The sequence below is a fragment of the Rissa tridactyla genome, chromosome 4 (genome assembly GCF_028500815.1).
Source record: "Rissa tridactyla isolate bRisTri1 chromosome 4, bRisTri1.patW.cur.20221130, whole genome shotgun sequence".
NCBI lineage: Eukaryota > Metazoa > Chordata > Aves > Charadriiformes > Laridae > Rissa > Rissa tridactyla.
Window position 1 is genome coordinate 10,937,547 of NC_071469.1, and position 144,179 is coordinate 11,081,725.

Below are 144,179 nucleotides of genomic sequence, written 5' to 3' on the forward strand. Positions count from 1 at the left end.
TCTCATTACTTGCCACACTTTTGGTAAATATTAAAGATACAGTCTTGGGTGAAACCAGTAATTGTTTATAGAAATATCTCATAAAACACAGAAAAAGATTCATCACTGCTGAATGGAGTTGTCTAAAAGCAAAACATTTTTCTAGTAATTCTTACCAAAAAAAGGGCTCAATGAAACACTTGATGTAATTTTCTTGTAAAATCCATAGAGCTTTCCATTAAAAAAAGTTAGCCTATCAGCAGTTAACTGCAAGAAACTGCCACTGACAACATGAACCACGCTGCCTTTATCTAGATAAATATATGTTATGCACAATGTGATACCTTAAGGCAAGAAGCTAGAGGAGCAACTCTAGCGTGAAGCTTACGTACTAATGAGTTATGTTTGTATGTGGGCAGAGAGACGCAAGGAGTTTGTGTTTACTGTAATTTAAACCTTTAAGTCATTAATTAACTTCTGTCCATCTGGCTTATATGTATGAGCTTTATACTTGCTTCAGACCTGTGCTCTTTCACAGCTAGGCAAATGGATTATAGTTACTGTATGATGGGCTCTGACCTACCAGTTTTGATAGTGAGTGCAAACGCAGCTGTACACAGTCAGTTTTCTAGTGTCATTTCACTTCTCACCTCTACTCTCTTTCTTCCTGCTTGCTCCCTCTGCACACAGTCTACTTGCTAGATTAGAAATATAACTGACATTTAATCCTTTTACCCCATGACGTCTGCATGATTCTCTGCTGTAGCTAGGAGGAAAGAGAGGACATGAGGACAGAGAAGACACTGGGGTTAATAAAACAGAAACCACCATTACAGAAGCCATAACGTGGACAAACTCCAGCCTGGAACACAAGAACAGCTATGCCGGTGGATACCCCGGGATATTCTGAGGAGCAGTTTAGAAGCAGCATGGTGAGGAAGTGGCATCAGCATTTGTCATGGTTTAACTCCAGCTGGCAACAAGGAACCACGTGGCTGCTCACTCAGACCCTTTGTTCAAAGGCTTGTTGCTGCTCAGGGCTCCATTTAAAATCATTGTTCTTCTGGGTCACTTGATATAGGGTGCTCATAATCAGACTGTAATCTGGGACATGCATCCTCCAAAAACCCACAAAGCCTAGGAAAACTTGTGTTTCCTTTTTACTAGTTGGTGGAGACATAGCTGCTACTTTGTTGATCACATCCATTGGGATCTGATCACGTCCATCTTGCCATTATATTCCTAAAAAATGGATATCCAGCTTTCGGAAGGATTTGAACTATTTTATTCCCTTTCTTCTGCTCTGTTGCCCCACGCGATGATGTCGTCAATGTACTGCAGATGTGTCAGACCTTCACCCTCTTCCGGTGCAGTCTGGATCAGTCTATGGCAAATAGTAGGGCTGTGTTTCCACCCCTGGGGCAGTTGATTCCAGGTGTACTGGATGCCCCTCCAAGTGAAAGCAAAGTGTGGCCTGCACTCTGCCTGGGGAACTGCCCACTGGAAACTGGAGCAGCACTTTTCCTGGAGGAATCCCCTTTTGTGATTGTTCTTTCTTGCAACTCATGTACCCGTGCCTGTAGGATTGAGGTAGGTTGTCCATCCCACTTCCTCATGTCCTCTCTGTGGTCACGTAGGTAAAACCACAGGGTTCCTGGTGGTGTGTGCCCTCTATATTCTCTCTCTTGAGTAGAGAAACGCCTGCACTTAATAGCTGAGATACTGGCCCGTACAGGTGGGGAGTAGGACATATTCTCTTTGAGTTGCTGGAGCTCCTGGAACAGTTTCTTCACAGCTGAGATAAGGGGGGAAGAGAGACTTTCTTCGTATTGCTGGAGTTGGCCAGCCACCTCATTCACCATTGGTCCCTTTTCGCCTTTCCATTCCATCACTGCCAATGAGTTGGCATACAGTGATGGTGTGCTCCATACAAACTTCTGCCACGTGGGCCTTCTGCATTGGACTTCATCAGGATCTGTGGGTAACTGTGCATTGTCTGGGTTATAATAAACCAGCTCCTGCATGACTAATTCCCTCAGGTACTGGATAACTCTTTCCATTGTGGTCCACTTGCTTGGATGACATACAACATCTTCACTGAAGAGGTACCTTGTCCTCACACCTGACAGGAGTCGCCTCCAGAGGCTGAGGGCTCGTGTCTTTTTCCCAATTGTCTTGTCAATGCCCCCTTCCCTAGACAGGGATCCCAGCTGCCTGGCTTCTCTACCCTCTAATTCCAGGCTACTGGCCCCGTTATCCCAGCATTGGAGCAGCCAGGTGACAATGTGCTCGACTGGAATCTGCTGAAATCTTTTTGCGTATCTTGCAGCTTGATCAGGGATAGGATTGGGTGATTATCTCTGGTTCTGCCTCTTCCTCCTGTTCTCGTGATGGCCCTGGTTCATTGTCATCCCTTACTAAGTGAACTGATTTCTTCATGTATTTCTTCTTCTATATAGGGGTGACAGATAATGGCACAGGTTGGTTTTCTGGTTCAGCTGCAGTGCCTGCCGCAGAGGTTGGAGTAGCCACAGTGCCTGTCCATCTAGTTTCCCTCTCTTTCCCCTGAGGGTGCTGCAAAATATTAAGCAGTGTTTGCTAGACACTGGGCAGGGGCCGACACAGTGCAGTAAGTTGTGCCTCTCTGGAATAGCCACAGCATTTTCCTTTCAAATATTCTATCACTTTATCAGAGTCCTGTAGTTGTTCGAGGGTGAAGTCCCAGACCACTGGAGGTGAGAAATTCTCTAGGTACCTGCCCATGTTCTCCCACATGCCATGCCACCTGTGACTATCCAGCCTTGGGCAGATCTCTAGGTGGTAGCCTTACGGAGTTGTTTAACGCGAAACAAGATCTGAAACATTCAGGAGACATAGCAATAGGACCAGGCTGGTTTGAGCACCCCAAGGATATTCCAAATTCTCAAAAGCCATTGTACCTGGCCCAAAGGAGAAAAGGGAGGCGAAAGAGCTGGGGAAAGTACCATCCCCACTTCCTCTATAAATTTGGTGTGATTAGTAATAAATTCTGAGAGACAGCGCCTGAGGTGCAGGCAGGACAACAATGCTGCATAAACATGCCAACATAACTGCCTTAAGAGCGATGTTAACATATCATACATTGATATTACACAGGACAGCAAAATGATAATCCTGATCCCTCTCCCATAGGTGATAAACAGCACCGCGAGGAGTATAGAGAACATATAAGAATTTACATAACACAGCCATGTGAACAAACAAAGCAACAATGTGACTAGCGACTATTTAACTAATCTTACAAATGCATATAACAAATGTGTTTTAACAGGCTCTGGTCAGATCTATCATTATCTCAACCCTTCGTGCCCCACATTGGGCACCAAAAAGGACTGTTGTGGTTTAACTCCAGACAGCAACAAAGAACCATGCAGCCGCTCACTCACCCCCCCCCCACAGCTGTGGGATTGAGGGGAGAATCAGAAGAAAAAGGCAAAACCCGTGGGTTGAGATAAAGGCAGTTTAACAGAACAGCAAAGGAAAGAGGAAAACAACAATAATAATACTGATAGAGGAATGTGCAAAACACGATTAATGTACCACCGCTCACCGACCAGACTGGGAGGCCCCCAGCCTGCATCCAAGCAGCGATTTCCTGTCCCCTCCTCCTGCCAGCTCCCTAGGCTATATACTGGGTATGGCTTCACATGGTCATGCACATACCTGTGTCCTGATCACAGAATCATGGAGTGGTTAGAGTTGGAAGGGACCTTGAAGATCATGTTGTTCCAACCCCCCTGCCATGGGCAGAGACACCTCCCACTAGACCAGGCTGCTCAAAGCCCCATCCAGCCTGGCCTTGAACACTTCAAGGGATGGGGCATCAACAACTTCCCTGGGCAACCTGTTCCAGTGCCTCACCACCCTTACAGTAAAGAATTTCTTGCTAATATCTAATCTAAATTTCCCCTCTTTCAGTTTAAAACTGTTCCTCCTTGTCCTATTGCTACACTCCCTCATAAAGAGTCCCTCCCCATCTCTCCTGTAGGCCCCCTTTAGGTACTGGAAGGCTGCTGTAGGGTCCCCGGAGCCTTCTCTTCTCCAGGCTGAACAACCCCAACTCCCTCAGCCTGTCTTCACAGGAGAGGTGATCCAGCCCTCTGACCATCTTCATGGCCTCCTCTGGACCCGTTCCAACAGGTCCATGTCCTTCCTGTACTGAGGACTCCAAAGCTGGACACAGTACTCCAGGGGGAATCTGACAAGAGCAGAGTAGAGGGGCAGAATCACCTCCCTTGACTTGCTGGCCATGCTTCTTTTGATGCAACCCAGAATGCGTTTGGCTTTCTGGGCTGCAAACACACGTTGCCGGCTCATGTTGAGCCTCCCGTCCACCAACACCCCCAAGTCCTTCTCCCAAGGGCTGCTCTCAATCCATTCTCTGCCCAGCCTGTATTTGCACTTGGGATTGCCATGACCCATGTCCAGGACCTTGCACTTAGCCTGGTTCAACTTCATGAGGTTGGATGGGCCCACCTCTCAAGCCTGTCCAGGTCCCTCTGGATGGCGTCCCTTCCCTCCAGGGTGTTGACTGTGCCACACAGCTTGGTGTTGTCAGCAAACTTGCTGAAGGTGCGCTCAATCCCGCTGTCCATGTCACTGACAAAGATGTTAAACAGCACTGGTCCCAGTACTGACCCCTGAGGAACTCTCACTGGTTTCCACTTGGACAGCTCCTTGGGAAAATTAACCCTATCCCAGCCAGAACCAGGACAGCATTTCTGTCATGTAAGTGCAGCATTTCAGTTGTATAAGTGGTATCTGCCATCTTACTTTTTAATGTAGAGAAAACTTTGAAATTATTTCTGAAAGATGATTAATAAAATTACTGTTATGGAGGATACTGCAATAGACTGATGTAATTCTAAAGACATTAGTGTTAAAAATCTAATCTGTACCCCTTAACCTTACAAAGTTTTCTGAAATGTACTTCTTCATTAATTAAATCTGTAATTCTACAGATAAAACTATGAGAGGTGGAAATACTTCAATAGATTTGTACCTTCCATTTGATTTTTCTTTTCGAACAAAGAATTCTGGGTAATAGCCTCTCCGACACCAAAGTCACTACTGGAGGAAATATTACTATTGGAGCATGGACTTTCACAATTCTGATTTCCTGACGTGTTTGAATAAGGAAAAATGAAAAAGATTTGTATATGTTAAGGAGACGTCTATCATGCTCATAAGAAGCATAAACTTTTTAACGCACCAGTAACTTTGTTTAGGACTTTACTGGGAATGCTTTTACAATTTTTCTATGTTTAAATGATGTAGTATTTTAAATTATTGCAGGCAGAAAAACTTAGAACAAAAGTGATCTGTTTTAAAAGTGGCTAATGGAGCAGATCCTACAGAACAGAAACTAAGTTACTCCTAGTATCAGGTCTTACAGGAAAAAAACTATTCTAGAACCATAGTGAATAAATATTCTTGAGTGTTCTCTCTGTGTAGCTTTACTCACTAACAATATCACGTTAAGGTTAGAAGAGCAGCTGTTGAGTCATTCCTGTCATGAAACAATGCTTCATACAGTATTTTCTAGAATCTCTCACATTGCAATTTCCAAGTTTCAGCTTTCTTTTCTTTGCTAACCGGGGTTAGAACAAACTACAGTCTCAGTTGCTTTTGTTCAGTGCATTTGGTTGTTAAAGGTAAAGGCAACACTAAATGCCAGCTTTGGATAATTTACAGCTCTGATCTTGTGTTATCTGAAAATAAAGAGACTCTTTACATGTGGGAACACTAGACTCTGATGAAAAAGAATTTGACATCCTGATCTTTGTCATGAACAATTGGGTGCTCCAGTTTACCTAGAACTGGAACAGCTTGTATAAACAGAGACTTAACATCAAGGAAAGGAAGGGAAGGGATAAGGAATGATATGTTGCAATAGGGCTTACTCTAATGTGAGCCTAGAATGAAAGGAACAAGATGGATCCTGCATAGTTGTCACTACAGGGGAGAGAGAACAGAAGAAATTTTAGGATGGATATTAAGTTACTACAAAAAGTAGTCAAAGCTACTCATTCCCTAAAAGTAAACCTAAATAAATTTCAGATGTATCAGCAAGACAGTGCTGGAGTCCAAAATCTTCCTTTGTTTCATTTTTAAACAAAATGTTCCTGTGTGTCACAGCTGCATGTGAAGAAGAAATCAGAAGTGAACGGTGGGACCAAGAGAGCCTTGTACTGATGAATGCCACGTCAGTTAGAGCTCTCTCTGGGAAGGAACATGCAAGAGTAAGATGAATTTCTCATTGAAAATAAAAAAGAAACCAAAAGAATGCACAGCATTTGTAAATTATGTAAAAACTTGCCTTCTGCTCAAAGACAATAGACATTGTCAGAAACCTCTGAGACACATGAATCACTTCTACCTTCTGCCATAATATTTGCACGAATGTGAAGGAGAATAGTGAGTAGAAAGATGCAGATCTACACAAACTACACAGCCAACAGTGGAATTCATTCTTAGAAAGAAGCATTGAGCTTCATTGCTAAAATGCCAAAGTTATGACCTGAGTCCTGTACTAGTTTGAGACACTCAAAGATTGCATTTGTGCAGCCAGTCATAGTGGTAACTGTGAGGAATCGATTCCAGCACCAGAGCAGTTGTAGACAAAAAGAGAGTGAAATGTTGACATGTTGCACAGCTGTACAAGTTGGTATTGCTGTGGCAATATGTAGCTCTCCTACTTCCCCAGGAAAAATATGGCTTCCCAACTGGAAGGCCCTTGACTGTTCTCTGACACTGCGCTTATTCTCTGCTATGAAGCAGAGCCTAGTCATGCTTCCTCCCTAGAAAGATGTCAATGAAGGACACTTTAGCAACATAGAAATCAATAGCTGTGGTCTCTGTTTAAAAGAGTGAGTGTTAAATCACCTACACACATACTCTGAGCACAATTTTCAAAACTTTGAGCAAAACAATCCCTTTGCCTTTGTTTTCGAGTTTGTAATGCCGGACTATTACCCATTTGGAACCGATATTAGTTAACCATAAAAGTATTATTTAACTGTGGCTCATTTCATGGTTTAAAGTTTTATAGAATTTGCACCATCATATTAGAGAAGAGTATTACATGGTTTCAGTGCTGATTTTCCTAGAATTAAAATAACTTCCTTATACAATCTGTGGGATATCAGTCATCCGAAACTAACATATGGTACACTTTTATGCATTCTAGCAATTTTTTTTCATTGCTCTTTTGAGAGGGTTTATGTTGATTTTGAGAGAATTATGAAAGTTGTAATGAAAAAGCTAATGGAAATCTTTAATCCTAACGTGAGAGCACCATCTAGCGGCAAATAACATACCGCCTACTTGGGTAATCTGCACCTTGTGAAAAGAAACACAAGATGCTACAATACGTATAATTGAGTGGAAAATTATGTCTATATATTTTTGGTTTATGTGATAGACATTGAGTCTGCCGTCTTAGCAACTGTCAGATGCATCCATAAGATTCGAAAGTAATTCCAAACTATGCACAGCTGTCATGAAAAGATCAATTAGGCAGGGGTAATAACACTAACCATATGGTTTCTGAATGCATCAGGATGACCATATCCCTAAATTACTATGGGCTGTGTAGTATCAAAAAGTATAACTACATCCCTGTCATGGAAAAATCATGTTTGAATTCAGTTCTGTATCCTAGACCTGCTAGGTCTAGATATTTTCACAAAGGTACTCTTCTTTAGGTATGGAGGAAATACCTAAAGCTCAGATATTATTAAAAAACCTGAAAAAATCCTCATAAAATAGCTGTTTCTTAGTAATACATATTTTGCTTAAGTATACCTACATACCAGTTCCTCAGGTAATTATTTTTTCTTTCAGAATTATATTCTAGGTGTTTTCAGAGTCATGTTCAATGTACTTTTAATAAACATTCCCGATTTAACAAACACTCTCAAACAATCACATTATTGTATGAGATTTGCAATTAACCAATTACCTGTGCCTATCCAGCCCAGAGAAAGTGTCATTTTAGGATGAAAGGTACATCCACACCTGCTATATTCTAGCTAGCTCAAGCCACACTAGCATCAGTAAGAACATCTTCAGAGAGGTTGTTCGAGCTGCTACGCTATGCTGAACCGCGTGCCACCAGGCCTTCATTATGCTTGCTATATCAAATAGCTGGGTTATAAAGAGCTCGAATGTGCCTATCCACATTGATTTTGCATCTTCATCTAGCTGCGCAGATATGCCCTAGATAGACATTTTACAGCACTATAGTCCACTTTATAAATTCAGTGTAGTCCCACTGATACCACAGCAATACTCAGTGGTTATGAGGATTCCTCTAAACCAGTGTGATGCAGCCCCCTGATTCTGTAGCCCTTTTACTTTCCACTTCTTGCTCTTTCTCTTCCTGTCAATTCATTCCTTTCTACCTCACTCCATACTTAATTAGGGGTAAATTACTGTAAGGGATATTTAAAGGTGGCCAGCAAAGGACTTTCTAAAAACTGTAATTATCCTTTTTTGTTTCTTTACATTGACTAAAGGAAAAACAAAAAGCCTTTTTTTTTTTTCCCCAAGTAAAAGAGTTCCTTTCTCCTACCACATTCCTCCCTCTCCCGTCCCTTAATCTTACCAATGTTGTCAGGTCTTGCTCAATCTCTTACTGAAGACAGGTCTGTCCCCTTTTCTTGATCATGCACTGTACACATGGGCAGCGAGACTACAAATCTCAAACAACTGTTTCTTTCTACAGTTGATTCACTGGTTGCAGTGGTTAAATAGGAGCTGAAAAAAAACGTAATGACCTTTTAGTGAAAAAAGTCTTTCAATTGTTCAACCTTTACTTTACTTTTTCTTTTAGGGTTATGCCTGGTAATTGTGTGGCTTGCATGCGGCATCTGCAGAGGGTTGAATATGTAGCATAGGTTCTCTGCAGCTTGATTGGATCCAGCTTCCTGTGCTATGAACAAATGTCACTTGATAAAATGTCACAAAATGCAGTTGTGTCCACGCCTTGTAAGTCCAGCAGAGGACAAAGTTAGCTTTGAATGTTGGAGGAGAGTGAAGAATGTTCTGGAATTGCAGTTGAAATCTACTTGAAGGATAATTCAAAGTCTAATGATACCAGAAGATAACCGAAACTAAGGATATTCTACGGATCAAATTATATCCTTGAGGATATATGTGAATCTCCCCAGGGAAATCAAGACAAAAGATATGCAAGTAAAATTTTATTCTCATTGGAAAATAAGAAACTATCAGGGTATTTGGCTTCTGTATGTTTGGGGTTTGGTTGGATATTGGGGTTTTTTTTACGGGAGAAAATAAGTAGAGAGTGTTCTCAATAGTTATCAATTCTTATATGTCAGATCACATGATATAGGTCAAGTCCTAAAAAAGTGAAAGATAAATGTTTTCAAAAGCTTCTTAATTACATGTTTTTAAAGTATTTAAAGTTCTATTTCCATAAAAACCATGTGACAGTTATGAATAAGGAACAGTTTAACACAGTCAGTTTTCATAATGAACAGATCTTTGGAGATACATAATTTTGGAGGTTAAGATTGTATTACTGCATTGGAATACTGATGTAAGTGCTATTGTGTGAATAAGATATTGCATGAATCACTACTACTACATCTACTTGTTACTTACACCTTATTTATCTCAAATATCTGCAAATTTTGTTCATATAGGCCTAGTTCCTGTTGATTTATTCTGGCTAGAAATCTGGCAGTTTTTGCTCTGCAGCTGATTAGAAATGCTCATATGCCTAATTCATGCAGCTCAATATTTGTGGCAGTGACATTTAGCTGAGAAAAGTCAACAGGTAAGGTGGTAACATCCTAAAGCATTCTTTCTAGATCTGCAAGAGTGCATCTGTCAACACTTAAATTGAACACAGAAATTAGCTACATCACAGTCCAGATTCAACTTTTGCGCAGTCACAGTTCATTGACTTCATCAGGATTACTGCAGGGTTAACTTGGCCCAGTTTCTCTTTCTTAACAGAGAAGGCAGAGTTACTGAATGCCTTCTTTTCTTCGGTCTTCACTGATAAAGCCGTCCCTCATGAATCCCATACCCTGGAGGCAAGGGGGAAGGTCGGGAGAGAGGAAGACTTTCCCTTAGTTGAGGAGGACCGGGTCAGAGACCACTTGGCCAAGCTGGACATTCATAAATCCATGGGCCCTGACGGGATGCACCCGCGAGTGCTGAGAGAGCTGGCGGATGTTATCGCTAGACCACTCTCCATTGTCTTTGCAAGGTCATGGGGAACAGGAGAGGTGCCTGAGGACTGGAGGAAGGCTGACATCACTCCAATCTTCAAAAAAGGCAAGAAGGAGGACCCAGGGAACTACAGGCCGGTTAGTCTCACCTCTGTCCCTGGGAAGGTAATGGAGCGACTCATTCTGGATGTCGTCTCCAAACACGTAGAGGAACAGGAAGTTATTGGAAGTGGTCAGCATGGATTTACCAAGGGCAAATCATGCCTGACCAATCTGATAGCTTTCTATGATGTTATAACGGGTTGGCTGGATGAGGGGAGAGCCGTAGATGTCATCTACCTTGACCTTAGCAAGGCTTTTGACACTGTCTCCCATAACATCCTCATTAGGAAGCTGAGGAAGTGTGGGCTAGATGAGGTGACAGTGAGGTGGATCGAGAGCTGGCTGAGTGACAGAACTCAGAGGGTTGTGATCAGCGGCACAGAGTCCAGTTGGAGGCCTGTAACCAGTGGTGTCCCTCAGGGGTCAATACTTGGTCCAATTTTGTTCAATATATTCATTAATGACCTAGATGAGGGGACAGAGTGTATCCTCAGCAAGTTTGCTGATGATACCAAGCTGGGAGGGGTGGCCGACACTCCAGAGGGCCGTGCTGCCATCCAGCGTGACCCGGACAGGCTGGAGAGCTGGGCAGAGAAGAACCAAATGAGGTTCAACAAAAGCAAGTGTAGGGTCCTGCACCTGGGAAGGAAGAATGCCAAACACCAGTATAGGTTAGGGGCGGACACGCTGGGAAGCAGCTCTGAGGAGAAGGACCTGGGGGTCCTAGTAGACAGCAAATTATCCATGAGCCAGCAGTGTGCCCTTGTCGCCAAGAAGGCCAATGGCATCCTGAGCTGCATAGGGAAGACTGTGGCCAGTAGGTCGAGGGAGGTCATTCTCCCCCTCTACTCTGCACTGGTGAGGCCACAACTGGAATACTGCATCCAGTTCTGGGCTCCCCAGTTCAAGAGGGACAGGGAACTGCTGGAGCGGGTCCAGCGTAGGGCAACTAAGATGATTATGGGACTGGAGCACCTCCCTTATGAGGAAAGGCTGAAAGAGCTGGGACTCTTTAGCCTGGAGAAGAGAAGGTTGAGGGGGGACCTGATTAATGTTTACAAGTACCTAAAGGGTGGGTTTAAGGAGGACGGAGCCAGGCTCTTTTCAGTGGTTCCCAGTGACAGGACAAGGGACAATGGGCACAAGCTAGAACATAGGAAGTTCTGTTCAAATACACGGAAAAACTTCTTTACGGTGAGGGTGACAGAGCACTGGAACAGGCTGCCCAGGGAGGTTGTGGAGTCCCCTTCTCTGGAGATTTTCAAGACCCGCCTGGATGCAGCCCTGAGGGATGTGCTTTAGGCAATCCTGCTCTAGCAGGGGAGTTGGACTAGATGATCTCTAGAGGTCCCTTCCAACTCTGAAGATTCCATGATTCCATGATTCCGTGATTCCGTGAATCACCATGGAAAGGTTTTACCATTTTCTTCATTATTTGTATAGCAAATTGTTCAGATATTTTTTCTTAGGAGTAGGCCTTTTGGCTATCCGCTTTCTTCTCACACATGTGAGAGATTTGCTTCTCAGTAATATGAATAAGGCATCCCATATTTTTGCTTTCAGTAGCAAAAGCAAATCCGTGCACTGTGTTCTTCCTGATAACTGGATGGCCACACGCTTAAGTTAAAGAAACCCTTTTTCTCTCTCCACGAGAGGGCAGCGTTGCTAATGGCATACTCCTGCACTCAGATGCTTTTTTAGCTGTCGTTCAGTAGGTAACCATTTCTTCTGCAACTTTTGTGTATAACAGAGAAACGTCTTTAAAATAAAATACAGAGGAAAAAGTTTTCTCTTCACAGGTATTTTACAACCTATCGTGTCCCTTCTAGCACTAAATTCTGGAAAAAAACATGTTAGATAGATAGCATAGTAATTACACAAAGTGCCTTTGCTCAGATTTCTAATATATGCCAGAACTGAAGAATATCCATGTAAAGACGACAAGCAATTCCCCCCCAAGCTTCTTACTATTTTTTCTCATTTCCCCAGCAAGTAAACCCCTATCCTTGCTGGTAGTACATGGGATGCTTGAATCTTTTATTGTGGATGTCATCAAATGAAAACAGCCATATAAAAGAAGGTCCCCAGGTCAAACATCAGTTAAACCCTAAGTTCCAGAACTTATCCCTATGCTAGGAGTTGGAGGGAGTCTCTTAGAAACCCATGGCATCCCTAAAATTTCACCAGCTCTGCAGAGGCACATTTTGCAGACCTTTTTTTTTAATTTAAACTTCCATGTTTTTGAATAAAATGTATGTCCATTGATGACATCAATAAACTGACATCATATATCAGAATTTAATACAAAATTGACTTCACTGAGACTAGGCTTCCTGCTATGCATCCCTACCATTACAATGGTAAAAGAACTGTTTTTGCTAATAAATGCCCGGTTGCCTCACAGAATTGAAAGCTGGGAGCTAGGGAATTTGATCTGTAGGACAAATTCTCATGCAAGGATCAGTGGCACAAGTGAAGGGAGTTTCCCCAGCGAGAACATTAGGCTTGTAAGAGCAGCGCTCTCTGAGGAAACTTACATGAGGTTCTGTGCTTCTGAAACAGTACCAATAAAAAAAAGAACCATCCTGTCAGTCCGATTTCAAGGGCCACTGAAGAAAATTGGGTCCATCTAACTTACACTGAAGGAAGCCACTGCCACTGAACTCTTGAAAGTGTTGTCAGAGCTCTTTGGGGTTAGAAAACAAAAATATGGACTATATTATACTCTGTGCATACACTGAGTGAACAGAAAAGCACTATAAAGTGCTGCTTCTCCTTGTTGCATGTGTGATTTAGACTGTATGATAAGCTCAAATAACACCTCCTCCCACATAATATTTTGTACCTTTGATTTGTTTTTCTGGTTCTAAGAAAGATATCTGAAGAAATCAATTAGCTGTACAGATGTAATGATAACATAAGCCAAGGAAAATGCACGCTAGGCAAAGAATGACCTTTGTGATACATCCATCTCAGCAGATCCACCCTTGATTACAAATATTCATGGCTAATGGTATAGTTTTAATTATAATGGAACACTTCTTGTTGAGATGCTGCAAATGCATCAGATTTTCAAACGCTTTTGTATTTGAATGTTTTGCCAGTGCTTGCTGAAACCCCTTGAGAGGCAATAATTTTCTTTGAAACTTGCCAAGGCCAACTTGTAGCCAAGATATTGCATGATAAAAATCCTAAATGAGGTAAAAAGCATTGATTTAAAAAAAATAAATGCGCAAGTATTCTTTCCTTTCACATAAATACTTTTTCAGTATCTGGATTCTTTTTCTGATGAAAACAGAAAGTGAGGGGACAAAATCCTTATGGGAAACTCATGCTCCAGTGGATGATATTTCTTGACATGTGATATTCTTAGGAATACAGAAAGTACTAAATCAGGTCATACTCAAGGTCCATTTTGTCTTCGCCATCTACTACTTTATTAGCATATTCAAATAATTCTGAGAGATAAGTGAGGTGGGATCTTCTTTGTTTATTTTAATTTATTTTTTTATTTTAAAATTTTATTTATTTTTTAAATTAATAGTTTATTTAAGTTTATTGTAATTGTGAGATTTTATATCTTGCAATTTTTTTTTGTTATTCCATTTTAATTATTATGGCAATCAATGTACCTTAATGAAGCTTACTATTGTATAATACACTAGATCAGCCCAAGAGTCTTTTTCAAAGACTGATAGAACTGGTTCACTCCAGAACAGAGGCTACTTCTATTGAATGTTTTGCTTAGTGTTAACAAAACTAAATACTGAAGATCCTTTAACTACCTTACATAACTTGTTTCTTTCTCTACTTACTATATCACTTTCCTTGTAAATTAATGACATTTTAAATGCCTAGTTCAGTTTCCTTTGTACAGCTAAAACTTCATTATTTTCATTCAACCTCTCTTTATATATCTTTAAATATAATATAATGTCTGTTTTTCCCTTGCTTTTTATTTTGCATATGAAACCGCTATGTAACTACCTCAGCCTAGAATCCTTTAAAAAAAAATGCTGCAGAGACATGGTGGAAACTGTGATCTAACTTGTCTGCGTGTCTTGCATATTTTTTCCTTTGCTTCGAGAAGGATGATCCTGGGAACTACAGGTCAATCAGCCTCACTTTTGTTCCTGTGCAATCATGGCATGAGTCTTGGAAGACATTTCTGGGCACATAAGGAGAAAAGTGGCACAGAATACCCATCATGGCATTGGCCAACCTGATTGTCCTCTATAATTAAATGACTGCAGGATGAGGAGAGACCAGTGGATGTTGTCTACTTTGACTTTAGCAAAGCTTTTGACACAACCTTCCGTAGTATTGTTGTAGCAAGATGGGACTCGGTATAGACAGATCAATTACTAGATGGATGAAAAACTGTGCATCGTCAAACTCAAAGAACAGTGGTTAATGGTTTGTACTTCACCTCGGGGCTGATTACAAGTGAAGATCCTCAGCGGTCTAGTCTGGGACCTCTCTTTTTTCACAACTTTATCAATGACCCAGGGGATTAGACAGAATGTGTCTTCTGCAAACCTGTCAGTGACACCAACCTGGGGGGTTGTCGTGGACAGGGGTGCAGTTGATAGTTGAAGGGCAGGCTTGCCATTCAGAAGAACCTAGGTTAGAGGAATGGGTTTACAGAAACCTCTTTAAATTCAGCAGGGACAAATGTTAAGTCCTGCAGCTGGGATGGACTCATCCCTTGCAACGGTAAAGGCTGGGAACTGACTGGATAGAGAGAACACTGCTGAAAAGGACCTCAGGATCCTGGTGAACAGCGAGCTAAACATGATTCAGCAGTATGCCCTGGCAGCAATGAAGGCTAACAGTGTACTGGGCTCTATCAACAGCAGCACAGCCAGCAGACTGAGAGAAGTGATTATCCCCTGTCACTCAGCACACACTAGACTGCACCTGGAATACTGTGTCCAGTTTTGGTGCCCCTGGTGCAGAAGAGATGATCAAGTTGAGCAAATCCAGCAGAGGACCACCACGATGGTCAGGGGCTTGAAGCAATTGCCCTGTGAAGAGAAGTTGAGAAAAACTTATTCAGCCTGGAAAAGTCTTAGGAGGGCCTAGTAACAGCCTTTCTGTACCTAAAAGGATGTTACCCAGAAGATGGAGCTGGGCCTTTTACCAAGGTGCATTGTGAGAGAATGAGAGACAATGGCCACAAATTGAAATGGGTGAGATTCTGACTATTGAAAAGAAGTTTTCCCTTAAAGGTAATTAAACACTGAAACAGGCTGCCCAGAGAGATTCTGGGATCTTTGTCTGCTAATTTTCAAGACCCAACTGGATAAATCCCGAGCAACCTGGTCTGAATGCATTGTTGACCCTGCTTTGAGCAGGTAGTTGGACTACAGGACCTCTGAGAATATAAATCGTTCTGTGAAACAGGAGATAGTTGAAAGCTTCTTCTTTTAAAAATGTTACATGGACAATAGTCTCTTCTGAACACTGAGATATTTGAAAAGCCCTTTGTATTGTTTCATTGTTGGTACTCAAAAAATAAAAATGCAAGATATTTCTTTGGGAATGCAAAATATTGATGTGATATCATCACCTGGTTAGTATAACACTATTTACAATGCAGCCACAGAAGCTGAGTGACTTGTTAACACCTGTGTTTCACCATCACAGAAGGACTAGGATGTAAGTAAATGCCTGTAATGAAGTATTTATCATACTTGTGCTGTGAGATAATACAGAGAAGTGTTTTATTACATGGAGGTGGGATTGGCACCAGCAATAACAGCTGTCAGTGTGAGGCTCCCCAGAAATCCAAAAAATGACAATCATTCCATTCAGTGTTCATATTTTTGCAAAGAGCTTTTACTTCATGCTTCAAAAGAACAGAGCTATAAATTAAGCAGAACAATATGTATTCGTATTTCTTCAGAAATATGGTAGGTAGCATGCCATATGACTGATCATAGATTAGGAATAAAATCCCAGGAGAGAACCACAGAGATGGATAAAATAGTGAAGGCTGATGGAAAGAAAGTAAGTGTGTCTGTAGAGCACAAAACATGAGACACAGATAGAATGAAAATCTAGTAACACCCAAGAAGCTTAAAAAAAACAATCTGCAGATTTTGTGTTATACCTCTGTGAAGACCAATACAAGGAAGAAAAGATGAGATTGCAACCCTGGTAGAGTGGGAAATATGTGCCTCTTGCCGGCGTTAGATGACTTGTGGCAGAGCTTGCCAGCATTACATAATGGAGCAGCAATAGACACGCAGTTCTGGGGTCTGCACTGCCACCTGGAATGTTGACCTCACATGCCAAACACGTTCAGCTTTTGGTCTCTGCAACCATAATGTTACACGGCGCAGACCGCTTTTATGGGAAAGCATCTCCACTTACATGCAGTGATGCAGGAAACTTTGGGTGATACTTCCTATCATTCCAGGTAGATTTCACCTTTGAGATTTGTGGACATAGCTTTTCCTATTTCTGTTTGCTTATCTGTAAAATGTGTAAAGATCTATAAAATACCTCAAAGACGGTATGAGAATTACCATGAGCAAGAGACCTGTTCAGGCATTCGTGATAACACAGCTGTAGATCACTCTTTCCTGGAAGGATACTATTCCTCTAAGTATATCCTTAATGTGATGAGGTCATGTTTGAGCATGTGTATCTCTGGAACCGCCCATTCCAATGCAATGTCCGCTCTTTACATTATTAGGCTGCTAGGCCACTGCATCAGTGACGTATGTGATTTCCTAGCTAGAGAAGGCTGTAACTGGACATAAAATCTCACGCATTAAGGACTCCTGTGGTATTCTGTTTGGAAATACTTCCAACACACAACTTCACTCTAAAATGCTCTTAGAGTTTTGGAGAGTTAGCATTTGATCCAAGAATGGCATTTCCACTTATAATACACTGGGCCCAGACTTGTGTACAGCTGCTCCTTTAAGGACAGATTTCAGAACTCCAGAATGAGATCTTCTCTTTTGTATATGGTGCTTAGTATTTAACTATTGTTTTCCAGAGGAAGAAACACTTCTCTGGCTTTGGTTGTAACCTTAAGTTCAAGGACAGTCTTGCAAATGTGCATGATTCAGTTTGAATATTTGCTCCGCCTCACATAACTCAGCCATGTGCATCCAGCCTAGCGTGTCAAAAATATGCCTTTTTTGACCCTACTTAATTTGGCTTTAGAATGAATGTTACAGTCTGATATTTCACATCTGCTCTTCTTTTTAAATGCACTTTAACAAATATCTGCAGCCAAAGTCCAAATCCTCAGATGCTAAAAATCAACCTTGCTCCTTTGAGTAAGTACGACTATGTCAACCGAACAACTAACTGCTCCAGTGAGTATTGAATGTAAGCTAGAGGGATGCACTAATTTTACAGTGGTGCACAAAGAACCCAATTTGCACAGTGAACGAGTATGTTTAGAGAACAGACTTATGTAATTCATCTATTTTGGGGATTAGCCATCCCTGAAGTTCTGAAAAAGGTAACTGGGTTGGACTATTTATAGAGTCGGTTCCTATAGTTACAGCACAGATGCTAGCATGGAACAAAAACAAAGATAGCTCAAGCCATCTCCTCAGCACGTCTTGGTAAATTTATACTCTTCCAAATGTTTATAGATCTCTCAGATACAAAGAGATTTGGGGGTCTAGGATGCTACTATTGCCTCAGCATCTGTCTGCACATTAGTATGCCCTATTTCCTATCAGCTTCTGACCATGCCTTTGTTTTTCAGGTCATTTGTATTACAGATATATCCAGAGACTCCTTTTAAAGGAGTTTCCCAGTGTATGATAGAGGAGAAGGGGCACTAATCTTGGGAAAACTAATGCAATAATTGCCTAAATGATTCTGATCTTTAATTTCACAAGGCTGCTAGGGCTGATGGCTCAGAATCCTTCCTTTACATGATTCTCTGTTTTCTCAGATGCATTTGTAGGATCCCTGTAAAACTACAAAGCCCATTGTTACTGCTACAGGATGATAACTGTGCATAAGAATTAATGAGAAAATACAATCCATACTCAAAGAGTTCACAATCTTGAGATCATACAGAATTGTACAATTTATAGGAAGGGAAGGAACAGTTTGTAGTAGGTTAGTCTAGGTTTGGGCTGCTTCTTATAGATTCTGCTTTTTTATAAATAAATATTTGTCTCTATATAGTCATTGTTATCTTTTCTTAAATATTGAAAAACAGTCAATTGTTTTGGTAATGGGCAGTAAGAAGAGGGCAAAGGAGACACGAGGAGGAAAGTTATCTGGCTAATGGAGAAAAGCCTGTTCCTAACATAGGGGTTACCACAGAAAAAAAATCAAGTTAGGGACAGGATTCTGGAGGGATGACCATTTTAATAAGGACTATGAAGCATGGAAAATGAAGTACCTTGCTTAGGCAGAATTGGTTAATTCTTACCTTCACTAGTCTATCCTATGAGATAGGGAGATGACAATGTAAAACAAAGGGTAGCAGAAAATGAGGGCAGAAATATAGGGTAGGTCCGTCACTACTCAGCATTCTATATTGTTATTCATGCACAGTGCAAGCTAAGCAATTTTTGATTTGTTTGTATCCTACCCCATCCTGCATAGATTAAAATGACAGTGCACGAAAGCAGGGATCTAGGCCTTTTGCAAAAAGCCTAGAAAATTAAGATGAAGAGTCTGAATTTCATACGGAAGAAGAGACGCAGCCTAGGAATAGATTTCAGCAGAGGCTAAGAGAACTAAACAGTTTAACAAGAAAATATTTAAATTGAGTTAGTGTGTATAGCTTTGTGAGAGAGGAGAAATACGCTTGCCAGAAAGGAAGATCTAAAAGAAATACACTGACTAGTGTAATCTATCTAATTCACTGAAACTACCACTACAGTTAATAATAATGCTCCCCTCTATTGACGATTGTAGTAGAAAAGACCAGGGTGATGATCTGTGGAGACAAATTACAATTTTTTCTTCTTTTGAATCTCATTGGTTCAACATAGAAACTGAAACATAGAGAAACAAAGAAACACTTAAGCACTGAGACCTGTACATCTTGCCATAAACTGTATTTTCTCATAGCCTACATTTTCAAATCCAACCATAGAAAAGAATGAATTAAAAAGCAGAACAGGAAGTGACTGATGTTCAAAATGCATATAAAGTGCTAGACTTCTTGATGAACTAGCTTATGAGAAGTACTATAAGAATTTCATTCAGTACTGATATTTCAGGGAAGTCTAAGAAGAAAAATGAGTTTTGAGAAAATTAATGAGTCAACTTAGAAGGATTTAAAATATACATATAATGCAAATAAAATGCCTGTATTTAAAATGTCTTTTGAGTTCTGTAAAAGAAAATTATTAATGTAATAATTTGATTTTGACAACTATTAATAATCCAGCTAATAATTTAGTAAAAAGGATGGATTAAATAAAGCAGGGAAAATATAGAAAAAGTATTGTCCCTTTAGAAAATAGTATAAATATATGTACAAGTATACTAAGAGATTATCTTGAAGAAACTTCAGATCAAAATATTTAACTACTGAGTTAACCTTCAGTAAGTCTTGTACCTAGAAGTTTTCATTTAAAGGACTTTATTTCTGGGACAACATCTTTAATAAATAACTTAAAACATTTTATTTGCTGTAATTAATATCTCAAATAATGAAAAGCTTCATATAAAATACAACACATTTTTTTTGTCCGTAGTAACACCATTATTAGAGGGTCTGCATCTTCTTGCATGTTTGCATAGCACCTAGCACAATATTTTCTTTCAAAACCCAAACAAAACAATGATTTTTGCCAGTTCTCTATGTTTTCAATTTTTTCAGCTGACTATGGACTAAGATTTTTTCAGGGCATTCACAGGATTGAAGGAAAGGTCTGAAATGTCATCATTCATTTGTAAATTGTACTCATCATTCCCATGAGATTTCATCAAGCTCCAGATTGCTTACTTGGATGCTATCTGCTCATCTGCAGTGACTGCAAAAAATATGGGAATATGAACTTGAAATGTCTTTTCAGTAGAAAGGATAGAAAAATATGTGGCTACCTGCATAACACATGCAGACCTTCATTGTTCCATCCTGTATCATCCTGAGTCTTCATGGTTATTTTATGCAAAGCTAGCACATTCATTCTTACGACAGTTTTGTTAGGTCAAACCTGATACTTGTAGGTATCTGCTGCTCCCTACCTCCCACTTTCAGGATCAAGTGGACACCAATATTTAATTACTCAAACTGTTTTTAGTAAATGTCTTAATTGCTTTTAAAATTATGATTTTATAGAGTATGCGTGTATGTGCTTGTGTGTGCAGATGTATGCTGAAGAGAGGGTTCCTGAATCCTGAAGTCTTGAATGAGGTGCTTCAGACTGGAAAAGGAGGGGGTTCGGATTTTAGACTCACCCCTGTTTCACTGTTAGATGCATTTCCCTCTGGAATTACTTGTGCTCCAAAAATTGGTCTCTTTGTGTGGCTTGTCAGGGATGCCATGTTGGTTTCAAGGATAACAAAAAAGAGCATGAGCCCTCCTCATTAGAGTCCAACTACATCCATGTTATTAAAATGGAATTCAAGCCTGCACAAAGTATTTAGAGCCAGTAATAGGCCAAATAAACACCCTGGCCTGTATATGACTATATATGCATGTGCATATGCATATGGCATAATTTAATTTGGTATTGATCCCCAAAATCCAATGACCCAACAGCAGTTTTGAGTTCTGTACCAGCTTCCTATCTACTGAAAAAGGTCATAAAGTACTGTATTGTTCATCATAGCAATGAATTCAGCACAGCATTGACAGCATGGCATTTCGGTGTCATGAGGGCCAATATCCCACTAAGTAATTATTGACAGTAAAATAATTTACCAGAACTTTTAAATCCAAAGCAAAACATGTATTTTCACACACAATTCTATAAATACTTACATATTTAGTTTACGATTTACTAACAGTACTTCAAAAATGTGCCAATATGTGTGTGTTGAAACTAGACACAGTTTTCTTATTGTTCATGATGCACAATAACATTTTTGTTACTGACCACTGAAGTATGTCTCTGTAGAGACTAAGAAGTACCTCATCTTCATGACTTTCCTTAACAGCCATTTTAGCATTCCTCCAGGCTGCTCTGGGCTCTTTCATCAAGCTTCAGATTCTTCTCATGAGAGGGAGATGAGGTAAGCAGGGCTCTCCATTTAGGCTTCAAAACAGCCATGTAATGCTATGTGAAATTCTAGGCAGCCATGGTATAGGGTGGCATGCAGAGAGAAAACACTCACACATTCATGATCATATCATCAAAGCCTGGCATGTCCATGATAGGTCAATAGAGAAATTCCATGATAAACTGGATAGCTTTGTTAGATAACGTGGCTAAATGACATTGAGCGCAAAAGGAGGTGTCCATTCAGACACTGTATATGTTTCACTTAATCTAGTGAAAACGCTAGAAATAATGTGGATCACAAAATCATTACAATATCCAGTTTATCTCCTTAGGTAAGCAAGTCAACTTAAAGTCAGGTGACTGGGACTAGAATCTACCAGCTACTGGTTTTTCTCTGATATTTTTCTCAGTGATGTTTGCATTTAACCCATCTTTGCCTACATGTCCATAACCTAGAAACAAACATCATCAGTATATACTTTCCTCAGAAAGAAATCAGGGAGATGTAGGAACATTGTGATTCTCAGATGAAAGATTTTATGTAACTGGAGAAAAATATACTGGCAAGCAATGATTTCCAAATTCACATTTGCCAGTTGCTGCTAAAAACATGTTGTACGAAGCAGATTGGACACAAACTTAAACTGTGGTAGGCCAACTTTTGATTTTCACATAAGACTCTGTGCTGTTTTTTTTTATCTAACCGGAAACTGGAATGTGGTTGAAGCTTCATCGATCTGCAAGAACCCAAAAAACACCCAACATTGCTTACATAAATTACCAGACACGCTGCTCTGGTATTTGAAAAGCCACAAATCTTGTCAATCAAATGAAGTTCTAAAGAGTTTACTGACTGTCACTTTGGCTCTTCATTGTGTCAAGGCAGAAACATTCCTTGGACACATTTAGAAAGGTTGCCTCACCAGTCATCCAGTGTGTCACCAATTACTTTGTTCCCTTGCTCAATGACCTACTAATATTGTCTTAGCCATAGTTGCAGTTAGAAAGCATTTTATCTGGAGCTACTCACTGGAACAAGCAAGTGGAAAAAGCCTGCATTTGTAAATAGCACAGAAATAATCTGACTGCAGTATTTAAGCCTTAAATCTAGAGGATGAAGTATTCTGTAGGAATATTATATTAATACACCAGATTACATCATTGATTTGTGAATATATGCTTTAGTCACTTAGGACTATAGTTCTAGGAAGCTTTGTGTCGTCTAACCATATTCCGGTAATGAACCTCAGAATGTGTTTAATTTCAAGATGCAATATAATATTTGTCCCTGACAGAATGAATAGAATATATGAAGTAGATTATAAAGAATTCAGAATTTTTATAATATGGCCATTGTTTACCTACCTGGCTGTAAAATCTGTCTAATTGCTTTCTGCTTGTTTTGAACCCTGGAGTCCGATTACATTCAATGGCACAAATTCAACGCAAGTGGCACACCACCTGCAAACAAAGCAATACAGAGATTTTTTCATGCACAGTTGATTCAAGTATCTGCACAATCTATAAGGGAAGGTCAGGAAAGGGTAGTTCTCTGACTGATCAAGAACAAGTCTTGTCAGAGGAAAAGGCTGTGGTCAGCTCTTCCCTCTCACACTTCCGGCATCTTCAGTTCTTCAGCCCTCTCCCTCATCTTCAGAAGTGCCATGTCCTTCTTTGATGTCTATAATGCCTCACAGCATAGAGAAGCCATCACTGTAATAAATTCTGGAGTATATTGCTATATTTTCTCTCATTTCCAGTATAACATTCTGTGGTTTTAGATGACGATAAAAGAGAGCCCTCAGTTCAAGCTTCGATCTAGCCTTAGACAGTTTGCTGGTGTACATGAAGAAATAACCACAAATTTGAACTACAGTCTTCTAAGCATTACTGTATTTCAGCCTAAGTCTCATAAAAAGTTACCCGCTCTCACTTCTTCCTCTTTCAAAGGAAGTTCAAAAGAAATGTCAGTATTGATAATGCAACATATACAGCAATAGTTTGTAATCAATTTCTGAATCATTGCCTTAGTCTGGTAGGTACCTGAAACATATAGTTTCTTGACTGCTCTGTTCAGTTGTACCCACTGTTTCATGCATTGGCTCATTCATAGCCTGCTGTTTTCAGAAAATGGAAACTCAGAATCCACTGTGTTTTCCCTCCTCTGATTCCAAGAGAAGCAAAAATTGTCTCCTGTAGGTCAGTCCTCATTTGTAGGCACTAGAAATGTGCCCTCACTAGTAGAACGTAATTTCCTAAGAAACTTGGGATTTTTTGTATTTATATTTGTATTTATATAAACAGTCTTATAATCACAAAGGATCATTAAATGCCTTTTCACCACAGAGATAATATTTTTTTTCTCTTTCTGTCATGAGAGTTTATATACTGCTTTTTCACCATAGTGTCTATAAATTTGGGTAGTCTTAAGCCTCCTACTGAACAGCATTTCAGCAACTGTTAGCCCTGGTTTCCTGGGTTCGGCTTTTCCATGAATCTTCATCCTTCTGAACCATTAAAAGAGCTCAATACCATTTTCAGTTCAACATTACATAGTGGATACGCTGTGTCCAAACAAAAATGCACACAATTACAGTATTTTGTAAAAGAGCTACATTCATTTGATCCATTATCTGTCATTCCTACATTTGATGTGCCAACGTTAGCAAATATAGAGGACATGGGATAAGTTATTAGCAGCTGTATTTTCAAATAACATAATTTCTGGATATCAGGGATAATAATCCAAATCAAATAAGTTTTTTCTGCATATACAGATAAAGCTATGCCAATTTTGAATTGTAATTTAAAGTTTCTTTAATTACCATCACAGGCTCTATTTGTTTACAAGTAGCGGGGTATATATTTCATATTTTTATTATTTTGTTATCTTCACTCATCTGAGGCAAACAGTGCAATTCTCATTTGTCTTGTGTAGTTTTTCACATGTGGATATTTTTAAAGTATCAAGTTTAGCCATCTTTGTTTGAGATTTTAGATACAACCTGCTTAGTACCTTTGAATAAAAATGACAATGAATAAGAAATCCCATTTCAGAAATGTTTTGAAGACTAGGTATGCAGCCAATAAGCCAGCTAAAATTGCATCTTGTTTAAGGGCATCTGCACTAACATACTATAAGTTGTCTGAAGTGAATTAAGTATTTTCAATTACATCATACTCTGGTGTTTTCTGTGTCTCAGTTTTATTCAAAGCTCCAGCCTGGGGCCTCTTCGAGATTTACATGTGTGTTGTAAGGGATACAACTGCAACTAAAAGAACAACGTCGGCAACTCAACTCTGCTAACACTCACTTTGCAATTGTTACTAATGGCTTATTGACAATTTTTGCTATCAGTTGCTGTCAGTTTATATGAAAGAATAATTTTTTTGTATACAGACACTAGATTTTCTAATGCTTGTCCTTTAGTTAAAGCTTTGCTGTCATATGCTAGAGGTTCCATATGAATGCCAGGCCTCTGTAAAAATACTGCCCTGAGGCTTTGCATGAAAGGTTTTGCATATGTTTATTATGGTAAAATCTAAAACATGGAGCCTTTCATTATCAACTGTGTAGAGATTTTTTCAAATCCTTTCCTGGCATGCTATGCCCATTGTACATTTTTAGTCATTAAAGTCTTCAGGTTAGTATCCCTAGTGGCCACATCAGACACAAATCTCCTAACAAAACAAATCATCCCCATAACCTCTTTCTTTTCGTGTAGGTGGAAGGATATTGACAACTGACAGTATAGCATTGGAAGCCATTTCTACCCTGTTTTCTTGAACTTGTTTAAGTAAGTGGATTATTTCTTTACTTCTCAGTTTACTATTTACTGAGGGAACCATGAGATCTCTTCAGAGCTTTTTGGAGTTTCTGGGTCTTCCCTTCCTTTCCCCGTGAGAACACCATCTATGTAAATCAATATTATAAGATATCTTTTTTACCTGTTTTTGAAATACAACAGGTATATAGCATAACTGAAAAAGCATTCATGGTAAAAGCAATAAGAGCTTCCAAATGGTGTGTTAAAATGTGCAGATGCAAACTTTTTTATTTTCCATGGAGAGATATGCTGGAACTCAGAAGAAGCATCTAATGTAGGAAAAATATCTTGCAGCCAAAATTAATCTTTCTTCATACATATGGGAAAGTATTGCTGATTTACACATTTCACTTGTTAGAATGTAGGCAAAGTTCTATATTTCTTTTCAAAAATTTATAAAGTACTAATTTATATCCTAGCCTCTTGAATTGTGTCCATTTTATCTAGAGCATTTGAGAGATTCAGGGATATTCACAGGTATAGGTATAACAGAACAGTGAGGGTCTAACACTGTATTTTAACAACTTTTCAGTACCCCCAGCTTCTCATTAAAAACATGATCCACTGTCATCTTGGGGCTTCTGCTCCTCTCCAGTGGATTATTTCACAAAGAAACTTAGTATCTGAACTGAAGTGACTATTCTTATTTCCCACAAGTATTAGCTTTTCATTATTTTGTTTTAATCTTGCATCCGTAGATCACTAACCTCACTGCCTAATTTAAGTTTTACCTGCCTGCATTTAACAACACAAAGTTTTCTTTGTAAATCCTTCGAACAGCTTCAGAGATCATGTTACCTTGGGCACAAATCTGTGAGTAACAGGGAATCTGAATTTAAAAGTCAAACTTCTTCACAGCTACCCAGGATACTTTCTTTTTGCTGAGACCTTTCTTTTCCCTGTAAATGCCAAATTAACAAAAGCATCTGAGGGTGGGTACATGAGGGTCAGGAGGGTGTGTGTTGAGAGTGACATCAACTGAGACAATAAAAGGGCTTCTAAGTTACTTAGAAGCTCTATTTTAAAGGTTTAAGGGGTCCACTAAACCAAATCAGTAGTCTTAAAATATACTTGACATCAAGAGACAGTCATCTGCCGACATACCCAAACCAGAAATCTGTTTGAGATACTATCTGGTAAGTATACTCTATTTTATTTCCAAGTCCTTTAGAGGACTTACTTAGAAAATGTTACTGATTCTTTATTCATTTTTACATTAGTTTCTTTTCAGACTATCTTAAAAATAACGTGAATATTAGCAAGATCAAACAGTTTTATTATCTGAACCAAATTTGTGAAATGAAAAAAATCTGAGACAGTGAGTTAGAAATATCTTGATGTGAATTCAACTTCTCAATTTATAAAATTGGGTTAGATGGACTGCTAGGACCACATTCATACTATCATGTGAGATACCATGTAATAAATGCTTTCTGACCTAGAGTAAAGCTGCAGAAAATATTGCAAAAATGGTAATGTGGAATTTTATATTTCTTGAATTTCAGTTACTCTATAGCAAATTTCTTAAGCTATAACAAAAAGATGCCTTTTCTGGCTGCCAATACTGAAAATCCAAACTGGAAACTGGTATTTCGACTGTGTCATTTCTGCCTGTCGCAGCATCATCAGTAATAAATAGTTTTCAAATATGTCCCAAGTGGCAGTTTTGCTGATGATGTATAAAGCAGAGTGGAATTCATACTGGCAATGCAGGATTATCGCTGAAAAAAATGGGGGGCTCAATTCTGATTTCTCTGATGTAATTAAACAGGGAATGACATAACTCAGTAGAGTTATGCCTCTCAGTAGAGTTATGCCTCTCCAAAACTGTCAAGAAAAGTGCCAGCCTCTTCATTCTAAAGAACATGGAAAAGAGATAGATAAAATAACAAAACTTTTCACGTGCATAGCTATATACAAGTATTTCAACATATTCAGAGCATATAAAGTATAAATGATTTTCAATAATAATTATAATAATAATTGTATTTTTGGAAGAATGTGGTGCTTTTCACCCAATTATCCAAGAAATGTGCAGAATGAGCAGAAATTAATGGAATGCAGAATTAATGGAATGAGCAGAAATTATTTTGAAATACAGATTTATACATGTATTCATTTTTATCTTTGTAGACAAAATGACTTCTATAAAAAATCTTGCCAAGACTGCAATCATTTTATATGCCATATGCTTTTTTACAAACTCTGATGGAAGACCAATGATGTAAGTACATTATTATACACTTGCAAAGTCTGGAGGATGACTTTAGCTGTTCTAGAGAACATGGTTGGTTTATCTGTATGTATGTTTACGTGTATGCAAGTCTTTCTGTCCCCGCTTTTGACCCCTTTGGCCAAGCTGGCTAAATTCTGTCCTCTAGATACAGTTATAGATTTCTCAGATACTCTGACTTACATATTCTTTGAAAACATGCAGCTGAGTAGAGGGAGAAAAATCATATAAGCGTTCTCTTTGGAATATCATTGGGTAAGCTCATTAGACACTTAGGGGTTCTACACAGGACATCACTTTTTTACTGTGCGAGAATCTAGCTGGAACTCACAAATAGACATTAACATCAACCAGCCTTGAGAAAAAAATACACACGAAACCATGCTTCCTTAGCTCTAGTGTTCACAGAAAGCTAGCACTGAATAAATGCCATAGTTTTACTAATCAGTTACCTATTATCGTATAAGCCCTACCTAAGCTCATTTACAACAGCTAAAATAAGTGATAAATATATAGTCAAACAACATTGTCACAAAACTGGACTACTTCTCATTTTTGATGCCTTCTCACTAATATATCCATTACTAATAAAAAATCACCATCCACCCTCCTCCTCTTCTCCAGATGTCACCCTATCCCTTACAGATTAGAAAGGTAGGTTCTACAGCTCTGTATTGTGATACCTCACAAAAGTTCCCACACCTGGGGTTTTGAGTGAAGATCTAGAATTCAAGAAAGGCCACTATGAGTCTCTTTCTGTGCTCTTCTTTCATGCAGGAAAAGATCAGTGAGTGAGATGCAATTAATGCATAACCTTGGAGAGCATCGACACACCGTGGAGAGACAGGACTGGCTTCAGATGAAACTGCAGGATGTGCACAGTGCCCTCGAGGATGCTAGGACCCAGAGGCCTCAAAGCAAGGATGATATTGTCCTGGGTGAGATGAGAAGTCGGAGGCTGCTCCCTGAGCATTTGCGGGCAGCAATGCAGAAGAAATCCATGGATCTGGACAAAGCTTACATGGATGTACTTTTTAAAACAAAGCCATAATGAAAAAAAGCCAGAGCATTATGTCTGTCCAAGTAAGCACATGTCTGTATATCATTGATCAAGTAGGGCATTTTATTATTATTTATTCCAACTACAATAAGGATTAAAGGTTCCATTCAAGATTGTAGACCCATTGAGTTAGACATTTCACAACCAAATAATAAAATGTATTTACAGTCCACCCTTGACCATTGCTGCTAATTTCTGGGTATCTTTGAAATGGCTAATGTATCTTATACATTTCAAGCATAAAAAGAAAAAGAAACCCAAAACAGTATAAAAGTTGAATAATCATTTAAGACCAGTTCTACTACTCTTACATGGGCAGCATTTGTATGTAATCACTAGACCTACTTGTACTGTTAACCAACAATAAATAAATGCAGTAGAACCTGTCTCCATAATAGGGCACCATTTTGCCTAGGGTTAAATTTTGTTTAACTTTGTGTTAATGAAAATATGTAAACTTAAATCCACATTTATTTTCAGAAGGCCTAAAATCAGATGAACGTTAATTACATAGCAAAAGATGCATGATAATAATTCAGGATTGAAGAGTGCAAACATAAAAAATTAAAGTAAGAAGGCAAAGCCTAAGATTAAAATACAATGGGATAAAATTAAAACAAATTCTGTATGAAATAGAAGAATGAAATTTTGCAAAATACTGAAGCAAAGGGAAGGGTTTGATTACCTTCTCCTCCTCCAAAAGATGATAACCTGTAATTAACTGGAGAAACAGTGGGAGCAGAGATGATACCACGTATCTAAGCATGGCTCTAACTAGAGAACTGTAAAATATCTATCTCAGAATTTCTGTGTTGTGTTAGGCCTTGTGTAAGTAACTTTTGTTTGTGAGACCACTGGCTCTCATAAATAAAATTACTCATTTTCGTGTAGAATGGGGATCTCAGTTTGTCAAACCCCCAAAATGAAAACCATTAACATGCAGAAATCAACCTGAGAGAGGAACCATTAGCTGTAATACATTCAAACTCTAAGCAGGACTCAAAAGGAACATAAAAATGGATGGGAAAAAATCAATTACGGTAACAATAATTTTAAAAAGCAGCAAATATAAAATTATCTTGAATGGTATATGCACATGTGTGCTTAGAACCCTCAATCATTTCTGACAAATAACGTTTTCTCACTATAAATGGTGGTTGCCTCCAACTTTGCCATTGACAGAGCTCAAACCTGCTGCTCTAAGCCAAAGGGTCTGTATGTATGTTCCCATATCACTTCTTATTTGTTTGTTTGATGTCTAGCACACCTTGGGGAACCTGGTAAAAAACTCATAAATCATTACAAATATAAATGCAGTCTGCTGGAGGCTAGAAAGGTACTTGTAACTAGTAAACTGTAGTTCATAATCTTGGCTATACTTTTAGTAAGGTAAAGGCCCTGATGCTGCAAGCAGATGGTATGCCTGTGCACACCGGTGTGTCCCACAAACAGGCAAGGGTTTCATGCCACTTCTCTGTTTGTAGAATCAAGGCCTTAAACTGCACTTTCTATTTATTCTTTTATCAGACACCTGTGCTAACTTAAAGAAACGAAATTGCATTTTTGTACCTATGTCTCACTTATATATTACCAAATAAAGTGGACCAAAAGCTCTTGGACATTATTTTAAAGCATAACAACTGACTGACCTGTAACTATTCTGATATAATTTAGCATTTGGGGCAAGTTTATTAAGCCATTTTATTTTACTACAGCAATATAAATACAAAAATAATGATGAAAGCAAAGGACATGGACCTGTTGGAATAGGTCCAGCGTAGGGCCACCAAGATGATCAGAGGGCTGGAACACCTATGCTATGAGGACAGGCTGAGAGAGTTGGGGTTTTTCAGCCTGGAGAAGAGAAGGCTCCGGGGAGACCTTATAGCAGCCTTCCAGTACTTAAAGGGGGGCCTAGAGGAAGGATGGGGGGGGACTCTTTATCAGGGAGTGTAACGACAGGACACAGGGTAACGGCTTCAAACTGAAAGAGGGTAGATTTAGATGCGATATCAGGAAGAAATTCTTTACTGTAAGGATGGTGAGGCACTGAACAGGTTGCCCAGGAAAGTTGTGGATGCCCCATCCCTGGAAGTGTTCAAGGCCAGGCTGGATGGGGCTTTGAGCAGCCTGGTCTAGTGGGAGGTGTCTCTGCCCATGGCAGGGGGGTTGGAACTAGATGATCTTTAAGGTCCCTTCCAACCCGAATCATTCTATGATTTTATGATTCTATGATTCTATGATTCTATTTTTCCTTTTGTCTTTCCTGCACACAAAATCATATTGATGGTTAAACAAAGGGTGTTTACCTAGCACAAACCTATTTATGTCCCCTTACAATAATGACACGTGCAAAAACTATATAATCTTCAAGTGCCAAATTCATAAACTGTTTCATTTTGATCTAAACAAAGAATTCTATTATCTACGCAACTTGTTCTTCCTAATCTTCAGCTACCCAGTAGATGAAAGATGCTTACATAAATATTTAAACTTTCTGTACACTTAAAAAAATACTTGTTGCTTACAAAGGACTTCAAGGTCAGAAACAGATGATGCACCGCTGAACATCGTTGAACTACAAATAGGGCTGCAGACAAACTATGCTCAGCACTGTCTCAATTATGGCTAAAATCATGTTTGCTTTGCCCACATGCAGTATGACTCTTCAGACAGACTAAAGAGAGTACAGCGGCAGATAATTAGTACTAGGTAATACCCATTAGAAAAAAGATGTAATTTGCATGAAATTACTTACTAATGGTAATTATCTAGAAAACAAACTTGTTACAGCTTTTTAGCTTAAACTTCTGATCAGTGTAGCAGCAGTCAAAACAGCAAAATGTTCAGAGTGGGGTAGAGGATGTTATCAGAAATATTTTAATACCATGATATATTGCAAAAATTCATCTTCACCTGGACTAACACAGGCCATTTTGGTCATATCTCTTTCACAGATTAAGGAGACTAGAAAGAGGATAAGAAAGAATAGGGCCACTGAAACACATATGATAATAAATGATAACAACAGCAGTCAGAAAAGCAACAAATAAACAGAGGCATGATAAAGGTATGATGAATGAACGGTACGAAGAGATAAATGCTATTGCTTACCTAAGAGAACCAGGAAAGAGAGGGGAAGAACTGAGCTTGCATATGGCTGAATATGGAGCTTTTAGCTAGTATGAGCCAAAATCTTATTTCCAGCCAATGTCACTCTTGGGTATGCTCAAGTTCTTTTCCCACACACGCACTGGAATGTGCCTTAAGTCTATGCCAGGTTCTGTACTTGCATGTAAACAATTCAAATACTAAGCAAGCCTGCACTTCACAACAGACTCAGACAAGCATGTGACTGCCAGAGGAGACTTCCTATGTCCCCTGTTACAGTGAGATAAAGTTAGAAAAGTATTAGATCTGTATCCCTTCACATCCACAGGATCAGCCTTCTAAAGATGAGGTGTCTATAGAAGGCCTGTTTCCTCCCCTGAAGAATGTGGTTTCTATGCACATACTTCCTTTCAAGGCAGAAAATCCCTTGTTTTATGATCTGACAAGGGCTTTTTGCAAAGACCTGTGTCCTTGAAGACCTATTCTGTGTAGATGGATATCTATTGTGTGCATCTGTTTTTTATAGAATTCTCAGTGAAAAGAAATATAATTGTGTATCTCACTCATGACTCATTGAAATAAGAAGCACTAATATCAATATCCATTCTCAGGGGAAGTAAAACAGTAGCATGTGAAAAAAACCCAAACCCATGATAAATTAACACAGCCAAAATCACAAGAACTCTAATAAAAACTAGATGAATTGTAAGATATTTAGGTAAAACCTACTGCTGGTGGTTTAACTGCTAGTGATTTGGCTTTCTTAGCTGCTTCTAACTTTGTCTCCTGTAAATACTGCTGTATTATATTGCTCAGCTCCCTGTTAAACGGCACGTAACATCTGACTCCTTGCCTAGTTAGCGCATTCTAACAGCTTTTGTGTGAGTTGCTTGGCTGTCATTGTTCTACTGTTTCTAGAACTGTATGGTTTGTCTCTGTGGCTATTGTTCTAGGATGGAAAAGAGAATTCATTTAACAAAATCGGGTTTTGCTGTATGTTGTAGCAAAGCTTCAGACTTTAATGGGACATTTTGGTAAAGCAAAGACACAAACCCTTGCTCTCTTTCCCCCTCTTTCCCTCCTCTCCCCAATGTACACAAGGTATACAACTTGTCTATCTAATATTTCCTGCCTGAAGCAGTCAGATCTGCTAATGTATCAGGCAAGTCCAGAGGTGTACACTCAGTGAATCTTTAGATTAATACTTAGGTGTCCCTAAAAAAGGAGTATATATGTCACATATATGAGAAGCACACAAGAGGCATTAGCTGCACAGTTCCAGTCTCTGGAATTGGACAGAAAATTTGTCAACTTCCTCCACCAGTGGTTAAATCAGAACCCCTGTTCAAGGTGAATATGCTCATCATTAGGTTATAGATTAATGTTCCCTCTTACTTACATGTTTTCCTTGGGAGGTCTGGTCCAACAGTGGCTTAGAACAGCATTTTATCAGACTCTGAGAAGACCTCATACATGGTGGTTGATCTTCACGGCAGGGCTGCCCCAAAATAGCCACTGTACAACCAGACTGGCTTCCCACAATGCACGAAGGAGAACAGATAAACATTCAAAAGTTTGTGCAGAGATTTGCTCCTTCTCTTCCTCCTCCCAAACTCTCCACTAATTTGCTTCAGTGTACTTACTGTCTAGAGTTCTACTATCCTTTCACCTGACATGGAAGTAAAGCTCTGCCTGCATTTAATAACGATGCTATAGAGAATATCTTAGGAAAGAGACAAACGTTGTCTTTAGATCTGAATACAGTTGAGGCTTGGTATTGGTTTATTCTCCCCCTATAAGGAGTGCAAAGGGCTTAGTGTGATCTCAACAACTGTACAAGTACACTGAAGTTGCCTACAGTGTGGAACATGATAGTTCTGCGAGGTATTATAGAATGAAAGCCACATTTGCTAATTATATTCCTAAAAGAGACTGCAGATTACACAGGCTCCATATAACCTATACGGTTGTACAAATTATAGTTGCAATTTACATCAGTTTTAGGATGAATTTTGAGATACCAGACATGTCAGCTTGTCTAGCTAAGCTGTATTTTATCTCTCTTTGTCTTTTTCTTCTGTGCCAGACAGTGAGACAGATGATGGTGTCAGTGTAGGAAGGGGCCAGAGGCCTGGGTGCTGGGTACGTGCTGCCATGTAAAACCGGTAACGGTTGTTCCTCAGAACATTTGTGTGTGAACACTGACAGAGCCCCAGCGGGAAGGCAGCGGCCCAGTTATCATCCCCTCGGCGTAACTTGGCTCCTCTGCCTCATCTTTCCCAATTACCTTTCCGCCGCGGCAGACGGGAGCCGAGGAGCCGCTCTTCCCGCCGGCGGGAGGCGCTCGCTCTCCAGCACCGCCTCTCAGGCGCTCAGACCGGCAACCTCCACCCTGGGCGAGGGCTCCGCCCTGTTTGGCCGCACACCCCGCGGCGGCACCCGGCGGGTTGGCGATCAGACCCCCGGCGATCTGGCCGCTGCCCGCGGCGCGGCCCCCCGGAACGGCAGCGGCCCTCAGGCAGCCCCGGGCCCGGCCTCGCCGCATCGCACCGCACCATAGCAACCGCCGCCTCAGCGCGCCGGCCCGCCCCTAGCAACGGCGTCGCCTCGTGACCCGCCCCCTGCCCCGCAAGTCTCGTGAGATCTCGGCGCCGCCGCCTCCTCCTCCTCTGCGTGCGGGGCGGCTCTCGCGAGAGGTAGTGGCGGCGCTTGCCGGGCCTGGGAGCGGCGGCCGGTGTCGGCGGGAGACGGTGGCTCGGCCCCGGCGCCGGGCGGGTGAGTGAGTGGCGGGTGGAGGCGGTGCGGCAGGACGCGGCGGGGCGACCGAGGGCCCGGTGGGGCTGCTCCCCCGCGGCCAGGGCCGTTGCCGCCGAGGCGGCGGAGGGTGCGGGCGGCGGCGTGCCCCTCTGGCCCGGCTCTCGGCCGCGGCTCCTGGGCTGTATTTCCTCAGGGCTTGCGGGAGGCCGGCCCGGGCGAGCGGCGGCGGCCCCTGCCTCTGTGAGGGACCGGAGCCGGTGCTGTAGTCGCCCGGAGGCGTCTCGGAGTGTTTCAGCCGGCCTGCTGAGGCACGGCATCTCCGCAGGCCTTGCTTCGGGTGTCCCTGTCGCCTGAGACAGATCGTGGGCTGAAGCTTTTACACTTTAAAAGCATCGTAGAAAGGGTGCCTTCGTCTGGTCGCCTCGCCATGACAAATCTGTTACGCGTGGTGTCATGAACAGGCTGAACACTACTTAAATTGCTAGTTTTAATCGTATAATGTTTACTGGTAAAACCTGCAGTTGCTCTGAGGGCTGTACAGAAGCGGTATTATTGTTTAGGACTGCCTGACAGCGATCACATAATTCCTGAGCATACTTATTTTACGTAATACCCGAGCATTGATTTACCTACTCAAATGACTTCATAATGAGTTCAGTATCTTCATAAAACTTTTTTCCATATAACCATATTTTATTTGCAGAAAATGTCAATTGCTTGTATGATAAATATGTAAAATTATGGGTTGTGGTTACCTACTACTACCTTTTTTTTAAATTCACTTCCGTTTCTGACTATTGTTTCTGTGTGTTTTTCTTTTTTGTATCGGATCCCATCAAATGTGTCACTTAAGAGCTCTCTTCTTGCAGATTTTGGATCCAGCTCTATCATAGACCTTTTCCAGATTTGTTTCTGTCACTTGTCTGACTTCTTTGTCTAAAGTAGTGGTTGAGCTTTGTATCTTTTTGTTCTTTATTGTTGTCTGCCTCTTACAAATTCGAGCACATACTTAAAACCTGGCTTCTCTGTAGCCTTTTGGTTGTCATCTCTGTTCTCCTTATTTTTGTTTGCCTTTTTTCTTCATGAATCATCTTCAATGATTCATTTAAAGAGTACTTATCTCGGTTGTTTGTTCAGTTTTGGTGATCCTTTCCCCAGAAGACCTTCTCTTTCTGTCTTCAATTTGCTCTTGAATTCAGATTGCTATTGATCCAGAAATACATTTCCAGTTATCAACTTTACACTATTCACAGTTCATAACCTGATAGTTCACACTTGTTTTATTTTATGTGAACTAAAAACCTGTCTCTGCATCATCTTGTGTAGGTTACCTTGAATTCCTATAGCTCGAACACAAGTGCAGTCAAAAGGAACTGGCTGGGTATTTTTCCTTTTTTTTTCTTTTTTAACCAATTCTCAGTAGTGATGGAGTGCTGTTCCACTGTACTTGTTCTGCAGGTCTGTCAGTGTGGATTTGTCTTTGAATAGGTCTCTTTCTTACAAAACATCACGTAGAATATTTTTTTTCTATTAAGGCTCTCCTGCCAAAAGCCTTTGCATGTTACCTCTCAATTTGTACCATTTCTGTCTCAAAAAACTCATTCTAGTCTATTACATCCTGCCTGTGGTCATCATTGCTGTCTACTGATGATGCTGCTTGTGACTGTTCTTATGAGTTTTTTCAGCATGTTTGTGCATTTGCCTAGTGTGTCAATGCCAGTTGGAAGCTGGGGTTAAGAAAGAGAAGTTAAAGCAGCTCTTGTATTAAATTCCTTCTTGAAGCCCAGTTTTCGTTTTAGGTGCCATTGCATTTGAAAATGGTAAACAGCTAATGTGTGGATGACACTGCTTATTAAACTAGTCACAAATGTCATCACTGTTGTTTTCTTCTGTCACTTTGTTATAAACTGTATGCTTTTGTAGATTGTACGCTTGAGGCTGGGTCCGTTTTGTCGTTTATGCATACACAAAAATCAAAATCTCATTATGAGCTAATTTCTTTCAGCACAGCTATCTTTTAGCAGTGTTGCTTAAATCTTGTCGTGGTCCTGTTGCTTATCAATAAAATTATGTATCTCTTTGTATAAAATCAAAAGCTAATTTAGAATTAATTTAACATGTGAAAAATTATTTGGGATTTTCTTGCTTACTGAGAGGTAGTGTTACTGCTGGGTACGAGCATGGTTATGGACCTGCTTGTTTCTTCAAGAAATCTACCTGATAGTCTTTTCACACTATTCATTTTGTTTCTGATGCTGAGTGTTCTGAAGCCTTGTGTCTGTCTGCTTTCTGTTTTATATCGGTGGGCCACGGGGGATAGGGCTATAGTAGTGTCAAGAAGTTAGATTCTGCTCCTTTTTCTGCAGTGATAACCATGATTCTGCTTTTGTGTCAGAGAAGTTGCTCCATCCACTGAGCTTTTTACAGGTAGACTTAAGCTGATTTTTACAGAATGAATCCTAATACAGAGGGGGAGTTGGGAATCATCTGCCTCTTGGTTTTTAGGCTTCTGATATCAGATAGGTATTTCATTGTCATGCTCCTTTTAGGAATTACGAAGTTAAAGCTTGCAAGATAGTGACTGGATATCTGTTGCTCATGGTGCTGTAGAAATAGGAATATCCTCAGCTTCCCATGACTGCTTGATTATTTTTATTTTTTTTTATTTCTTACTCATTTAGAGAAGCTTCAATCCTGACCTATTATGTTAATGTTGAGGCTGTATCGCAAAGGATGTTTCTTAGCTATGCTTTAATCAGCCTCAGTTTGATAACATTTCAATGATGATAATTTATAAAGCTACTTTATGTGGCTGATGTCTGTGCTAGTTTGCAAGAAACTCACTTGACAGGTATGGATTTCCATGATATATGGTGTTTGCATTATGAGCATATGTACTTTGAACTGTATTTCTTAATTAGGATGTACTGTCACTGTGCTTGCATTCACAGTAAATCTTACTTGTAAGTTAGTTTTTGTTGTTGCTGCTTTTGTGCTTTGATGACTAGAGGCAGTGAACAGCAGACTGTCACCCCTTACAGAAAATCTAAATAATCTCAATCTCAGAGTTTCTCTGTCTCAGGTTTTGTTTTTGTCCTAGCTGGTTACTTGTCTGTTGGATCTTTCCAATTATCCTCATTCACCTTTACAGTGTATTTCACTGATGGAGCAGGTTAGAGCAGATGACCTTCTGAAACCTGTCCTACTTTAGGAAATGCTTCTGACCAAGGCTTAAAGCTGAGTAGCTGCCTGAAGTATTACGTGTTAATTACGTAAATGTTGTCTTCTGTGCTGACAGCTGGAGTGATCAGTTCTTTTTTCCACCTGATGAGCTGGTGTCCAGAAAATAACATCTTCAGCCTCTGCCTCAAAAGTTCAGACTATTTCAATAATCTTTGATTTGAGCTTTGCAGCCTCATAAGTATTCTCAATAAATGTACTGTGGCTGGGGGGCTGAAACATATTGATATTGGTTGAGGTTTCCTTTACTACTTTCCTGAAAGATTTCCAAAGAATGTTTTTTTTCCCCACCTGCAGTACCTTGAAGAGTGCTAGTCCTGCATCTCACAGAAGTATATGTCCACTTCTGTCCAGCATCAGATGTTGTCTACATCTTGCTTAATCTGCTTTGCTTCTTTTGTGCATTGTATTTTGTCATGGCACAGAACTGAATATGTTTTAAGTATTATTTAACGTAATCTATTCTACAGCTGTCACAAGTTAGTGTATGATACATCCTTTCATGAACTCTTCAAGTAGTGATGTAAGCACATGAATAACTGTATTTTGCATTATCTGGGGTGGCTCTACCACATCGACTATCAGCTTCCCAAACCCACTGGGTGTCTGTCTTTAGAATTCCCTTGTATTTCAGTAGTCTACAACTTCCATAAATTAGTGATGATTATGGCTTCAAGTTGGTCTTAGCAAGTCTGAAGCGTTCTAGCTGTCTGTGTTGAAAGCTTTCAAAAATCAAAGTCTGCTTCCTGATTTCTTATTTTACACAATATGCCCTGTAATAATTCTCTGGAGTACTCACTTTCTGCAGAAGGATAAGAAATCATTCTTTACACCTGGAAAATTGCTTGCTAGCTAATTAGAATGGCAATCAGTTCAGCCAGTATAGCAGTGTTTTGTGATCTACAAAGGATATTTGGATTATTTTTTTTTCTTTATTTCCTGTGCTCCCAGTGCCTTTTTGCCTTTATCAGCACTACAGATGCAGTTCCTTGATTTCATGGGAGGTATTGAATAGTGTTTAGGGCCATGTACTGTTGCGGTTTTTTGTTTTACATGCAAGGCCAGAATGTTCCACAAAAAATGCTTTTTTTTATTGCCCACAGTGTGAATCTGTGAAAAAAAAATTAAAAAAAAAAAAATTAAACCACAGTCGAAACATTCTTTTCTACTGCAGAAGAAAGTGAATTTGCAGAAGTGTTTAAAAAATTAATTAGGAGGACTAGTTAGTTACTTTACAGAATTTACACAGCATTTGCTAATTGAAAAATTCCTAGTTTCATAGAGGAAAGCATCAAAAAATATTCCTTATTTGTAGTCTTACTTGTTTGTTAAAACCTGAAATAAAATTGATGAATACATTTGTTTATAATCAGCACAAAAGCACTATAAACAATGGTCAAGAAGAAAAAAATTCGCTGTGTTACAGTAAATTTTTTCTTAGAGAAGTGTTATTTGTTAAGATCCTGTTGAGTGTGAGGATGGAAGGACGACTGTTTCTTGTTCATAGTGTGACATGTTTGGAGCTGTATTAGAAGTTTCATAAGATGTGGCTTTGGACACTTTCAGATTGTTTATCTTCTTTTCATAACTGTGCTGTAGTTCTGGGTTGTGTGGCAGTCTGGTACTTCATCAGTGACGCTGCTGGGGTTCCTCATATGCTTTAAGCAGGGAAAAGGGAATAATGTTGTTCATGAGGAGCAGTCCCATTTGTTTGTTTCTGTCCTTCTGTGTCATCTACTGTTTGTAATGGCTTAAGCATGTAACTGCATAGCAAAGCAGATTGAGGAACTGATCCCACTTAAACCAATCTTGTTCTTTGAAGTGTATGTGAACCTATACGCACTTGTTGAATTGGTCACTTTCATTAAATGAATGACAGGGAGAAGGCAGAAAGCATGAGACAGCTTAAGAAAGTGACTTTAAATTGTCCTTTTGGCTGCAGTTTTCATAAAACCAGATGCTTTTACACATCTTTCCAGTGCGAAAGCAAAATTCATAAAATCATAGAATGGATTTGGTTGGAAGGGACCTTTAAAGGTCATCTAGTCCAACCCACCTGCAATGAGCAGGGACTTCAACTAGATCGGGTTGCTCAGAGCCCCGTCCAACCTGACCTTGAATGTTTCCAGGGATGGGGCATCTGCAGCCTCTCTGAGCAACCTGTTCCATCCAGTGTTTCACCACCCTCATTGTAAAAAAAATTTCTTCCTTATCTCTAGTCTGAATCTGCCTTTTTTTAGATTAAAACCATTACCCCTTGTCCTATCACAACAGGTCCTGCTAAAAAGTCTTTCTTATAAACCCTCTTTAGGTGCTGGAAGGCTGCTATAAGGTCTCCCCAGAGCCTTCTCTTCTCCAGGCTGAACAACCCCAACTCTCTCAGCCTTTCTTCGCAGGAGAGGTGGTCCAGCCCTCTGATCATCTTCGTAGCCCTCCTCTGGACCCATTCCAACAGGTCCATGTCCTTCTTTTGCTGAGGACTCCAAAGCTGGACACAGTACTCCAGGTGGGGTCTCAGGAGAGCAGAGTAGAGGGCAAGAATCACCTCCCTCGACCTGCTGGCCATGCTTCTTTTGATGCTGCCCAGTATATGGTTGGCTTTCTGGGCTGTGAGCACACATTGTTGGCTCACATCCAGCTTTTAATCAATCCATACCCCCAAGTCTTTCTTGGCAGGGCTGCTCTCAATCCCTTCATCCCCCAGCCTGTATTGATACCAGGGGTTGCTCAGACACACGTGCAGGACCATGCACTTGGCCGTGTTAAACCTCAAATGATGATGTCTTTCTTCAATGAAATGAATGAGAACTCACTGCTGGATGACAGCCTGTTTCTGATAAGGTGCCTGCTTTGACCCATACCTGAGAGGGTGAGGTTTTTATAAGTCTTTCAGATTGTTTTAAAAGGAAGAGACAAGTTGTGGAAACAAAAATTTAAAAAGAAACACGTGGTGCTATATGAGCCTGTCGCTGTCGTGCTTCAGCAGATACGGGAGTTGAAGCAGGACCCTGCAATAGTCAGTTGCTAGGAGTGATTGCAGAATGGGAGCTGTGTTGTTCCACTGCGACGTTGCCGGTCTTTGCTTTTTGTTCTAAACTGTGTTGTTCCCATGAGTAGTAGGACTCGCTGTGTATATTGCTCAAGTGACTCAATCTAATGAACAGAATTTGTTTCAATTCAGGATTAAAGGTGTCTTTATTTTTGTATTACTTGTATATGAAAATGGTATGTCATATTGCACCTAAGTTCTGTATGATGGCTGTTGAAGTAACTCGTGACTTGATTTATAAACCAGCCTTCTTTCCCCTTGTCTTGTTAATAATACTTTTTCTATTCTGAAATAGGTTGTAGGTTTCTCCTCGTTAAGCGTGTAAACACACCCGATGAATGTGTATAAATCCTATAACCTTATGTTTATGTAGTATCATCCTACATTGACCATGCTTTTATAGCCTGAATTTCCAGGTAATAACACAATGAAATGGTTATCTGGGCTTTTTGCCTTTTTTTTTTTATGAGAAAGTTGAGTATTTCCTGTAATTTTAAATAAAATGTTTTTTCCTTTCCTGACTCTATATGGATACCTGACCGTACGAGACTTCCAATCAAAGTGTATTTCTTTATAGAAACCGTAACAGGAAAAAACCCCAATCCTATGGTGGAGATCGTATACTTGGTATACAGTCTGTTTTCTTTGGTAGAACTGAACATGAAGGAAAAACTCATATGCAACTAACATTTTTAAGAAGCTTGTTCTCTACCATTCCCCTCCAATAAAAATATTTGGGTCTAAATTTAGCTAAGAGAATCTAAATTTGTCATGAGCATTTTCCTGTTTTCCATGACTAGAGAGACATTTTATTTGAGAAGCTACTTTGTTTCAAAGAAGTCTCGATTCCTTTGGGACTCACTTCCCAAAAGGATAAATTTCATTCAATGTAATAGAATTATAATAAATGGGGGTGGGGTGAAAATACAATGTTTCTAAAATATTTACCTTAAACCTTTAGAGAAACGTGGTAGAGTTATCTTTCCATTACTTAATAGGCTTATCTGTCTGTAATTCATTTTTAGAGAAACATGGTAGGGTTATCTTTCCATTACTTAATAGGCTTATCTGTCTGTAATTCAATTTTTTCCAGATGCTGTACAATCATCAGCTGTTCACTTGTGGCTACTTTTTCATTCTTGTAACCAGGTCATTCTGAACTATACAACTCTCTTGACACAAGTGTCACTTATAGGTATGATTTGAACACCAGTCATTTAAGATTGGCTATCTTTATTGACAGTCACAAGGTTGTTTTATCTATAAGTGAATTTTGGTGGGGGTTGAATATAATATTGGATCTAAGTCAAGGAAGGGTAGGCTTATAATGTCTATTATTCTAGTAAATTTTTGTGACTTTTCTGTAAAAGTCAGTGAAAGTGGACTACACTGAGTGTTTCTGAGGATTACTGTTGATTCCATTTTGGAGTAAGGACTCAGATATAACTGTTAATCTTAATTTTGTTTTCCTCTCGGGCAGCCATTCAAATTGTAAAAACTGTTGGTCTCTCTTCTACAGTTGGGATCTTTCTTTGAATTAACTTTGTACATTGGAAAGAACATTATGATATGTTTGCCTTGTGTTTTATAACTGGTGACTTTTCTGTTTGGACACAGTGAAATTAATTGTGGCAAAATTGAAGTCGTCTGCCAACGTTTATAGAACTATATTTCTAAATAACAAAATAATCTTTTTAGTGCAGGTATCAGCAAAATGTTTAGAATATTACTGTCATGCAATTTAGAAGTTGTGCTTCGGAATATCCTATTTTCTGTGGTCTTTATTTTAAAAACCAAAACCTAACAACACTAAATTCTGCATGTCTACTATTTTTTGTGTGGCATTATTTAAAGGTAAACACTGCTCTCTTAATGTAGGTTGTGAGTGCTGCATGTGTGCTTTTCAGAGCAGTAGTGTGAGGAAGCTGGCAGTGGAATGGCAGGACGGCCTCATCCTTATGACAGTAACTCCAGTGATCCAGAGAATTGGGATCGGAAATTGCATAATAGACCTCGTAAACTTTGTAAACATTCAAGGTAGGTGCTACGTACCATCTATTGCATCTCAAAAAATACAATAAAGGTCCATTCTAAAGGCTACTGTATCTGGTTGTGGCAAGTCCTGTCATAATTCTTGTAGTCCTTCTTAAAAGGAACACTTCTTAATCCTTTTAAAAGACATTTTCTAACCTAACTGATTTGTCAGCTTCCCTAATCTGTGCATAGATTTGTTTTGCTATTGATGGAATTTTAATCTTTTTTTAAAAAACCTAAATGCTTTGTGTGCATGTCATGATACCACTTGAGTGACTAAATATATGCATTTTTTTGGGGTGCTTATTAGAAGTTACTTCCTGTTCATCACTTTAGTTGGTTGGTACTACTCTCTGTTAAGTAGCGTACTTAAAGTATGTGGAGCTTGTTCATGGTGATAACTAATAGTTGCTTGCATGCAAGTAGCACACTCTATAGCACTTTCTTCGTAAAGCTGTGTGTCAGATCTTGCTTTCACCTGCATCCCTCACCGTAAGAATATTTTTTAAATGCTTCTTGATTTGAAGGCGTTATGAAGTTGATTAGTGTTTTTCCAGCATATAGTGATCAAAAATGAGCTAAGCGGAGCTGTTAGTCACCTAGCTAATGTATGTGAAGAAGCATGTTGCTGGAAATATATATAAGCTTCCAAATAAGTGTGTATCTTCCAAGTACTTTGCCCTTTTAGAAGTGCTAAATACAACTAAAAAAATCTATGTTAGCTAGCTAAAATTGTTAGTGAGGTAAGCTTTCCCACTTGCAAGATCATAGGAAAAAAGCTACAGAGCACACTCAATACCAGCAATTTAATTCACATTTTTATTGCATAGATTCAGATAAACTGCACTCAAGTGTTGCCCTAAGTATTCTATGGGCAATTAATATTGTGGGTTATTTTCCTGTTGTTAAGTCTTGGATAATTGTGAGACATCCAAGAGGGCAGGAAAAAAGAATGCACCAATAATTAAAAGGCTCACAGGGAGACCCACGTAATTATATGCCTGTCTGTGATGTGAATAATGGAATGGTTAACACAGAACCGAAGAGCGTGGCTGCTGCTGCTGGTCCGTATAGGCTAATGGAATATAGCTTTGTACAATTGATGTTTTTATTAAGATGATGGTGTCCGGTAAGTGTTTAATCTGTGCTTCTTACTTAGGATCAAAATGTGGCACAGTATCGCAGATGAACAATATAGATATAATAGGGCATTGTCTGCAAGTTGAGGACTGTTCACTGTCATGTCTCGGAATGTGGTTGTAAATGGGTGATTCATCACTAAGTCCAGTTCATGTAGTTCATCTCTGATCCCATGCTACCTCCCATGACTGGTGATCTGGAGTAAAACCAAAAACTGATATAGATGCAGATGCTCTGTGATGAGAGTGTTAAATAATGAAAAGAAATCGTTAATAGTATGTGATCTGAGGGGTTTGGTAAACTGGTTGCAAATAACCATGCCTTCTTCATATGACTAAATACAAAGTTAAACATTTAGGAAAAAAGAATGTAGGCCACTTTTGTATACCACATCAACCCATGATCATCGGTAGTATTGGGACTACGAAGAACACTGTCTGAATGGGTAGTCAATTGAACATAAATCTCCATTAACATCATATGGTCAAAACAGCTAATGCAGCTGTTGGATGTATAGTGAGAGAAGGTACTGGAAATCTGGTATCAGCAGTTCACAAGGAAGACTTTTTTCAGAGGGGATTCTGAATACATAGAAGTTACAAAGTAACTTTTGAGACAGAAAATTCAAAGGTTAAATAATGATGTCTTGATCGGTCTCTAAAGATCCTCGCAAAACCAGCATTATGATGATGAGCTTTAGTCAGTAGGCAAATTTCTAATAAAGTGTGGTAGCTGGAAGCTGAAGCTAGGTAAATCCAGTCCAGAGAAACAGTGCACATGTTTTACCATGTGTAGTCTGTTGCAGGTTATCTATTTTGGGGAAATGTTTAAACAAAAAGCTCTGCAGCTTTCTGAAAAGATTATCTGATGCAAATAGGAGCTAAAGAAGTCTATGGCCTATGCCTTTCAGAAAGGCTGCGGTTGATCCCTTTGTAAGATCTGAATTCAAGGTTCACACATCAGAAGGTATGAAATCTATGCCTCTAAAATAATTGCAACTAAGTTGGACATATTTATGTCAAAACACAATTTGTGTTTCCAATAAAATGCTGAACAGCCAGTGTTTTATGGAACCTTTTAATGTGTATGGTAGGAATATAGTATTCAAGTTAACATCTGGATTTTTATTTTTTCCCCCCCCCCCCCAAATAATGCAGACACATTTTAGAAAGCTTTGTGAATGAGAATCCAACTAATAGTTTGAGGTCTTAATAGAATAAGGAATAAATTAAGGAGAAATATTTTGTTACCTTGTTCCTTTGAGATACTTGATTACTTCAGAGAATCCAATTATTGGAAAATAGTGTACTTTATTCAAAAGCCTAAACAAAATAATTGGATTTTGGGTAGCTGAATATAGACATATCACTATCACTTCTGACTCGACGCTTTTTCTCCACACAAGTGGAAGTCTGTGTGAAAAATGCAGTGTGAGGAGAAAAATGCTTTTGGAGACATAAGTTGTAGTGGTGTAATGTGAACAGAACTGCTTTGTTAAAAGGTTTGAGTGCCGCAGTCTCACTTGTCTTGCACTTTCAAAATATGCCCTGTTATCATAGGGGAAAAAAAATACTTTGGGTTTGAAAAGTGTAATGGTGAAATAAGAACTTAATAATATATCTCAACAAGGGAGTAATATTTGAGAGATGCTTAGCTTGTCACTTCTTGGTGCTTTGGAGTGTTTAATCCTCCAGCCTTAACATTCTTAAAATAGCTTAGATAATTTCCTAGACTCATAGAAAACATAATCTAGGACTGACTGTGAGCCGTCCTTCTGTGTATGAGGCAGCAAGGATGGCCACGGGACTTGGCTCCCTTCACTGCCCGGTCTGTCTGAGGCAAAGGATGTGTGGCAAAACTGTTTGAGGGGGTGTATGTATGAAACAGTTCCACAGGTTAGCATTTTATGTTTTTATTTCCAGTTTGGCAAGTGTCCAATTTTTGAAAGCTCTGGCAAGCTGTGCTGTTGTTTTCTTTCTTTTTTTTTTTTAACTTGGTCTGAGATGGACAGCGTAACAGAAAACTCAGAAAGAGATTCAAAACATAAGGACCAAAAATATAATGCATGTGATTCCTTGTATAAAGGGATACTGACAGAGTGAAATTATATGGTGTTAAAGCTAACTGTGACTAATGATGCACAGTCTTGTTTGTCCAAGCTATTACAAAAATCTTTGAGATGCTTTTTATTTAAGTACCCAAGTATAATAGAAGAAAACTTTCAGGAACCATATGTTGACTAAACAGTGGCTAAGGTTCAAGGAAATGGTCTCTGCATTCATATTTTCATTATTAGGTATTGCTGTTCTGTATTTTCTATTTAATTTTTCATTGGTTGTTAGCTTCCCACATGCAATTTCTCCATAGGGCTGCAGTTTTTGTTTTTGTTGGAAGACTTTAATTCTAATTCTGTTGTACTAAGTTCTTTCTCTGGGGTTGTGATGAAAAGTCTGTGACTTAAATTTGCCTCTTCCTTAAGATTTATTCTGGATTTAATTTTCTAAATCTGCTTCTGTTTTAGTCCCATTGATAACTCCTTGTTTGTTCATTCTATTTAGATAGTATTAGGTTCAAAGTCCTTCCTGCCCTACTGCGTTAATGAACAAAATGTGGCTGTGCTGTGATTCTGTTGTCATGACTCTTGAATCTTTGAAAATCTTGAGCTTCTTTGAAAAATCTTCCATAGATGACAAGTTATTGTGCAGATGCTGAATGCTAGGATTTTTTTCCTTAATATTATTTTTGCATGCTGGAAGGAAGCATTCATGGGTTGTGAATGGAAGTGCTACTTGCCTCAGCATTTTGTAAGTACATGAAGCATCCCCAGAGGGGTCCTTTTCTTGTCTCTGGAATGATATCAGAATGTATAATATGTTTTTCACTGCAAGATGGGTTTTATTTCTCTTTTGTAAATTGGGTTTCTGCAGTTGAACACTATATAGCATGGGACAGGCCTGCACAATATACGACATTAAAAGAATTAGGCCTACTTTCACTATGGGCTCAGGTCATAGTCTATGAATTACTGTGCACCATCTACTTCAAGTTAACTGCAAACGTGCTGGCTCTTAATTGCAAGATGGTATTGGCAGATCAAGAAGATCTCTTCATCTAGATTTCATTGGCACCAGGATGTAAAGCCCTCAGAAGAAACTGATATGGGCTTGGAAGAGATGTTCTTGAAATCTAGAAAAATGGGCTGCACTCGGTGATGTCTTTCAAAAACATCAGTCTACTAATCTTTGGTAAGGTATCTGAGGTATAGTGAGTGGTCTTAAACAGTTTTGTGTGGATGGTTTTTTTCTCTTCCTCTTTGAAATCCTTAATTTCTGAAATGGCAGCTCATGAACACTGCTGAGAAGGAAAACTTAGTGACTTTCTGTGCAAAAGAACGCACTAAATCTTCTTGAACTTGTCCAGCACGTACAGACATATTTTCCAAATACCATCAGATACTATTTGTGGTGGACTTTATAGAATCATAGAATCATTTAAGTTGGAAAAGACCTTTTAGATCATCAATTCCAACCATTAAACTTTGGCATTGTGCAAAACTTGATCAGACCTGACTTTTAATTAAGACACAAAACACTTCAGAGGTGAAGCTATTACGCTCAGAACTATTATGCCCTAGAATTTTTATGCACAACTCTTCTGCATTGCTCTCTGCTCCTTTTTGCTCTTAGAGTAGAAACTATAATGGCTAGATACAGGTTCAGTGTTTGGACCCAGTTCTTTTGAATTTGAACTTCTGAAGCTGGTTTTTAATAGACGGAGGTACTTTCCAGTTCCAAGGAAGAGAATATGCCTCTGTCTGTCTTAAACATTGATTTTTACCTAGTATCCCATTTTGAAAATGGAGTAGGAATTGGAATTTAAATAAAGGCAACCGGTGTTCTTCTATGGAGGTTGTGTATGCAGGTAATTTGACAGAAGTCATAAGGTGTGAATGAATGTGTATCTATCTAATGGTTAATTCCTTGCTGCTTGAATAATCCCTTTGGCAACTGAACGTTTGTGGGATTTTTGTGTCCCTTCCTTCCTGAATTACTAAAAATGTGTTACTCATAGTTGAGAGGGCCCACGGAAGACTAAAATTACGTGAATATTTAAGAATTTTAGATCAGGAAAGCGTTTGTAGAGTTGCTGTGTTGGGTTGAGGGGAAGATCCTGTAGCACTCTCAGTTTAAGCAGAGAGAATTCTTTCTGAGGGCTTCCTTACTGGAGGTTGAGCCCCACATGAATCGTGACTGCTGGACCCTGCTTCTGCGAGACTTTGATGGATGCATGTCCTGGCCTGAGGGGTAGTTTTGTGGGAATCAAGAGCTAATCCATTTGTGGCATGTTCTCTCTACCTGAAATAGGAGTAAAGGAGAACCAAACATGCTAATTCTGCTATGGAGAATATACCCCATATAGGGAACCAGTGCTGAGAGACCCCCGGTGCGCTTGCACTTTTTCTTGCTGCTGGGAGACTGTTCTATTGGAAGCAAAAAAATGCCTGAGAAAGGCAGCTTTTCCCGCATGCTTTCTATACAGCTAATTATAGCTATGTCTTCCATGGCTTATTTTGAAGGGAAGAAAAGGCCTACAAGACTGTGATGGTTATTCTACCCCTGGGGTATGGGGAGGGTGGTTGTGTGAACCCTCAGAAGACCCTAAAAACAGGAGAGAATTCGCTGGTTCAGGTAGTTGAAATTGTGTGAGCAGAAATTTTCCTTCCATGTCTGAAGAGCTGACTCTTCAGTCTAGAATGCCGATGCTCTCCTGCCTTTCTAATAATGTCTCTTGTTTTTCTTACTGACTTCCTCTATAGCAGCAGTCTTTTGCTGAACACCCCCCCTTATTCCTTCAGTTTTCATCATATTTTAATTTCCACTTTACTGCTTATGACATCTTGATTTTTATTTTTTCTAAGACTTGCTTTTAAACTATTCCTCCAGTGTATTGTGGCTCCTTAAAACAGCCTACAGACATTCTAAAAAGAATAATTTCAAAAAAGCTGTAGCATAATGCTTACTTCTCCTCCTCCAAAGAAAAAACCTTTAGAAAATTTAATCCTGATACATGTATTAATTTGCTTTGCTTTTTGTGCTCGGTGGACTTGACTTGTCAAACATTTGGTGACCTATTGATGTGAAGATGTGCTACATCAGGACTTGGTGAACTGATTTCTGATCAGTAAACATAGTGATTAGTATAATTATATACTAATATTTAGGTTGTCACAAAGCATAGTACATTTTTCCCAGCTTAGACTTGCTGGAAAAGGGATGTTCGTAGTTAAAAAATGGAGGCTGTGCTGCCTTGTTCTCAAAAGGCTATTGCTGTACCCACTTGTGAACTCGGCGAAAGGTGAATTAATTTAAAATATTAATCCTGGCAGACTTTACAGGAACAAATTAACCGTACCTTGAAACTTGTATGCAATTGTCTATCTTGAATGATCGTGATCACAAATGAGAGATGTGACAAGAGAAAGTTAGCAATAACCTTTTCAGATGTGGTGTTTGTGTGCTGAAACCCGACAAGCTGGCAGGACTAGAAATAGCTTCGCAGATGGTACTTGGCACGGTACCGAGCAGCTCTCCTCTCGCACGCTCCCCACGCTGCCCGTCAATCGCGGTACCCAATGGCTGCTTAGAGATGGGGAAACGGCAAGTACGAATTCAGCTCACAGGAGGCTGCGAGGTCAGACGTCAGTATTGCACTACGCATGGCTGAGTCAGTGACTGTGAGAAATTGAATTGAATTAATATCTAGAGGGGTTTGCGTCTTTGAACACTTAATGGACTGTATAGCTACAATTTCTTATCCTTGAGGGGAAGATGATGGAGGAAAAAGTAAGGCTCGCTGATGGTGCAGTGAACTACTGAAGAAATGATGGAAATACCAAATATGCTGAACTTAACAAGTAATGCCAAAGGATGCTGATCTGGCTTTCAAAGCTGCCTTTTTGGAAGGAACAGAATTCCTTTGTGCTCTGATTTCAAAATTATTTCCATGCTTTTGTGTTTCCTCCCTGATAGATACAAGAGGAAGGTGCGTATCCGTTAACAGGAATAATCTGTGGGCATTATTTAGGAGAAGAATGAGGAAAAGTACTGTCCTTTGTGTGCACTGGTCAATCGAAATGTCTGCTGACAAAGAACAGACTTCAGGGGGAGGAAGAGGGGCATAAGCATTGTCATTGTGTAAATCCTAGCAATATGAGCAGAACAGACTTCTTTTCTTCTAAAGCCTTATAGCAATATATGTGTAATTTAGTGTATAGATAAAGCTCTATATCCCGTTTCTACAAGTGTTGATTATGTGAATCGTCCTAGGAAAGGGTCTAAGTTTATATTTTAAGAAGAGTTAGTTAATGCAAGTTTTAGAAGATAAAGGGAGGGGAAAAAATGGGTAAAAATCTTGGCTAATCTTTCACTGCTGCATCCTTTTCATTTAGATAAGGTTTTAGGGTGGTTTTGGGGGTAATAAGTATATTGGTTTAGCACCATAACTCTGTGTAGACAAGAGCTGGGTTTATTAAAAAAAAAAGCATGTTTATTGGCAGTATTCAGTAGGATGCATAGGAAGTTTTTATATTGGAATAAATGCTAATTGTTTTGGCAGTAAAATTAATTCAGTTTAATGAGTTATTTTCATCATTAGTAATATATTCAGAGCAATATGTTGTTATGTAGAAAGATGAACTGAAGCTCTTCTTCCACAGATAACTCCAAAGCATCATTAAATTGAAGGGCATTTACATTTTTAAAAAACTGCTCTTCCCTTACTGCAAAAATATGAAGTATACCAGTATGACAAGTGTGCCATTTTGATGGTACTCTTTTTCCTCCTTTACATCATATTAAAGAGGTTTGCTTAAATAAAGCCTTGAGCTTATTTGGTTTTCTTTGTGAGGCAGCTGTTTTTAAAGAAAATGACTCTTCCCTTTACAAAGGCAGAGGTTCCTTGATCCCTGACTGAGGGGGAAAATAAATTCTATTGCTGACTTAAAGTTCTTGAATGGGTGCAGCGCTAGTGCCCCAATGTTCCTTTGGAGCCAGGAAAAACTGTATATTGAATTTGTGAAGATAGTCTAAATATACCAATATTCACAGGATTGCTATGTTGTGTTGTGCTGTCGTGTCCGTCCTCCCCTCCCCTGCAGGAAAGTAATCGATAAAGCAAGACTCTCTTACCTTTCCTTTGTAAACTTTTGGGTACTACGTGGTCTACATATATCAGTTTTTTTTACAGATTCAGTGAATGAGGAAATCGGGCTGTGGGTTTAAAACGTTGGGGTTGGGTTTTTCCCCTCTTACAGTTTTAAATTAAATGCAATATGTTACTAAGCATGCAGGAAAAAATTTTGCTTATAGGCTGGTGGTATGCCTCAGTCTTTGCCCGTGGCTTCCATGGCACAGAGTGCAGATGGTGGTCATAGGCTGGGAAATTAATTGAAAACTGACATTGCAAATACTTATTTTTAGAGTGAGATAGAGATCTGAAACTATAATGACTTTCTTGGAGGCTTGAAGTAATGCACTGTGCAGAGCACCATTGACTGTTGTAGGCTGAAGTTACAGATTTATATAGCATGGCAGCCAAGTGCCACATGAGACCAACAGCTTCCTGGCACTTTTAATTATCAGCGTTTCACTGCTGTTTGAGAAGTAGTGGTATTTTATCTGGTCTGCATAATGCTTCTGTGAAACACAATACTTTCTAACAGTTTGCCTGTTCTTGCAAATGGGGCAGCTTTGCTTTTGTGGGTCACTCTTCCGTGGGTGTAGGTTGGTAGCTGCATTGACACAACTGTGTAACTCCCTAGGGACTACCGGTTCGGCTTGCCTGCATCACTGGGGACGGGTTTGTAGTTAAAGTTCCATTTTCTACAAATGTTAGGACTTCCTGAACAAAATGCACTGCCAAGTCTTAGTTAGCAACTTTAAGAAATACGTATTTTAAAACTATGGAGAGACGGAGTGAATGTTTTGGCCTTAGTAATGCACGAAATAAAGTAACTCCTAACAGGCTTTTCACCGCTGGTATGAAGTGAAGGGTTTTTCCATTTCCCTGCAGAAGTAACCTCCTGTTCCCAGTGACTTTGTTAGGGTGGAGAAAAATTATATTATTAACAAGTCATTCTGTCAAAAAAAAAAAGAAAAATTATTTGGTAGTTCTGATGTAGTCGTTTTTTTGAACACTTGCAATTTCTTCTGTAGCCTCTTTACACGAAAATATGAACCCCAGGTCTTCTTTCATATGTACTGGACACAGATGTAGCTCCTTTTTCAGACTAATTGGTACAGCATCTCAGTGACACAGTTTTCCTAGCCAAATATTGCAGGGTAAAGCTAGTGACTGTCTCTTCTGACGTGCTAGTTTCTACGTCTTTATTTTATCTTTGTTTAGATTTAAACTCATTTTAGTTGTCTTGTTTCTTGTGGAACAAAGTTGTATTTCAGTGGTAGTATTTATCTGAGTACATGTGCTGTCAAACAAATGGAACTTCAGATTTTGTCAGAGATATATGCAACAGATCAAAGAAATAAATTTATTTTTGTGTACTGTGACTCAACAGTGATGAGATTTTAAGATTGACATTTTAGATGGCTGTTATTAAGATGAGTGAAAATTAATGATTCATTTGCTGCTGTCTCAAGCCAAACTGCTTGAATTCTTAGAAATCTTTCAGTTTTGGCTTGCGTCTTGCATCTTCTGGCTAATAGATAATGTGCCAGTCTCACGGTTAGCATTAATCTGTACACTAAAGGGAGGAAAGTACAACATAGAAGCAGAGCAAATGAATGGCGTGGCCAGCTGCAATTTGAACGGCTCATTGAAATTATTTACTAATCTGTCCATTTCAGAAACAGTTGATTTAATATTTAAGGATCCTGTCCTCCTCCAGCTGGCAGCCTCTGCCAGTTCAGTAGCGTGATGTGCTGAATTGATGGTTCATGTGTCCGTGCTCTGAAGGGATGGACGTGGCTGGCAGCAGGAGGCACGCTAATCTCCTCGCTGCCCCTCTCCTCCCAGGCTTTCTGGCTCTATGTACCAAGGCAGAAGTAGCCCCAGTTCTGACACTGGGAAGGTAGCTCTGAAACAGTCGTGCCTGGCGTGTTTAGTCCTTAATTCAGACATGACTAAGGAGGAAGTGTGATGCCAGCTGAGTCAGTGTTACTTCCTGTAGCACCTGTTTTTCTCAGCTCCTGTAAAGAGATTATTAACTAGGGCTCGCCCTACTTCAGTGTGAACTCTGAATCACTGCTTAGGGGGTAATGAATGTGGCTTTAGATAGTATTCTGGATTAAGAATCGCATTTTAATTGCCTTCTCTGTTAAAGGGTAATTCACGTCTGCTCCGCCAAAATGCGTGATAAGCCTGCGTGTCCTTACAGTGGTTCATTTTCATTTTCTAGTTGCTTCCCTTATTTAAAGCAAGTAGAACACTTTAGCTATTGAGAAATACTGAGTCATACGTTTTGATACTATAAAATGTGGCACCTGTAAAACTTTCTCACAGCATTGTTAGAAATATTATCAGGGCTAAGATCAAAGCGTTGCTTTAACAAAGGCCTGATCACATGTGGCTTTATCAGGATTTGCTGAGATATTTTGTCACAGGTCTTCTATGTGTGGGAGTACTCCTCACACATGCACACTCCCCCCTCATTCCCTCCCTGTGTGGGATAGTTGGTTATACCGTGATGTACAAATACAAACCTTTTAGGGGCAGATGAGATACACAGGTTCTTTTCTTAAAAAAAAAAAAAAAAAAAAAATTGTGACCATTTCTTGGGAAGTTTAGCTGCAGCAATAGTGAATATCATCCTGTCTAAACAGGGGTCAGGCTTTGGTTTCAAGTTAAATTTTAATGATAGGCTGCAATCCACATTTCTGATAATTTGTGGGCGTATTTTGTATGCTTTAAAATGGTTCTGGTTTGTATGCATATATGTATGGAAGAAAAGGTGTAAAGCTTTTCTTAAATTGTTGATGCTCTTGAAAGGGAGGCTTGCAGATCTCATTCTTGCAAACTTACCTACGTTTCACTTTCATCGTACAGAATTTACCTTTCTCTGATAAAGTAAAACAAGGAAGGAGACATATTAGCCGTGCTGAAGTGCTGCGTATCTTAATACATTCAGAATTGCATTGAAAGTCCTGAGGAAAATTCTGTGTCCTTTTAATGGAAATGGTTGGATCATCTTTATTCTTGGGCTGTGAATCTCAGCATTTCCAGCCATAAGCGAGGCTTGCAGTTCTTTTACCTCATTCAATAGACCTTTGGCTGACTTCACGTCCTAAAGATGCATGTCTTATTGCAGCATATTTTAAGCTTGGCAGGAAACAGTATTGCAGTAGATTCTCTCTGCAGCAAGCTTCTGCTTTATCGGATACGAGATCCTTCCCTCAGTCAAATGGACTGGAGAGAAGCTTGTGTTCCTTAGCTGAGAGGTATATTTCTTATCCTTTGTGTTGTGCTAATACTAATTTTGTGCCACTGTAAACTGCATAAATCTATTGTAGCCTTTTTGTTCTGATTTAAGCTTCTCTTCTTATCGGTCACAGAAAATATGCTAGATGTTCACTTTTTTGAACAGTCTTGAATTATTTTTTTTTATCATTGACTCTAAGCAACTTAAAAAGAGGACATTCTGCTCAACTTGCTTGTACAGTTCACTCTTTTAAAATTTGTGCTTTTTTTTGCTATGTCATTATTCCTACCTTTTTGTGTTCTTGAATCCTACAGCATTCCTAGCAGTCATATTTAAGGTCTCTTGGTAAAAGTTGTGGGATTTGCACGCTGCGAGCAAGTGGGGCATTGAGGCTCCTGTGGGAAGTTACACCCTTCTTAGTCTGTCAGACCTCGTAGCTGTGCAGACGTCTGTCTTGGTTATCCAGTACCTGGGGCTCTTGGATAAACCAGTAAATATGGAGTTGTCATGCCCATGCTTGAAAGGCAAACAGCAAAGGAATTGATGTAGGAGTTCCAGTGGGGTGCAAGGACACAGATATGTCTGTGGTGTCCTGATATAAAAAAAATGTCTTGTTTACAGAGTACAAATAAAAGGTGTAAGTATTTTTGGTAAAACGCAGCAATAGCTGTTGCAAGTTGATATTTAATTTTTAGATAGTTTCTGAGAGTACTGGATTTTGAAATTGACTGTTTTTGTTGGTAGGTTTAATAATTGCAAAATCAGTATCTTAAATTAAGGAATGTAACAATTTAATCACAGTCTAAAAAAATAATCTTAAAGTTACGTTAAAACTTGCTAGTTTAGAGCAAATGTCCTACTTGTTACTGACACTGCTGTAGGTCTTGGCTTTAATAATGTAGTTCATATGTTTGCTCTCTGAGTTGTGGTGGCTTATTAATTGTTCCTTCTAAGAGTAACTGAAAATTTAAAAAAGAATGCACAGTAATATACCTTTGGCTGGTGTGGCTTGATATATCAACTAGTTTAAGGCTGACCACCTTTGTAAAGGGCAAGTTGCAAAAAAAAGTGAAGTCAGTACTAAAAGCCTGTGCTCTGAGAAGGGTTTTCCAAAACAAGTTTCATTGGAAAAAATGACCCCTATCTTTTAATTTCATGGTTTGATTAGAACATTTAATTTAACAGTAAGAATCAAAACAAAATGCTTAGTTGTATTTGACTTTCCTGTTCTGGTAGGGATTTCTGTGAATACAGGTTCACAGGCAGGCTCAACTGATGAGGCAGTGTCTCTGTATATCACACAGCAATGAACAGGTAATTCTTGCTGTCTACTTAATGTTCCAAATCATTGTGCATGATTGTAAATATAAACACGAATAAAACAAAGGAAATGGAGATGGATAATATTAATCTTCCAAACATGTACATGGAGTATGAATGCCTTTAAAATTTAAATGTATAAAATGTTTCTGAAATTTTGAAATGATGAATGTTTCATTTATTTCTGTTTTCAGCACCTCATCTCGTATTGCTAAAGGAATAGACTACACAAAAATGAGCTTTCATGGTGCAAGTGGTGGACATGAGAGATCAAGGGACAGACGCAGATCAAGTGACAGATCTCGTGACTCATCCCATGAAAGAGCAGAATCTCAGCTCACTCCATGCATCAGGAATGTTACTTCACCAACAAGACAGTATCATTCTGGTGTGTTCAGATCAATAGTTTTTCAAGATTAAAATTCTTAAACTTAATGACTATTTTGTTAAAAGCATACAATAACAAGCGTTATTTATGGATGCCACAACATAAAGATTTCTTACATGTGCCGTGGGCTGGTAGTATGGTTTTTCGATAGGTCATAGCTTTCTCTGCAGTATGTATTCTTACATAACGCTCTTACTTAGTTCAAATCAAAAGAATAGTCTAATTTTTCTAAGATAGTTAACGCTTCCCCTTTGCTTGGTGGTGTTTAGGTATTTAGAAATATAGGAAACACTTATCTTTTTTTTTTTTTAAGTGACAAAACTTGATTTGTTTCTTTGAACTACAGCACTAAACACAAACTGTGATGCATAGCTTCTATATTATGTTGAGTTGCTTTTTCAGTACTAGAATGCTAAATTTTTCTTGTAAAGGCTTTGGGGAGACAAGGTGGCTTTGATGTCTAAGTGGTAGAAACTTCAGGATCAGTTTTTTTGAAGTTCTGTCTAACTAGAACAGATTTGATTGAAAGAATTTGTACTTAACATACCAAGTTTCCATGTGTTGTGCCTGGAAAGATATACACTGCATAGAGCTCATGTAAATCTGTAATTTCATTTCCTGTTTTTTCTCCTTCTACTTTGTCCCTACTTAAGATCGAGAAAAGGATCACAGTTCATCTCGACCAAGCAGCCCTCGCCCTCAGAAGACTTCCCCTAACGGTTCCGTTGTTAGCATGGGGAACAGCAGCAGAAACAGCAGCCAGTCAAGTTCAGATGGGAGCTGCAAGGCTGGTGGGGAAATGGTATTTGTGTATGAAAATGGAAAAGAGGGAGCTCGGAATGTAAGAACTTCTGAACGAGTAACGCTCATAGTGGACAACACTAGATTTGTTGTAGATCCTTCTATCTTTACCGCACAACCTAACACAATGTTAGGCAGGTTTGTATCTTTTTTCTTTTTCGCCCCCTTAATCTCTAACTATAGAAGAGCCATAAATGCTTCATAGATATTAAAACTGTTTAAATAGCTGTTGAACTCATATTGCTACAGCCGATCGGCTAATGTTTAGTATTAACAGTTTGCAAAGATCTTTAAGTAAAAAGTAGATGTAAGTTTTCCTCTGTATTTGGCAGACATGACAATTATCTCTATTATATAGAGACAAAAGAGTTCATAAGTAAATTAACATGTCATGTTGTACTCATTTCCTTCCATCTCACTGGGCATTGCTTCTGCGTTCCGTCTGCCTCATTCCATCTCTTGTTTTTAGAGCTAGTTGCTTCATAAAACAAAGTAGTGAGTATAGATAGCCTGTTTCAAAATCGCAAGGAGGAAAACCTTGAAGGGATTTATTTTGCTTGAGGGGCCTACACTGACAACATTCAAGCTCAGCACGTTTATCTTCTGAAGTACTTTTTGGACAGAGGAATGTCAAACAGTCAGTATAACAGGTCAGAGCCTCTCAGCAAAGAGACCTAAGACTCAAAATGGTCAATACTTGAATGAAACTTCACAATACGTGTGTAATATTTTCTGTAGAAATTATAGTGAGCAACATATTTAACATGTTTACTTGGTGGGAGAAGATTCTATACTTCATTTGCTCAAATACTGGCTGGTTTTGCATTGTCCAAATATAGAGAGCACCCATACAAACTTGTGGCAAGAAAGAAATGAAGGTTTATGTCTGTGTCCTTTGGATTTGTCTTTTTAATTAAAATGTGGCTGTTTCTCAGCCCATTAGGATATAATCATATTTAAAAAACATATATATAAAACTATTTTCCAAGGTACAGGTAATAAATACGATTAACAATTTCTGCTTTGTTTAAATCACCACTGCATGGGATAACTAGTACCTTGGTTCCTGTTCTGTAAGAATTCAAGGGAAACAGTTACAGAGAAAGCAAAAAAAGCTTCTCTGTGTAAACAGTAAAGGGAAATAAATAGAAGTAATCATTAAAAGAATTAAGTCATTGATGTGAGGCACTTGTATATGTGTATACATGTAAAGATCCAGACTAACGAACTGGGGGTGTATCAGTGTGAAGTTAGACAGTGAAATAGTTTCCTTTCTCATGCCCAGCCTCAGAGTAAGTGGTGCTGGCTCTTGCACTAGATTTTTTTGTGTCTGTTGCTGAGTTATGCTCCCTTTGGGATTGGTTCAAGGAACAAGCTTATTTTTATCTTCTGCTAATTCAAAAGTAGGTTAATAAAAATATGGAAATAGTGCTCTAAAAGGCAAGTTAGTTATAAACCCACTTTCCCCCAATGTCAGTTCACAGGACACTAAACAGGAACAGCTTAGCTAATCCGTTCTGGGAGGTAAAACTAAGTCATAAGAATGTATTATGTGCCTTAAGTCTATATCCTGTCAGACTGCCTTTTTCCTAAATGTTATTTCTTGTCTTGAAGAGTGTTCATAAAATGCATTTCAAACCGTTCAGTGAAAAAAAATTTCCTTTGTTCTCTATTACAAGCATGCACAGTACACCAACTCTGTTTCTTGTAGGTTGTGTGTGTGAAAGCAAAGCTTTGCCATTAGGGTATATTTGTAAATAAAACAAAGAGTAGATGGCAATACTTCTTGAAGCATAGGGTGTAATTCTGCATCATAGATGTGTTTTAAAAAGTCAGCTTTTTTTCCTGGTGATCTAATGGGATACTGTAGATACTGCTTCGGACTTGTAGCTTTCTCCTTAGTCCGACTTTCCTTGCATCCTATTGGGGAGAAATATGCTGTATATGCTGCCCTTAAGTACGAGTGTTTTCTATCAGAATGTTATTTTAACTTTGGAATTAACTGAATGTTTTAAATGAAATTGAGGTGAGTTGCATGTACTTGAACACTAGGTTCTGTGTCTTAAACTACCTCAAATGTCTCTAAATAATGAGAATTCTACAGCAAAACATGTTCTTCAGCTACATCACCCCACAAATGCCAAAGACAACTTGTTTCGGGTTCCCCCCACCTTTGGCACTGGCAGGAAATGGCCTGGTCTAACTTTTGTTTTGATCAAAGGATATTGTCAAGTTAAGATTGAAGAATAAAACTAGACTTCCCTGAGTTACACTACCTGCTTTCTATTTTTCAGTGGTCTTGCTAAACATAAACTAAACTGAACAGTGTACATACGTACGAGAGAGAATAGACTGTTTTTTCCCTTCCATTTCAGTACAGTTTTTCACATTTTACTTTTCAGATCTATTAAAAAAATAATATATCATAGTAAGGAATTTTAACCTAATTACTTTTATTCTTGAGCAGGATGTTTGGATCAGGCAGAGAACATAACTTTACACGTCCTAATGAAAAAGGAGAGTATGAAGTTGCTGAAGGAATTGGTTCCACTGTGTTCCGTGCTATTCTGGTGAGTTTTCAGGGACAAGTACTGTTAGGACAAGCACTGTGAGTATTAAGAGGCATAACTTCTTGATTTCTCCATTTCTCTTTACTTGCATATCTGGACTTTGTAGATGAATTAAATAATGTTGTTCTTGCACTGCTCTCCAGAGGGGAAAAATGCTTGCTAGGAAAACACCCCTAGGTTTTTTAGACATGTGCATGTGACAGCCAGGGGGAGAGAAAGCATGCATGAAATAAACAAAAAAAAATACTGCCACTCCTATGTGTCTAGTTCAGATATATTCGGCCCTTTGTATGCTGAAATTAGTTAACTTCAGGTAAAAGGACAAAAGCAAACTTCAGTCTGAGAAGAAAATGGCCCCTTTACATATTTCCTATTTACACAAAGAAGTAGAGCTCCCATACTGCTTTGTCAGTGGAATCAGAATAGCAAAAGCTGAGTGAAGTATAGATAAAACACAGTTTACATGCACCAAAATGATTAGTATTAATAGTTGTCACTGAAATAAAGTGCACTGCTCTAGAGGCAGCTCAGAAAATGGATAAATTTGAGGACAATAAAATTCACAAAGCTTAACATATGTTGCTCTTTCACATTTTAGGGGGTTTGCTTGTGAAGAAATTCATCAAAAATGAAACGATGAAATATTTCTGTCAGTGAATGTTGAAGTGCATTAATTTTTTTTTGTTTGCTGTGTTACTACAGGATTACTACAAGACTGGAGTGATACGCTGTCCTGATGGGATATCTATTCCTGAATTGAGAGAAGCGTGTGACTATCTCTGTATCTCTTTTGAGTATAGTACTATTAAATGCAGAGATCTCAGTAAGTACAGAATTTATTAAAATAATTTGAATTATATAAGACTAACTTAAGCAAATATATGGGGGGGTTAATTCTGAATTGTATCCTTTATTAAAGTAAGGAATGTGGCTGACAGTACATGAGCAAAATCTGTCCTTTTTTATCTCTTAGTAATAAAGCTCCAAAGACAATGGATGCACACCTTTTGAAAAATAATGTTTCTGATATTTCAGTATCTGATCTGCAGATATTTTTCTGCTGTGGTCAGCTCAGCGGAATACTTAAAGTCTATCTATGCATTTGCAGTACAGATACAGTAACGTTAAGTGGTATCTGTTTTGCAGAGGGTAGAGAGGATAATTTATTCAGCTCCTTGCTTATGAGAATTAAGCCGTGTTGCTAGCCAAAGTAGCCCAGCTTTGCTGGTGCTGTAAAGCTGCATCGCAGTTCCCAGCGTGTAGTGTCTCTGCAGCTTGTTCCTTCCTTGAGTGCAGACAAAGTTTTGGCCAATGTTTAAACGACCTGGCCTCTGCCTTTGGTTCCTTTGATCCGACGGTGTTTGTGCAGCGCAGAGCCCGGCGCCGGGCCAGGCTGTGGAATTCCAGCTGTGAGATCTGCACGGGACACCAGTGCCTTCACCAGCAGCGCTGCGACCTCACGGCGTGTCGCCTGCTGAGTCACACTCTCGGAGCACTTTGTCCTCAGCAGAAGGATTTAGCAGCTCATGCTGTGAGGGTTTTGATAGGCTTTGTTTTTAAGCTACTGCTTATGAAAAGTGGGTTGCATGCACTACTCTTTCAGCAACTGGCTTAAATAATGTTTCTTTCAGGAAGCCCGAGAAGAGTCTTACGCACAATTACTGAATGTTTAACAGTAGTAAAACATGAAGATCTCCTCCAGGTCACTTCACTGTCTGCCCAATATAATGTTAATATCTGCAGGGCAATCCTATTAGTTCGAACTTCTGGTAGACATTTGGAAAAGTTCTGATCCGTATACAAACTAATAGACTAAATGTCTTTACAGCTGTCTGCAGTAAATACTACAAAATAAACAGAACTGCTGAGTTTCTTACTCCTGTCTTCATTTCTTTACCAAGCTTTCAAATGTGCCTATGCTTAAAATTTTGTTCCAGGTGCTCTCATGCATGAATTGTCAAATGATGGTGCTCGCAAACAATTTGAGTTTTATCTAGAAGAAATGATTCTGCCACTAATGGTGGCCAGTGCCCAAAGCGGTGAGAGGGAGTGCCACATTGTTGTGCTGACAGATGATGATGTTGTTGACTGGGATGAAGAGTATCCTCCACAAATGGGAGAGGAGTATTCACAAAGTAAGTTTTTCACTGTTTCCACCAAGCCATACTACGGTAGAGGTAGCAGTAAATGTGCTGATTTAACTTTTTTGTACATAAGCGCAGTTAACAAAGTCTTTACAACATCCTAATGCCTCACAAAAACTTAGTTTTGGTAGTTCTGCTTAGTATTCTGCTCTACAGAAGTATACATTGCGTGTTACATTCAAATCTAATTAAAGACAGAAGCTAATTTTTATTAGTAAGGTATTGTCAGTCAATGAGGGGGCAGGAAATACTTTTTCAGAAAGAGCTTGATGAGAAAAATGGATAGGAGTCGTGTTTACTGTAGGAGAACAACTAGAGGGTTTTTTTTGGGGGGGCGGGGGGGAGAGCATTAGTATTTTAGAAGTGAACAGTTTGGTGTATAGATGGGTTAAGGCACCTGTGAATGGAGTGCCCTTCCCTCCATCAGTGCTCTCCTTGTAGCTTCAGTGTGAAAACTTGAAATTCAGGGTTTTATGGGGGGATGTAGGAGCTTGAGATACTCTTTGTACTCCAGTAGTATAAAAGCTTCTTAGAAGGCTTATCAAGGTATTACAGTTTTGCTTTGTTTGGGGGTTTTTTGTTGTTTTTGTTTTTTTTAAATAAAAAACACCCAAATCACCAACAAAATTCAAAAATCCTTACATTTTTGGAGGATGCAAACCTCTAGCCCTTCCTAAAGAAGGGAGGGTTGATGTGAATATAGATCAAATGTGGCTGTTCTAATGTAGTAACACAATTGGCTCAGGCTTCTAGGATCTTTTATATCTCAAAGATGTCAAGTGAAAATCCTCCTACCTAAGTAATTGATTAGGCACACACTTGCCTTTTCCATTTATACTTTTCACAAACAGTTGATTTGGATCTGTGCAGCTGTATGGGATTGATGGCCCTGGACCCTTCTTTTAAAGTGCAATAATTAAAATTTCAAAGGTGTCCCTCTTGTTCTGCTTCTCAAGTCTGGGTTTTCTGAAACTGATTTGCAGATCTCTTTTATGTAATGACAAACAGCGTGGAAAGATTTTTTTAATGTCTGCAGGAATTCCATCAAAAAGGGAAAAAAATTGAGATGTCTTTTTTTTTTTTTTTGTGGAGTTGGGAGTATATAATGTGGTTTGCTCTGTGAATTGTCCTGTTGCATTCCTAAATCCAACAAAAAAAACCCTAAGTGTATAAAACAGACTGAATTGATAGGGGAAAAAGGCATGTGCAACCGACCCATTTTACAGTCCCTTCAGCCATTTTTCTGATTTCTGTGTTGGATATTTTGAGATCTTGAATCTCTCCCCCTGTTCTGAAATAGAAATACTAGAGTAAAAGAAAACAGTGAAAAAGATAAATTTTTTGGTTTAAGACTAGAAGTTTAATCTTTGAATACAGTTTTTCCTCATTAAAATGTATTTTTAGTTATTTACAGCACGAAGTTGTATCGATTCTTCAAATACATCGAAAATCGAGATGTGGCCAAATCAGTTCTGAAGGAAAGGGGGCTCAAGAAGATCCGACTGGGCATTGAAGGTACGCGAAGGATTGCTTACTCTCGGTGGGGGGAAAGGTCTGCTGCACTTCTCTGCTTCATCATGGTCTCTGCAGCTGAAGAAATGCGGGTTGGTGTTGTCTTCCATACTGAGGTTAGATGAGAAAACGGGCAGAGGGGGAAGGGTACCGAGTAAACAACTGGTCCAGCTACAAAACCCAGATACAGGCTCATGGCTGCTCTACAGGGTGTACCTGGCTGCTAAAGAGTAACTTGGGTGCTTTCTACTGACTCATGACTTGCATCTCATGCCATTTGCCCTTTGGTTTTCATGAAAAATCTGCTCTGTGCTTTATCTGAAGCAATGATGCATTTTTACGGCTTTGTATATTCTCTTCTTGGTCTGGTGCCCTTTTCAGGGCATGAGATGAAAATTTTCATGGTAAGTGGAAGGTAGATATTTTCTTTCAGGAAATACAAACCTATCAAATGGATCATTGAGGTGCAAAGAAATATTAATCTGAAATAAGCATCTTGTAAGTTAGGAGGCTGGTGTGTAAAATCTCAGCTCTGGCTTTGCAAAAGACAACTGCGTTAAGTCGTCTTAGATTTTTATGGTGAATGTAACAACTGGATTTCTTTGCTTTTCACTTTGCTTCTGACTGCTGACCCAAATAGTAAAAAATCCAGCCTTTATAATTTGCAAGATTTCTATCATTCACTCACCAAGTTGTCATAGTTACATTTGTAATTTGCCAGCCAAACCCAAATGCTTTTAACTGCTCGTGATCTCTAAAATAAGTAACTAAGTTCAGCTGACCAAGGTGTGAGCCTTCAGACTGACCTGCCATTCAACTAAACAAGAACTGGTTTTGTCTGTAATGCTGGCAAATACCAGATCGTTTCTGCTGGCACTTCTTGTTTTAGACAAAGAACAACTGTTTGACTAAACTTCAATGCTAGTGCCCCACACTAATATGCAACTTTCCAGTAATGAAAATTATTGCCTGGGCAGAGGGGAGAGGTGACTCAAACACCGCATAACCAGAATCAGTAGTTTGTCTAAAAGGATGCATTTGCATTATTTGGAGGAGCTGGGAGGAATGCGCCAGGATTCCACTGGGGAGATTAAACCACAGATCAGAGCGATGCTCTTCCCTACTTTTGAGATCTCATTTCCAGCTTTCCAGGTCATAGTGTTTCAGAAGGAGCCAGCTGCTTCTGGCTCAAGGAAGGAGCAATGGGCTTTGCCTGTGAGTTGTCTGGTGGCGATATATTCGTTACCAATAGCACTGCAGCCTCTTTCCTTACTGTGCGGCTGGTAGTTAAACTGCTGACTGTGTTCCCCCTGCATAGATAACATTAAGAGCACCACCATGGCATCTGTTCCCATTCAGGATGTTGATGGTGACAACTTCTGTTCTTCACTCTGCTTCCACGTTCTTTCTGTAAAAGAAAACCCCGAACTAAGCAGTCCAGGAGAGGTTAACTGCTGCTGCTCTCTGTTTCTTAGGTTACCCTACGTACAAAGAGAAAGTGAAAAAGCGACCGGGTGGCAGACCCGAGGTGATTTACAACTATGTCCAAAGACCGTTCATTCGCATGTCATGGGAGAAAGAGGAAGGCAAGAGTCGGCATGTTGACTTTCAGTGCGTGAAAAGCAAATCTATTACAAATTTAGCAGCAGCGGCAGCCGATATACCCCAGGACCAGCTTGTGGTAATGCACCCTACCCCGCAAGTAGATGAGCTGGATATTCTGCCCATTCATCCTCCGCCCAGTAACAGCGAGATGGATACCGAGGGACAAAACCCACCGCTCTGATCTGGACTCTTACTAAAACAAAAGCATGCTACTTTAAAGTGACTCTGTACTCAGTTCATGCTACACTGCAAGTCCAGTTTTTTCCATTGTGTAACAGTGTTTAGGATATTGCAGTATGGACCTTGGCAAAGACCAAAGGGAGTACCTGGTTGTTTTTGAGAGTACGGATCAACCATCCTGGGGTTACAGTTACATACATGTATGTGTTTACCAGTAGGTTTGTGACATTGGTGATTTGTACGCTGGACTGTCCTCACTCTTCAGCCCATCAGGACCAGTGGGATGCTGGTGGCTTAGTGTGCATCAGTATTGTTACACAGGGGTTAGAAAGCAGAGTTGGAATTGATAGTAGCACTTTAAATGGTTGATAAATGGAATTTGAAGCCATTTTTTATAAACGTATTGCACAATACTAACAAAGTGCTTCTATCAAAAGTATTAACTGTAAATAGTTTTGCTCTGAATAGACTGACCCTTTTACTGTATATGGTTGAGCACAAAACTACTTACTATTGGGTTTTTGGATTGAGGACATGATTCAATTACCCATGTAACATCTTGTTAAATTTGAAGTTCTTTAGTGAATTTTTTCACTTGTTTGCAGCGTGAGCCATGTTCAAAACTTGTGAACAACGGATAGGGGCTTTATCTTAAATTTTGCCTTACCTTAATCTGTTCACAAATATTTATTTAATACATTTTTCATAAGTGTCATGAATTAGGAAAATGCAAATGGTTCATTCTTCATTTATTAATGATTGTAAACAAGTTTTTCATGCAAATAAAGTTTCCATTATTTTAATGGGTTTGGATTATCTGTGAATGAGACTAAGCGTATGGATGAGTTTGGAGAGTAGTTGCTTTTCTTTCCTCAGGGAAGGATGGTTAATAAGTGAAAAATAAATATTTCTTAGGGAGTCTGACATTACCAGATTTCTCTTTATCATCTCTTTGGTTTTTTCTTAGTATAAACTTGAATCTAGGAGCATGCAATAATAGCTTCTCTAGAAGTTTATTCTAGTGGCAAAACCGTGGAAGTGCGTGTAAGTAAGGCTAAAGAAATGATAAATAGGCAACTGCTTCTAGCATGCACCTTCAGCAGGGTTTTATCAAATTTATTTATCAAAGTAAATGCTCCATCTTAGAACAAGGGAAACATTTATTTTAAAAATATTTAACTGTCTAATACATTACACTTTAACAATATTTATAGTAAAGGATTCTTACAAGAAAGAATAAACAGCTTTATGGTACAATTAGTATAAGAAATATCCACATGGGGACTGTTTTGCAGTGTAAAAACACACCATACATCTGAAATGGTCATTTGCATATAAAAGCTACCACTGATGCCAGTGAGTTGCACAGTGATTTAAAAAAAAATTTCAAACAACAGAATCCAAAATATACAAGTATTGCAAGCTATACACAGCTAACCAAATCGACACACAACACTGGAGCAGGTTATTCCACTTTGTCTGAAGTTACACATGGTAGGATGAGTTGCATTCTGATACTGCTTTTATGAAATCTGTACATAAAAGCTTCTCAGTCCAACAAGTTTCACAGACTGTAGAACTCCACCAATAAATGCACTTTGATATTTGGATGTTGAAGCCAGGTGCATCATTTACAAGGGCCATGGCAAGTCACTGAAGTCTACGGGGCCACCAAGACCTGCATCTGCTTCAAGAAGGCTCATTATTACTGCCATTGCGGCTTCGTCATTGCTGGGGCTGCTGGATCCTTGATCGTTGTCAATCATATCGATGCCTATATGAGAGTTCTCCCCTGCAAGCAGAAACACAGTAAGTCGTCAGAAGTTCAGTGTTATTTTGTTCACCGCGCTTGCCCTAGGACCTGAAGTAGAATATCTGAACTATTCTGGGAGTATTAGTCCGTTTGATATTCAGGTTGCCACAGTTTCAAGGATACCGCTGATGCCTGGTGTCGGAGCACAAAGGTCAGGTCACTGCTCAGAAGTGACCAGTGTGTGCCTTGTAACGACAGCCTTGTGTGCTGTACTTCAAAAGTAAGTCTACATCTAGGAGTCAGCCCAGCCTTCCTTCTCATCCTCAGCTGTTTAAAAGCATTTGCAAAAAGCAGGTGAGAAGTTCATCTAATTCGCACTGATTCAGCAGGAGGAGAGGCTTTCTAAGTACTACCTAAAAAAATAACAATATAAAGCAAGCTAGCAAAATAGGCTGCCGGGCTGCTCTCCTAGCCACCCCTGTAGGCAAACAGAGGGGTAGGTCATGGGCTTTATGCCTCAGCTATACACTGCAGATGGTGAAAGCATGTTATTGCTAAAAAACAATCATCTTGTGACAGTTGTCTATGTGTTTAGTTGGTATTGAGGCACCTTAGTGTGTGACTTCACTTACCAAGAATAGAGGAGTTGTCAGAATACGGGTAACCAGAGTTATCTTGGATTTGCCCAGACAGTAACCCAGCTGAAGAAATGTCCGGAGTGCCACCATTCAAGATCTTGAAAGAAAAAACAGAAGCTGTGTTTTATGCATGAAACATTCCATTAAGTCTTAAATTGCCCTATATTGGGATTTTTAATACAGGGAAGATGGACTTCCTGCAAAAAAGACCACCCAAGGGCTAGCTGATCAGACTAGTGACAAACCAGGAACAGCTTCCTCTGTATTATGCCCATCAAGCAAGCGTCACATAGACAGTATATGGCCCCCAGAATGGAAGAGATGAAGTCCATAGTACATGCTAAGCTTCTGAAAGTAACTTCTGAAAAGCTACCAGAAAAAGTCCTTAGGGGATTTCTGTGAGTCATCTTTGTAATTATTCCATCTGCAAGTGATCGTAATTACAGCTAACTACAGAATGCTTTTGAGTTTACAAATACAGTACATGTAACGTACTGTCAACTAAGATCCTTCATTTTAGGATACAATCCTCCCCGGTAGAGCTGAGCACGGCTCTTCCGCCACAAGCCTAGCCACGTTCTGGTGTGGAGCAGCACTGTGTACACCACGGCTCGTCAGAAATCAAACAACCTTCCGGGGATTTGTAAATCGCAAGGCAATAGCTGAACGTGAACCACAGCTCTGAACTGCTGAGATGTGTGTACGCTGGAAGGTAAGTACTTGTGAGCTCCCTTCTGAGGGCAGCGTCAGCTGGAACTTGTATTGTTTCTAGCAAACGTAGTCTTCTAACTAAGGAGAAATATTGAGGGGGTACCCTATTAGAAATACCCAACTCTCCATGTCTATTTTCCTTTATTCTGTTACAGTAGCCCTTACCATATGTAGCTGTTGAGTTATCGTAGGGCAGAAGAAGCAAGAATAACCGTTCCTAGAATTGTAACTCAAGTTTGTTCCAACTTCAAGTTTTATTTCAAAAACAAAGCAAGCCAGGAATAGACAGAAATAGTTACTGACAGCTGTATGCTCCAGTACAAGCAATTCTTGTGTATAGTCATCATCATTTCTGAGGGGAAAAAAGTAAGTCTGAGGCAGCATTTGAACGCCCAGAATAAGGATTTGGATAAGTGCTCCTCTTGCCTTGAATACACCTTCCGTAAGCAGCAATTTACTAGATGACTTAAATGCAGGCAGTACGAGCGTTCAGGTGGGTAAGTGTCGGTAATGGTACATGAGTGCTGCTCAAGCATCTTAGAACAAGGCATGGTACATGGTATTGATTTAAAAATAAACTGTCAGTGCACAGTAAAGCATCTTGTTGTCATATTTTGTGCTACAGCAGTACAGTAAAACTATCGTGAGTCATTTGAGCCCGGTCAGTGCTCCAACGATAGCACTTCCAGTGCTCACCAGTGTGTGGTGTTAAAGAGTTTTTGGAGGATCAAGAGATAAGAGGAGGACCCTTTCTTGCAGTTAAAAAAAAAAAAAAAAAGTGAAGCTCTAAAGAGCAGGTGTATTTCAAAAGCTGCCACTGTTTAAGAACTACTGGTCTTCTTCAGGGACTACTGTAAAGGGATTTTGGCCACCAGAATACTTTTGGAGCCAGGACGAGTTCAACACCACATGTCATTTTACGAAGGTGCTCTCGTGTTGCTTGCCACTACTGCTACCAGACTCTTGGGAAAGCTTGTTCTTACCTTCTTGCCTCCTGGGGAGGATGTGTCCGGCGGGGGGGTGCTGGTGATGTTCAGTGGACTTGAACCGCAGCTAGAGGGTGATGATCCTCTTATCCTAAAATATGGATAAAATAGGCAATGAAGTTACCAGCAACTTTGAGAGTCAGGAGTTTCAAATGCCGGCTTTAGTATAAGGTGGCATAAGCCCAAACTTCCTTTTTGGAATTTCCCCACTTCTTCGGTGTTACTCAAATCAGCAGTAGCAATGTTTTCATTTGCAGCTAGATAAACAGTTAGTTGGGTGTAAATTGTCCAGCTTGCTCCGTCTGCAAGCTTTACCTCCTCGCCTCCTTTTATTTGTTCCTGTACAGCCTTCACAGGGAGTAAGAAAGAAAAGGTCCTGGGTACTGAGGAAAGCCTCAGTTTTCGTATTCTACTTCAATTTAGAGCAGCTAAGAATTCGGGCTGCCCCAGTCCGAGTAACCTAGACTCCTTAAGTGAGCTACTGCTACAGAACAACACCGGACATCTGGTACAGTTAGTGCTGGTTTTTTAAAACTGTCTGAAGCAGCACTTTTCACTTTAATTTTCCATAGCTTGATCAAATATAGTTTTTTTTTTTAATTAATGAATAATGTGTTAACTATAAAACCAACAAGTCTCTAGACTAAAGGGAGGAGGGGTATTTACAGAGAAAAGCAATGGAAATGGGAATCTTATCCTTGGCAGTGTTCCCCTGGGAAAGCTGAACAGAAGGCAGCTTTGGAAAATAGTAACAGCTGCTGAAAAAGGACTGGAACTAACCCAGGGTCTCGAAATGAAATGAAAACATGGGTGGTAAAGTTATACTACTACACTCACTCCAGCTAATTAAGTGTTTTACAGCTACTAAAAGGGATGGTTAAGTTTCAAAGTACTGGTTGAGTCTTGGTGTAGTGGTGTTGGTTTTTTTCTCCTCTTTCTTCTTCTTCCTATTCTTACAGACAGGAAAGAAGCCTTATGTGACAGGTCTGCTGTTCCCTTAAACAATGATGTAAGTAGGCTCTGGCCTGCAGCAGAAACAAAACTATAAGAAACAGACTGAATGTTTTCCTGAATTGCAGCTCAGCAGGGTTAAAATACTGCCACTAAACATCTGCCGGACGAGACCACTTTTATAGGAAAGGCAACAATTCCCAAGAGGAAATTCATGAAGAACAGGGACTGTTAGCCAGTAGAAATTAAACGATACCCGCTGAAAGCAGCTGCTCGGACGGGTGAGAGAGATGAGGTGGCTGTTGTGAGGAACAGCCGAGTATTCCTGCAGCCCATTACTGAAGGGTGCTCCAAGAGTTCTCCATGAAACCAGAGCGCTACAGCTTGACTTTTAGACAGACTGCCCCCGGGCAGGCAACGCTCGCGTAACCATTGTGTCCTTGCTCAAAGAGCTGGGGGAGAACTGCACGAGCTGAACTTACATATCTAACAACGCGAAAAGCATCTGAGCAAAGTGGATCACGTGAAAACAAACATTACTTTTTTGGCACGTAGTCAATAGGTTTGGCAGTTGGAGGTTGCGCCACTTACACCCTTAAGTCACTGGAAAAAGAATGGTCTGGAAGGGATTTTGTTTCTAGTTAGCTGTTCTTTTTAATTGCTGTTTCTGTTAAACAGATAATTACCACCATTACAAAAAAAAGTTCCAATATTAGTCTTTTCCAGTAGAAACCTGGAAGGCTGTAACTTCTTCATGCTTTCACTATGGGCTTTGACTGCCTCAGGAATTCTGACTAGGTAGCTGTAGCTGTCTACTTATAAAATACAATTGTATCATTCCATATTCAGCTTGAAGAAGGACTTCCTTAATTTCTTCCTAAAGAATAATAATGATTTTCCTCTAAGTTCATGCCATTTTCTCTCACCTGTGAATCTCCATGATTTCTTCGGCAATCATCCTCCCTATTTTACCTGCCCCAGCTCTTGTTCCACCTGGAATTCCAGGCACAGTAGGATGGGTCCTTTTTGGGCCACCTGAAATGAGGAGGTATCTTAAGGTCAGATAAAAGTTTGCAGACCTTTTCCAAAAAGTGTTTATATTTAGGCATGTTTTGACAAGCTGCAGGACCTTCTGAACTGTATTGATTTCCAATGAGTACCTACAAATGTATGGAAAGCTCTGACTTGCACGGAGCTGTGCTATGTCTCTTAGACATCCCTCTGTGCCAGCGGATACACAACATATCCCTGACTCTTACCAGATTCTGGTCATTTGAAGCATCTGGTAGTACCTGTCGTCCAGACTTCATAAAGAATAGCTTGTCAGACCTGCTTTATTCTGTGCCTGAATAGGTTCATCTCCAAACATGTTTGCTCTTTGCTATGTGTGAGGAACTTACCAGCTCATATTCCATTTAATATGGGATAAGCCCAAGTTACCCGATGAACATAAATAAACCCCCTGTAGGTAACTGCAAGTATCTAAAAATGGAGGAGACAGTGAGGTCTACACAGTTAGAGGCTCATGGTTACTTGAATATGATTTGACACTTGTAAAACACTTGAGAGGTAGTCATTGGGAAGGAGCCCAATATATTCCAAGACATTGTGAAGAAAAGATCACGTACTGAAAGAGCAAGCAAGCCCTTATCATTGCTTATGCATAATGGGAAATAGCCTTTTTTTAGAAATACATATTTAACAACAGCAATCCTCAGTATCTATGACTCAGACCCATCAGAAGGTGAGGAGGTTCACCTTAAAGGCCATCAAATCCTTAGCAGAGCCAGAACCACTTGAAATTAAACTTCACTCAATTAACTTCCTTTTCTGGGGACAAGAACTGTCCCGTATGACGATATTGTACATCTGGTTTCTTTTCAAAGGCTGTGTTGTGGCAAGAATAAGCTTATCCTATTATAGAACGGTTTGTTCTATATTTTTTCCCATTCTCAGAAGGCCCAGACACCACATTACTGCCATTACTCCACCTCCAGTTACTAACCATCATGCCTACATGATGGCTTCTCTTCCTGCCACTGTCAGCTGTCCCATGCTTTGCCACCCTTCCTCCTCCATAGTTTCACTTACTGAACCTCATTTTTCAGAGCAGAGTTAACTGAAAAGTCCAGCATTGCTGAAGTCTTGCACTGTTCTGCTAAGTGTATTGTGTACAACTTAAGAAGTAATTCCAGATGTGCAATATCCTCACTCTATGTCTATAAAGGCATGGCTGATAAAAATACTATCTAGTAAACAGGGTCTCTAAAAGCAATCGTTCCCAACTCTGAAAAGAATCTCAGTACTATCACCGTCTCTCTTCCCCCTGCCCTTCATCCATGGGCTGTCACTACCTCCTTCTGTTCCACCGCACTTCAATCCTGATCGCGTAACCCCTCATTATTAGATCAAGCTCTGCTCCACATTATGCTGCACGCCACTCCTTACAAAAGAGGATCCAGTGATCTGCAGCATTCCTGACAAGCCCATGATGATCACCAGCGGTCAAATCGCCAAACCATATTTATGATCCATTCAGCTGCACCGACCACAGAACGTGAATTCACTGTGGGATGATACACAAATAGCGCCATGCAGGAAGGCAAACATGTCCCCTCTGTGTCACTCCTCCAACCCTGTTTATACTTGTTTCTTTAAGCTGGTCAAAGAGAAGTGAACGAGCCAGTTAATATCCGAAATAGATATTTAAGTTCAACGGGGCAAGAACTGCATCAGCACTCTTTTGCCCTGAAAATTATTTTTCCTTAGGATATTAATAAATTCTCAGTGCAAGAGCGCAGCAGATTTGTGCATGCAGGATTAGCTGCTGACAGGCACAGCTGCCAATAATTTCCTCAGAGTCCAGCAGTTACCTTCTCCAGCCTGAAGCACACTGTCCATGCTGTGTGGAGAAGCCGCGAGCTGTGGAAAGGCTGCGTCTCCACTATCAAGTACGTTGGTGCTGTGGATTTCAAGAATTAGAAGAATCAGTGATAGAAAACCCCGCGAAAGAGTTACTCTGCCAGTGGGGCAGAATGGAACGCTTCAGGGTTTAAGTGGAAACAGGGCAAAGCAATCAGCATTTACATACATCTGCTACGGGAAAATACTTACGAAACGACTGTGTTTGTTGAGACAATGTATTCTACTTCTTTGGTCCAAGGGTTCATGAAACTGAACCAGCGACTCCGCAGTGTAATAAAAGAGCCATCTTTTATTTTAAACTTGTAGCAGTTAGTTGTAATTTTTTCTCTTGTCTGCAAAACTAAAGACAGACAGGAAACAAGTAGCCATGTGTCAAACAGGCACCATGACTACATAAGTACAGCCCTTATCGGAGAAAACCAAGTTAATTCCTCCCTTCACCCCTGAAGAAAAACACTATTTCTGCAGTTATCCCCCCTCAGCCAATCTGCACCTCCAATGTTCACTAAAAGTCCATGGAAATCTAACATAATCATCATATTGTTTGGCACATGCAGCATAATGTTCTTAACTAAAGCAGTTGCAAAAAGAGACAGAAATCTTTTCAAGTTTGTTTGGTTTTCCTAATAGGCAAGTGTTCCCAATATTTTTTACAAAATTTCTTTACTGAACCATTAATGATCATACCTTGTCTATGACATTCTGCAAGATGTGCTATATCATCTTGATGAAAATATTCGTAACACGAAGTACCTAGAAGTTCCTGGGGTAAGTACGCCAGAATGGCTGTTGCCCTTGGGGAAAGGAGGTAGAGGAAAAAAAATAAGAGAAAAAAAATTAGTTTCAAATTGGAGTATTAGTGACAGATTACTAAAACTCACACTGAAGTTGTGTAAGGCTCAAGTAATGCGGAAAAGTATTTTCAGCTTAGAAGGTAAAAAAAAATTCATTAGAAATACTCTTTTATTCTCAAGTACTTAAAAAAAGTACGTAACACCAACAGCCCTCAGGTATTATATTTGACCTACCACCACTGGAGGGGATGTAAGACTTTCTAAATAGCTTTGGAGGTATATTATAGTTTTTGAGAATTTAAACCTGAATAAAGCTGACTTGTAGCAGGCACAAGATAATACAAAGCTTTCTGCGTAAGATGCCATTGAAAAATAGACATCAAAGGTTGGAAGAACTGCCGTGTTCCTTTGCGTACCCACAGAGCTGCTGCTGCGCAGAGGCCAAGTTGTGGTGTAACAAGTGTTTCAGGAGAATTTTCTCCCCTTGAGTCACAAGCCTAAGAGTGAGACAAGAAAAACACCCACCAAACACTGCACCCACACCCATAAAAAAGAAACTTTAACAAAGAGAAGTTTCCTGAATAAACACTAGAAGACCTACTGCGTGTGTCTGGTTTAAATCGGACAGGAGCATGAAGCAAATAAAACAACTTTTTGTTCCATCAGAACCGGCAGCAAAGTCACCTCGCCTTCTTCCTCATCAGACAACTTTAGAAGGAAATACACCTGCAACCTGCAACATGGGAAAGACACGGATTCTTGACCTGCCTCCTGGATAGTGTTCAAGGAGCTGTTGGCAAAGATGGAGGACAACTCAAGGAACTAGGAAAAGATGACTTTGTGCATCAACTTGGTAGCCGAAGCCTTAAACTAAGTTCAAGAGGAAAAGGCAAAGCAACACTGCAGGTAAGGTGGCAATAAGCTATACAACAGCCTAACACGAGGTGAAAGGCATTCTTGACAAGGAAGAAGCTATAGTGGGCCGTGCTGAACACCTGGAGATCCGTATGGTAAAACAAGACAACAAGAATTCTTTTTTGAGTCGATAATGATTTAGCAGCTGTAACGACTTTATAGGGTAAGTCATCTAGCCCAGAATACCAACACGAAAATTAACAGATGGGGGGGGGGGGGTAGGAGAATTGCTGTTACCTCGTACATTACGGATGTGTACGCGTGCCCTCAGAAGACAGCGTAAGACAGACTTTTGAGGGTATCGGGGGAGAGAGAGTACATTACTGCCACCCTAGCACACAGCCACCACCTGGGAAGTCATTCTAGGACTTCCTGGTGAAGGAAGAAACAGATGAGAAAGAAACAAGGTAGGACAAGCCATCCAGGAAGACCCTGAAATGTGCACCATTTAATTAAGAAGAGAGAGAACACAGTCAGAATGAAATCTGCAGGAGCCCTAGGGAAACTGCTCAAGAACATCAGAATAGAAAGTAACATGGCTGAATGACGCCAGGGTAAGACTTTGAGATCCTCACCCACAGCAATGGAGAACAAACAAAACTAGTGAACCACAGTGAACTTTGATTTTGTACCATTTCTTAGAAGAAAATTTACTGAAGGAAAAATGATAGTTCCTTGAAGAAATCAGTGTGAGAGTCACGATTCCAAACTCTTCCAATGCAAATTAAATAGGAAGGGTAATAAGGAACAAAGCTAGGTAGATCATCACCTCTTCTGCAATCTCAAAAAAAGCCCAAATGAGGTATTATAAAATTCACAAATTAGTACATAATAATAACTATGAATAAGAACAGCAGGAAAAGCATTGAAGCACAAACCCCATAATATTTAAATGCAGGGAATTTTTGTATTTTCCCTGGACACACTTAAAAGCATTCAGTACCAACCAGGTGGCTTACACCTGAAGTCCTCATTGACAAGGAGCTCCAAGACCTCAGCCTTGGAGAAGGAACCATTACAGTATTTACGTGAGAGAAATTTTCAAACTGGCTTTTGTCTGGTGAACCTTATCCCAGTACACTTAAACAGCTCCAAGACTGCTTTGATGAATTATCTCTGACCATATTCTAGTAAGCAAGGAAGGAAACTGTTCTTGTCCTTCTTGAATTTCATCCTTTATTTACTTTTTTTGTTAGCTTCCTTCCCCAAATGAACAAGGCAGCTTTGAATTCTGAAGCTGTATATGATGTCATCTGCATAGAAAATAAACTTAATTTTACCCTCACATTCAGCATCCAGAGTCGCTAAAAGCACTGAAGAAATAAGAGGTGGGATAGTTCTCTTTAAACCTCTGTTCTGTGTAGCCTGCCATTTTGAGAGTGAACTGTTACGTAGTTCTCTGACTGTGGTGGCTCAGCTAGTTAGTACCTAATCTATAGCAGTTCTTCCCCAGGGACCATGAGATCCATAAGGACAAAAAGTTAGCGTCACAGAGAGTTTAGGAAGTGTTTCTTTCCTGCATTCCTTTGGGCAAATGACAAAGGAACAGTGCAAGTCTATATGAACAAAAAACCCTAACATGGAAATAAATTAATAGTTTTCAACTTTTACAGGTGCCTAAATATTCCCCAGTGGAAGCAAGGATCATGGGATGCCAAGTTTAAGCCTACAGATGAGGCTTACTTTTAAAAAAATCCCTTCCAAAGAGCCCTTTGAAGTAGCATACACATTCCAAGGTCTGTAAACAACAGCTAGAAAACAATTAAATATGAGCATATGTGTTTAAATCCAATGGATCAACATTTTCTGAGTCTTACTATTTTAGAAATACTTCAAAATTATCCATCAGGGGAATACATCTGATCTTTTGAAAACAAAATTCGTTCACAGACTACCATACTTTGGCACAACAGAAGAGCACGCTTTCTGAGCAACAGGAAGGCTACAAATGTTCTTATAGCTCCCAGAGCGATCGCCGGCTCTAAGCACTGCTGCTGAAGAGCTGGTAGTTCAAAAAGATTTCCATCAAATTAAAAACAAAAAACCCAAACAACCTGACCGAAAAAAACCTCCAAAACCAAAAACCCAACCACCCCAACCAGACGGATAACACACACACAAAAAACCTTCTCCTTAGTGCACTTCCTCTCAAGACTCTCAGCTCTATTTCCTCTCAAAGTCCACTAAAAATCAGCTGACACACCAGACACACCCTGAAACAAATTCCAGCAGGCAGATTCTGGCAGAGTTTGGATCCTGGCCCCTTTTTCACATTGTCAGCAACTGAGCCTAAGCCAGAAGCAACCCGGAACAGCCTCATCTGGGCAGTCTCAATCATCTTGCCAAGGAAGGGACCCAACCAAGCCCTCTCAACCAACACAACATAACCCCTCCATTAACACCCTTCAACCACCGTTCTTCCTTTGACGATGCCAGTTATTTTGAAAGATGACCCAGGTCATGTGTCTCTGCTACTTAAGAAAATTCAAGCAATTTCTTATGAAAAAGATAGGAATTAGCCTTTTAGATAAGTAATAAAATTGATGTTTGAAAGAAGATACCACACTGGTATAAGTTCTCAAACCTTTTCCAAGAAGCAAAGCTTATGAAAAGCTTGCTTTCTTATAAACACAAAAGATCACATGCAGAAGTATTAACTCAGCAGAATATGTCCAAGTATATAGTTAAATGAATGTATATGGTATCAAAGCCTGATGCAGCCTGTACCGTAACTTAGCTGTGTAGTGGTTGCAAAAGTTTTCAAACCAAGAAGAGGGTAGTCCAGTTTAAAAATAGGACAGCATATTCTTCTGAGGATTGCATATATACATTCCCCTAACAAACGGGCAGAAATGATCCCTGGATTATTACAGTAAATCATATTTTTGGAGGTTTGGATGTGTTGTTTTTTTTTAAAATTTAATCAGTAATACTGAATAAATACAGAGTAATAGCTTTGAGCTGGGTCTCAAGAACCAAAATACCTTGCAGTCAGGATTAAGTAAAAAGCTGAAAAGAACAGTCATTTCTTTTTTCAGTAGTATTTACACTGCTTTCAGTAAAGCTGTCAGTAGAGCAGTGTGGGACAGTGACTTATTGTGGAAGTTACTACAAGTATTCTTACCTCTGATCTACAAAAACAAATTTCCCATCTATTGCATGTCGAGAAACATACTCCGTAGGTTTCACCCTGATCTCACCGTTGACTGGCTGTGGTACTACGTGAGGATGCAGCCGTCCAATTGCAACAAGACAGCTTAAATTACAACCCTCATTATCTGGTTCATTATCTTCATCTAGTCCCATTTTTGTTGGCGGCCAGCTTTTTAAATATCCTGTACTATGAATAGTGCAAAAGCTTTTGCGGTCTGCTGTAAAAAGAAAAAAAAAAAAAAGAAAAAGAAAAAGAAGAGGCAGTTAGGTCATGGATCTTGAGAACTTCATCTCAGTTTTGCTAATAACACATCTCCTCTCTTACCCAGGAAATTTGGGATACTGTTCACTAAGGGATTTTTCATCACTCCTGCATCAATGCAGCGAATCTGAGAAATTCAATAAACAATTTATCTCTGCAAAACCGTTGTTTATACTGAAACACCACACAGTTTAGACCAAGGTTGCTTTTGATAATCTTTAAGTAGAAATTGCATCACATTTTATTGTTTCAGCAAAGGATGCAAATAATCTAAAGGACTGTTGGAAGAAATTAGTATATTAATAAATAAGATGCTTTTTCAGCTTAACGTGAGGCTCCTACAAAATACAGGAACAATTTGTTTGGCAGAATATACCCTGTTTGGGGTACAGAGGGGACAGCTGTACATAGAGGTGAGGATGAAGATTCACAATGTCGAGTAAGTCAGGATCTGAAAGGAGAACTCCTTTTCCTCAGCACAGAGCAGGTCCTAAAACTGCAAGGAAGACAACTTCCATAGAGAGGCAGAGTTAATAGGCTTATGCCAAACCGCACAAACTGTTTTCCTCAGGGATGAGCACTACAGCACAACCCAAGGTTCAAGCTGTGTCTGAACCTCGCAGGAAGGACTTGGGGCAGCTGGCACGTCCAGAGACAAAACACTGAAGTTGCCTTCTGTTCTCCAGTTGACACTTTCCACTAATATCAAATCTATAACTCAAAGTATTCAAAGAAGAAACTTCCAAATTTGGACTAAATAGATATTCCAACATGTTCAGAAGCCTGCAGAGGAAAAAAAATGTTACCAACTTTGATAACGTTATGACCAAATACTTCTGGTGTAGAAATGCTATGTTTCCAGTACCCAGAATGTACCAAAACCACAGATGAACTCAGAATAAACTCATTTTTTAAGGTGGATATCCATCCAATTATCACTTGTCAAATATGGAGCAAAGAAACAGAAATGGGCTCTTCTTTGTTGGAGACACTGGCTAGAAGGTCACGACTGAATGTGATATAATCATCAATGTCTGAAGAAGATGCAGTAACCACACCAGGAAAAAAATAAATCAAGAAAGCAGAGAGAATAATTTGGCTTTATATGCTAATACAGTGTGTAAGGGCTACTTCGGGGTGGGGGGCAAGGGGAGGAGGAAGTACGAAGTAGTAACAGACCTAGACATAGTTCAATATCTTAATAAGAAACATTGACAGTGTTCAATAAATGTAAAATTTAACCACTGCAAATGAGCAACTGTATTAAAAAAAAGCCCGACAGCCATTACATTTGGTAATAAAATGCATAATTGTTACCTTTCTTCTTTGAACAGGTTGAAGGAAAATCCTTGTCTTCTACTTTGACTGAAGGTCTGTTGCACTTCATCCTACAAAAGAAGGACCGTCTGGCTCCAGAACACAGTCGTGATGGCCCAGGTGTTATATCAGTTTTAACTGGGAGTCCAGCTGCAGCAAACAGGAAGGACAGAGGAAGTGAGGAAGCCGCCTTTGTCAGGTAGAGAGTTAACCACGCAAATGATTACAGTACACAACCCAACTGTACGATGTTTCAACTATGCTGGGACTTTCACAGAAGTCCTTTTATATACTTCTTCAGAAGCAGAAATCCTATTTTGGAGTTTTTCGTAAGGGAATACGTGCAGAACTCAACTGACCATATCAACATTAGAATTTCCGATTACACTTTTTAGCGTGAAAACATCGACGCACACTTGAGAACACAGGGTTCCAAATGCAAAGATTAGCAATTATAAAAATCCACACAAGTTTTGCAATAAATGTGGTTTCTTTGAACACTAATCAACTGATTAAAAAGAGAGAGAGAGAGAGAGAGAGAGATTATTTACCCATAACCGGAGCAGTACTTCATACATATAGCTACTCAATAGGCCCATGACCCTTCAGACTGGAAGGCTTTTCTATCACAACACCCACCCAGAGAGCACATACGCATGCACAGAGCAAAAGAGGCCCAGTGACATTCCAGGACCTCCTCAACTGGTGTGTTCCCAGACATCAGGTTTCTTCATTGTTCTGATGGAAGCCGGGGCTGGGGGGGGGGAAGGTAGCAGGGACTGCAAATCCCCAAGATCTCTGGTTATGCGTAAGAAGTCTCTAGCCTCAAAGAAGTAAGTCCATATGAACATGCCCTGACCTTTACCGTGTTCTTGCAGGAGATTCTTGGATTCTTTTCTGTGGAAAGTAACTGGAGAAACACAGTGCTAACACACACATCAACTCTGGGAGCCAACAGCAGAGTGCTGGTACAAAGAGAGCTCCAGGAGGATGCCTGGCATGCATCAGGAGCACACGTATCAGCAATGTCAGTGATGCAGCTGGAGCGCCAGGGGACATGGATTGAAGAGCTGATGGAGGATTCAAATCACATAGCAACTTTTCCACAGCCTGCTCTCCACTTCAACCATTTTTGCATGGGAATATCTATAAACATGTACAAAAACTTGTAGGGCCCTGTAGACTTTTAACATAAGGAGGAAAACAACGATACCAATGTTGTAGTGTAAAGTTTGCCTCCCTTAACTTTAGAATGGAGTGAGGTCACCTCAAGGAGGTCAGGCTGTCCTGCACCACATGCACTCCAAACTGCTGTTCAGTGAGAGTACAAGCTGTGCCTGAGTCACTCATGCCAACGTAAAAATAAATACATACATACTAGTAGTCTTAAGAATATGAGTTCTTGAAATTCTATCAATCAGTCTATCATAGCAGATGGGAAGACTGTAATTCATAGTATTTATTTTTGCCCTAACTTTGTCAGAGGCATACAAAAAAAGGAGCTAGCACTGGATATACATGCTTGACAACCAGACAAAACCAGGAGCCAGAAAAACTTCAGCTGATCCAGCTGGAGCCTCTAGGCTCGCTGCCCTGGAATGATCTCTCTCAGCTTCAGTTTCTGAAGCTGAGCTGGTGGCTTCTTTGAGATGAGATCCTGGAAATTTCTGCTTCTGACAAGCATGAGACTTAATGACCTGAAAATCTGCACTTTTAAGATACCATCTTCTACTTAAGCAATGCAGACTCCTGTTATGAGACTGAATTTAAACACCCACTCACCTCAAAAGCAACGCAGATACAGAACTACTTTAAAAGACCAGAGTGAAACAGAGCTAAGATACATAGCAGGAAATTATTCCAAGGACCAGGTTAAAAACCTTATAAAAGAAAGGTTAGGTCATTGATGGAAGTGGTAGTAATAAATAAATAAATGAATAAATAAAATCCTCTATCTTGACTAACAGCTAAGGATAACCAAAATAATACCGAGTATATTCTGACCATTGAGAATGACAGATGTAGAACAAATGCTTCAACGGAAAAAATTAAACTTTTGATGCCTGGAAAAGAGAGGATACCTCACAGGTGCAGTGAGTTAAACTAATCCAAAAATACTGCAGTGCATGCCAAACCTACTAGCTTCTACATTCAGATAGCTGTTTCTTCCCTTTTTTCTTTTTTTTTTTTCCCCCCGTCTTTAAGCTCAAACTTCCTTGGCATGACACACAATCCAAACAGCACACCCCACAAAAACTTTCAATATTAGGCAAATATTCAGACTACATGACACTTTTTCAAAAGGTGGCAATACTTACTTTTTGCATCTATAAGTCTTTCTCGTGGCGCAGTGTCAGAAGAAGAGAGCTGCTCCTTCACTTTGGCAATGTCTTTAGGATGAAGGTAATCAAATAAACTTTGACCAATCAAATCATTCTGTAGAGATTGAATATTCAGTCAAAAATTAAAATAATTGTTCAGTATTTTTTCCCAATTTTAGCATCCTGTATTGGGTTTGTGTGGCAAGGTTTTGGTACTGGGAGGACTACAGAGGTGGCTTCTGTGAGAAGCTGCTAGGAGCCTCCCCCATGTCCAATAGAGCCAATACCAACGGGCTCCAAGAAGGACCCGCCACTGGCCAAGGCTGAGTCCATCAGGGACAGTGGTAGTGCCTCTGGGACAATACATTTAACAAGGTGGGGGGGAGGGGAAACCTGCACAACAGCAATTGCAGCTGGAAAGAAGAGTGAGAACATCCCATGTCTAAGTTGAAAAATTCACGTGAGTGAACTGGAAGAACTTTAGACTGATTTTTCCGTATTTGTTTACACTCCCAAGTAGATAACACTTTTACAGGCCAGAGGGTAAATCCCCGATCAGAATGCATCAGTCAGTGAAGTAAAGTTAGTTCCTTTGCGCCTCCTTAGTTTGGATGTAAACCAGAAAGAGTCTTCTCTAATGACATCGGAAAGAAGAGCTCTTTCTCAGCTTTCAAGACAGACTATTCACATAAATACCCCCCCATATAAATGCATAATCATAAAAAGCTTTCAAGTTTTTAAGGCCCCTTCCTACCCATGGCAGGGGGGTTGAAACTAGATGATCTTTAAGGTGTCTTCCAACCCAAACCATGCTATGATTCTATGATTACTTAAAATGGAAAAGAATACCTGACTGTAGTTGAGGATCTTGAAGACAGATTCTGAAACAAACAGTATCTTCCCTCTGTCACAGCCCACAACAAAAAGAAATCCATCTGCTGCCTAATTATGAGGGGAGAAAAAAAAAGAAGTAAATTACTAAGTTATACATCCTCATTGCATCATTATAACCTTTAAAAACACTTTGTATACAGTAGAATTTCTACACTAGGAGAGCTGTCTTAATGTTTAGAGATAACTGAGTCAACAGGCAAGATATGAAATTACAATAAAGTTTTCTTTGCATCTGCAAACAATTTTGGCATCATTCTGGGCACCGTGCCCAGAATTTAAAGTCACTTCTATGAGAAGAAAGAATCCACGTCTTGTCCAATAATATTATGATTCTGTTCAATAACGCCTTCAAATTAAAATATTATTTTAACTGTATTTATTCCATAGTTCCTCTTTTAGAAACCAAACATAACCTGGATATTTATTTATGTGCCTGTAGGCAAGTAATTTCCATTTCAATAGTACTCTTTTTCAGTCACATACAAGCATGCAGGATTAGGCCATAGTCTTCTAGCTTTAGAGTCACAACACTGCAGAAATTTAAGTTCTGCATATGCTGCATCTGGACACTGCAGTGCTTCACAAATTACACAAGCCACTAAACAGCTTAACTATTGACAATTGATACCTGCTCTCCATGCTATAAAAGAAATATAGGGCAAGCAGCCAAACATACTAAGTCATGTTACATTAGTGACCTCAAAAAAAGGTGTTTATTATATCATTGTACACTGAAAATCATGTCAAGGTAGCCCACGGCAGAAACTCTGCAAGAAAACAACTTATTTAATTTTGGCTCATTTAATGAAATAACTGAAGATTCTGATGGTTACCATCAAAACCCTCAGATGCTCCTCTTAAATTATCCTGCTTAAATTAAGATATGCTAGTCATCATTAAAACTCATTGATTTATGCAGTAGTCTTGCAGATTTCTACATTATCCTCCATAATCAGAACATTCTTAAGCTGTGACACAAGGCAGAAAAATACTGGTGTTTTGCTTTGGGACAGTTGTATCTACAGCCATTAATGTCTCTTAATTAAAAGCTGAAACATACCCTGAGAATAAGATGTTTTAATTCATCATCTGATAGAAAAGCAGGCTTATAGTTTGCTTCTGTGTATGGGTTTGTAGCACCTAGAGAAAACAAACGAACAAAAAAATCCCCTTATCAAACTTAACAATACACACTTAAATGAGCGATCCTTCCTTTGGCTCCTTTTTATACTGTTATTCGTTGCAGGTGTTCTTTAAAATGAAAATTGCTTTTTGGTTTTGCTTTACTATCAAGATGAGCTCTGGTGGTACTAACTCAAAAAAGGATGAAGTTTTTTTTCTAAAACACAAGTACTGCATTATGAAGTAATGCAAATTAAATGCTTTCTGAAATATAAAAGTGTTTCTCAACGTATTTTTAACCCAAATGCAATGCTTGATTTATGGTCTATTTCAGAATTAGAAATGGAAAAAAAGATTAAAGAGTAAAAACCTTCAAACTATTTCTTCTCTTTATAACTCAGTAAAACACAAGCTCATGTAAACAGATTGTCAGTTAGGAACTTAGAAATCAGTTCTCTCATTCTGTACCAAAGACAAAAAAACCAACGTTACAATGACATCATCTCACGATGACAAAACCCCAAAATTAGCAACAAATGAGGCAGCTATTTATTAAAGAGTAATTCTTCTCATTCTATTCCCTACATAAAGACAAAAGAGAGTCAAATTAGTAACCATTGAAGTGCTAAGAAGTACTAACCTAACTAAATAACAGTGGCAGAAAAACTTAAACCTTTCAAAAACGCTACGATAAATATGATTGGAAGACATCAGGTCTCCTAGAAACTAGAACACTGACTCTTTAAATTAGCTGCATGCTATCTTTTCTCAGGGGCATATTTCTTGAAGGCTTAAGCTTTCACCATCATCACCAATTGCACCCAAGCACTGGTTCACTCTTATATGAAACTGCAGGACATACAGAAATTCCCAAACTCTTCCAAACCTGTGTGGTTCCCTTCAGGTGCTTGTAATGGAAACTGGTTAAAAAAAACTAAAATTGAACTTTCAAAGCACTTTTCATTCTTTTACACAGAGCTAAAGGTATGAAAACAAAAACTCCGAAGCCCTGTAGAAATATTAGCTACACCTAAAATCTAACCTCCCTATCCAACAAGTTTTGCACATTGCCTGCCCAAGGGCATGGCTCAGCACTACACAAGAGTCAACCGCGCACTGCCACTTAGGCCCTGTGCTCCCTCCTACCTCAGCTGCCTTCTTTTTGTTGAATCTAGTGACGGTGATCAATCAGGTCAGACTATGGAAAATTATTCTTTTCCACCTCAAAATTTCCCAGTCAGATCAGGATATTGGACCACAAACCAGTAAGCTATAAATGATGGCGCAGCATCAAACAGTAAGAAAAGGGGGAGAAGTCCTCCCAAAATGCATTAACTAACTCCTTTTCAGCAAAAGGGCAAGAAAGGGGGAGAAAAAGCATGGCTTGGGGTAACCCCATTTTGCCATCCTCCTCCAGTCCCGTCCTGCCCGGCCCCCCTGTCCACCCCAATCAACTTACCACGTAATGTTTTCATATGCTGGACAGCCATTCTCAACACAGTGAGTTTGTCTAGCTTTCGAGACATAGCATTGCACGTTGGTACCAAAGATGCCAGTTCATCTATAAAACTGTTCATTTTATCTCTACGCCTTTTTTCAATTTGACTGTGAGCCTCCCTAAACAAGTAAGGTGGTGAGGAAAAACAGAAAAGCATGAGAAAATAAATCATATTAAAAAATTCCCAAATCCAGTATAACAAAACCACAAAAATTTCCTCCTCCTGATAATTAAGTTACCTTCTTGAAAAGGACCATCCACATACAGATTTCTTCAGACATTTTATGTTCATTATTTGGGTAAGTAACCCTTATAAGTATGTATGTTCTTAGCACGTACACTGAAACATAACTGGAATCATAAAAGTTGCAGATAAAGCAAATTCCAGTGTATATAAATATTGAATAAAGCATTCAATTAAGAATTTGTAATCAGGATACTGTATGAATATACCAAGTATTGAAAACTACCTTTTGCTGTGGCAATGTAAGTCTTCTACTCATCCTACACTTTCCATTTGAAGTATTTGAGATACCTCTGAACTAAACTCTTCCTAACCAGGAAAAATTATGATAAACACTAAGTTATTTTTTTTTTGTTTTCTATTTTCCCATATTGAAGAGTCAATGTTAACACTTTTATCTCACTATTGAATTTGAAAGAAACAAGATTAAGAATGTAACATTATCAGAAACATATACAGACTTCAATTTCAATGTTAATATTAACAGAAGTGACAAAAATCAAGTTACCTACCAAGTTAGCATTTTCACAAAACTATATGCAGTTTATACGTGAAAAATGTTAACAGTGCAAAAATACAGAAAAATAAGAGAAGGTCAAAGCTAGAAAAAAAGATTTCTAGGATAAGAAACACATGCAAATATTTCATATATCACAAACGGCAATTGTTTTCAATATATTTGTTTAGAGTATTACCTTGCATTTTTTATTCTGCCTTGTTGGTCTGTATACTCCAATCTGTTGAGAAATGGTATCACAAAGTTACAGTGTTGAAAACACGGAAAACAACTCTTCTAATGCATCTTACATACCTACTGATCCTCATTAAAATAATTCTTTTTAAAAATTTGAATGTTTATTTAACCTTTCTTTCAGAAAATATCATTATTTATAATACTGTGGCTCTAAGTGTTAACAATCTTAACCCTTTGTCCCAGCAAAGAAACAAACAATGTGGGACACCACCACAGTGACGCTGAAAGCAGGTATCTACACACTATGTCAGTACTGTGGAACTAACATCTCAGTGACTGTATCAATAGTACCTTCCATGTTGGTCATCCTTATCTGTATCCATACCTTCCCTGCAGAAAGAGAATAAAGCAATATATCACAAATAAAGCAGAATTAGCAAAACTGTTATCAAAGTATCATAAAATTAGAATGAAGTATTCCTGTCATCTTTAAATCCTAAATACAAAAATAAGAAAAGTGAGAACCTGGAAGGACCAAAGAAGTCGTGTGGTCTTTGTAATATTAAAACATTTTCTTAAATTAGTTGTGTTTCCTTTGTAGCTAACAAAATGGCACAGTTTGATGTGTTTGACAGTAAAACATGCTGCAGTTCAAAGATATCATCTGTTATAAAAATGCTTTTCAGTTGACTAGAGGGAAGAGAAAAGACCATATCAAAGCAGATATTCTTCATGCCTCCATCAGAAATAGGGCTATTAACTTGCATTTACTGTAGTTAAAAGTTTGACCAGAGGCAGTCATCAAATTGCCCGGCATAAAATTCACAAATTGCCCTGAATTACTTTGTGCAGATGCCAGTGTGTTCTACACTTTAGTTTGCCTTATGGTAGTTGATTTTTGGGGTAGGAAATGTTAATAATGTAGACCAACGAGCCACTGGAAACGGCCAAATGTATGGACAGAATGAGAGACTGTACGACACTAACCAGGCACATTTTAAATTAGTACAACTTCCAATGTAGATACATGGCTTACTTTTGTCTCAACATGAAGAAAAAAAATAACGTAAGGAGTCAGGAAGAATAAAAAGGATCCCCCTTATTACATTTTAATATTGTAATCATATGTACAGAAATAAGGAAAGTGCTTCATACATGTATCTGGAGAAAAAAAAAAGCTTGAATGCCTAAGACTACAGCACTGTTAGATAAAAGAATTAGGAAGAGAATGCTTTGATATATAAATCCGTACAATTGTGCTTAAATGGGCACTCTTAAGCCTGGCTTATTCTGGTTTAATTTTTACCTGCAAATTTTAGGAAAAGGGGAGGGAAAGGCAAGGAAAAACACTGAGCATTTTTTTCAAGTGAAACCAATTATTAAAATATTTATACTTACTCAAAAGGAAAGCCATCAAGTCTGAAAAGAAAGAAAAATAAAGTACACCATATATAGGAAATAAGAATAATGTCTCACATTTTCTGTTGAAATTCTCAAGCTAATTTATATTCTATTTGAAATGAAAAGCACAACGAAAACAAGACAATAGCAGTGAACATATTCTAAGGAGACAAGCTTGTTGAAATGAACCTACTTTCTGACAGAGTAATTCTACTTTTTAAGAAAAGATAGCGTAGCTTATTACACTTAATATGAAAAACTAGTAAAATGACTAACCTAAATTATGCTATGCAAATCATTGAGATACTGTTTCACCTTCAGAAATAAAAAATCTGTGCTTTATGCGTGTTGCCCTTGTGGTTAGATAAATGGGATTTCGGAGGACTCTGAGGCCAGAAATAAAAAAAATTAAAAAAAAAACGTATCCCAAGTTTCTCAGTTTTTGATTCTGCCCAGCAGAAGAGATGAACATTTTCTTTCAGTCAGTACTAAAGTCCTAATGCTGAACTTTATACAGACTTTATGATACCATAAGGAAATTCAACAGAATTTCTACATGCAAGCTAACTGCTGGCATCACTTCAAGACTGTAAAGTGATCTGAAATACCACAGAGCTTTAACATGTTAAGAAGCTATGTTTTATAAGATCCTTATGAAAAATCTTCTCATATTGGCCATTAACATACCAGTTATTACCATTCAACTTTGGGCATTAGCTTTCTTAAAAATAAGCATGGTAGTTTATCATATATTATTCATTGCACTTTTAAATCAATTATCTTTGTGATTAGTTTTTACAAGAAGTCTGAATAATGCTAAAGGTTTTCTCAGTGTGCACATGTGGGTTACAGTCTCAGTCAGCGGCTCAAGGCACTTCTGATGCTCACAAAGACCTGGCACGCAGGTCTAGAACAGGACTTAGAAACAGAAACAAGGCATCAGTTTTCCACTTGTGACGCCACCTTTAGCTAGTGGATGCTTGTTGTGACAAAATTCATTTTAGCCTTAGGAAAACCCAGAAAGCAAAACCTAAAGCGAGGTACAAGGCAAGTTACAAATACTTCAGGATAGTTTGTTTTCTTATCATATATTATTTCAACTGAAAACACTACTCCCATGAAAAGAAATCAACTGTTTATAGACCTGTGCATGAAGTCTTGGATTCCAGCATTTGACTAAACCAGACCATAGTGGAGAACAGACAACCTTTCTTGAAGTGAAAGCAATAGGTTGGACAGGAGTGGCAGGAGAAAGGATTGAAAAGAAGCTGGTGTGGAGAGCTGAAAGCGCAGCTGATCAATATGGTTGCTTGGACTTGAGAGACGAATGAAGAACCACACTAAAACAGTCCATTTCTTCCTTCCTTATTCCCTGACTTCAGTGGTAAATGAAGCATAAAACTGGGCACTCAGACAATTTATGTAAGAAATAAATTGTTAACAGGCAGCAAAAGCTGAACAGTAGCATTTCTGAACACTTACTGATACATACATATAGAAGGAGGGATCAAGGAAGTCTACCTTAAGTTCTATATTAAAATAGGAATATTTACTAGCCACCATTTCCTCTGCAACACAACATGAACTGTGGTATGATGACAGCTGTTATAAATTTATTTTACTTAGGATTCAAGGAGACGGTGTTTTCACATATTTAATAAAATGCACACACAACCTAAAGGGCAGAATTATAACTTACAAGAGCAAGCTGTCTTTTGGAAAAGAGGACTTGAGCAATGCTTCCTACCCAGAAGAATAAAGGTGGAGAAATCCTTTCTAGAGAAGAGGAAGTTGGTAAGATTGAGGCTGTTCACTGAATTTTGTAGTAGTCAATTCAACTAGAGGGAGTCGCGTGCTTTTCAGGAAGACTAAATGCATCTTAGAGAAGGCATGTGCCTTATGTTTGTGGTCTTTAAACAGTACTTAACGTTTTGCATGTGAGTTCTCCTAAAAAGAAGTCCTATGCATAGGGAACCTGTTCTGTCGTACTCTGCATGCATTAAAAATCCTACCCCTCCCTGTAAAAAGAACTGTCAGCAATCCAAAGGCCCACAATGATAACATTTGTGCTAAGGTACATAAAAATTAACGACGTAGCTTTATTAATAATGGATGGGACCCATTCACAAGTTACCCTGCAGCTAGACTTTGTAAAGCTACAATCCATATGAGGTTTGCACAGACAGTAAGTAGGTCAGTCTTGGTGTACCCTAGTGCAGAAGAAGTTACACATTTGGAAATTTGACAAGTTTACTATGACCTTCACTATTCTAAAGCAGAGTCGGTGAGATTTCTTTCCATTTCAAACACCTGCCCCAAGACAGAAGCTATGGTTTGGACACTGCTTCTGCGCACTGTTATTAGCCAGCTTCCCTTAAGGGGAAGCAGCTTTCTTGAAACAAAACCACATTCTATCACTGATTCACAAGAAACAAAGTTTTTATTTTGTCAGGAGTAATAGCCTACAGTGGAGGACCAACACAAGATTAAATCAGTTGATTAAATGAAAGGCAGATCTACTGCCGCAAACCAGAGACTACTCAGATTCAAGTTCAACTGGGAAAACAAAATAGCTTCATCAGGCAAAGGCTGGCAGCACATTTATAGGAAGTGACTAAAAACGCAAAAAATAGGTGAAGAAAAGGAACTATTCTCAGTTTTGCTTCTGCTTTTTAATGAATTTATTATCTTCCCTACTGCTAGTCAGACATTCTATTTTCTAGGTAAACAATCAATATAATCAACCTTCACACTGTATATTTCATCAGTATTAATTTTTTTCTCCCCTCATCAGCCAAAGCCGCCTTTTCTCAGCCTTACCCCATTTGATAGCCCTCAATTCTGGCTGCACTGAGATGAAGGCTTTATTTTTATTGTTAAATAATGAACTTTCCTCTTAGTAGCATTTTCCTTTATCAAAACCTTTATGACGGGTTGTCAAGAAAAGGTTACTTAAAAATTGCTATAAATATTTCTGTCATCCCCTCCCCACACTGTATTGTTTTGTTACAACCTCTTTTTAGCAGCGTTAAATCAAGAGAAATCCAACTTACTGATAATCAGTAGAGCTTCCCTTTCTTTTCCTATTACAATCCATTCCTGAAGTGCTAAGGGAACTGGAGATTAAGTCAGCAGGGTCTGGTGACATAAAGTCACTAATTGTAGAAGATATGTCCATCCTTTGGTCTGCCATTGGATTGTCTAACATTGAAAAGAAAAAAAAACACCACACCAAAAAAATGCATTAATAGAAGCAGAAACTTACACATTTTTAAACAAACAGGAAAAAAAAGATCTCAAACCTAGTATTCTTAAAAACTGCCCCCCCAAAAAAATAATCACAATTCTATTATTTCCTCTTGCCGTAAAACAGAAAATAGGCAATTTCTCTTTTTCCAGCTACAAGTATATTGAATATTGCATACAAACCATGACCATTCTCAAAAACACGTTACTTAACACAATTGTTTTTAAAGAATTTTCAGCGTGATCTTTAACTAAACCAAGTTTACTCTTATGTTAACTGGCCAGCCAGCTGCTTCTACCTAACATAAATAAAGGATAAGTTCTGTCTGCCTTTCGCTGACTGGAAACTCTAGTTCTAGTGTGTCTCTCTGTTTGAAAAATCGTATTATCAAAGTTCATAAGCTTTCAGAGTTCCAATTCCACTGAATTTCATGGAACAGAATTCAGAAGATCTCCAGAGAAAATCAGATTAAATAAACACATCCACTACAGCACACGCCACAAATAAAAAATTAATAACCCACTGATGGTCTAAAGAAGAATAGTTAAAGGTACAAACAAGTTTAATTAGCTTTTTCACCCAAAACATATATATTTTAATCCTCTAGACTACAAACAATTATATTGTTGGAAGAAACCCTGTGGAAAGCTTATTCATTACTAAATGGCATCAACTGTGAAACAGAAGAGTTTTTACCTGAAAGCCTTGGAAGCCTAGATCCACCTGGGGAAAGTCGATGATGCTCAGCCTGAAGCAGCTGATCACCTTAAAATTCTTCCATGCCTCATATTCTGTTAGTCAAGTACTTTTAAAAACCTGAATGGGAAGAAAACCAGCAAGCTTAAAAAACATTTTCAAAACAAGTTTGTCTAGAAGAATTGGTTTTGACACAGTTTACAACAGCAAACTGATGTTTTCTACTCAAGGATTGTATTTTAATTTCCTTATGAAGTGGAGAAGCTCTATCCATCATCAAAAGGGTTAGATGTTGGGATGTGCATCTCCGATGGACCAACCTTTGGAATAGAAGGAATCTCTTCAGCATCACTTCCTTTTGGGCCCTGCTTACCATTTATTGTTTGGTCTTTGCATAAAACCCATCTGCTCACAATGATCACATCTGAACACATTTGTTGTCAGATGCTACCCCAACGAGTCAAACTGCTGTTACAGTGCAAAAGACAGACTTAGCCCTTCACTCCTGGCTGCCCCACTGTTAAGGTGGCCATAGCAGTAAGACAGTTTGAGCTTGGCTTACCATTTTATTTTTCCTTGTAACAGCAGTTGGCATTTTCAAAGGAAAGAGGGGTTAAACATTGTTCTATTCTTCAGGCTTAAGTTTTAAATAAAATCCACACCCCATACTATAACTCAGGTCCTCAACTGTGTCTCCCAACTACACTGTAAACTTAGTGGCTGGTCTGCAGGTGTATGTCCTTCCCTTCCAGATTTCTGTCACAAAACAAGTTTTCCAGCAAAACTTACTATGCAAGACTTAAGAATTGTTCTAAGTCTACCTCTTGCAAAACAATTCTAAAGTCTTTTGGATACACTGTTTTCTGGTTAACGCATCTGTGAACGTTGTGACTGTCTTTCCAACCTGCAATGACAGCAGAACTTCCCAATTACACAGATCGGCAAGCTCCCATGACACACTCACAAGTTCCCAAGTCAAACAACCAGTATTCTGTCAACATGACCGCGTTATAACCGATTCTACTGAATCGCATATATAGAATCATAGAGAATCATAGAATGTGTTGGGTTGGAAGGGACCTTTAAAGGTCATCTAGTCCAAACCCCCTGCAGCAAGCAGGGCATGCTAAGGCATGTTAGGAGTTGTAAGACAACAGAAACCTCACAAAATCCAAAGTCAATGGCATTTCTTCAGCTCTGCCAGAATAACAAATTCAGAATTTATTTCAGAAGTTTAAATTATCAAAATTGCTGGTCTTGTTACGGTAATAACAGTCAGGATTCACAGCTCTTAAATCTAAGGTCAGGCAAGTCATTGCCTTAATACCACCACCTTGTGAACAGAGGACTGTTGTTCTAGAAGCAGAGCTTCAAAACTGCTGCTGCGGACTCGTCGTCCATCCCGCCCAACAACTTCTCTGCGGTCCTCTCTCAAAAACAAAAAAGGAGTCAGCAAATGTGTGGGCATAGTGGTACAGGAAAGTTAAGAGGCCGGCTGACACTGACAGAAGCTAGATCAGTAAAATTTAAGTCCAATTATAAGTTTTCATTGAATCCATAACCAGTTTATTTTACAAGGCTTTCATTCACGCTAATACAGTTACTTGTAGATCAAGCCTTCCGAAACCGGCCTTTTCCTACTTGTCTGCTTTGTCTCTTACTCAAAGTAGTCCAACTATAAACTTGATTATGTTACTGTGGTTTATGAGATTACTGCAGTTTAATTTACAAGCCACCGGTTAAACCACAGTCACTGACCATTTCTCTGTGCTTGGTTCAGATGCAAAAACATTATATTCAACCTCAGTTGTTGTGCAGAAGTTAGTTACAGCTAAACTTAATGTGGCCTGTGGCTAAGCCCTATGAATCCAGTGATAAAAGTACTGTCACACCAAACTACCTGTGATGCCGCTTTTTTGTTGTTGTTTAAACACTGTCCAATTGCTGTGCATCCACGATTCACTCTTGGAACCTAATACACAACCCAAGCACTGTATAACGCACATGCTAGAAACAAGTAGTTTCTAAAATTTCTGGCCCAACCACCCACAATTAACTTTCAAAAGTTCCTGAACACCTCTATGTGTGAGCGTACTTGTTGAACTGACATTTTACGGCTCAATATAATTCCATGGACCACTTATGATAACCTCAGACAGACGGTTGGGATAAGCTGGAATTAAAAAGAAAAAAAGGGTTTAACGCAGTCCTTTCCCTTTAAGAATGCCTGCAACAGTCAGCATTTTATAGTTTAATAATCAGAACACTGCACAAGTCACTGGTGTGCTTTAATGCAAAAAAAAAAAAAAAATTGCTTTGTTGTTCATCTCAAAACAAAAATTTTAAAGCAGTTTTATAGAAAAATTCTTGAAATCAAGTATCCGTTCAGCTGTGCTATTTTAAATTACAACCAAGTGTCTGTATTTGAAAGTTTTGAAGCAGCTATTTTAAGTGTCTTGACCATTTAAGCAGAACAAATTACATAAAAAATGGAATTCTCAATTTCTTTTCAAGTCAGCCCTTTCTCTACCATGTCCCAAATGCTCATCCCAGTTCTAACAACCACAATCCTACATTTTAGCATTACAGGAGTTAAGAATCACACATGTCTCCTGAAATGAAGTTTAAAGTTAAGAAAATGTCAACCCAATGATCAGAGCAAAAATCCACATGCCCAGCTATAATAAATAGTGAACAGTTCAGAGAAACGTTTTCTTGCAAGGCTTTCTTAAAGTTATGAAAAATGGAATATTTTACTATCTTTTCAGCCTCCAGGTGCCAGTTGTTCAATGGCTCAAAAAAAACCCTCTATGAGAAGGAACACAAAAGTTACCCATGTATGTAAGCAAAGTCCAAATCTTCCATTTATGACGCCCAGACTTTTGCCAAAGTACTTCAAGGACCTACTTGAAAAAGTGCCATGTAGTCCACTTCCTGATTAAATTCTTTGTAGACGAGAATCAAATGATAATTTGTCATTCTATCTCATGACAGTGTCTCTCCACAGCCTGTTTGGGACTACTTCCTTCAGGATTCCCCTCCCTTGCATTCAATCTTTCTCCAACCCCCTGCAACAAGGCTAATGAGACAGTAAAAACAAATCTTACTGTTCATCCCTCAAAAAAAAAAAAAAAGTTAGATGACACGTGACTAGCTTAATCATGCAGCAAAGCTGATCACGAGTACATAAACACCTCTGAGCAAATCAAGGTCGGAGCTAAAGTAGGTCAACTACGACTGCCAAGCACCCATCTGGGAGTCAAGACCTCTTTACACAAGCACCACCAGTTTCAGTTACCCCTAGGCACGAGTCAACTATCTCCAACATACATACGTATTTATTCTAAAAGAAATGCAATTCATAACTTTATGAATCAGAAGTGTGTCATATCTTAAAAGCACTATTTTGCAATGACAAAGGAAAACTATGGTGTGGTTTCCTTAAGAAGCAATTGAGAAGATAGTCATTGTCCCTATGGGTAATGACTGAACCAAAAACAGCTACAGAAAGGAAATCATCTGCTTCCCTTCACAGCAATATTCCATCTCCAAAGTTAACTGTCACAGTCCAAACTAGCAAGAAACAGAAGAGCAGCCACTGTAGATGTTTGTATACTCCAGATGCACACGCACTCAACAATGGTGGGAGATTTCTGCTTAGCAGCACAAGGACTGCAAGCATCCCTATGATGATCTCAAGATGCATGCTGGCACACATGGGCATGGCTGCTGCAAGCAACAAGCAGTTCCTACATCAGAATTTTGTTATGAAATACTCTGTAGGAATCAAGGGAAGATCTTTGAACTAAAACAGTGGTATTTTCCTTTTCCTCCAGTACTTAAGGAGCAGCTGTCAGTATACTTCACATTTGCCCAATATATTGATACTGTTTTGTTTTAATGGCACGTTTGTGTTCCTTGAATGTGCTAATATTATCTGCGAGAACACTCTGTACTCCCAGAAGACAAAAAGCCCTATGGCTTCCTCTCACATGCAGATGCGAATCACCGCACCCTCTGGAGCAAAGAAGTGATTTTACCCCCGTTTGCTGGTTGAGGTCATCCTTTTACCACTCACTCATCAGCATGTTTGCCAACCCCAGCAGCCTACAATCCACATCTGAGTTTTGAAACTCTTCCAGACCCAAGCTCTTAGCAACATTGGTAGCTCATGTTTTGACCCCGTCCTTAACCACACACACAGAGCAGCAGTGATCCAACCACCTCGCACGTTAGCAGCTGCTGACACCCAGCCCCTCACAAGAGGGCACAAGCATCTCCTGCTCTGTAGAAGGCAGAGGCACAGCCTTCAGCTGCTCAAGAGACTTACTGTTCAAACAGTTGCTCTCGATCTTTCCTAAGGAAAAAGTAGCAGGCTGGAGGGAAGCATCCCATGAATTTAAACCAGCCACAAAGCTACAAGATGAATTATTTTTACTTAGGGGAAAAAAGGTCTCTAATAAACAGAAGAAAAACTCCACAGGCACAAAGAACACCTTTCAGCTCTAGAAAGTAAATGTAAAGGCAGTTTCTCAATACATCTCCATGTAGTCTCCACATGCACTCCCCTACTGAAAACAAGTCCGTTCATCATTAGCGCCTCTAAGAAAAGACAGAATGAGTCATATCATGGCATCACCCCACAGGAGTTTTCCAGACTGTCAGAGTGGTAATGGAGCCACGGGACAAGATTCTGAATTTTGTCTTGTCCATACAGCACTTAGATTTCCAGTTCAAGAGGGGTATCAGATCCCATCTCTCCTTGCATAAAAGGGGAAATACTTAAAACTTTTACCTCCAGATATTTCAACAAAGGACTTCTCTGTTGTTTCAAAACCAAGAATAAGTGGTAACTAAGACAACTTTTTCTTGCACTGGGGAGCTCACAGCTAGACTCAGGAACACAGAATCGTCTCACCAGTGCTCAGTAAATGGGAAGGATCGCTTCCCTCAGCCTGCTGGCAACACCACTCCTAACATTATCCAGGAGGCTGTTGGCCGCCTTTGCTGCAAGGGCACCCTTGCTGGTTCATGGACCCGCAAGCTGTTCTCCAGACGGTCAGCCCCTAGTCTGTCCTGGGACATGGGGGTTTCCTCTCCAGATGCAAGACTTGGTGTTTCCCTTTGTTGCGCTTCATAGGGTTCCTGTCGGCCCTTTTCTCTGGCTTGTGGAGCACACCCATGTGGCATATCAGTCACTCCTCCCTGTTTTGTATTATCTCTAAATATGAAGCTTTAGACAATGTGGAAAGAAAGGGAAAGAGGCTGGTTCTTGAAAGAGAACTGAATAGCTTTAAAAACCCCCCAAAATCCTAGCTCATGTTCTTCTGTCAGTGAAGCAGATAAATGTTTGTTTCAAGGCTGATGCAGTCCCATGGGAAGGCCTTACAGATGGAGATATGGACCACCTTCACAGCAGAAAATGAAAACCAGAACAAAACCAAAGCCAATTCCAGGAATCAAACATGTTTAGACTGAAAGGGGTTTGTCTGTGCTATGGATGAAGTACTTGCCTCCCCAGCAGGGGACTGGTACGTACCTCTAACGATAGAGCTAAAAGTCTAGTGCACAATTCTACAGAACAGCCGCTGGGTCTGGAGATTGTATCATCACCTGACCCTGTGACCCTCCAACACAGGAGAGTTCGTTTCCTCTCACGTCTCAAGACCATTTGCCTCTCTACCTATTCAGTGAACCTCAGCTAAAAGAATGTTTCAACAGGGCTTGCTAGTTTGCAGTCATTATTGAAAGCTTGATCTAGTATAAGCTTCTCTTCAGCCAAGATTAGACTCTTTGAGCTCTTATTCTTTGAAGTAAGCTTATGTTGGCCCGTTTAGATATTTCATTTTGGGCAACCATCAAAAGGAAACATCGCAAAGGAACTAATCAAGCCCTTGTGAAAAGGTGGTGATGCACACTCTTGGAAATCAGTACTAAGATGCTGCTGTTACCAAAAGATCTTGGCCTTCTTCAATAATCAATCCTTCAATACATGTTCTCCTTAGGTTTCCAGAAGCTGCTTCCACAGAGAAAACAAAACGGACATGCCTTTCCTGGAAGACCAGGTTTTAAGGGATTTCTGCTGCACACCTACCAAACACAGCTGTTATCTACACATGAAGCAAACTATAGCCTCTCTACAGGCTTCTGGAAGCAACAGGCACCGGTCCTCACATCACTAGACAATGAGTATAACAGTGGCGAAGTAATTCCTAAGCTCAGCCACTGCAGCTAGAATGAGAGTAACCAGTTCAGATGTCTCTACAGGAGCAGGAACCAGTGAATTCTGCCTCAGAGCTATGCAAACATTTTACTGGATGCCTTATGACATTTTACAGACACACCAAGATCCCCACAGGTATTCTAGGAACATATTTTCATATTTCATCTCAAATGTCAAGAAGATGGATATTTTAAGGAGGCTTTTACAAAAAAGTATAGCTGTCATACAAAATCTGTAAGATAACAGCCGATCTCTCACAAAGACTAAGATTACACTAAGAATTACACCCAGGTATAATTATCAAGGCAAGATCCCCGTTCAATTAGCATTAGTTCATGCCTTTGTATGCCTTATTTCAACAGGTCCTGCTGATTAAAAGCATCAAAAACATCCAGTTTGATTTCACTGGAAATGGATACAACCAAAATGGACTGTAAATCAGTTATGCTGAGAACAGCTGCTTGTAGGAAAAGGACTGATCTCAATATCCTAAGTATCTTCATTATTTACCAAAAAAAAAGGAAAATCAAAACAACCAAACCAACTTAAAGACAATGCTACATACATTTTGTTCAGCACAGCACCCCAGAATTTCTGTAGTCTAAATTATAGAACAGAATAATTACACATTACATTTAAAAATAGGGTCCACCAATGTTAAAAGTGGTAAAGTAAGTTCACAAAATCTATGTTAAGTTATAGTCTTTAACATTCATTTATTCCAATCCTTCAGAAGACTTTGTGTATGTGTGGGAAGGAACACATTGTCATATTTTCAACATTGGGGGGAAGAACTTAAAATTAATAGAAAACAGAAACTTGAAGTCCTTTGGGCCAGATATCTAATTCTACTCATTTAACACCAAAACTAATTTATTCTGTTAGCAATAACAGACCCATACACAACTAAAGTTAAAAAAAATATAAAATAATCTACTCCCTCAATTACTGAAAAATAAACTTAGTTGAAGTTCTCAAACTGAGCTTTCAAGCCAGGTCCAGCCTCCAATGTGTGAAGGATGTACTGTTTCACAACCTTGTTCATCAACCCTGAGCCATACAAGGCATTTTGGGGGGGGCTGAAAGACATGAGAGAAATCCATCCTACCATGCGGGTAAATCAATTATCCAGCATTAATATGCTTTAAGTAAAAACCTAATCAAAGTTATTATTGACTTCTTCAGTAGCTTATGTACTTCCAGTGTGCTAAAAAAAAACCCCACCCTACCAACAACACAACAAAAAACAACAAAAACTCTCTCAATTGAGGAAGCAGTGGTGCTGTGAAGTCTCTCAAGTTGTACACATTGCTTCTGACCTGTCAACAAAATAAGATGTCTTATCTTGTGCTGCACTGCAGAGTCAACTTCAAAGCAAAAACTTCTAGAAAATTAGAAATTTCTCCTTAAGAACACTACACAACCTGGACTGACATTTCCAGAGCAGAAGCAGCATACAAGATGACAAGTAGGTAAACTACTTAACTCACTCCTCATGTTTGCACAAACAGTGGGAATTTACAAATCAGCGCATCTTTAACTCATAACTGGGAATGCCCACCTTTTGCACTTGCAGTCCAAAAGCTACAGCTTTCTGTTTCAAGATTTCATCTGACTCCTAAATATAAGCACTGATTTATTGCAGATGGATGCTTTAGATAGAAGTTTCAAGGATATCTTCACCCTTCAATTACCCAAATTGAACAAGATAAGTTTCATGCAGTTAAATACACATCTTCTAATTTATTGCTTATGAATAAATGCCCCAAAGCCTAAGTGTTCATTGCAAGTATTATTATGACGGTGATATGCTCTGGGCAGGTTTAAGTTATTCTTACTGTGATTAAATGAAGCCCCTGTATCCTCACAGTTTGGCAGATATTCTTCCTATAGTTCATAGTCTTCAAAGTTGTCTTTTAATGGTAGGACGGAAAAATCCTCTCACACAAAGTTCTAAGAAATGTGTCTTCTAAAAGATCTCCATATAAGATATCAGTGCAGCAAAACGCTTTCTCATTTACTGCAAAGGTAGAAGCTGTATGTCACTCTAATACTTATCCAGTCCAATCAGTGGTGTGGCGCACCATGGAACCCATTCTAGGATTTCTTCCTCAAGCTTGTAACTACTGCTTTTGCTCTAGTATAACTTGCAATAGGATGACTTGATTTAAAGATTTCAAGTGAGAACAAGCTTTAACTCAATCCACTTTTCTCACTGGACAAAGCACTATTTTAGTACTCCATCAGTTACTCCAGCTTCCAGTCACCAAATCTTTCTGTGCTTTTGTCACGTTTTCATTTTCTCCTCCCCTCCTCATACTGGAGAATTGTAGGCATCAAAACTAGCCAATACATTCAAGCTCTGGCATGACTAATACTACCAAAGTAATATTTTCTCACTTGACTTTTAAAGCTTATGCATTCAGGGATGTTAGCCATTTTTCAGTTTAATCGGTTAAACCACTACAGACTTCTTTTAGTCTCTGAAGTGCATTTATTAAGGTGACAAACCTAGTTTTCGGCATTTTCCTTTGGGTTGAATCACCTGGTCCAAATACTGTTAGACATAGTGCGTACAGTTGATTCCGTTTTCCATTCACATTGCTACTACAACAAACGCAAATGCATTTGGCATGTGTGGGACCTTTCATTCAGAGATCTCTTGCCAAACAGGCTACAACTGAAGAGTTTATATCTTCAGGAAACAAAGCACACAAACAAAAGGGCAAAAATATCACCAAAAGGAGTGTAGACACAGGTGGTTATATTTTTACTTTATACTTCCATTTCCAGTTTTTGCACACCCCCTCTGGTCCTGCTAAATTCCATCTGTGGCTGGAAGAAGCCGACCCTGCTCTCAGCACTCTGCCAGCCTGACAAAGAAAAGCTGACAGGCTGTCAGTTCCCCTTCGATCCTAAAGTAAGCCTTGGGAAAAGGAAGATATTCTCAGCCTGCCTGGAACTAAGCTGGGGTATTCCCACTCGGCTGCCTCTCTACTGTTTCCTCCAGCACGCATATCCCTGACAGGTTCATTTTTCCCCCCTGGTTTCTTAAAAGCTCTTTTTGACTTAACTTTACGCAAAATCAGCTGTCAAACACATACGCATCACATCCATATGAACATCAATATTTCTTCCTTCAGACTATGTCGGTACTATATTAGAGGCTCAACTTCATTTTTGTTCTCCCGCTATACCACTGCTTTTTGGATAGGAAAGCATCACAGCTTTTTGTTAAGTATATGAGTAGGTAGTCTGATAAAAAAAGAAAAGCCGTGGAACATACAATGATGGCATAGCTACTGGATGTGTTAAGTTAACAAAGCTCATGTGTGGAAATGGAGACGTTTACAACTTAGAATTATTTGCAGACTTCCAGCTTAAGAAAATAACCCCACACACACAGACACTCGTGCAAATAGCCTCAGCTACTTGTCTCTGCACCTGGGGTCCCTTTGATGTATGTGGAGCAACAATAAACACTAACATAAATAAGCTCAGCAGTTTGGTTTCCTGAAGTCACACTATTTGCCAGTTAAATCCAGATCAAATTAGTGATTACTGAGACACTGCGTCATTTTAGCACTTGAATGTTTTACATAAAACATGCAAAAATACACAAACATCAAAAAAAAGATACACATGCCATTTTCAGTCTTGTTCAATGCTTCAGAAATAATAACCTCCCCCATACCTGAAACCCTGCTTTTTAAATGAGCGATCTGCTGCTAACGCTGAGAAAGGCAGCATTTCGGAGTTATGACAGCTCATACTGTGGCATTATCCGATACTCCGCTCTTCAGCGAGATTCACAAAAAGCAGTTAGGAATCACAGCAACAGCAAACACTGAGAAGTAGGGCAAGTTCCCAACACCCCCTAGGGCCAGCACTAATATTGATACAGCGCATCATGAGTGGAATTGCTATAGCTGAAAAATACCCAGTCAGCGTCCAACCAACAGTCCTGCTTAGTACTGCCACAGGACAAGGCAAGCATGACTGCAGGACAGCTTCTTCCAGTCTTACATCATCCTTTCACCTTTTTCAAGGCACTGTGAAACCAAAATTATAATTAAAAGAAGTCCTTTAACAGGACATTAAAAGTAAAGTTAGATGTGTCATCATACCACATGCTGAATGCAAACGTGACATACTCTTGACTTCTTCTGCCACAGCACTAGCTACTTTTTATGTTTCCTTCTCTCTTACTTGGATAAACTGGAACTTCTATGCAATGTGACACATCTCCAAGGTGACTCCCCAAATACGCTACAATGTGCACTTCACTAAAGCCAACATCTAGGAAATTTTTGCTTCTGAGGCTTTGTAAACTACAGCACTCAAAGTAAGACTTGGTGGAGCAAATCAAGTGATAATTTAGGGAGGAACCATGCAGAGTATTTACTGTCTTTTACATTCATGTCCAGAGTGATAAGTACCTCAATAACAGCTATAGGGCCTGGAAAAAGTCATATTTGTCTAGCTCAGGATAAGCACAAGATACTGTTGAAAACCGCACAGCAAAGTTCCACACAACTGATATAACACCTTAGTGCCATAAAAGGGGTGGCTTCACTCCCTTTTTTCTTCTCCTTTGTCATCCTTCCCCCAGATTTCCCTTCCAGTACTGCAGCACAGACTTCACACAGTCCCCAGAGCCTGTCTGTACAGCGTGTCGAATCAATCTGCTCATCAAGCTGAATAATAACTTGACAGAAAGCACAGTCTTCTGGAGAGTTAACAAGCTCAACTGTCTTACTGAAAGGTCAGACAATACCCAGAACCAGTGCAAAACAAGGGGGTGAGACATGCCAGAAGAAGGGAAGGGGCATAACTGTCCCTTTCAACAGGAGCGAGTGGTTAAAATGTCCCTGTTGTATCCCTTAACTGCACTTTCAGATTATTCACAGCACTCCTGCATGGTTTGAGCAAGGCAAGGTGTGCTGAAACCTTTCTACTGATCCACATCTGCACTGTGACATTTTCTCTGCTCAGGAATTTGTTCTTTTGTGAATGACAAGTTATGAATATACAGAGGAACATTCCTATCCACTCTGTATTCACTGCTTCAGTGGGAGTATAAGCTTTATTTTCTTGAGAAAGGCCTACAGCAATAGGAAAGCCCTTTACAGAAATTGCTGATGAAACAGATTTCTTTTTCTGTGCGTCTATACATTAAATGCTGACGTTGAATCAACAAATTTCCAAACCTGTAACATTCAGCTGCCGGAAATACAGCTGGATGCAAGCCTCAGACTTGTGTTTTTCTAGGCAGGTTTTAAATCTGTGATTTCTAATTTAAATGAACAGTCAAGTCTGAATGCCTAGTTTTACATTACAACTGAAACTGGAAGAGTGTTTTAAGATTACTGTTGCATTTAGAACAAAGATTTGCATTACTAAATCAAAGCAGCCCTTAATAAAGGCAGAGTAAAGATCAGGGAACATCAGCAATTCTCTTAATAGGATCCTTATGCTATGCAGACATCTTGATTGTTTTAAAAAAAAGGAAAAGAAAGAAAATACAAGCAAGTAGGGAAGAACAGTATGTCATCAACAGGGGAGAAAAAAAGAAAGATTAAAAAATCCTGCCAATACCAAACATGGGCAAAAGAGAAAAACTTGATCAGAAAAAAAACCAACCAAACAAAATAGAGCCACACACACCACAAAAGGACTCTTGGTAAAACTGAAAGCTTGCATTTTTATTTTATTTTTTTTTAACAATTGCTTTTGCTTGGATCAAAGATCCATTCATGCAACAACCCCCTCCCCCTCCAAATGAAGAGGGGATACAATACAGAGCAGAGAGACATCTAACAGTTGAAAGCAGAAGTTTTTCCAACCCATTGTTTTATTCCAAAAGAGAACATTCCACAACCTACGCAGTCCGATCCCAAAGGACCTAGGAAGGATCACTAGACAGTTCACATTCCACCACAAAAAGTTTAAGTAGGTTTAAATGATCTTATTTCCGCAAGTAGCAGGCTTGTGCCAAATATTAACAATGCAGTCCCTTAGTTACCACTTACAAATGCTCATAATTATTTACAGCTCCTGAACAGTACGGAGGAAGACTTGGATATCATCCAACAAATCCACAGCAATTAAATTTATTAGAAAATGGAAAACTTTCCAGTTTCACTCAGTGGAACAAGATAGGCAATGACTTCTGTACAAGGAACAGTGAAGTAAACTAGTACTCCTCAACTTCGAAAACTGATAGGAACAAGGTCTACAAAATCATCAAGTGTCACAGGGATGTCAAGCAAAGCCTGGCTGAAAGGTTGGAAACAACATAGCTCTTCACACACGAGGTGGTAGGCTGTGGAAACGCTCTGCCAAGTGACAGGAAGGCTAGAAGTTCATGTGGTTTCCAAAGAGAGGTTGGAACAGTGCATGGAAAGGATTCTCCTGAGGGGTACAACCACATCTGGCTCATGAAGCTCCTGAGCTGAAAAGAACTGTGGGCCACTATGAGAAGATCCATGCTTGCCCTAATCTCACTCTTTGCCAGGCAGCTACTCACAGCTACTGCTCGAGACGCCACTCTACAGGACCTGGTTCTTTGTTATGGCATGCAATGGTCACTCTTACATTCTTTCAGTATTAGGAAACAAACATTATCTCAATTTACAAGTATTCAGAGAAAACTTCTACTTACAAGAATGACATACATGGAATACCCATAGTGAAAGTGTAAAGTTGACAATATCCTCAAAAAAACCTTTCAAGGTTACCTCTGGTTTAACTAACCTGCAATTATCACCATAACATCAGCTCACACCAAGTGGAAGAGTTAAACACATTACGCTGAGTTTAGCAAAGCAAATATAAAAGCTTAGCTTATCAGAAAAAATGTAGGAAACAAGATTTATCTGTTAGGTATCTGCTTTCATAAGCGAAATTCTAAACCTAGTTTAGGCAACTAAACTCATATGCAGCACCTAGAAACAATAGCACCAAGCAGGGAACCACGTAAAAGTCAGCAGGCACAAACAACCTAAAACAAACACTCAGGACAGCCGTCCCGTACTTCACCTTGCTACGCACTTCAGTTAATACACACAGTTCTCCACTCACCTAAGTCTTGCTTACAGTATGGAATTAAATTTCAAATCATCAAGTAGAGCTCACAATTCTCTTTCAAAGGGGCCAAAGAAGCCAGCAAACTAGGGTAACTGTTACTGATAACACATGGAGAAAATCCCAACCAAACAAACATGCTTAGAATAGAATAGAAAAGAATCACATATTTCAGGGGATCATATACTAGCTATAAATATTTGTGGCTTTTTTCAGAGTCCTACTTTTCTGCAATGTTCACTTCAGAACATGATCTAGTCTCATGCACTATTTTGCCCTGACTTTACTAGAGAAATACGTACCCTGTCTGTATGTTTTTGCCTCCGTCGCTCATCTGCTGCTCAGCTGAAATGTTTTTTAAGGATATCTGCTAAAGACTCTTCAGCTGTCTGAAAGGGTTCTGTCTCCTCTTCCATATGTATTGAATTTATTCTTTGTCTCTAGAGGTACAAGCTTAAGTTTATATTCAATACATTCTGACTAAACAGAAAATACCTACCCTGAGTAACTTAACTGAACAAATATAAGTGTCCTTTCATTATCTTCATGTTAAATCACTACATCTTTGTTTTCCTGAATATGAGGATCAGCTTCTCAGGTTTCTCTCCCCCTTTTGCCTCCAAAAAGCACCAGTGCTTAAAATTTTGTTCTTATACAAACCATTGGTATTAAAACTTGATATTCTTATCTCAGAATAGAGAATGTATTTTGCTCCCTTTGATTAGGAAGATTACAGACCAAAGGCAAGGTTTGCTTTGCTTTTTGGTACTGCTCAACAAAACTCTTAGGTATTACACTTTAACTATGCCTTGCAGAAGAACAATATGAGAATCCCCAGTAGTATTTTTAACCTTTTAACTTTTACTTTGCTTTAAAGAAGAGTTTTTGCAAGAGTTTTTGTAGATGGTCCCCTCCCTTCTGCTACAAGTTTTTCTGGCCCTCTCTCTCCTTCACAGTCTGGTTAAAGCTGTGTGTCCCTCAGCTTCCTTCTACTCAAACACATAGTACCACAGAGATAAGTACATACGTTCTATCTTAATACCAATGTCAGATTCATTCAGATTTATTCCCCTGTACGATCATGTATTCTGCTTTCCTCTGCAATAGGAAGCAACCTCATCTACTATTTTATACAACAAACTGATATGCTGTAATTCAGGCCAAAGTTTATTTTAGAAAGATATCCTGGATGAACTGATGTGTTGCAAGAATCTATTACCCTCTTCCTGTCTTTTCACGCAGCTTAGTACCTCTTTTTCAAAACTTTCAATTTTTCTAGTCTGAATTTGAGTAGGGCACCTATTGGCTACTAAACCTCACTTCATTTTCTCCTGCCTGGTAACCTTATCAGGTCATTAACTGAAGGATGAATGCAGTGAATTGTTTTTTCCTCCTTTAACTAAGTTTAGTTGCATTTGTTCAATTGCCCACTGTAAGGTTGTGTTTGCAAAACACAGTTCATTCCTTGAACTCTTCAATTTTCTAGAGACACTATCTGAAGTCCAGGAAAAGATTAAAGTTATGACATAACTAACATAATACATAGATCAAACTACCTTTGAATTCAGCTTAATATCCTTGTTTACTATGCAAAACAAATCATTTGTCCACTTCTCTGTAACACTGCACTGGGAACTGCCAGTCAGTAATGTCCTCCCGCCCTCAGCTACTTCAAACCTTCATCTTATACGTGTGATATACAGATAAACAACTGTTTGGCAGCTAGGTAGAAATCGCACATGTATTTCTTAAGCAAGATCTTATCAAGCCACATAGGCTGTTGGAGTGATAACTAAACAGACCAACCTGCACCATTTGGCTCTCTCACCAGTAAGAGTCTCTTCTGCCATCATGTAATTGATACAGATCCCGACTAGTGTAACACCAAGGACAAAGCCAAGTGGAAACTGCCAGAAACGATGTTACTGACTAATCCTTGCTTAAATCACAAACAGTAACTGTATGAATCAGTTAGCTAGCTTATTTAATATGGGGCTACATGGATTTTTACAGTGCAGCACAGACCTCTCCTTGGGAGATTCGTGTGACAGAATTCTTACATTTTTTTGTTAGATGAGATATTGCAAATGTAAACATTTAACCCTTTGTAACTGAAGTGTGACTGCAAGAGTTGTTAACCTCCTACCTTCATCTTTCAGCTGTGTACTCCCATATAGCACTGGCACTTATCTAAACCCACAGTAATCTGTTCAGAGATCCAAAATAGATTAAATCTAATCCTGCCAAAAAATAACTTTTAAAAAACTACAAGTCTGAGTAGATCACAGTAAGGCGGTTCAGGTAGTCAAACAAGTACCATTGTTTGTACCAAACATTGTACAAAGGGGGGAGGGGGGTGGAGAGATGATGAGCTTAACAGTAAGTGTACAAATAACTTAGCTAGCAAATATACACCTGAACATGAGAACACACAGGTTAACTTCTATAGGGATATTCTAGGAAGAATAAGACTACAAACCCTCCAGTGTAACAGAATTATTCAAGAAAGAGCCTGAAAAGTGGTTTGTTTTGGTTGGTCTGTGGGGTTTTTTTGTGAGCTGCTGCTTTGAATAAATGTACTTCTTTTATAGGAGGCTCTTTTATCAACACCCGAGTTAAAACAAATCAATCTCCAATACATAGGACCACAATCAAAAAAGAACTTGTATGAATGCTATTCAACATCCAGGTAAGTCAGGTTTAAGAAACATTTTTCTGTATTAGAATGGTACATAAAAACATCAAAATATAATTGTACTGAGATGACTGATGGTTACAAACTGAGAAGTAGGAATAGGAAAACTACGAAGATAAGCAGAACACAACAATGCAGGAAGCCAGCAGGAGCTGACCACCCCTTTTAAGAGTGGAAGACAATGATTAGCTCACATGTGGAAATGATTCTGATGAGTACACTTTTGGAAGGATACGTGGAAAATACAGAACTACACCATAAAGAATGATTGAAGAGAAGCTTACATGCTGTTGCCAAATAAAGACTCAGCCAAATTACATCACAGGGAGGAGTTAAAAGAGATATGCTGTGTTTTATTTGAAGGTGGAAAGCTACGGTACTTCACTACAACATGCAATTAGGTTTGCTAGAAAGGGAAATTAAAATTAACTGTGTTTATCCCTAATGTTTCTTCTTTAAGTAGAAACCTGCTAGTGCATCCAGGTTCTTCCAGGTGTTGGAAGGCCAGGAAAGTTCCTTTTTCTGCTTCCTGAAATTCTCTGAAATCCACTCGCCAGCCCCTTCTACAGACAAACCTGAGAACTTGTACCAATATTACTCGTTGACCTGGTTGCCAACACAGTATCATTCCAAAACATTGCCATCGCCACAAAACACACACAAAAACAAAAAAAGCGCTCACAGAACTGAGACAACAGGATAACAAAAAGCCACACACACGCAATTTTAAGGGAGGAAAAATTATTATTTTCTTTTTTTTATAAATAAAGGCAGAGACCAGTTACCAGGTTTTCCAAAGTCACCAAACAAAATTCAGCAGGAAAATGGAAAAATAATTTTCACTGACAAAACCCAGAAACCAGTACTTTACCGGGTTTGTCAGGGGACACCATCATTCTGGTATGTTTAGGGCTACAGGGAACTAGCAAGCCACAGAAATATCCTAAAACTAGAAGGCAAGTCAGAGGGCTGAAAAAATATTTGTTCTAAAAAATAAGAAATATGCATCTGAGAGCCATACCAAAGGAATTAGATTACAGAACTTTTACAGCATACCATGAATGAATCTGTGGAGGCTTAACTACTGGCCTGAACAAATCCTGTTGTAAAAGGCACATTATTTTTGCCTAAAAAGTGCTTGGAACTTTGCTAGACTAACTTAAGCATTTAAAGGAACTGCAAAAGTTTTGTAAGACTGGATAATGATTAGTTCACCTAGAGACAGAAGATCGTAGATATGCTACAATGCTAACTAGATCTCTAATGAGATACCAATAGACATTTTTTCCTCACTTTTTTGTTGCATGGAGGATTTTTTTTGTCCTGCCTCTGAGATACACAACTATTCGGTCCTTACTAGTGTTTATATGCTCTAGGAAAAAAAAAAAAATCATTAATTCATTTTATGCAGAAGGCACGGATTCTTCTGTTATCCCTGACTTAAACCTTTACTTACTTTCTATTTAAATTCCAAATTAAGTTCAAAAGTTTTAGTAAATCTTTTTTAAAAGTGTACATCACAGCCATACAGAAAACAGATTTTCATGTCACTGAACACAAGGACAATTCTCCTGAACAACTATTTGATACGAACATCAAGAACAAACTAGGGTGACAATATTTCTCTGAAGGGAAGCCCAAGTAGGTTTTAAAGAGTTTTCCTCCCAGGAAACAGAATACGTAGACAAACTGACAGCAAGGTGAGATCTATGACAAGTTAGAGAAGCATTCTTAAACAACAATTCAAGATTTACTGTATTATTTTTTTTAAAACAGACAGCTCCCCTCCCCAAAAGGGAGCAGAGGTGTGTGCAATTAGTGGACTGAAGTTTAAACCACGTATTATCTTGGTGGAAAAAATTTTCTTTTTTAAGATAAAAAGATTTTCTTCCTTTTAGTCTCCTTCCTATATTCTATTTCCTCCAGATTTCCTGGCAACCCTAACTGGAGACATTGCTGGGTCTCTGTCATTTTTAGATAAATTATCAGTTTGACAACAACTTGGACGTGTGACTGTTCAGCTCCGGTAAAGTCAAGTGATCATGGTGAATGAGCTCCCGAGAGATCTGCGTATCTGAAACACTTCTATATTTGTTTATCTGGAAACTCAGAAGCCAGTAAGGGAAAAGGGAAAAGGATCAAAGGTCTAGCTGAGTTACTCTTTCTTGTTATGAAAAAGAATTTTTAAAACAGCACATAAAATAGTGAAACGCTCCATTGTGTAGCTCCAGAGATGAAAGTAAAAAGCTGCTTATTTTTCTGGCTTCTGGTATCAGTATTAAAACCAGATTTTTTAAAAAAAATAATTTATGTAGATTTATGAAAGAAATGACCTAACACAGCTTAATCGGAAAATATTCTGCCATAAATCCTCTTCTTCCACATCAAGGTTGCAATGTAACATATTTAAAGCAGTGTTCTTCAACTTACTGCCTCTCACACCTCTTCTTCAGGACCACATATTTTGTGAACTGTGCTGTTTCCTAACTTACAAAAGCATAAATGTTTACGGAACCACAAGGTGTATGGTATCAGTGAACTGAGTGATCTCAAATCAGTCTCCAGAGGAAAAAAAGTTACCCTTGAGTGACAGAAGATTCCCCAGTCTGGTACCTCTGCCCAAACACATATGCCAGCACAGAGCTGTGGGACCGAATACATGGATGGAGACGGTTAGCCAGGAAGAAGTTGGGAGTTTTGATGGGAGCTACTTTGTCCATAGCAATCCAGTTCAAATGATCATCAAAACTACTGTCCAAGTACATCCAACTGTCAGTGGATGTTGCAAAGGACAAACTGCTGGGCACCAAAACCAGAAAATTCTTTTTGGCCATAGGTTTTTTCTTTTTGTCCTGTCCAAATCCTGAGCATAGACCTGGTGATACTGCCCTGAACAGTGGCATTTCCCCACACAGGTCCTTGAAAGTCTCCAAAAATTCATCAGACTAGAATTCTTAGGAGGAACATATATATAAAGGACACGGTCAGAAAACTTGCATGGTGGCAAGCTGTATGCAATTGTTAAAAGTTGCTCCAAGATGGCAAACTGATAATCTCTACCAGGAACAGGAATGTAGAAACATAAGTTTCTACAACAGCTGACTGCTGTAATGTTCTCCTCTATTTTTTTTCCCCCTCATCGTCTTATTCTTGATTATGACAACAGCACTAAAGTGAGATGAATAAAGAGCTACTCCAGCTAAGCAAATAAACCAGGCATTTGCTATGGATGAGTCTCATGGTCAAGTCCAAAAAATTAGGACAGGAATTACTTCATTCAACAAATAATGCCAAATACAGTAATTGAGAACTCTTCATTGCCAGCTGGGATATCTTAAACAGACTGAACTAGATTTTTAAATGCTATAATACGGAAATACCCATCTTTCTTCAGACTGCTCCCAGGACAGAGAAGCTAATGAAGCTGCATATGTCTCAGATGTGTGGGGAAAAAAATAATTATATAAAAGCCCTAGAATTTCTAACAGAAGTGAAACAGAAAATTCCAGCATAAACCCAATCTAGCATAAAATTTCTCTCTTCCTATTAAAAATAGGAATATCCAACTGCTGACCTTATATTTCTAAAATACAAATAACTTCTAGAATTTGGACCCAAACTGTATGGCAAGCATTTGACCACATTTTGAACAGATTATTCTTTAACAATTGGAGAGCTCTTCCAGCAACTCTAATGTTTTTATGTGACAACTCCCTCTAAGAAATCATTGAACTGACTTGACAGGTTTCTAAAATAAACTGTAATATTCAGTGGCTAGTTTGGTCATTGCAGCAAAAGAATATTTTCAAATAAGAGAAATAGGATAAATTCTAAAAATATAGGGAGAAAGTACATTATTTGTAACAAAATACTTCCAAGCTAATGCATAACTTCTCTTCACACACGATTTTTCACTAAAAATAGCACTGTTAGAGTGAAGGGCTATAACACACATAATTTAAAATTTCCTAATTTCACATAAGATCACTAGAAATTAAATATGTAAAAACTGTTAATTGAAATAAAAGTTTCGTAAATGTAAATTTTTACAGCATCTAATATCATAGAACTTCACTCAGATTTTAAAAATTAAGGTGATGAAGACTTTTCAAAACTCACAACGCCAGAGCAAACTGGGTATAGATTAAAACTACAATATAATGTTACTCTAGGACAGCAAGTTTGCCAAGTTTGCCTGTGTGCTGAAGCTTTGTTAGATCATTACAGAAAAAAAAATAATTAAAAAATCTGGATACCAGAGCCTTCTAAGGTCAAACTTAAATAAGCTTCTGGATTTATGAATTTGGCCCATATCCCGAGTATAACAAAAAAAGATTCTTAAGTATGTTAACAGCACAGCGTTAAGATTTACCTTTTTTTCCTTTACTCAGTGAATTCATTTAATCTATAACAAACCAATCTGGAAACACAAATTCAAAAATTACAGGAAATGGCTTGGCAACAAAACATATTGGGAAAGGGAACAGAGGAATAAATAAGTGTCCTTTTTCTCAGTTCTAGAACTCCAAACTAGAAAACCCAACACGGTCACGACAAGGTCAGAAAACACATTCTAACATAAACCTCAAAGACTAACATCTGACTTTTTTTGCAATGTATTCTGGACCCCAGAATTTATCCCTGAAAAATGACCAGGCCATTCAAGTCTATGGGCCAAATAGGTACTATTTTAAAAGGTTATACTAAAACTAATCTGCCAGTAGCCAAACTGCAGCATAAAGCCCAAATCTCAGGGGGATTTAAAATACAATTATCAGAGGTCCCTGAATGAAGGGTAGAAATAAAAGTGAACTCAAAGCAAAGTCACTCTCAACACAACTCCAGTGCATACATGCAACACAAAGGATAAAAGTTTTTATTGCTTTTTACTATATACTTTTGCTTCAAATTGGAACAGAAGTCATAGATTTCGTAATGCTCTAAGAAAAATCCATAGATAACAAAAAGAAATCCATTCATAACAATTCAAGGAAAAAACCCAACCAAAGCAGTTCAAGGAAACTATAAAACTAACAGTTTTAAAGACAGAAAAAATATTCTTAAAAAAAATTCAAGTACATTAGTTTTATTTTCTCTTGATTTTTCTAGGAAATAACTTTTCCTTCTCACTTCAATCCATTAATATTCTGCAGTACAGCATTATTTAGCAATTTCTACCAAAGTCTTTCTGATCTTGTCCTTTTTTTTTTTAGACAAACTAGAAAAGGCAAAGCCACTTTAAGGAAGTTTCCAAGATAAAACAAACTTCAGATCAAGAAAAATACTTATCTCTGAGTTCTGTCTTATTTCATTCTCCCTCCAAAACCTACAACAATCCCAAATGGGTAAAATGAACTTAAGAGTTTTCCAAGTAGTCTTGTATCAAAACTACATCCAATCTTTAAGATACATGGATTCCATTAACTTATTTTTAGCTGGTATTAAGGCAAATAACTGCATTGAATAAGCATATATGACTTACTGACTATAAAATGCCTTCCTATTGAAAGTAATTTGAGAGACATGATGCCAGTCCTCACTGCTTAGGAATTGCCAAACACATCCTTCCCAGCGTTACAGCAACTGCACATTGGAAGATGTATTTCCATCACAGCCACACCAAGTAAGGACCGTTAAGGATTTAGCAATATGTTTTCTATTTCCTTTACACAAGGTGCCACTAAATTGCCTTGTACCTGTGGAAAATAGAGCCTACTAACATTTGTAAGGAAAATGCTGTCAAAACAAACATGAAAACTACAACCATCTTCCTCAATTGCTTACGTTCAGATGAATGGGTTTCTTTATAGTTAGTAGAGAACGTCAACATCTTGGACCACAAGAAATGTGGCTTGTTATTTCACCATTCTAAAATCCTGCCAAGGATGTTTCTTGCTCTATAAGTAGCCTACTGGCACCATTCCTACAGAAGACCAATCTACTAAACTACAGCATGGCTTCAGCTCAGGGTCACAAGTTCTGACACCAGCAGCTGACCTAGAAGTGTGTCTGACATCAGAGACATTGAATAACAGCTTCTCAAATGGCAGGAGACTGAAAAGGTTACAAATTGTGTATGCCTTGGCTAAGAAATATCTTTTTGCAGCTGCAAGGGAGAAAAGATGACCTGAACACAGAGAAAAATGATGAATCCTTGCAGGCAAGGCAGGGAACACACACAGTCCTGCACTGTACACACGAAGACGACATTATCAGCCAGTTCTCAAATTTAATTAAACTATACAACCACTACAGGAATTTTAGCAACAGCTAAAATAAATCTGAAATAATAGCAAATGCAACAGAAACTATCAATCTTCTTTGGGACAAAGACTGAAATGTCAGACTGTTTTTTTAGTTAATGAATATTCCAGACTACCAAAGCCTGAAGATGCTGTTTTGATCTGCGTTCTTCTGCAGAATGGATTAAAAAAAGAAATTACATTTCTCAACATCTGGTGAAAGATCAGGTTTCCAAGGAGATGAAGTCTGGGCCTTGGATAAGTAGCCTTACTGCATTTTTCCAACAAATTGAGGTAAAAAAAGGCAGGTGCAATATGCGGTTCATGACAGCGAGCTATTTGCCTCCATATCCACCTCATTCAATGTGAAGTACAATTAAATATACACCACAGGTTATTTGACAATATTCAGAGTGATTAAATACAGATAAAAACAATTTGATAATTACAACTGGTATCTCTTCCTCCCACAAAAAAAAAAAATAATATCACAAACAAAACTTAAATAGGCTTTCTAAATAACTCAACACAGTAACTCTTAAAAAGAAAAGCATTCTTATTTTTCTAAGTGCAACATTCTGTGTTCTGTTTCAGTGTCTTGAGTTTGACCTATATAAACACCACAAGAGTATGCAAAAGTCACTGGTTTGCATTTGATCTAACTAAACCTGGAACATATTTACTACTGCAATGCAAGACTACCACATACGTGTATGTATGCATACATATATATATATACACACACACACCAGGCAGAGTATACCTCTGCTTTACTTTTTTAGTCCATTATCTAAAACCTACAGCAACTCTTAAAAAGACTGAAAGACCCAGACTGAAAGCTCTTTAACCGCTTTCGAAAATGCTACAAAACACCATATTTGCATCTTCAAGCACCTCTAAAATACAGACCCTAATTTCTACGGGCTGATCAATGAGAGCTCTCAACAACCAAGTGCAAAAGACAGTGCTGAGTTCCAGTCAATATCATCTACTACATTTATCAAAACCAATTATTTTTAGTCTTAAGTTTTCCAAGTATGATGACAGCCAAAAGTGAAAGTCTCAAACCATGTTTAATATATTAAAGTAAACAGAGAAACCTTAAGTGTTCTTTGCATTCTGTAAACTTACTGAGAACAGGGAAGCTACACAAGCTTAAAAATATGTATTTATTTTGGGCTTCTATTTGCAATCATTTGCATACTTATGCCTTTACAGATCTTTTCTTGAAGACAACTAACTTTAGAGAACATTAACTTTCTAATACTTTGGTATATAGGTAGCTGCTTTTTACCACTTTTCTGCTCTCTTTCAAAAGCAGAGCTATGGACAAAACTGATGATAAAGGTCAAAAATAAAAAGCATACAAGTTACAGAACTAAAAAAGAGAGCCACTAAGGGATGCACCAAATTCACTTTGTTTTACTAAACAACAACGTATTCCTTCAGGTTTTCCTGTACCTCCTGTCAAAGTGTAACCACACAGACAATTGGTTCTATGCTGAAATAGTTTAAAACATTGAATTCGAGCATGAAAACAGTGCTTCTGTATTCATCCAAATTAATTAACCTACAAGTCTCTTGGTATTTCCAGCATGCTTGATATCAATTCACTTTGAAAACGGTCTTACTCATCTGCAGCACGCAGGCTGCCACTATCACATTAGGTCTCCACTTTGGCATCATAGTCTTGCAACATGTTAAGGAACTATGTGTAGCTTTAAGGTCTGCCAAATAAATCCAATGAGTGTTCATTTGATCCTATTCCTGGTTTCCCAAAATAATCTGTGAGAGCAGGTATTTGAAGAAAAAAAAAATCTCCAATAAACTCCGCCTACAAATATCAGCATCCTAATACGTGCTTAGCAATGGTCCCCAAATACAGCGGGTGGTGACAGTGACTTGGTAGCAGGTCCTAACTTCAGCTCTGGCTTTGTGGAATCCCAACTGCAGCTAAGTTAGTTTACTGACACCCCCATGTCCCCCCAGAGGGCCTTGTAGGGAAGAACAAAACAAAATAGCTATCAGCAGATCCTCTGTGGTACTTCTTTCTTGTCTAGGCAGTCTCACAATGTACTTATTTTACAGACCTTGAGTCTCCACGGCACCATACAGCACAACTGTTACACAGACAGACAATGGCAACGCGCAGTGTGGAAGAGAATACAGGATAAACCAGTATATTAATCTATAACCACAATATTTTATTGTGTTATTTTACACACTCCATTTCTACAAGTAGGCATAAAAAGCCATGAATGGTCATGAGAAATACAAACCCACAAAACTCGGAAGTAGTAAAGACTTTCCCCTTAATAGGCAACTGTGGTTTAAATAGTCAGATGAGAGGTCTATAGTTTCACACTTCAAATAGCTATTTACATTTGCATATTCCTAGAGCATACAAAGCATAGATTCTTTTGAGGGCAGAGTTTAACCTCAGCCTTCTGCAAGACCATGTACGGAGACAGTTAGCCAGTATTAACAGTTAATTAAAACAAACAACCGTTCTTTTTTCCCCTACAAACTTAGCTGCAGACTGTGTATTATCAGTCACTTCCATTTAAAAAGCCTTTTTGATAAAAGAAAAGATATACTGAACAGGCAGGAGAGGTACTTTAATACTAACCTATTAAAGAAAAAATGAAAATGTAGTTTCATTTTGAATGTTCGAGGACCAGCTTAAAAAAAGTACTTAAAGACTGCATGAATTGTGTAAAGAGATTAAATTCAAAATTGTTTAAAAAGATCATCTCTCTCTGCAGTTGACCCTTTCTACCTTGGATACCAAGAAAATACTTGAAATTTGCTGTAAGCATATTTGCCTTAAAAGCACGAAAACACACCCACTTGTTTCTTCACCGTTATTTTCAAGTACTAAAATCTTTCCAAAGCTGTTACATTTGAGGCACCGGAGTAACAGAAACCTCAGCAATTAAGAATGCAGACCGATTCCCCTGCCTCCCCAAGCGCAAAAATCCTGATCTTGGGAAGCCACCTTAATATTCCCAGTATTCTACGTTGACTGTCAAACGTTCATTCTCCTCTTGACAGCAAAGGTAGACACACAACTGTCAGAAACAGCCCGAAAAGTAGCAGCACGGGGGAGGACGGGGCCGGGACCCCAGGGTGATTCAGGACGTAACGGAGCTGCACCGTTGGGAAGGGAAGAACACCCCACTTGTGGGACTGGCGAGTTGGCTCTCCTTGTCTACAGGTAGGACCGGCCTCTGTGCAACAGTCACAACTCATAGAAATTTCCAACTACTACCATCATTTTGGGGTTTAATACACACACCCCTCGGGCCTCACTCAAAGCAGACTTTATCACAAGACACCTGATTTACTGGAAAAGATCCAAAGGATCAGCTGCAGGACAGATGTCGAAGGGACCCATTCCCGTTTCAGGGGAAGGGGCACCAACGTCTCTGCTCAGTGCCTCACCTCAGCCTCCATGTCCCTGAGGAGGCTAACTCACACCTGGCAGGAGGAACAAGCCCGGCATTGCCACCACTGAGCACCCCCGGGTTTGCCCCTTTCTCCCCCTCCGCCGAGCCCAGCACGCACCGACAGCAGGACCCCCGGCACCAGCTCTGCCCCCGGGGTCGGGCCGAGCTGCCGCACCGGCAGCGGGCCCGGGGCCGGCTGCAAACGGCCGCCACTCGCGTCCGCCCCGTCACCTCCGGGTCCTGTCACACCGCCGAGACAGCCCGTACCGGGGCCGCTCCGCTCGCGGCCCCCGGCCCCGGTGACAGCTGCGAGGGACACATCCCGGCACCGCCGCCCCCCCTCCTCGTTCCGCAACCCCCCTCCCCAACGCAACCCCCAACCCCTCCTGGGGCAAGGCGGCTCCCCACGGCCTGCCGGAGGAGGCAGCTCCGCCGAGCCGGCAGACACCCACGGGCCTCTCCCCACCCTCCCGGGGGGCGCCGTCTCCTCAGCCGGGGAGGCGGACCGCCCTCACCCAACAGCCCCACCGCCCGTTAGCGCGCCCCCCCCTCTTCTCCCCCCCAACGGTCGCCCACCGCCCGTTAACGGCTCACCGCGAGCTCCGCGCGCCCCCTCGCCGCGCCCGGGGTGGGGGGTGGGGGGGTCGCCGTTCCTCGGCAACGCGCTGCGCGCCCAGCGCAGGCAGCCCCCGTCCCTGACCTACTTTCCGCCTGGCTTGCCACCCAACGGCGCACCACTAACCTACTTTCCAGCCAATGGCACCCTCCTCCGGCCCCGGACCGGACGCGCCCGCCCGCCAACGGGCGAGCGGCTCGCCGCCGCCTTTGCCCAATGGCCGGCCAGCAAGCGGGCAACGCCCGCCCTCCTGAACGACAGCTAATCCCCGGGCGCCCCTGAAGTGGGAACCAATCGGGAAAGCGGATGGGAGTTTTGAGCCCGCCCCCCGGCGGAGGGCGGGGCGCGTGCGCGGTGGCGCGGTGGGGGGGAGCTGTCAGTCGCCGCCCGGGACCCGGATGTGGCGGGGCCGGCGGCTGTTTGACCGTGGTTTCCCTCGGCGGGCGGAACGTCGCCGGCAGCTCCTTCCCGGCCTCAGTGTCGCCGCTGGGGTTCGCCCGCACTTCTGCGTCATTTCTGTGGCATCGACCTGCGCCGTGACGTCACCTTCTGAGGCGTTTAGGTCAGGGTGGTCGCCGGTGACTAGGCCGCGCCTCCCCTCCCTCAGTGGCAAGTGCCCGGCACCGCAGCCCAGCGGGCCTCCCTGCACGCCTCGGGGGCCGGGGGCTGCCCTCCGCCCTTTTGGCAGGGGCTCCCTGCCCTCCCTTTTCCCTGCCGAGGGGTCGCCATCGTCACCTTGTCATCACAGGATGACAGAATGGTTTGGGTTGGAAGGGACCTTAAAGACCATCTAGTTCCAAGCCCCCTGCCGTAGGCAGGGACACCTCCCCGCTAGACCAGGCTGCTCAAAGCCGCATCCAGCCTGGCTTTGAACACTTCCAGGGATGGGGCATCCACAGCTCCTCTGGGCAACCTGTGCCAGTGCCTCACCACCTTCAGGGTAAAGAATTTCTTCCTAATACCTGATCTAAATCTACCTTCTTTCAGTTTAACACCGTTATCCCTCATTCTATCACTAGATACGGAATCATGGAATGGTTAGAGTTGGAACTGGTGCGTGTCTTTGAGCCTGCCACCGCCTCAGCTGCATCCATGGGCTGCAGTGTTCCCCAGGGTGGCAACCTGGCTTGGCAAATCCCGGCTTTGTGTCTGCCTCGTGTGTTGTATGCATGCCTGCCTGCACACAACTGGGTCTTGCATCGCGCACTGGACTTTGTGAGTCTCGCACAATGGCCTCACAGCACCCTTCAGAATGTCTCAGAAGTGCGTGTGTGATGCTGCCATTGGTTCCACTACCATAAATGCTCCATCATCTCCCAATGTGATCGTATAATGGCAATGCTGTAAGCAGCAGTAATTTTATTCAGCATGTGAAAAAGTCCAGTGATGGAACATAGTAAAGGCATCTACTGCACCATGTTGCAGTCTAAATTTAGATAATCCACGCAACAGTGCTGGCATGTAAAGAGGATGTGTTGCAAGAACATAATCACAGCATAGCTGCTTTCAAATGCAAACATTTGCTTATTACGATTGTATTATTGCTACATCAGGTTATCATTGCCACATTATAATTGTCTTAACATTTCCTGTCCTGTGATGCCACATGACAAATGTTTGGTTTACATTTAGCCGTATAACATCACCAGAGAAGCTTGGATTGCAGCGTTATCACATCACAGTGTGGTTGTGGTTATTCCAATCTGCTATCACAGAACATGAACTCGTCCTATGACAGCATTAAGGTTTGGTTTCCACCTCATTGAATTGGGACTAAACATGGGCAACAAGTGGCCCCTGCTGGATGCAAACTTCCTGTTCACATCAGGATATTCCCACTCAAGGAAAATCCCTCCAGCAGAACAAGTTAAATGAAATACCATGCATTAGTGAAATGGAAATGTATACCATGAACCATGAAGAAAAATGAGAAAATGCATTTTTTTTTTTCAGCAACTGTTTTAGTGGTGCTGCTTTGATTTGTTTCAGCGCACAGAAGTTATGGAGGTGGAGAAGTCTCCTTGACTACTTCTTTCTCACAAGTCTTTGTAGTCTTCATTGTTTCTACCCACCTGTAGAAATAATCTTCCTTATGGACTCAATCACATACTGTCTCTTTTAATGAGCCCAGTGACTGTTGTAGGGAATGATGCCAAGAGTAATGATCTTTAGCTATTTCTGTAGGAAAGCAGTTTAGCAGGCCATATGTCATATTTCCCAGTAAATGATTGTTTTGAATTGTTTTTATACTGTAGTTTCTATTCATGAGATATTAAAGAAAATAACAGCATCTGGTTAATCAAATTCTGATTTTCACCATATGATGATACATATCAATCCTATTCTGTGGCTTTCTTTAAAATAGGTTTTCTCTTGAAGTTCAGCACAGGGAATTTCTCTCTGTAGGTCAGTAAGGTATCTTTTAGCTGACTATTATACCTTAAAATTTTCAGGGTGCGAATTTTTTCACTGAAGAGCTAAGAAATGACAGTTTGAAGTTTAGCGAGACCTGAGTTCAGCTACTCTTGCCAGAAAAGAGTTTGCATCACCCTTCTACCGTGCATTTCTAAACACAAAAAGCAAATAGAAGAGGTAGGGCGTGAGCAAAGGTAGAATACTTCTTCTTGAAGGGTAGTACTTGAAGGAGCACTTATAACTGAGATCACACCACAAACTGTGGAACCTTCTAGAAGGACCGGCTCAGTTGTGTGCTCTTCTCAGGGCTCTGTGCACAGGTGTGTCCGATACAATAGCAAAAGCATTTCCTCATCCAGTGAACTCCAACCTGATTAATTTTCAGATTTTATGCTTTTTTTTTTTTAAAGAAGGTAGTAAGTTAGGCCTTAAGCAGAAATTTAGCAGCCCCTAACTACGTTAATATGTTAATGGTTACACCATGTTTAAATGCCAGAATTTAGACTCATTTCTGGCTTAAAATTATGGTTTAAAAACAGGAAGAGAGTATGCTATGTGATGACTGTACTGAAAATTGCGTTTTAATTTTAATAGAATAGAATTTAGATAGAATAGAATTTAATAGACTATTGGATCGACTAACCTGTGTTCCAACTGATTGTTTTTCTTTACTGTATTCACATTTGAATGCTACAGTAACCACTTTCCTGGTCTTAGGATTTTGACTTAGTGTCAAGAAGAGTAGTGCATATATTCATTAAATGCAACCTACCTAAGACATAGTAAGGCTATGTGGCAGTGGTTTCACTTTAAGATCTGCAATTTTTAATTAATTTTTTTAATCTAGATATCTAATTACATGCACAAAAAGGAGTCTAGTTTCTCAAACGATAACCCAAAAACTGATTATTTTTTTTGGTTGGTTTTTTTTTTTTTTCTTGGGGGGGGGGTTGCCTTCAAACAGTCCCTGATACATCTCTGGAACAACAACAGATGTTCAGAAGTAACCTGCCAAGTTAGTCCTTTGATGCTTTAGTTGTGTTTTGTCTGAATCATGAATCATGACCCCAATTAGAGATACGGAGGGACACAAATCTGTGAGTCTCTGTAGCATGACTTTCTGTAAAATAGTTTGGAGATAGTACTTCATCTGTGGTTTTTCTGATGTCTTCCAAAATATGTCAAAGATGTGCTATATATTTGAGCACCTGACTGTGGATCCAGATGCTTTACTTTTTAAACATTTTAAAGCACTTTAAACAGCTGCTTTTTGTTTATAGGTTTTCAGACATGCAATATTAACTTGCCTGTCTTACCCTTTTATTCAGTCTCTTCCTCCACTTGACTTTTGACGTACAAGCTATGATCTTAACTCCAGCAGAAGTTATAGGTCATAGAAAATTAGCGAGTCTTAGTAACTTGAATACCTGGTTTTCTTGTTCTGTCTCTACTTTAAAAAATCCATAAACGTACTCAGCCATATTTCTCACCCTGTTGGAAAAAGCTGGTGCCATGCTTCAACCTAGTTACGAGGGCAGAAGAAACTGGAAATTTTGTCTTGGTACTGTTTGCAGACCGATCAAAAAACCCCACAGTGGTGGTCTATTTACTATAGTATGTCACAGCTCATGTGTGGCTGGCTCAAACCTGTTCAAAACACAAGTTTTGTCGTAATGAACTATTGTGTACTCATTCTTTTCAGGGTTCGTCAAATTATTGAGCTATTACAACACCTAAGCCAGGGGAATATTAGGTTTCTCCGCTTTTGTTTTTATAAACACTTGTTACTTTAGAGAGTGTATACTTACTCTTACCACAATATTTCCCAGTTCAAGCATTAAAAATCATAAATACAAAGCAAAGAGAGTTGACTTTTTCATGTGCCTGCTTCCTTCTGAGCTTCTAAAAATACATTCTTCATCCACACAACCTTTGTCATAATTTCAAGAAGCTTGTTTAAGAAAAAAAGAGAAGATTCTTATACAATCCATTGATTTCAGCCCTGTGGTCTCTCAGAACACCAATTAATATTCTGAGACTCAATAGGAATTCACAAGAGTTGGCAATCCAATATCTGGCAGCATAACAAGAACAGGAAGAAGAATCTAATGAGGAAAATGAGGCTAAAGCCAGGGAGTTAAGAAATTCTAAGTATGTCTGCAATATTTTTCCGATCTTTATGGAAGGCTCAGGAGGAAGAATTTCTGTCTTTATCTGGATTCAAAATTAAAGGAAGTGAAAGCACTTTCAGAGTTTTTACTTCATTAAAAATATATGGAATTTAATTAGATTTTCAGAGCCTGGAAGTCTGAACTTGAAGGAAAGATGGTAAATTTTAAATAAGTTAATACAATTCTGCTGAGTAAAATACCGTAAATTAAAAATCTTGAAGGTTACAGCCTTTTCAAATAACATTTTTCCATTAGGGCCTTGTCTTCCTACTTTTTTTATAATTTTTCTAAAATTTTATCAAAATATTTACTGAAGTTTTACTTACCATTTTTTTTGATAAAAAAATCTATCTATTCTTGGAGTAATTTTTATTCAACACTGTATTACTTTCTTTTATTTTACACATTGTGTATAAACCTAGAGTTAGGTGGTGTGAGATTCTTGCCTCCCCCCACAAAAAAATAATAAAAAAAATTCTAGAAGCCATTCTGTTAAGAGAGAATTAGACCAAAGACACTCTTGAAATTGCTGGCTGCATTTCTTCAAGATTTGTTGAGGACACTAAGATCATAGAATCATAGAATCATAGAACTATAGGGTTGGAAGGGACCTCTGGAGATCATCTAGTCCAACCCCCTGCCAGAGCAGGGTCACCCAGAGCAGGTTGCACAGGAACGCGTCCAGACGGGTTTTGAATGTCTCCAGAGACGGAGACTCCACCACCTCTCTGGGCAGCCTGTGCCAGTGCTCTGCCACCCTCAAAGGAAAGAAGTTCCTCCTCATGTTGAGGTGGAACTTCCTATGCTCAAGTTTGTGCCCATTACCTCTTGGCCTGTCCCTGGGCACCACTGAAAAGAGCCTGGCCCCATCCTCCTGACACCCACCCTTTAAGTATTTATAAGTGTTGATAAGGTCCCCCCTCAGCCATCTTTTTTCCAAACTGAAGAGACCCAAATCCCTCAGTCTTTCCTCATAAGAGAGGTGTTCCAGTCCCCTAATCATCTTGGTAGCCCTTTGCTGTACCCTCTGCAGTAGTTCCCTGTTCTTCTTGAACCGGGGAGCCCAGAACTGGACACAGTACTCCAGGTGCAGCCTCACCAAGGCAGAGTAGAGGGGGAGGATGACCTCCCTCGACCTGCTGGCCAGGATGGAGTTTTAAGGCCTTTTCTTGGGAGGGGGTGTTACAATTCTCTATGGTCCGTTGGCAACTGCATCTTTGACTAAGACTAATCTCTTTCTAGCAAGGAAAGCTGTAGTTTTTCTAGCTTTTTTTTTCCTTATCTGTTTTGCAACCTTGTGAGAGTGGTGGCAGCTTCACTTGAACAGTGGTATGAGAAAGACAATCTTTGTCTTAGAACACTGAAAAAAAATCTGTAAGGCATTAGTTGCTGCATTTCAGGAGGATAACAATCCTATGGTAGGTTAAAGCTTAATTTATTATTGGAATAAAGCTTCATTTAAGAATAGCAAAATCCATCAAATCTGTAAGCTAAATGTCACAGAATAGCCAGAACAAGGCAGTACATATGCAGCTTCGACTTGAAATGAGGGTAAGAATCAGTGAGGAAAAAAAGCAAAAAGACGACTTTCCTTTTGGTAATGAAATGAACAGAGAAAGCTTTTCAACCAGCCTTGATTTGGGTGTTTTAGGGGGTAAATAGAAGCAGAATCAGTTGAACAAAAGGGGATGGCTGGAATTGTAAATGTCATTTAAATATTTGAAGAGTAATTTTTAACTAATTAACAGCCACAGACTTTATTAATTAAATAAGTATAATATCCCCCCCTTTACAGATTGGAAAAACAAGCCTGGAGAGTAAATGAGTTGGCCAGGGTTACACCTGTGTACTAAGTCAGACGCAAAGCCACAATTAGAACTGGAGTACCTCGCTGGCTGCCTTCTGAAGAGCTTGGTAAGCCACTCAGCACCTCTGGTTATTTTTTCATATCAGTCGCACAGAACATTTCAGCTGTTTTCCAAATGCAAGGGAGACATCATGCTTTGGACACATATTCTGAAAAGAAGGTATGAAATATTTAAAAACTCGGGCCTTGATTCTATCTCAGTTAGTGCTGATAACTCTAATAAAATCTTTAAAATCCATGGTTTTATTAGAGGATGGTGTAATTTGAATCCATTCCTTTAGAATTTCCAGGTTGACAGGCAGTAATATGACAGAGGGACAGTGACTTTATTTTTTGGCATTTCATCTTGTAAATATACTAGGCCTTATTCTGCACTTTTTACTTAATCCTTACACAGCCAAAATTCGGCATTGATTTCATACTGATTCCATTAGGCATTTGGAGTGAGGCCTGCAAGGATAAGCACGTGACACAGGTTGTACTTCCCCTCAACATTACATGTTTCTGTACTCGTGACAGTGCTTTCAACGTTGTTGTTAGCTGTAGACAGGAACCATCTTTTAAAGAAAAAGAGCAATGCATCTTTTATGTTCACAGTGAGCTGATTTCTCCATTGTCTACAGACAATTAGTTAAGTAGTCTACTAATACTGCTTTGATACATGTTAGAGAAACAACATTTTTGTTGCCAGAGGAAATGCATGCTATTTTAAAAACAGAGCGAAAGCAGACTATTTCTGAGGCTTATGGGTCTATCAAGCAGTAGGTGTGCCTGGCGTGTTGTAAATGGGAAAGGTGGGAGGACTGCATCTTGTTATTAGTACATGTAGAAAGACAGGAAGTACTTAGGGAAGGTTTCCCTCTTGTTCTGAGTTCCAGGAAAGTTATTCAGCCAAACACATGAATCACAAAGCAGACTAGAAGGGAGTTTCTGTGTGGCGTGAAAATAACAACTGCATTTTAAAGCCTAAAAAGTAAAACAATTTGGTGGTTTTGTTCTGCTGCAGATTTTTCATGGAAAATAGCAACCCCAAGAATATTTGACAATGAAAAGCCTTAGTGCATGAAATGTGAAGTTTATATAAGAGATACCATCTTACTCATCAGCTGCTCTATTTTAAGCCCTGCTCAGCATGGGGACTTTCATTTTGTGATCTATTTGGACAGCAGCTGTTACATTAGACTTTTACGTTAGCTGACATCTTTAAAATCTAAAGGATACTTAACATAATCCTGTAAAATCTATTCTCATAGTTGTGCTCAGTCACTCATATTCCATCTTCGTGTGTTGTCTTTTCCCATGTACATTTTCTGTGCATTTCATGTTAAAAAAAAAGGTCAGTGTATTAACAGCATTAATTAGTCCACAATAATGTTTTGCTGTGATGTGATCAAAATATGTGTATGCAGCATATGCCATAAAATGGATGTGCCATTTCAGTGACTGAAAAAGGCAACAAAAAGGAATCCATAGTAACGTATGTTGGGGATAAATTCCAGTGACTAGCACAAATAACAGAAAAGACAGTATGTATTAATTAATTATATACAAAGACAGGCTACATACATGATTTAGATTCACTTGGAAATATTTACATTGCATAAGTATGAAATGGATGCCAAGTTGCAACCACATTCCAAAATCAAGCAATTATCAAGTAGTTTGCTTCTTGCCATAAAGTCCTAGGACTTCATTTTTCTGTTCATGCAGAGAGGAAAGTCTTTTCCATCTTTGTGGATTTTAAGTCCCAGTCAGCTCAAAATAAATGACAAAATAGTCATGACCGAAGCTAAAGACACCCGTTCCTGAAGATGCTTGGGAAAAAGAGTGATAAGAAGAAAGGACAAAATATGGTCACTGTTGAGATGTGGCGGGCGTTGGACCCTTGTACACAATATGAAGCAGAGCTACCTCTCCAGCCAGCTTGCAGTGCTTTTCCCGGTCTTCCTCCATCTTCATAGACCATCCCTGGCCCCATCATCCCTTGAGCCCCGAAAGCTATGCACTAGAGTATGGGAAGTGTGGGAACTGAAGCTGGGAGGCACCAGAATGTCACGCTGATGAGTGCAGGTGCTGTAAGGGTAATTCGATTCTCTTCTCAGCAGCAAAACTTGTCTGGGAAAGGTAGAAGGCTATTTTTCTTTGCACGTTTTATTTCACGCGTGAGTGAACTGTCATCATTGTGTTTTGTATGTTTAGCTGACCTCGGTTATTGAAATCTTAAGCGTCAATGTCATATTAAGTGGATTCTCACCAGGACTGTTCGTACAGTCTTGGGCTTTAATGGGAGGGATTTAATGAAGGAAAACAAGGGGACTTTAATCTCCACTTCTTCACCATTACTGGTAGCCAGGAGGTTCTGCATCATATGACTCATAGTGCATTCACACAGTCATTCAGCTCCACTTGAGGGGATTGAGTGCACCTCAGTTTGCAGACGTAAGTTTGCAGACGACACCAAACTAGGTGGGAGAGAGAGTTGGTCTGCTTGAGGGTAGGAAGGCTCTACAGAGGGACCTGGACAGGCTAGATCAATGGGCCAAGGCCAACTGTGTGACGTTTAATAAGGCCAAGTCACAGGTCCTGCATTTCAGTCACAACAACCCCAAGCAACGCTACAGGCTTGGGTAAGAGTGGCTGGAAAGCTGCCCAGCAGAAAAGGACCTGGGGGTGCTGGTGGACGGACAGCTTAATAGGAGCCAACAGTGTGCCCAGGTGGCCAAGAAGGCCAACAGCATTCTGGCTTGTATCAGGAACAGCGTGGCCAGCAGGAGCAGGGAAGTGATCGTGCCTCTGTACTGGGCACTGGTGAGGCCTCACCTCGAGAACTGTGTTCAGTTCTGGGCCCCTCTGTACAAGAGGGACATTGAAGTGCTGGAGCGTGTCCAGAGGAGAGCTACCAGGCTGGTGAGGGGTCTGGCGACCAGGTCACATGAGGAGAGGCTGAGGGAGCTGGGCATGTTTAGCTTGGAGAAGAGGAGGCTGAGGGGAGACCTCATTGCCCTCTACAACTACCTGAAAGGAGGTTGTGGAGAGGTGGGTGTTGGCCTCTTCTCCCAGGTGAATAATGACAGGACCAGAGGAAATGGTCTGAAGCTGCGGCAGGGGAGGTTTAGATTCGATATTAGGAAGAATTACTTTACTGAAAGAGTGGTCAGGCAGTGGAACAGCCTGCCCAGGGAGGTGGTTGAGTCACCATGCCTAGAGGTTTTTAAGAAACATCTATATGTGGCACTTCAGGGCATGCTCTAATGGCAGAGATTGTAGGTTATTTGGTTGGACTCAATGATCTTAAGGGTCCTTTCCAACCATGAAGATTCTGTGATTCTGAGAAGAAAATACTTCCATGCTGGACTTTCATTGGCCACTCATTTCTTCTGCAATTGCCTGAACAACCGCAGCCCCAGAATGATCTGGACTGACTGATCTTGAAGAGGGAGCCCAGAGTTCTAGCCTGCTTTTTACTGTGTGTAATATGTGCTTCTGAGTCTGCAAGTCACGTGAAATGAAGTTTGCTATGAGTCTTGACCTTATTGCGTTGCAGTAAATTTGTACTTGAAGCACAGCTACCACATCTGATACAGGTCCCACCCTCTCCACACCCACTTCAGTGACTTCAGAAATCTGATTATTAATTATGTGCATGTCACTGGGAGTGGCATAAATTTTAACTATTATTGTATATTGCACTTCTTTGATATCCATCTGATGTTTGTATTTCCATATGCGGCCACAAATCTGAAAATTAGGGCCTTTATAGAAAGATTTCTTCTAACATAAATTATTTTTCTATTCTTTGCTAACAATTTTTTTTTTCTTAAACTTCTGAAAAAAACACTAGTTCTCAGACAGCATGAAGAGCAAAAGGATATTCTTCAACACTGTGGGATCAGAAAGAGCATTAACGTGACCTGTTATACTATTCATCTTGGACATAGCATAGACGTATCCATTCATCCATGAACATGTGTTTGGAGACAAGCAAAGAAGGGAACAGGAGGACTAGTCTGGATGATATTCATACTGTTCTTAAGTCAGTCCTGTTGAAATTCATTGAAAGTGTGATAACGCAGCTCAAACATGGAGTCAGTCAGAGTGAGTGGAGGGAGCATCACTATGATGGTCATTGTTGCCAGATAAATAAGTCTAAGCAGATGGTTATGGCTTGTTCCGAGTGCTACAGATTTCTTGAGGATATGTTAATCAACACATTTTAAAAAACAAACAAAAAGCTGCCATTTTTTTAATCAAAAAGTGCTAGTGTTCAGTTGCACTTCTTGTCCGGTATTACTTCAATGATTTTCACATAAAGCTAATGAAATTTAAGATACTCTGTGTATTCATTTACTATGTTTATTTCCCCCACCATTTCTTTGCTTGCTTAGATGTGTGGGAAGTTGTCTATATTTATTTAAAAGGTTTGTATCATCTTTGGGCGTCCTCTGCATCACTGTACGGACCAGAGATTGAGAAGCAATGCATGAGATTACAGGGAAGTCTTAACAACTTAATGACAGACAAACTTGCGACACCCAGCAAAATAAAATCCTATTCAGTGGTTCTTCACATGCTCCTCCTGCAGGCTGTCTCAGTCAGAGAGCTGAACCAAGCTGAGCCTGCCTCCGTGACAAAGTTGGTATGATACCTAGAACTCTCTTCCTTCTATGAAAATAAACTCTATGCTAAAAGTCTTCTCTGACTTTTTAGGAGTAATCATCCGTTTAGGTATGTGGTTTTCTACTGTTATTTTAGACTTGATCTCTTAATTAATTCAAACTCAAGTTGGAAGTAGCAGCTAGGGGTAGCCAATTATTTTAAATTTCCTCAGGTTTGCTCCCATAATCCTTATGTTGTGTCATACTCAATTATGTTGGTGGCATAAAGTAGCGTAGAGTTTTTCCTACATAATTCTTTTGATTTTGTCTTGGAAAATGCTAAGCCTGTCATAATAGGACCTATATCATCCCTAGTATAATTTTACTTAAATGTAATATAACCAGTAAAAGTACAGTTTCATCAGGCTCCTTTTACTCCAGATTTTAATGACTGTTCTCTATTGTTTATGGCTTAATATCAGCTATTGGTTAGATGACTACAAAATCTATGAAAAAAAATAATAGAAGAAACACTGTATTTATAAATGCCAAGCATGAAAGGAGTAGTAAAGGTGGATAAATATATTCATTACAACATACACTTTGCTGAAATTGTGAATTGAATGTCTGCTTTTTAGAAATCTGATCTACATCTCATTAAGTCAATTGAAAGACTCCCCTACCTGATCTTTGGATCAGGTCTTTGGTGAAAGAAGGAAATGTTCTTATGTGTTTCTGTCTTGGTTTTTGTGTTGTATTGGGAACTGGCTGCAAAGCTGTTGTTCAAGCCAAAGACAGTATCTGTAAGTATGCAGATCAAGTTATTAGTGAGTAATGAAATGTAGTCCACAAAAAGAGCTGAAAGATTGTCCGTGCTCCTAGCATATCAATGCACAATTAGGCTCCTTTTGTAATTTAGTAGTGCATACCTATTTAGTAAACAAATATTCACTACCCATGCTAAAAGTTATAGGACGATCTCATGCCTAGGACACAGAAGATCCAAAGACTTGCAAAGTTACTTCAGACCAAATCCTTTCTTTTCTAAGTCAATTATTTACTTAAACATTTCTGAATGTGGGTTTCTGACCTTTTGTTTATTTGTAGTTAAAGGGGGATAATAATACTTTACTTTGGGTATTGCTTCAAAGCATCCGTTTTAATATTTTTAAAGTCTCTCAAGATTCGCCACTGAAATACAAGATAAAAATGCAAATCATTCTAATGGTCTTTCTGCCAGTGTTCTGTTGCGGTATACCTAATTCTTCTTTCATGTTGTCTTCTTGTTTGTGATATTAGGTACTACCTTGAGGTTCAGAGGATAAAAGGCTAAAATGCCACAAATAATAATTTAAGATAAACAGTAATTATATTAATTAGCCAATGTGAAGGTTTTGCCACTAATGAAAAAACCAGACTTCTATTACTTGGCCTTTGTTCAAATATTTCTACCTATTGCATTTGGTATTTCTCATGAATATTTAATTAGTGAGTTCCCAAATACGACTGAAAAAAACGCTCATCACACACAAAATGGAAATATGAAGTGTATCCAAGATTCTCTTGGAACATGAGAAATGCATTCTGCTGTAAGTTACATCTCATGTAATCTTATGGAATCAATTTGGATTTTGTAATAAACCGTATTTTTGTGTAGTATTTCTAATACATTACTGGTATTGCAGTAATTAGTATAGTGCAGTAGTATCTCTCATTAGGAGTGGGTTCTAGCACACCAGTTACTGTACCAGCAAAATAGATAGAGAGGTAATATTTTTGAAAGTGTTTAAGCAGCATAGGATCCCATTCCAATTAAAAAAAAAAAAAAATTAGGAACTTGGAGTCCACTATTTTATTGAAAGCCCATAATGCATAGTATTTTATCTGTAAAATTAATTTCAAGAATGAAACAATGGGATTTCTTCAAATTTTATCCTGGTTAAAATGTTACAGTTTAATTATTGCATTTGGATATTTCCATAGACATAAGATTGAAATTTAAAATAATTAATGTCATTAATGTACCCTTAACTGAGCATATCTGCAAAGGTATGCAAGGTAGCTCTGAAACTGAAGAGTCAAATAAGACGACAAAGAAATTGCAAGAAAATATCCAGACAGTATCTTCATTTTTCATGGCATTAACCTCATCCTAAATTTAAAATTCTATGAAGACTTGAAAAACAATTGTGGTAAATGGGGAAAACAGATGGTAATATGGTGAAACAGCAGGTTATACATGTGAGAAACAGTGAATATGTATTTCATTCAGCCAACTTAGGCCCAGAAGATCTCTTTATTTTTGGCATAGAATTAGTCCTAATCATGTGTTGAGTTATAACTTGGTGTCTGGGATTCCCAGCATCTTGTCTAAGGTGCTTTTTTGTTTGGGCTTTTTTGTGGTTTGGGTTTTTTTTGTGTGTGTGTGTGGTGGTGTTTTGTTTTGTTTTGTTTTGTTTCTTTTCACAGGTACAACTATAAGTAGAATTGTATTTACATGACATCTCAACTATTTACAATCCTCATCAGCACAGCTGTGCTGACAGAAATCTGCAATATATTTATGACTTAAGGGTCTGTGCTTTGCTTCCATAGAAAACAAATAGACAAATGGACAAAGAAGACGAGAAAATTATGTTTATCATAAAAGTCTGCAAAATTAATCTAGCATTCTTTTCTTGTCCCTGGGAAAGTAAAGCTGAGCTATCTCACATGCTATATAGAATCATGTGGACCTACAGAAAAGGCAAACCAGGTTTTCCCTAAAAATGTTAAGCCTTGTGGATCCAAATCCATCCATGTGGATCCATCGCACGATTTTAAAGCTTATATACAAGTGTGTGCTGAGCTCAGTTTAGGAAGTGTGGTATTGTCATTTGGATCATCTGGGCATGCAAATTCCTGTGCCTCAGAAATGCTGCTGGCTTGGAGGTGAGCTTGGCCTTCCTGAAGCCAGGAGGGGAACTGGAAGAGTTATGATTCTGTAGTTATCACCGGGCTAAACAAAAGAAGAAGGGCAAAGAGGGAAGTCTGATCAGTTTGTCTAATGATGCTAATGCTTGAAGAGTGGGAGAGTATCTGTTGGATCGTGCTGACATATTTTGGCTCTTTTGAGTCATCGCACACCTGTGTAATATAAGTAATGTGCACGTATGTTGTATCTTTTTGCTGTGTATATTCATCTTTTTATTTTCCAAGTAGATGTAATTCTTTGAGATGTATTACTGAAAAGATTTTTTGTCTGCTGGAGGTCATAGCTTGCTTATTACAGCAAGGAATATATGTTTTCGTTTTTTCCAAAGGTGTCTCTTTTTGAGGATGACTGTGTTTCAGGATTGTAATTGTGATGGGTTAAACAATGTTTTGCAGGTTTGGCCTGTCACAGAGAATCAGTTAAATGTGTAGATGCCTTATTATTATAAGGCAGATAGTTAGTTTGGTCAATAAATAGTCAGCTGAGTGATTGCTTGTCTGGAGTTATTTCTGTGTCTGTTAAATCTGGGGCTTTCTCCAGATGATGAACAAACATTCTTGATGATGCTTGGTACAGGCTAACTCAGATGTCACTGGCCATTGGTTGCATAATCTCCGTAACTGCAATCTTAGTCTAAGAAAACCCTTCTTCGACGGTGCCTTTTTTAGTCTTTTCATGCATATTGTTATTGTTCCTATTCACATCATAACCATTTTTACCTCATTTTGTCTCTGCTTTTAAACTAGTTCAGATGCACTCAGTGCTTTAAAAACAAACCTTTAGAGGCATTTGCCTTTATTTTCAGTGAGAAGCCATAGTAAATGCTATATGCTTTTAAGAATTCAAAAGGCTTTGTGGACTTTGCTCTCTATGTTGTTAATGCAGTTGGTACAGATTCAGCTAGCTTTCATGTGTAACAAATTCATCATATATCTATTTTCTGTCTCTCAGCACCTCTGTTAGTTTGATGTTGGGCTCTGACTAGCTCTTTATATTTCCATGGTTACAAGTAGTCACAAGGGTTCTGTTAACCCCCAAAGGCAGAGTGATTATGTCTTTTTTTCCTATAAGAAGCATAAAATTAACTAATTAGACTATATATATATGAAACAATTGTTTTTAACATTACAATAAAAACTTTTAAAGTTAATTTTCATTCACTAAAAAAGTATTTGAGTCTTTTGTCGCCATTATGACTGTCACCTTTTTTGTACAGATGCGTTTCTATTCAAAAACCTGGAGGATCTTTTTTTCTTTCCCTTTTAATTTTGATTGAAAATTGCAATAGATTTCGAAGGCAGTGGAGCTAGAGCAAACAATGCAGGTTCAGACCTATCCTATAATTAAACAGATGAGGATTAATTATTAGTATGTGTACTATTGTTTGTTTTTAAAGGTATAAAAAAACAGAGGTAAGAAGCGTGCTAACTTGCTGAAGAACACAGATGTAGACACATCCAAATCAGACCAAGAATTTCAGATTTCAGAATGCTGTATTTCTTTCTAACAAAAGACTGACAGGAAGCCCTTTCTGACTTTCAGATCTCATCTCTGGTCAAAGCCTATATTCTTCCCAATAAATTAAGTGCGGAGAGTTGCATCTTCTATGAGTGGATGAGAGATCTTACAGACCCTTAATAGGAGAAGGCAGCTGGAAGGAGCAGTGTTTTTCTGAGAGGCTCTCTTTAGATAAGCTTAAAGCAGTTGCAAGTTTGAGGATTTTTATAAAGAATAGGCTTACGTAGCTGTGATTTGTTATAGTCTCTTGCGACAAAGAGCTCTGAATTAAGATGAGGTTTCTAGATCTTCCTTGGACAGAACGGGCAGTGAGTTGCTGAGGGCAGAGAGGTGAGAGGCAGTGATAAAGGAAAGCTGGGGAAAAGTCTCCAATAGGAAAAGAAAACCTTGTGTACTAAAAACGTTTTGTACAGTGATAGAAGCATTGAGTGGAATTGCAGACAGTGACCCTGCTAAATAGTGGAACAAAGCTCTGCCAGGGAAAGAGAATGAGACTCTCTGTCATCACCTATATAGAACTATTGCGTCAATGCATACAGCAAAAAAAGCAGTAGAATCTTGCTAATCAAAGAGGAGAAAACTCCCCCTTTTCCTTTCTTTTTGGCGTTTTTCTTTTTAGCTAGAAATATTAAACAGCTGGAGATATTAAAATTGCTGAGTCTCAAAATTGGTGGAGGCATAAGCTGCTTCGATGGTAAAATAGCTAGTAATACTGTAATATAACTAGTTGGTTAAATAGTGCAGTCATAGGAGAAAGAAGTATATTAATGGGGGAATGGACCAGAAAGCATGTATCATATGCTATCTATTCATTTAGAAGATAGACAATAGTAATGATGCAACATTCTTTATCCTCAAACTGTATTATGAATGTTAATGAATGTTCAGAATCCCAGTGGACTGCATGGGCACACTGGTTCTATTCAGATATAATGTATGAAAGATGATAAAAATATTATTATACAATGTATCTAAACACTCCTGAGCAGAGACATAGTCTTAAGTACATGTATGAACAATTACTGAAAAATGGAACAATAAAACTCTAGCACAAAAATTGTGCTGGCTACTCCCCATTGGTCAAGAATGTAACTGTTTTATACTTACAGATGTTAGATTGTCAGATAACGTGTGCATGTCTTTGATGTTTTAGGTGGCAATGACAATTTCTTACATGTGTGGAACAATAATAATTATGTACAGCAAATGTCAAACCATGCTTCCAATCTGACAGTCAGTTCAGGTATGAGCCTAGGGAGTGGGATTTGTGGATCTGAACCTGACTGACGAGGTGGTGGCAGGATGCCGCAAGTGCCACCAAGCATCTAGAAAGGGAGCATAATAGCAGCAAAGAACAGAGTTTGCCAACATGACGTTTTAACAGCCTGTTTCAGACCCACGTGTGACTTTAACAGCTCATTCTGCTGAATTGGGTGCCAAGAAATGGCATCTTTTGGGTCTCAGGATTTTCTCTCTGCCAGGTTCAAAGTTCTTACAACTATGGATGTATTAGCTTGCTCCCGAGAAATGTTTGGGTGTTTTTTAACTAAACGTTACATTTCTTAAAGTTGGTGGCTACTACTCCCTTCATCATAGAGTTTTTTCCTAGAGTGCACTTAAAGAGAGGTGAAAATGTTCCCCCACTTTTCTCTGACTGTATTTTTATTAAAATCAGGGCAATCTGGTTCAAACTTCTTGAGAGTATATCTGGAAGAACAAAAATGCAGCATACTCAGAATGTTCCAGTCAGTAATTGCTCAGATAAAACAGAAAAGGAAAGTATTTTGTAGATGTGTAATTAGTTAGCGTTGAATCACTCTGGAATCCTGTAGATCAGCACAGTAAACTCAAATTATAACAGCATATGGTCAAACCAATTCTTCTATCTTCAGAATGGGAAAATTAGATCTCTTTGGAATTTAAATGGGTCTTGGAAATGAATTCATTCTAAACTTAATATGCAGGAAATCAGAATACACCAATGTTTGATTAAAATAGTGTTCTCTAATATTTCATTACATCAATATGAAGTGCTTCTAAAATTATTAGTATTGTTCAGTCCTACATCTGACTGCAGTAGAACTTGTGAGCAGATTGTGAATCTATATGTAGAAATATGTATTTTCCCTCACAGAGCGGTAGCTTTGCTATTTGCCTGGAAAAGATCCTTGGCCCCTATATATAGCAAAAAGCATTTTCTAAAAACCTATTTCTTCAGGAGATGAAAGAGACAATACCTCTCTTTATTTCCATCATAGCCTATGCTAGCAAAACTCCTGACAAAGATAAGACAAAGACTGTTTTCTTTAAAAGCAAAGATAAATATTGTTCTTAAGGATGGGAGGTTAGAGCCGATCCTTTTCTGAGAGCTTTGGATGATAGTGAGACTTAAGAGTTTCTGACTCTGCTCACAGTTTGGAGTAAATCCCTCTTCAGCATAATTCCTGACCGTACTGTAAATATGACTATATGAATATCTGTTTAGTTGTTTATAAGCCATTTACAAGAATATTTACATTTCGCATTGGAAGAATTTTGTTCATTGGTGCCCAGGAGAACATTTGTTTGTTCTAACCTGTCCTCACTTGTCCACTTACTCTCAGTGTTTGGAAAGCAAACTTTTTTGGGTTTAGCTGTTTATTTTATCTTCATCAGATCTCATGATCTCGCAGGAACAGAAAATAAGGAAATCTTTTTTGTTATAAAAAAAATTGAAAAAGTAATAGCTTTTTTGTTATTCTGCAATATTTTTGCAAGTTTCCATTATAATTGTTCACTCTGCACAGATGTCTTAAAAACACTTAAAGCAGATGACTTTCTGTGTTGCTTGTATACCTTAGCAGTGCTTATCCTGGAGTTTCACTGGGACTTTCGTCTTTGGTAAAGCAGATTCTGAGCTTCCTAGGACCCATTTGTGCAAAGCAATCTGCAATACTTCCTTGCTCATGCAGTCTAGTTCTGGTGGTAAAGGCTATCATGGAAGCCAGGAGGGAGGTTTTTAACAAATTTTATTAAGGTTTATGACTCATGAGGGACATTTTTGTATGTTTGCACTTTTGTTTTGGGTGGCAAGTCTAGTGTTTGTGAAATACGTACAAGAAGCATTTTAAAGAAAAAGACATGGGAAGGCGGTTTCATAGTGCTGAAATAAAAGAAAATGTCAGATGAAGTGAAACTGGAGATTTTTAACTCACCTAAGCAGGAGATACTACTCAGATATCTGAGCATGTGGTTGCCTCTCAAAACTCTCTCTCATTATCTAAGTGTTTATTGAGGTTACACAGAAAACCTTAGATCAGATTAAAAGAAAAAAAAAACAGCAAATACAAAGCATTATTGATGATCTTTCTACAAATAAAGCAATAGCAAAACTAGAATTGAGATTTACTTTTATTGCATAAATATATGATTGCATTTCTCTTGTGTTTAGAAAGATCCTTTTCTATCCATAAACACTTCATGAGTGATAGATCAGAATCCAGTTCAGTGCCCTGTAACCTCCAGCAAATAAGCCATGGTCAGTCTGGCTATTTTGTTGTTGCTGTGCTGCAAGTTACTGGTTCTAGGTATTTGTAATGTCTCTTGCAGATGTTGAATAGACCAGGAGAGGGCAGAACTGCCTAAGTGTAGTCACTTTCATGAGGCTTACAGGCATCTATGCTACATGGTTCAATGAAAAGAAGTGGAAAACTAATCTATGAGAAAAGATTTGGTGATAACTGCAGTTTAATGTTCACTTAAAATCAATTACTCAGATATTCAGAAACTACTTATATGTATTTTCTACATAGGTCTTTCATCGCCGCTGTGCTGCCAATGAACATTTCTGAGGGAAATGCTTTCTGGGTTTTAATAGTGCTGATAGGGGAACTCAAGTATTTAGCTGGATTATTCAGTGTACACTTGAAACAGAGTTGTCATTTTCACTATTGAAGGTTAATGTGAATCTAGTTTATTTTGGGTTTGGTTTTTTTTCGGTCTTTTTTTTTTTAGCTTCTAACTGTAGTCGTGTTTCTCTTACGGTTTCTAAAGCAATTAGTTTGGTAGTTAATTTTTTGCCTTTTTAGGTTTAGAATAAAAGGTTTTACCACAAAGTGCCTATTTTTCACATATAGTAAAATATTAGCCCCATTGGCTATAAAACAGATTAAAATCAGCATTTCTCTTGAAAACTTTAATGGAATGGAATGCAACAGTTGTTTTTCTTTTCTGTAGAGAACCTGATTTAAAGGCCATTCACTCAGAGTGATTCAAATCAATCAATGTACTTCGGGTAGACCGGGCTGTTGATATAGTGGTTTTTTCAGAACAAAGGCTGAACTTCTTCCCATACAGTTTGCAGCTTAAGTAAAGAGAAGGGACAACAGTCGCAGAGCAGGTCTTGAGGCGGAAGGGAATGAGTGGGTGAAGGACAGCTGGGGACACAGTGAGATTCACTGTTTGCTTTGACACAGTTTTTTCTTTATTATTGTAAGCTCACTCTAGCAATAGGGTCTACTGCTTTTCTTCCCAGGAATTAGATTGAAACGTGTAATTAAATAATATTAATATTTATGCTCCAATAAAAATTATTCATGCTAATGGTAAGTAGCTTCTGCTGTAGTAAACCTGATTTTACAAGAAAGCTGTGAGTATTGGGTTTGAGCCTTTGGGTAACTGTTTATTTTTAAAAAACGGCAGGTGAGTGTGCTTAAGCAAGTTCTTGAGATCTACAGAGTAACATTTTTGGCTTAACATATTATCAAAATGAAATGGCTAAAATGGTGTCATCTTCATAGTCTGAGGGTAGAGTAGGCAGAAGGATTCTGGGGATATTTAAATCACTCACAGTAAAAGCAAAACAATCTTTTGGAGGCAAATAATACCAACACTATGCTATGTTGCAGAAATGCTATTTTAGAAACTATAAATAGTCAATATTGACCTCTGTCTAAACTAGGAGAGAACGATTTGGTTTTTGTTTAAAATTGTGGATCAGGAATGCAATCTTTGATGTGAAACACGCTTTGCAGATCATATGGGGGCTGTCTAAACCTAACAGCTGTCTCTTCATCAAGCTGGAAGATAGTTTCGTCTACCAGAGTCTGTGTTCGAAACGTGCTGTCAGTACAGATCCTGGCGTCTGGGCTTATTGGACCAGTATTATGTCATCTGCATGAGCAATTCTGACTGCATTGCTGGTTTACTAGATACCAGTGTATGTACTAATTTGGAATGATACGACTGCCATAATTCCAAAAAGTTACTTTTTTTCATGAGCAATAAAAATATTGCTAGCATTGTGACTTATATCCTTCTAACAGTAAATGACTTTTTATGGGTTGTGTGACCTCTGTTCTTGAAATTCATATGATAGACTCGTGCACTTGTGTAGTATTTTGATACTGACCCTACTGCAGTACATCTGTATCTGAGATAAAAAAACAGCACCTATCTGATGTGAAACAATTAGAATCCTTAATAAATTGCAGGCACAGAATGCACATTCTCCTGTAGAACCACGCATCAGGATCCAACTGGTCCTTTTAACACTGTTATTATGTGTGAGGGCAAATCTTGAAAATCTGAACTGAGTGTAAACTGATGCAATTTGTGTTCCTGCATTTGCAGGCCAAATGAGTGAGTGAAAGGCTTCTTTGGTTCTCAGCATGTGAACATGGCAACCCAAACCTGACAATTCCTATGCCCACATTCATTCTCACTTCAAATCACTTCAGAAAAGCATCCAGCTAAAGTTTAAAAATGCTTCAAATATTAACTCGCTTCTATGGCAAATTCACCTGTCAAAACTTCCAGCTTCCTGTTTAACATTTTCAACAGGGAGTTGTATTTGGAAGGACAAAATAGTAGTGTACTAAAATCTGTATGTAGGGATCCAAATAAATATAGCATCTTGAGCTAATTTTTAGTTGTTTGAAATGCAATAAACACAAACTTTACTCTTCAGTGTAAACTTGCTGAATGATTCAGATGAACAGACGAAGCTGAGGCTGTAATTCTCTGAAAATATTGAGAATTTAATCTGATAAATTTTTTAAAGCCTTTTCTTCTACAGACCTAGGACAGTATTTGCTATTTTTTGTGTATTCATTACAAGGATCTTAACAGGTTTGGCTACAAAGTGCATTATTAAACTTTTTGAAGTAAAAAAATTGCTAAAATTAATATTATCAAACCCCAAAAGTGACTGTTTATATTTCAGTTGCATTCACTGGATGATCTTAATACTAGAGTAATATGGTTCCTGTTTTTGTGATGTGTGTTTGCATGAAAGAAAGTAAAACATACCCTAACTGGCAATTATAAAAGCTTGCATTTTCCCCCTCAGTTAAAATCATGGCTTGTTTTGCAAGTCATCTATATAGTGAAACAGTACATAGATTTACAAAAATGGTGGTTTCATATCAGGTATTATATATAGAAAAATTCTTGAGTAATGATTTCTGCTCAGATTTATCTGCTTTCAGAATCTGTAACTCCTTGCATATGAGGTGCCACAAACTTCTTAAGTGAATATTACTCGATCTTATCTCATGATAGATGTGGTCAATATTATCAGAATGATAGTAAGAAGGTGAGCAGAGTTGAGCAAAACTTTTGTAAATGTGGAGGAACTGGTGGCTTCCTATGAGCTTTGGCTTCTTCAGAGAAATGAGATCATTTCTGCTCTTACAGGACCACCTGTAGCCTCAGAAAGATGAGAGTACTTTTTCCATAATTATCTTTCTTACCTTGTTTCTGAGTCTCAAAAATTGAGTGCCAATGACAAGTTCTCATTATTTCAGACTAGATGGTCGTGATTCGTATCCTGCTTCAGCAGAAGCAGGTTTTCTTTCCTTAGTGAGAAAATCACAAGATACGAGTTTCTCTTTGTTTTTTGGTTTGCCTCCTCCAGTCTGACTATAATTTTAGTAGCATAATAAGTAAAGATACCCTTATGTAAATCTTTTTTTTGATTCATGACTTCTAATTCAAAATGTTCTTCTAATATAAATTGTTAATGAATGAATAATGTTTGAAGCCATGAATAATTATGGTTGATTTATTCAATGTACTTTCACCTGTAATCTGGTGTATTTTGTATTACCTGTTTGGAATTTTAAAACCTTATGAACTGCCTCAAGCATTTCCTTTCATATTCTGCTTCTCTGTCAGATAAATTGGCATATAAACTAATGAACTTTAGAGAAATTAGCTTGCTGAGACCCTGTTTCCTTCACAATTCCCAAGATTTGTACTACAATGAATTACAGAATTCGTTGGTCTCTGCACCAGTACAAAAATTTACATTACTAGCCACTATCAATGCCCTAGCCAATTTTCAGTCTTTTCTTCAAATCAACTTAACCTGGAAATGCTTCTTGAATGAGTGGAAATTGCAGGGTCTGTTCTCAAATATAGTGATTTCATTGTATACCACATCAAACCTACTACAAGTTATACTTAGAGTGGATTTTTCTTCTTGAATTTCCATCAGTGACTTCTCAAGAGTTGATTTAAAGACATGAACAATAGCCAGTAGCTGGATTAGTCCTTTGACATATGAAAATGTCAATTATTTTCTTCTTTGGGAAGTTGTTTCTATAGTAGGACTCTATTCTTGTATCCTGAAAACAAATAGATGTCCTACTGCTAGAGATTGATATGACCGCATCTCCCTGTTTTAGAACTTCTAGCATATTTAAGAAACATCAGAATTCTACCTGCATATTTCTGCTATTTCTAAAAACAGTAGTTTGTTCCCTTGGGTTTATACAACATATTTGTTTTATTCTGTATCTAAATAAAAAATGTGTATCTATTGTATCTAGAAAAGTTTCCTCTAAGAGCTTTCTTTTTGGCTGGCTAGCTTTTACTTGAGTTGAATTTCTGAAACTGCAGAATCTATGTAGCTTTGTAATTTGCTTCTTCAAGTGTTATGTTTTTGACATGAAGAGGGAAATGATTTTCATCTTAATTTTGTGGACACTAGGCAAGTGCAAAAGGCAAGATGCTCTGTTCAGCTTCCAACTTGTAAGGGTTGCAAGGATAAAAATTTTCTAAGAGTTTAAATGAACTAGAAAACCCTTAGGTGCTTCAGAATATCACGTTCTGTACATCCTTTGTTCATGACTCTCTGTAATTCTGCCTACTGAAGTCTCATCTCACACAATTTCTTCTCAGCCTCACCTTCTCTCCATTTGAGATCATATGGTCCGCTTCCCAAGTTGGCATTGTTTTCAGCTTAAGATCGGATTCACAGGGACCATTTTTGAGTGGTAAGTTGCTTGGAGGTTTGCTGGTTAGGGCAGCTCTGGTTTCCAGTATGTCCAGGAACAAATGTAAAGCTTTTGTAGAGAAATGATACCGTGATGTTTTTTATAAAACAGAAGGAAAAGATCTTGCCCAACTGGCAATGCCTTATCAGAAGGAAAAAAAGTAAAGAGACTTTTGGAGTTTCCAGGTTAATTTGTGTTAAGAAGGTGAAATCCATGATGGAGAATTCTGTTGGTCTGCAGAGGTAGTTCACTCTGCTTCCTTCCTCATTTAGCCTTTGCTTCAGCTTTCTCCACTCTTGCTGACTCCCCCTCTTTCATTGTTGCATATGCGCTCTCCTCTGTTCTGTAGTATTCGTCCATTTTTAGGCAAGTCCATCAGTTTCTGCTGTGCTAGAGCTTATGGGTAGGATGAGCTGTCAACCTAAAATAGACCAATTCTGTTAAGATGCACTTTCTGTTATTTGTCGGAAAACAAGGTGAAATGTGTTGGTCAATTCTACTTTGACATTCTTTCTGCTGCTGTTGCTTCAGCGTGTTGGGGATACTGCATGAAGCCACATAACAGAATGGATAATGACAAAACGAACCTTGCGTGAGATAAGTGAAACCTTATAGGGAGAATGTTGCCTTATATGAGATATTCCTGCTTTAGGGAAAAGGATTGGCAGCTTGACTAACTCTCTTGTTTATTTGCTGAAGAAGTAACTTATGACTTGGCAATCTGGTTAATGTGTTCAATTTAGAACAGTATCTGAATACTTGTAAATGAAATGTTGATTTCAATTTTTAAAAAACATGGATTGTTGTTCTTTTTGTAAGCCACAGACAGATGCTAAATCCTTTTGGTTTTAATCTAGTTGTTTCTGTGATTAATATTTATGCTAGCTGTTTACTAGCAATATGTCTTATTTATTTTGGCCTCTGTCCATCTGAATACTGGTCAGTTACTTTTGTTTTCAAACACTGCCTAGCAATGCTGAACTCTGTCCGTAATTGGCACTATAGCATTGTATATTAATTTCTCCAGGGCTGAATCATTTTTTTCCCGTTTCATTTCCTGTTGTTCTTCTCATTTTTGTACTGTTACGTTACAGTGATTAACTTTATCTGTTTCCTTTCTTTTTGATGCAGACTACCCCGTGGCTTGTATGTTTGTATTTACACACTGCCTTTACTGGAAAAAAATGGTAGTACTTAGAAACTTGTCCAGCTTCATTGTCTTGATCGTAGAATCTGTTTTCACGTTGATAAACTGAAATAAAACATGGTCTTTATATTTTACACAGAGAGAGGAAGTTAGAATTCAATTACATATCTAAGTTGTATGAAATAGTATTATAGAATTTTATGAAAATGTATAGAACTTTTCTGTCCTTCAAATCTAACTTACCTATTTAATGGTGGAGATTTTTGCTCCTGAGTCACTCAGTTTGTTCTGAAAATCCCACCTACCAGTATTTGAAGAATTAATAGTTTCATATAACTGCCTTCAAGTAGTCCTCCTCTGTATTTTAAGATAAATTCAGTGAGGCAATTCTTAATGTCTGAAAGTACAGGCATTCAAACTAAGAGTAAAATGATAGAATCAGATTGTGTTATCATCTGCTTGGGGATTGCCAAACCTTACGAATAGTTATGTAATATTTTTTAGTTATTTAGATGGTTCCCTGAGAATCATTATTTATATTTATATTTACTGTATTTTTTAATATATTTTATATGTTTAAATTTACTGTAATATTTAAGCATACCATTGAAGGCTGTGAAGAAGAGAAAAACTGGAACTCAATTATATAGTATATACACTATACATCAACCACTTATCCTATAAATAGGAAATAGCTTTTCTGAATTTAATGTTTTTATAAAGATAAATAATTCCACTTTTTTTTATGATTAAATTTTTGTCTGGGTAGTCTAGCATTTTTATTCCAATTGAGATCTACTTTTAAAAAAGCCAAATGTAATCATTGTTTTTAGTATGGCTTGTGTGTCATATGGATGCTGGATGCCAAATTGCTGAAGGTGTTTCCTTGTCTCCAGTTTTACTCATTCAAATTAATAACCTTGCTTTTGCGTTTTGATACTTTTTTATTTTTAAAAGTTGATGAATTATGTATTATTTACATTGGAATTTTTATATTTGATCTTGAAAGATTGTAGTCTGCGATAATCAGAGTAACATGAATTTCTTTAACTCCAGAATGTTCTAGTCTTTCTATTCTGATGATTGGAGGGAAATCTTTGATTGCTTTTAATAGTTTCTGAATGTAAGCATTTTACATGAAGCTTTGTTATGCTGAAGGGTCTATGTTTGCATGAACAATTTTTTAATAATTGATTTTATCTCAAGAAATGTGAACAGCAGCTTCTTCACCGGGTTTGTGAAATCAGGAGTTTCATAGTTGGCCTTTACATCTGACCCTACTGCCAGATGCAGTCCTTTTAAAGGCAGCAAATTTGCTAAGTCGAAAACGTAGTAGTATCATTTTGATGAAATACAGTACTTTAGTGTCAGAAAAGGAGAATTAGTCAGATCTTGAATATTGGCACACATATTCCTGACTAGTAATATTTACTGAAAAATACCTGAAATTATTTTAAAACATTTCACGAGAAAGATATTATTCCAGATTTTTATTTTTTTTA

The 144,179-nt window shown here is 39.1% G+C and overlaps 3 protein-coding genes and 1 long non-coding RNA gene across 14 annotated transcripts; 2 read left to right on the top strand and 2 right to left on the bottom strand.

Moving 5' to 3' along the window:
• Nucleotides 1-19,102: 19,102 nt before the first annotated feature.
• LOC128909067 (uncharacterized) lies at nt 19,103-31,854 on the bottom strand. The gene is made up of 4 exons (XR_008466214.1): nt 31,731-31,854; nt 28,259-28,572; nt 22,862-22,957; nt 19,103-19,315 (listed from the first exon to the last, which is right to left on the bottom strand). It is a non-coding gene; the product is annotated as an uncharacterized LOC128909067 (long non-coding RNA).
• PTH (parathyroid hormone) lies at nt 27,462-28,607 on the top strand. The gene is made up of 2 exons (XM_054200246.1): nt 27,462-27,547; nt 28,334-28,607. The coding sequence occupies exons 1-2, from the start codon at nt 27,462-27,464 to the stop codon at nt 28,605-28,607; spliced, it is 360 nt and encodes a 119-aa protein (XP_054056221.1).
• A 2,535-nt stretch (nt 31,855-34,389) lies between the features above and the next one.
• On the top strand, nt 34,390-65,989 carry BTBD10 (BTB domain containing 10). Of its 7 annotated transcripts, none has more exons than XM_054198682.1 (10): nt 34,419-34,502; nt 41,867-41,968; nt 42,652-42,810; nt 55,894-56,087; nt 56,741-57,026; nt 59,356-59,458; nt 60,161-60,281; nt 61,396-61,593; nt 63,007-63,117; nt 64,590-65,989. In XM_054198682.1, the coding sequence occupies exons 3-10, from the start codon at nt 42,710-42,712 to the stop codon at nt 64,898-64,900; spliced, it is 1,425 nt and encodes a 474-aa protein (XP_054054657.1). In that variant the 5' UTR covers nt 34,419-34,502; nt 41,867-41,968; nt 42,652-42,709; the 3' UTR covers nt 64,901-65,989. The 7 variants fall into 7 exon arrangements, with proteins under 7 accessions (XP_054054661.1, XP_054054658.1, XP_054054657.1 ...); XM_054198684.1 differs by having other exon boundaries at nt 42,686-42,810; XM_054198685.1 differs by lacking the exon at nt 34,419-34,502 and adding an exon at nt 40,577-40,593 and having other exon boundaries at nt 42,686-42,810.
• Nucleotides 65,990-66,052: 63 nt separating this feature from the next.
• Nucleotides 66,053-117,924, bottom strand: BMAL1 (basic helix-loop-helix ARNT like 1). 5 transcript variants are annotated; one of them, XM_054198678.1, is made up of 19 exons: nt 117,711-117,838; nt 91,422-91,541; nt 90,532-90,679; nt 87,476-87,496; nt 86,429-86,467; nt 86,079-86,120; nt 85,101-85,258; nt 83,580-83,659; nt 82,475-82,567; nt 81,623-81,740; nt 79,305-79,454; nt 77,697-77,940; nt 73,551-73,657; nt 73,053-73,203; nt 72,812-72,900; nt 70,865-70,973; nt 68,985-69,078; nt 67,285-67,387; nt 66,054-66,691 (listed from the first exon to the last, which is right to left on the bottom strand). In XM_054198678.1, the coding sequence occupies exons 3-19, from the start codon at nt 90,669-90,671 to the stop codon at nt 66,531-66,533; spliced, it is 1,899 nt and encodes a 632-aa protein (XP_054054653.1). In that variant the 5' UTR covers nt 90,672-90,679; nt 91,422-91,541; nt 117,711-117,838; the 3' UTR covers nt 66,054-66,530. The 5 variants fall into 5 exon arrangements, with proteins under 5 accessions (XP_054054655.1, XP_054054653.1, XP_054054654.1 ...); XM_054198676.1 differs by lacking the exon at nt 117,711-117,838 and adding an exon at nt 117,859-117,924 and having other exon boundaries at nt 66,060-66,691; nt 77,697-77,943; XM_054198675.1 differs by having other exon boundaries at nt 66,060-66,691; nt 77,697-77,943.
• Nucleotides 117,925-144,179: the final 26,255 nt, after the last annotated feature.

Coding starts and splice junctions, on each gene's coding strand:
- BTBD10 (XM_054198681.1), top strand. CDS start 49,865: ATGCCAAAGGATGCTGATCTGGCTTTCAAAGCTGCCTTTTTGGAAGGA. Junction 59,459..60,160: donor CTGTGTTCCGTGCTATTCTG/GTGAGTTTTCAG, acceptor GTGTTACTACAG/GATTACTACAAGACTGGAGT. Junction 60,282..61,395: donor TATTAAATGCAGAGATCTCA/GTAAGTACAGAA, acceptor ATTTTGTTCCAG/GTGCTCTCATGCATGAATTG.
- BMAL1 (XM_054198676.1), bottom strand. CDS start 90,671: ATGGCAGACCAAAGGATGGACATATCTTCTACAATTAGTGACTTTATG. Junction 81,741..82,474: donor AGATCCTCAACTACAGTCAG/GTATTCTTTTCC, acceptor CAATCTCTACAG/AATGATTTGATTGGTCAAAG. Junction 70,974..72,811: donor TGTGCTTCAGGCTGGAGAAG/GTAACTGCTGGA, acceptor TCCTCATTTCAG/GTGGCCCAAAAAGGACCCAT.
- PTH (XM_054200246.1), top strand. CDS start 27,462: ATGACTTCTATAAAAAATCTTGCCAAGACTGCAATCATTTTATATGCC. Junction 27,548..28,333: donor TCTGATGGAAGACCAATGAT/GTAAGTACATTA, acceptor TCTTTCATGCAG/GAAAAGATCAGTGAGTGAGA.